The sequence below is a fragment of the Populus alba genome, chromosome 1, assembly GCF_005239225.2.
Source record: "Populus alba chromosome 1, ASM523922v2, whole genome shotgun sequence".
Taxonomy (NCBI): Eukaryota; Viridiplantae; Streptophyta; class Magnoliopsida; order Malpighiales; family Salicaceae; genus Populus; species Populus alba.
The window spans coordinates 15,468,683-15,612,861 of record NC_133284.1 but is presented as its reverse complement, the minus strand read 5'-3'; the positions used below and the strand labels follow the sequence as shown (position 1 = coordinate 15,612,861).

Below are 144,179 nucleotides of genomic sequence, written 5' to 3'. Positions count from 1 at the left end.
TTCTATGGACTTGGTTTACATTTCTCCAATATTTCTCTTTCCTTGTGCATTATGACAGAAATATTCCATCTAACTTGTAGATAGCATGCAAAGTTACCCAGTGCCTAGCTTGTCTAACTGTAAACCTTGAAATGGGAGATTATCAGTTCAAAATTGCATTACAGGTGACGTTCTTCTCTTGTTTGATCAGGCAAGGGCCATCTTTATTTACAACCATAAGTAAAAGAAAGAAAGAAAACTCAAGAAAGGGTTAGGAGAACACAATAAAAAGACAAGACTCAGATGGATAGGAAGGAATACAGATGGTCATTAGAAACTAGAAAGCGGAAGAGATACAGAGCTAGGGAGGAAATGGAGTCGAAGAATGATATGCTGAAGCTTATAATCAATAGCAATTAAAGATCAAACAAGAGAAGAATGCCACATATAATTACCAAAACCAGACATGGGTGTAACTTTGATCTTCGTATTTCGTGTCCTTTTCCAAAGCTTCAAACTCCCGATTCCCTACCGGCGAAGCCATGGTTTAGGCCAATATTCAGCCCCAGCCCCAGCCCCAGCGCATTAAGGCGATGGTATGTATCAGCTTTTTTTTGTTTGTTTGTTTGATTAACCAGGTGGTCGAACTAGTTTGTGTATTTTAATTAATTTTATAAATTTTAAAATTAATAATTATATAAATTTTAATTTTATAAGTTTTAAAATTAACAATTATATAAATTTCTAATAAGTACGAGAGTATTTGAACTCATCATGACCATTAGGAAGCAAATTCAATAATATAATGCCTTTAAGTTATGAACTGTACATTTATTCGTTGTGAAATTTTTTAGCTAATGACTCTCTCACCGTCTAGCTACTTGTAAAGATGCAGTTCAATTGCAATTGAATAAGGACTAGTTTCTTGAAAAAAAGAAGATAATAATATTATTTAATTCATAACAATGCAAATTGTTTCGAGTTTATTTACTTATTAAGCCATAATAAAAATTTTATCTTATCATTTCGTCACTTAACTAATTGTATCATAAATTTGATAATTACGAATAGTTTTGATAAAGAGGTACGCTGTTATCTATAGAAAAAAAAAAACAGCATTTATTTTATAAAACATATTTTTCAATAATTACGAATTAATAATCACTTGTACATAAAGTATAGTAAATCATGTTTTTCTTTCTTTCGTTTTTTTTTTCTTATAGAATACCCTTTTCAATCAAAGACAAAAAAGTTTTCGAGAAAAAAAAAGTTATTATTGCATGTAATTTATAATTAAAGTCTTAAATCCACATAATAGTGCTACAAAGTACGTTGTATTAATGCTATATTACACAATAATCATGCATATTAGATTATATAAATTATATTATAAAAATAAAATATCATAAAAATAATAATTTCAATATACATCAAACACCAAAAATATGTGTGAAAGTGTTGTTTATAAAAAAAGATAATAACCCAAAAATGTTATCTACTATCTTATTTTCTATTATATGACCAAATCCCAAAAGGATATTCAATTTTTTTTTTCATTACACAACCAATTATAATAAAAATAATCCATTTATCTCAAAAATATAAATCTCAATTTGGATGAACAAGCTAGTTCTTAATCATTTATGTTCTTGCATTAACATTAAAATAAAATAAAAAACTAAAAGGTATCGAACATTAACAGCATAGCAAGACAAATTATTTTGGATTGGTATAATAAAATAATTATTTTTTTAAATATAAAACCTTTGCTATTTGAAGCTATACGATCATATCCATTGGTTATTTTTCAAATGTATTTGGACAAATCAATTTTCTCATATTTTTTTAACACAATAGAATGATTTAATTACTTTTCAAAGATAAAATATTAAACTTGTGTAAATGATCCTTTTTATCTTTTAAATTTTTTAAACAGAGTAAAATAACTTAATTATCCTTAAAATAAAAAAAATTTAAGTTATCATCCAAGGGTGTTTTTCATCTTTTTATTATGGTTTTTTTGTTGTTATTATAATCAAGTTCACTTAAGAGTTGTTTGATAATTTAATAAATATAAATATCATTAACAAAAAAGATCAGGCATGTGGGCTCCCCTTGCACCTTTTTGGCGATAAGTGTAGTGTCATCCAGTAACCAAATGTTGTCTTTTGTAGCGGTATTTAAATTTTTTCGACACCCCATCATGATATGACATGTATAGCCAAAAGAGCTTTTAATTTGGTGTTGATAGCCTTCCCCCCCCTCTCATCTCATTGATTTCCACTCATGACACCCTTCAAAATATCAAAATAATCATTCAATTTGTTTTCCTTTCAGATGTGGTCTATTTTCTTTGATTCTTGTTTGTTTTATATGAAATAATTTATAAAATTATATATATATATATTAATTTCATTTTTTTTTTAATTTTTTATAAGTTATATTTGGTTTCAATTTTTTTATTGCTACTAGTTTTATTTTAGATAATTTTTAAAATGTATAATTTCTTTTTGCAATTTCATTCTCTATTTTTTTTCCTATCAAATTTCATCCCCATTCTTCTGATTGTTATTTCTTTTACCTTAGAATTTTTTTAAAAAATTTATATTTTTTTCTAGTTTCATCCTTTGATATTAAATTGGTTGGGAATTGAGTTTTATGATTGAGCCAAGATTTAAGATTTAATGGGTTGGGAATTTGGGAGATTAACCCAGGTTTAAAAGACTCGCCCAAATTTGCTTGTTTTTTTCCTCCTTTTTTAAGCACAAGTTTTTTCAGTTTCATTATTTAATATTTATTTAATTGAAGAGTATGCATTGTTATGTTTTTTTTAGTTGCTTTCTTTTGAATTTCTTACTTATTTTGAAAATGATATAGATTATATTGCTCTTTAATATTGAGTTGTTTAATAATTAAATTTCATAGTTTTATTCAATTTTTTTCGACGAGGTTATCCTAATATCACAACCAAGTCGTAGATTTTGCATGCTAACCTAGGTGGATCCGGGTTGAGTATTTTTGACCTTTTTTAGATTATATATATATTTTAATTTTGTCATTCAATATTTTGTTTGCTAGAAATTGAGATTTAAATTTTTTATTTTACTTTTTATGGGGTTATCACGTTTTTATTTAATTTTTTCTTTTTTGTTAGATAAGATCCTTCAACATTTGATTTCTTTAAAATTAAATTTTTATTTTTATTTTATCCTTCAACATTTGATTGATTGAAAACTGGTCTTTATAAATTCTTCTCGCTTTCTTTTCTATGAGGTTATCTCAATCATATGTCTATGATCGTAGGGTTAGCAGGTTAACTTCGTTTGACTCAGGTTTTTGTTTTCATTGTTTTTTAGAATTTTTTTTTTTGAAGCTTCACCCCTTGATATTGGGTTGTTTACTTATTGAGCTTCATGATTTTACTCAATTTTATTTCGACAAGGTTATCTTGGTATTACGATCAAGTTGCATATTAAGCATGTTAATCTAGATGGGCTCGAGTCTAGTTTTATTAGCCTTTTTTCATTGCAAACTTTTTTCACTTTATTTATTGTCATTATATTTTTTTATTAGTGTTATTAAATTAGCCAAATTTATTAAATTCAATTGATTCAATGGCTCGTCTTAATTTTGTGTTTTGCCTTTTTAGAAATATTTGCATTACCTTAACATTTTGAAAAAAAATTGAGTCGGACAATAGTAAATATCACACCACCTATTCTAGTGAGGAGTGTAGCTCAACTAGTCAGACTTGACTTTATTCCCTATAAATCACTAGTTTAAGTTTCATAAACCTCAAAGTGATTGGAGGCTTAGATGATCGTTAATTTCAGGGCTCGTGGAATTAGTCAAGGTATATGTAAGTTGACTCGGACATCCACATTAATAATAATAATAAAAAAAAGGCTAACATGGAGGGTGGTAAATTTCCTGGAATAAGAAGTTATGAAGTAGCTGGAAGTTCAATAAAACACACATAATTTATAGGAGCCAATAAAATATCCTAAAAAAACAAATTAAATTTAAGGATTAGAATGTAAAGTTAGAAAAAAAATATTAGGCGACCACCAAAGGTGAGGACTGTTGAGGAGTCAAGGGCTGTGCTAGGTGTGTGTCCATCCAACTCGCATAGCCTGTTCGAGCGGGCCACGAAAGTGTTCCTGGTTCCTTTTTTTTTTATTTCTTCTTAGTCCTTTCAAATAGTTTTCAACTAGATTTGCGAGGTGATAATTTTTTTTTATATAAAAAATATATTAAGGAAATTTATTTTTGGTAATTGAGTTACTGGAACAATTGGTAATTCAAATAATATAAATAAAAAAATATAACAAACAATAAAAAATAATAAAAAAATTAACGATAAAAAAGTAAAAAAAATCCAACATGAACAAGTATAAAAACCCTCAATGTTGAAAGGAAAAAAAAAAAATGTAAAAATGCCAAAAAAAAAAAAAACTAAAAAAAAAATCCAAAAAATTCAATTAAACTGAGTTAGTACACAAATTCTGAATTCCAAGATCATAAATATAAAATTAAGATAACCCATAAAAAAAATCATTTAAAAAAAAATAATAAAAAAAAATAATGATCAAATTTGTTAGGAAAAAAACATACAAGGGTTGAATTATATATATATATATATAATGATATAAAATAAAATAAATAGTAATAAAATAATAATAACTAATTTTGAAAGATTAAAAAAATAGAAGGAATTTAAAATTAAAAAATAATTGTAATTTTGTGATGTAAGTATGTTTTAATTTTTTTTTTGTAGAAAATATAATTTGGGGCATAGACTTGACTGAAAAAAGAAGAAGAAAGAAGCTAATATATGGACATAAAAATAATATGGAAACCACCAAAAAAGGATGGTAAAATAAAAATGGTATAAAAGGTAGATAAAAAAAACCCTAATTACTGAAATATAAATATTAAATGAGAAAATTATAAAAATATCAGTTTTTAAAAATAAAAAAACCTGAATAAATTTTTTAAACCTAAATAAATATTTCAAACGCGTAATTTATTAAATATTAGATCTGTGCAGTTGATGTACAGTAATTGATGTCCCACCACGACTCGAATAAATGTATGTCGTTTCATCGAACTTGATAAAATCGTCGATCTATAACAATAACAATAACAATGTGAGGACGAAGCTAACTGGATTGCTGGAACAAAACGCAAGTAATTAATGATTTCCAGTTTCACTCTAAACTTGCAGGGAGAAATTACTGAAACAAACTTCCAAAACAATCACTTGATAATCTAAATCTACTCCAAATTATCTGCAAAAATTAAAAATAAATAGAGAGGGAGTGTCACATATTTAATAAAAATCAATTCATCTTCTTAGCTAGACGAAACATGCCAAAACTTACTAATACATACAATTCACAATCAATTCATTTATTATACCAAAGTTTTAGTTTTTTCAAAGATTCAAAAGATCAAAAACACATTTATAAATCATTCACAAACTTAAATAATTCAAACTAATTATTCTAAATACAAACATTGATTGTATACTCATATTTAAAGTTAAATTTAGAATAAAAAAATTATTGTTACTCTAATAACAATAAAATAAACTAAAATTGTAATAGTTTTTATTTGCAGGATTTTAGAAGATTAATTGAAATGTTCATAAACTAATCGGGCACTCATGATTAACAAAAAGAAAGAAAGAAAGAAAGAATGCTTAGTTGTTAATTAAGTAACAATTCAATTACCGCTTGGCTGAAAAATAAACCAAAAACGGAGACGGCCGAAAAATAATATAGCTGTCTCCAAATGTGCATTTTGCATGAAAACAAGATTTGTACGAAGATAACAAGCAATATCCAATGACAAAAAAAAAAAAAAAAAAAAAGAGAGAGAAGAGAATGTACTGCACAAAATAAAACAAGAAAGAGAAAAAAAAAAAAAAAATGATAAGAAACTAAAAAACTTATCAAAACTCTAATAACAAATATCTTTAAAATCATTTGAAATATATCTTAATAAAACGAATTTATAAACACTATCTTTGAAATTGGTGACGAGTCACGTGCACTTTTTTAAAGGCAATGATATGCTCATATAATATATGTCAATTATATATATATATATATATTTTTTAATAGCTTATTTGACATGGCCTGAACGAGCTGTTTCTAGTTGATTTGCACTAGCCTAAACAAACCCCCTCTTATTCTCTCCTATTTTAACCTGAAAATTAACTTGGTCCTCGACCCAGTAACATTAAAGAATTCCTAGCTAGGGCATGATTCACAATGCAAAGTGACGTGTTAAAAGACAATGTGTTAATGTTCTTTCTTGAATCATTTGTTATAATGTCTATCTTTTTTTATTGATGAATTGCTACGATATCAACCATTTATCAATAACATTAACACCAATAAAAATCACCAATTATTTCATCGATAACAAGCATGCATATATATATATATATATATATATATATATGACTCAACTTTTTATAATTTTTTTTTCTTGGAATAAGTTCAAGTGATTGAGTTTGTAAAATACATGCAGCCACAAGCAAAAAGTAGAAGTGTCCTGAGTTGTTTTGGACTCCATACACATTATAAAAAATGTCTCATGCTAGACACATTCTCTTCTCACACACAGAAACTCTCTTCTCACAATTTCTCTCTTTACATTCACACTCCTTCTACATTTGTTAATTAAGTATTAGAGGTTACATGTTCAAACGAGTAACTTGTTTTATAAAGAAATCATGAAAGCTCAACAACCAACATTAGTAATTTTTATACTTACAAATGTAGAAGACTCTCATACTCTATCAAAAACATTTTAATTTAATAACTTAAGCTTTTAGGCGAGGTCCCAAGATATAATTTATATTATTTTATAACACATCCCTCTCAAGTGAAAGCCATTTGAATTTAAAATTTGCATACACTCACATTACTTTGTATTTAATTTTTATTAAATAAATAGGGATGATAAGATTCGAACTCGTGACCGTTTGGTTATCAAGGCTCTGATACCATATCAAAGAACCATCTCAACCCAATAACTTAAGTTTTTATGTGAGATTCTAAAATATAATTTATATTATTTTTTAACCTGTGATGAAAACGACACCATCAATGTAATAAGATGTGAGACATAACATTTGTTTTTCTATTATTGTACTGGCTTTCAACTATTTACTTTGTGAATACTATTAATTATAATCTTGATTAGAAGTGATCATGGGAGATCTGCTTATAAGTTGTATTTTAGCATTTTTTCACATTTGTCTGTCTTCTACCCTCTCTTGGTGCTGTAGTAATTAAGATATTGTTGGTTAAATCCTTGCTTTGTACAAGTATATTGAGAAAGAAACATAAAAACCTCTGCGATATATACGACCATAATTAATTTCTATGGTCAAAAGATAGCGCACCCTGCTGGAAGCCTAACTCCAATAAGTGAGCAAGAGATTGCACGGCAATAGCCTCCAATTGTGCAGGCCACATTTTGTTCCTTTTAAATTAAATACCACACTCCTCCTTGCCATGTCATGGGTAAATACCCTAAATTTTCATGTTAATTGCTGTACTCGAATTAATCCATAGTTTTAAAAAACCAACAATACTCCCCTCTCGATCGCAAACCATTAATTTATTTTATATAACTCTACAATATATTAATGTACACCATACTGTATCATATTTAATAAAGTATACATTCATAAATAATAATAAAAAAACATATGTAGCATAATACACCTTGGAAGATGGGAAAAAACCATTACTATACTTAGGCAGATCAAATCAGACTGATCAATCCCTATTTAGCAATGAATCAGGACAGACCGTATTCATATATATTAGCACATACAAGATCTCTGACAAAACAAAATATTTGTGTTTTATTTCCTTGAAATAGCCTTAGATGGTAGATATAAGCCCGCAAACAATTTTGGTTCACATTGGTTTTGATTTTTCAAACATCTTTTTTGTATTTTTGTTACCATAAATATATTTTACAAGGTGTCTAAAATAATTATTTTTTAATTAAAATATAGTTAAAAATAAGTTTTTTTTTTTTTTAATCTAAAACTTCACAACATGGTTTTTTTAATAACCGGAGGTCACTGAATCTAGACAAAATAAACAACACACATCATTTGCATTATTTTTTCCCCAAATTTTAACACTCATTAAGAAAATTCAAAATAAATAAAACTTAGATACTTGGATTGCTCTAGACTTAGCGCCCAAGTCATTTTCTCGAGGCCATGTACTCTAGGTCAACCAAATCCAAGTGTCCCAGTCTTTTTCCTTCCTTTTTTTTTTTCTTTAAAATTTAACCCATCATAATTTGACATTTTTTTCTTGCTTATTTTTTTTTTATTTTCACTATTTAATTAAGCAACATAACTTGTTTTGATTTAGTATTTTTATCTAATTGTCTTGATATTTGGTTGATTTTTTTGTTTCATATTTTTTTTTGGGTTGCATTGCTAGTTTTAAATTTATTTAATTAAATGCATATACAAACTTTTTAATTTATAATTAAGATTTTCTTATATTAAAAAGAAATTATGTAACCCACAGTGAAATGAAAAATCAAATAAACAGGAAGCAGTAAGTTATCTATCTTCGTTGGACTTGTAAAGAGCACATTGAATTCATTATTAGTAAAACCAAAAAAGCGTCTTGTCTTTGGTACAACCTTACTAGCTGTTTCATTGTCAAAAGAGCGATGATCTTGAAGGTTGGGAAGATATGAAGAGATTCACGCAAGCCATAAGCCATGGGCAATCATTTTTGTCACACACAACACAGGAATACTTCACCCACGACACTATCTCCCTTTTTTTAGAAGAATCAAATAAAGAAATGCCATTAATGGAACCTTGAGCACCGAGAGAACCGAAAAGTAGGCCTCCCACCATTAGAGAATTCCATGCTCACCAGAGCCTTCTGTGGATCTATTCGCATCCTCGATTTCTGTGATCAATCTCCTTTGATTCTTTAATAATATCGCACCAACTTCCAACCAAATGTTGAATTATGACAAATATCATGCGGGGACCAAATTATTATGTTTCAATTATGGTGTGAAAATGGCTAGACATCAATTCTGAATGGTCATCGAGAGTTTGAAACCATGGAAACAACTAATCTACGACTTGTTCTAATCACACCAAAACATGTCAGAATTACTAAGAAATATACTTTGGTAAAGAGGAAGCAGAGTTTCATAAGAGATGGATTATACACGCAGGTACAACTGAAACAAAAAGTTTCAGGAAAAAGCTTCTGACAAGAAGTTCTGTAACAACTAACAAGTAGCGCTAAATTAGGCACCTATCTTCGATTTTTTTCCCCCTTTGATCTTTCTTGTTTTGCATCATAATGAAATGTAGTTTTTTTTTTTTTTTTCCAATATTTTCACTGTCATTTTATTGATCACCCCATATTCCACAGAACCTCATTAGTATGCATCAACCAGACAAGGTAGTGAAGCAGCTTTCGGACCTTGTAAGCGCAGCAGCACGAATTTCTCCCTTCGTTTTGGTAGGACTACTTGGAGTTGACCTTAAGCCTCTCGGTGAATCCAAGCTTCTTCTAAGAATTTGTCTCATGGCAGCTATCAAATGAATGGTTGGATCAGGAGGTGGCCCTGAGGAAACAAACTTCTTGCAGAAGTTCATGTGCTTTGCCATTGCTTCTTCAGTGCTAATAAGCCTCTCAGTCCTTACGATTTCATCTTTTATAGCCTCTGCACACAACCCACAAATCCATTTACCATGATATCTTTCGCGTACTCTTTCAATGTATCCCGGTGTGCACTCTTCGGTTAGGCCACAACAATCACATTTAGCAGACTCGACCTCAATCTGCGCGATGAGTTTTGTTACTGTCGTTGCTGCTGCTGTTGCTTGTGTTTCTGGTGTCGAGACCACCATAGGATCACTGATAATAGTAGCAGGCATTGCCAATTACCCTAGAAATTCATCAAACAACGTTAACCATTAATAAAGGGCTACACAATATATATATTATGTTTTCATTTCAACTTAGTTGCCAGCTACTTGCAACTTAATTGATGTGATGAAAGATGAGTTGTGAAATGCTCTGTTTTCTAAATTTGATTTCTTTGTTTCTAAAACACGAGGAAAAAAAGGCTTGACTATTACGCGTAGAATGCACTAGGAAACCAGCTGGACATCCAAAAAAAGGGTTTTGAAAACAGCTCAGCGTCTAGAAAAGTTGTGGAAAAAAAAGACAAAAAAGAAAGCCTTTAGGTTTGGTTTTCCTTCGATTCTCTGTTCAAGGAAAACAGAGCAGCAACACCTTCAATCATACAAATACAGCTCTTAAAACATAACAGAGCAGCAACACCTTAAATCATACAAATACAGCTCTTAAAACATAACAGAGCAGCAACACCTTCAATCATACAAATACAGCTCTTAAAACATCCATAGCAAGGAGAAAGAAAAGACACAAACATTTAAAACGATCAGGAAAGATGAATACAAGTAAAGAATATTAAAACAAAAACATTTTTCCTAGAAAAAGAAAAATAAACATACAACAAAAGGGCTAACGAAAACAAGACCATATGCTTGAGTGCTTTGCATGGAAAAGCAATATATACAGGCGACTAAAATGAAAAAAAAATCCTGATGAAGAATAATAATTATTACCAGAAGCAGCAGATCAAACTAAAACTCCTTAATGGTTTTTTCTTTTGTAGGTGTGTTGTTAATAAATGTTATGTATGTCTCTCTGTCTCTTTACTTCTGCTGGCTACCTTGGCTTTGGTAAACACTCTCTCTTTTTCGCACTCTCCTTCAACCTTCTCTTCTCCAGCAAAGAAGATTTCATGAATCCAATTCATTTCAAAGGGAAATCTTCTTCCTTTTTTTTTTTTTTTTCCTTTCTCCAAATCTTAAACTTGTATGAATCAAGATGTAGAACCCCTTTTCTTTTCTTTTCTTCCCTTTCCTTGATGACTAGCAGAGAAAGAGCCCAAGCCAAATCTTCAAAAGAACAAAAACCCAAGAGACAGCTTTTTGTTTCTCTTCCACAGAAACAAAAAGAAGGAAGAAGTCGCACTTATATTATAAGAGAGAGAAGAACAAGAAGGAGAAGTAAGGAAAAGAGAACAATGATTGGAGCCTTAAAAGAGTGACAATCTCACGTCGACAGTAGATGCTGTCATTGAAATCTAACCGTTGATTTGCTGTTTGCCAGCTAAGCATTTATCATGTTTTAGCAGAGACGCCTATTCTTAGACAATTGTGTGCTGTTTTAGAGGATTCTGCCTCTTCATTCTGCCATCCCTCAACCCAATTATTACATGCCACGTGTAGTACACAGACTTGTAAGGTACCGGTTCCCTTCACAGCCAAGTTGCCATTTAAGTAGTTATTTTGTGTGTGTATAATAGGGTTCTTGGAGTTGATGCTGATTCATTCAGATTGCTAATTTTGGGAGTTTGCAACTAATCAATTTGAAGTGCAGGGTTAGTGTTCTCTGTCATTTGTGATTCCCAAGCAATTATTGTGTCATTTGCTGGACTGTTCTGGACGTACCAGCCCTTTTTTTTTTTTTTTTTTTTTTTGTTTCCAAAACCAATTTAATTTCTATTTGAAGATTGGATCATAAAAGGAAACACAATATTATACCATTTTTGTGTCATTTACCAGACGACCCCATGTGTATGGAAACTCTGCTCAGCGTGGACGAATCCAGTGGGTGGGGATCCCTAGTTTTTCAAACTTTCAGGGATCTTGAAGAGCGAATTTAGTGCAATTAATTTGTTGTGTTATTAGGGCATTTATGAGTGATTATAGAGATGTCTGGGAATCTTGGTAAAATTCTCTTATATGGTAATTGATTTCGCCAAAAATTTAGGATTGGATTGGTGAGATGTGTGGTCTTCGGTGTAGATTTTATCTCTAAATTTTTGTACTGAAATCTGTTTCACACTTTATAAACTCAAAACAACAATAATATTACATATTTTTTTTCTTACAATACAAGAACATTACACTAGAGCTTCTTGATGTACTAAAAAAAATGTTAGATATAAGGTCACATAAGACATCAATTTGAAGAGGAAACTAAGTAACATTGGAGTCAATTTTTATAAAGACTTTTTAATTGAGTCATGTGAGTGTGATTTTGATGTATAAATAGATTATTAATTAATTGTGAGTTATGAAATAAAATAAGCGTTGGTATCAATTGTGATAGAGACTTGCACGTCTTGCAAAGAAGAAGATAAACGACACTAACCCACTCCATTAATTTCTTGTCCCCATCTTTCCCATGAAGTTTTCCCATCACAAAAATATGGGTTGTGTGCCATAATTGGAACTGTGGGCCTGTGTGCTTTCCACACTGCAAAAAACCCATTAAATCACGTTCATGCATGTGAAGCATGCATCACCAGGCAATCTATGGTAAAGGTTTGACATACAAGGTGGGAAACGCATCTATATACAGACGATGGGATTTTTTTTTCTTTTTTTCTGGTGGCCAATATTTGATTTAATCAAGTCCTTTCTCAATCGAAGAATAGTTTGCTACTAGTTATGTGGGTATGGATTTCGAGATGTCAACAACAATATATATTAGTTTCTTCATAAAGTATATATAAATGGAAAATAAATGATGAATAAAATGAAGTGAAAAGAAAAGGTGCAGCCATGCACCAATAAAACAATAGATGGTGACTGCAAGGGTCAGCACAGGAAGCAAAAGAGAGGAGATTGTAGCAGATTTCATGGTTCTTTCAATGGAAGAGAAGGAAGGTATAGAGGACATAAAAAGAAACATGCCGAGAAGGAATATTTGAGAGCCAAGTCTAATGGAAGTGATAGAAATTGTGAGGAAATATCCTTAAACTAGAGGAAAAGTGAGGTCTTGTAGGGGTGGAAGAAGCATCTTGTGTTCCATGGAAATAAAAAAAAACAGTGCTTGAAACAGGCGGAGACTATCCACGAGCGGAAGACGTTTAAGGGAAAACGTTAACAAGTCGTAGAAACCATCCAGGTAGCGATACAAGCAGCAATGCATTTAACAAAAAAAAGAAAAGAGAGGGAGAATTCAAGATGAACAAATTAAGAACAACGCAAAGATCCCTTTCAAGAATGAACAATCTGCAGTGAGATAAAACTCAATGCATACAACTTGTTGATGTTGTTTAAGCGTTCAAACAAAACAGTTAAGAGTTGGAATCAAGAGGGTATTGTTTGTTTTTTGAAAAGTAGTTTTTAAGAAATTATTTTTCAAACTTTTCAGTGTTTATTTGCTATTAGAAAAATTAGTCAACGGAAACCATTTTCCAGTCAATCGAAAACACTTTCCAGTCAAAGAAAAATTTGGCTTGGTTTTCAAAAAAATGTTTTTATTTTATTTTGGGTGGAAAACACTTTCCAGAAGTTGTGAAAAATTTAGAAATGTCATAATATTTGCTGATTATATCAAATTTGATCCTCAAATTTTTGATTGCTATATATATATATATATATATATATATATATATATATATATTGAATATTTGTTTTTCAATTTCATCCCTTAGAATTTAACTTTTATATTAATTTTGATCCTCATTTTTATAATTGTTATTTTTTTTCTCTTATCATTTTTTAATTGAATTTTTTTTATCTATCAAATTTGGTCCTCATTCTTTTGATTGTTACTTATTTTATTTGAAATAATTTATGAAATGTTAATTATTATTATTTTAATTTCTTCATCTTTCAATTTTTTTTTATTTTTTTTTGATTTGATCTCTATTATTTTGATTATTATTTATTTTATTTGAGATAATTTATGAAATTATATTTTTTCAATTTCATTCTTATTCAATTTTTTAATTTGTAAAGATTTGTTCCTCATTTTTTTAATAAACTTGAAAAAAAATAAAACATTAATAAATTATTTTCCAGCTCATTTTTATGACATAACAAAACATTAGAAAGTGTTTTTCAATATATTTTTCATTACACTACCAAACATCAAAAAATAATTCATTAACATTTCATTACTTCCATTTAACTATGTCCTTGGTGATGATGGTTGTGTTGTTGCTGATGACTTCTTTCTTCCAAGCCTAACACAATAAACAGCCAAAGAAACTATTGGAAACAATAAACAAATGTCCAACAAAAGCCATCTGATTTGAAATGAAAATCAGGGGTAATATTTTAAATGGTGAGAAAGGAAAAAAAAAAAAAACAAAATCAACAACAAAATAGTAATCATACACGAAAGATAAGAAAAAATTATTTCTTAACGAAAAGGAAAAAGGAAGAATCTTCCATAAAAATGTTCATCTTTTTACGATTAATAAATTGTCAAATGCTAGGCAATAATCAGCTATTGATATGTTGTATGTGCTCTCAAGAAAACAGGTCATGCACCATATATGCTTCTCCTACAAATCCCAACAATAACACTTATTGTCCAGTTTAACCAATCACACATATTTATTTATTTAACAATCAATTTAGCCCATCCCAGCCTATATAATATAAGCACAATTTATTCATTCTTTATCAATAATATAATTAAGTACATTTGGTCATTCATGCATTAACAAACATACAAACCAATCGACTTAAAAAGCCAATAGTGAATCAAATTAATTTGGTAAGATCAGATTAAAAGAAAAAAAAAATCAAAGGCAAAAAAATAAAATAAAATTGGAATTGTGCGAATCCACGTAGCCAGTGAGGATGCAATGGTGATTTAGCCTTTCCAACTAGTTTTCTTAATTATTTTTTATTTTTTTTGTTTTTTGTTTTTAAAAGCAAAGTGGGTGATTCTAAAATGTCCGAGAAAGGAAATGAATGCAATCTTTTTGGCAGTTTTTGGTATGTAATATCTATTAATTAGGCGTAATATTTATTTAAGGTCAAACAAAGCCAACTTGCACCCACATATATATGCAATATGTTAAAAACGATAGAGACATTATTGCATAAATGCAAGTGACCTGCTGATTATTTAAACAAAATGTGACATGGCACTTACGTGTCAAACACTAATCACGTTCATTGTTAATTAATTTAGCCATAAAGTACTTATTCTCTCATCATTTGGCATATGCCTTGATATATCCATCGGTTTATCTAGATTTGTAGGGGAATAGCATTTGTCGATTTTAAAATTCAGAGTAAATTTTCAGGCTAATCCTTAAAAATATAAATTTTTTATATTAATCTCTGAATATATATATAAAAATATTTAAATTTTTTTATCAATCTTGAAAATCTTAATAAAAATCTTAACGTTAATCTTTAAAAATAAAAGATTTTATCAAATTTTTTCTATTTATTACAATTTTTTTTTTATGTTAATCTTTAAAAAGCAACTAAGAATATTGCATAGTAAATACTTTTATTTATTCACTAAAAATTTTAAATAATATGAATAAAAAGAAACAAAAATTAATATATTATATATTATTTTATTGAACATATATCCATATATTTACAATAAATATTTTTTTATTAATAATTTTTAAAATTATTTTTATATTTTAAATGAAATGTACAATTTTATATCTCGAAATACATCGATTTTCATGCTTTTAAAAAATAAAAATTAATATATTTTTAAGTAGAATCACTTTGTACTTCTAAAAATTAAACGATTAATTATATTAAAATTCATATGAAATATTTATTTAATGATTTTAATTACTTTACTTTGAAACAAAACATTAAAATTTTAAAAAAATATGATCTCTCATGCTTCAAAAATTGTAAGAAGCTTTGCTTAAGGCTAATACTATGCAAGGATTGAGAACGATAACCTACAACCTGGTTTCCCCTTCTTTTAATGAAATTGGCGTTTTTTGCTGGACTTCCAGAATGTTTTGAAGATGCTTTGCTACGAAAGAGTTTGTTGTTGTTGTTTTTTTTTTTTTTTTTACATTAGCACAGTTAAAATAGATAAAATATTATATTTTAAAAAATAAACAATTTGATACATTACAAAATAAAATAAAATTAGCAGGTTGCAAGCTTTATTTGTGACTTGGGAGTCACATGGAAGGCTTGTGACTCACCGACAAAACTGGTCAGAACAGTTTTTTTTCTAAATTCTCAACTCCTTACCATAAAAAATCAAACTAACATTTGCATCATAATTCATAAATATAATTAAAAAAAAATCAATACATTCATAATTCATCAAATTTAAGAATTCACAATTCATTAATTAAATACAATGAGAATTAACATATTTTTTGTAAAAAAAATTTTAACTAAATTCATAATTCTTTAAAACATTAAACCATACATTCTAACTATATATATAAAAATCACCACAATTCGTAGATGGGCCTAGAACGCTAGTGGATGAACTCGAGATACTCGTGGATGGGCCTACAACATCCTAACTCATTTAACTTGAGGATGGGTCTCTAGCGCCGGTGTAATGGCCGACACAAAAATCATCTTAGCTTAAAGATAGGGTCTGGAACACTCATGGACAGACCCGCCTCCCAAACTACATATGCATTATGCATGCTAAGCATACATAATCAACTAGTCCTTTCTTGCATCCATTAGGAGGTTTTAAAATTAGTTTCCAACTATGTTAGTTTGATGTTGTCGTCTCTATAAGAACAGACCATAGGCATGCATCCTAATAGATGACTATTTATATTGTCTATGACAACTAACCCTTCAAGTCTTGTCACTAGGGCACTGTCTATTAAGAGGCTAGTTAACATGGCAATGTCCTGTAGTGTGGGTGTTATCTTATCAACACATAGATAAAACATATAGGTATCACACCTCAATCTAAGCTATAATCAATATGTAGTCGAGATGTATGTCAAGCAACTGACTAATCTTATAAAAACTAGATTTAATAACAAACATACAAACATGCTTGTGCAACTCCATAACAATATGATGACGAGGTGTCACATGATCACTGACACGACTAAAAGATTGATGTCTTCTCCCAAGTGCAGGAGTGTCGAAGTAATAATTAACCCGGCAAGACCGGGGTCGAACAACAGAGAGGTTAATTGTATAAATTATAAATAACAAGACAACAACAACAACAACAACAACAACAATCAAATAATAATAATAATAATAATAATAATAATAATAATAATAATAATAATAATACTCAGTACGTGGCATTGTTATACCTGAGAATGATCTAAAAGATCGGGTCACAGGTTTCCAGCTTATATACTGAATTTTATGAAAAGATCAAAGAGATATATTATATAATATAAACACAAAGTAAATAATAATAATAATAATAATAGTAGTAGTAGTAGTAGTAGTAGTAGTAGTAATGATAATAATAATAACAAAAGAAGAAGATGAATAAATTAATAAGAACTTTGATATGGAAGATTAATGTAAGGATTAAACAATGATAAAAACAAATGTCAAGGTTAGAGGATTTACTAATGGTATTTCAAACAAGTATAATATAAACTCTTATTACTCAATTTGGAAACCACACACGAAGGAGGTTCCAATCGGATGATTTGTCATTAATAGCTCATTATAAATTATTAACATGATCATATTAATTATCTTATTTACATAACACCAAACTTTTAAATATTGTCAGGAATTCATGATGTTAACTGATGTTAACAACAAATCAAGTTCCTTTCATAGCCCAGGTGTAGATAATACCATACGGTTGGGCTATGAGAGTGCCAAGCATTTGTTGTATCAAGTATTGTACAACACAAATCTAGATTAACCATTTAACATGCAAGGTATTAAGAATTAGTAAGATAAAAAGATAAGACATGTTAATATTAAACATTAAGGTCCATGTTGAGTTTACACCATACTTGTTCTTACACCATTAGTGTAACCTTTTCACCTTGACATAATAAACTTAGCTAAACATAATGAAGAAGAGATACATAAATAAACAAAACAAGAACATAAATAAGATACAAGTTAACTAAGAAAAGGAAAGGAAATGAAAAGCATAAACAAGAAATTAATGAAAGCAAAACTTAAGAATTACAAAAAAAGAGCATGAACTTGATCTGAACAACCAAGCTTCCAAATACATGGAAAATGCCTCCTTTTATAGGCTAAAATTCGGAATTATTGATTTTATGACTAATTGTTGAGTGGGTGGCCAACTTTTGACTTGGTGAAAATCCTTATCTTATTGTCTGAATAAAAAAAAAATGCTACCATTCGAGCTAGGTCCTTTGGAAAACATGAAAGTTGTATAAAATTGACTTAGCTTTTCAGGAAAAAAAAATGGAGGTCATTTGGACTTCTAGAACTCCAGATATGGGCCAAACACTGAACAGTGTTTGGGCTACAGGACGGATTCGGACTTCTCAGCTTTTCAGCAACACTGAACGTTGTTGCTATAATTTAGACTTGCAAACGGCCTTCTTAGATCTTGATGAAAACATGAAAGTTGTAGGCCTATGTCTTACTGAATCTGTGTAAAAATTTGAGGTCATTTTGACATCTAGAACTCGAGATATGACCTAATTACCGAACAATGTTCTGGTTTGGACTGCACCAACATCTCTTTTCTAAGTTTGGCCCTCTCTTTGTCCTTTCAATTTCCATACTTTAATTCATCAATCAATCCTTTGATTTATGTGATCGGCCTGCATTTAAGATGAACATTTTACCATATATTAAGGCATTTTATAATATTAGACTTGTTATTATAAAACATGCTTTAGTTAAGGAGTTATTGATATTTTAAGTGCAAAATGATGATATAAACCCTTGATAAACATGCACTTTTAAGTACTAATCAATCACTATCATTGAAATTAAGCAATTTATTCACAATTATTTAAGTAATTAAATTAGTTATTTTATTAAACTAACCTTCCTATTTCAATTATTCTCAGAACAATATTGATTCTACATGTATAAAACCAATATGTTATATGGACTTGGCTACAGAACAAAGTGATCATGCCAGTTGGCAATAATATAAGCATATCAAACTCCTCTAGTTCGAACCATCTCTCCCTCAAGATCTTAAGCTTATGTAATCTCAAATAGTTTGTTTTTATGATGTCCTTCTTACCCTGAGTTTATTCTTTTTTCTTTCCTTCATCACGTATGATTTAGCCAAGGAAATAAATGAAGATTTTATCCAATATGGATCTTTGTTGAGTTAACTTGTATACTTTGTTGCGTGTTAGACATTCACGCAAAATGTTTTAACATTGCAAACAATTCAGATAACATCAAGATATGCGAAAAGAATCTTGATTTTCGCATATATATATATATATATATATAATATATATATCATTGATTTTCTGAACCTTAAATTCACCCAAGATAGCTTAGATTCTTATTAGTTTTATTGTTCTTAACTTTAGTTTTCACTACTAAAAAGTGTGGTCTCTTTCAAAGGCTGTACATAGATTCTAATAATTTAAGTGTTGTTACCATAGAGCTTGATAGGATATAAGATATTGACAAATTGTAACAGATTGTATAGCTATAAATTAGGCATCTGAATGTATCCCTTAGCTAACATCTAGGCTATAACTTAGGCAAGTGATATGCTATTATATAACTAATTGTAGATTTCGTGGCTTTGTATAATAACTATAAACACACAGGATCCAACCTTAAAGGGTTGAGCCATTCTTCTGCAAACCTTTTCTTATTCTTTCATGGTATCAAAGCAAGACTGCATATTCTCAAATTAATTCTCTTCTCATACAATGACCACTCCTACATCTCCTTCCTCTGTCTTTGTCATCTCCTCCAGTCTTTCCATCTCTCTTGCTGCCTTAACAAATAACTTTTCTACTCACCTTAATGCTGATAATTATTTGCTTTGGCGTGATCAAATCACTCATCTTCTTATCTGCAATGACCTCTATAGTCATATTGATGGCACTGATCCACCTCCTTTAAAAACCATCTCTATTGATGGCACTGTTTCTCTAAATCCAGAATATGCTTGCTAGTTCAAAATAGATCAACTCGTTGTAGGAGGTATTAAGAATACGCTTTCTTCAACTGCTTGCACAGAGGTCCTAGGTGAAAATGTCGCCAAGGATGTTTGAGACACATTTGAAACACTCTTTCATCAGCAGACTTTATCTCGTGCTGATATCTTGCATGACACTCTTCTTGACACCTACAAAAATGATTTGTCCATTGAAGCCTATCTTGCCAAAATTAAAGGTATAGCAGATCAACTTGTTGCCATTAACTAACCTGTTCCAAACAATGAATTAGTTAAAAGAACCCTGTGTGGTCTTCCTCATACACTAGAATATTAGCCATTTGCTTAAGGCATCATCGATCGACATACTCTAATCTCCTTCATAGAGCTTCGTGCACGATTTCTTGTTCATGAACAAGAACTTGAGCGTATTCGTGGACGAGCATCTCCACCGTTAGCTCCACTCTCACATCATGCTTTGGTTGCCCAACAACATTATCAATCCTTCCGCAATTCTAATCATGGCAATTTTCGTCGCCCAAGTCGACCAAAACACGTACCTGTTTCTTAGAATTTTGGTAGCCCCCGTCTGCAAGAATACTTGGTCCAGTATCTACTCATCCCTCTCCACCTCTTGCTGATTTCTCTAATTAGTCTTTCAGTAAAGATTTGCATCATAGTAAACATCGGTTCACTACTGGCAAATCGTTCTCATTTGGCAGATCATGTTATCGTGGTCGCTGCCAAATATGCAAACAAGAGGGTCATTCTGCGTCTAATTGCACTTATCGTTATATTCATCTTGATTCAAACAACACATATAATATATCTACTCAGTTCGCTGGTATTCATGTCTCTGATTCACCAATACTAATAGAGAATTCTCCTGATTATGTTTCGCCTCTCTGGCTTGGAGATACAGGTGCCATGAATCACATGGCATCTCATACTGATCTAGTGCAACAACCACTTCCTTTTAACGGTACCTCAGGTGTGTATGTTGGTAATGGTGACTCTCTCTGTATTTCACATATTGGTAACTCGTAAATCCATCTGGGCATAAAATCGCTTTCTTTGAATGATATTCTAGTGGTTCCACAATTAAAGGAAAATCTTGTCTTTATTGCTAAACTTACAAAGGATAACAATTGTGTTTTTGCTTTTTTCCATGGGGCTATGTTATAAAGGATTTGGCAACCGGGGTCATACTTTTGAAGGGGCCAGTTAAAGACAATCTCTATCCAATACCAGCTCATGCACTCGCTACTTCTCTTTGTAAATTCTCCTGTAATAACGTAACCTTTGTTGCTCACACTGCTAAGGCTGCTGCGTGTTCAACATGGCATCGTCGGCTTGGACATCCTGGTTAAAAAATCCTACAACAGTTAGTTACTGATAAATTAATTTGTACTTCTGATAAATTTTCCTTTATGATGTTCTGTGATGCTTGTCAAGCTGAGAAAAGCAAACATTTACCCTTTCATTTATCCAATATAATTTCTACTCATGTTTTGGGATTGGTGCATTGTGATATTTAGGGTCCCTCTGCTACGGTTACTACATCTGGCTATCGCTATTATATTATTTTTGTTGATGATTATATCAGATACTGTTAGCTTTATCCTATGAAGCGTCGCTCTGATAGTCTTGCCTGCTTCACTAGTTTTAAAAACATGGATGAAAATCAATTTAATCAATGTTTAAAACTATTTCAGTGTGATGGTGCTAAAGAACTAGTTGAAGTAATTTTTCGTTCATTTCTGGATGCCAATGGCATTTCTCTATAGGTTTCTTGCTCTCATACTTCTCAACAGAATGGTATTGCTGAACGAAAACATCGTCATATTCGTGAAATTGGTTTGTCTCTTTTACATCAGGCGTTACTACCATGACATCTTTGGCTTGAAGCCTTCTCTACTGCTGTGTTCCTAATTAATAGATTGCCAAATCCGGTCCTTTCAAGACAGTCCTCTTATGAGGCTCTATTTGGTACTTGTCCAGACTACACTTTACTCCAGATTTTTTGCTGTTCTTGTTACCCTTTTCTTAGTGATTATGGTCCTGACAAGCTTACTCCTAAAACACGTCATTGTATTTTCATTGGGTATAGCACCATCCATAAAGGTTATCGCTGCTTCTACTCCTCTAGTGGCCGTATCTTCATCTCTCGGCATGTAGTGTTTAATGAAACTGAATTTCCTTATGGCCTGACTTTTGTTACTCCCATTGTTGTTTCCCCTTCTATTACTCCACCACGGTTACCTTTGGCTGTGGCCTTTGAGCCAACCTTGCTCAGTCATTCATCATTAGCAATTAACCATCCTGTTGCATCAAACATTGCCTCATGGGTAGAACTTTCATCTCCTACTACTCAGTCTTCCTTAATTGCTGCTATTTTACCCTCCACCACTTCCAACATTTGTGTTCCGGTCAATTAGTCTATAATTCCACCACCTGCTTCTTCCTTGGCTCTGATAATTTCCAATCATCATCCCATGATTACTCGTGCAAAGGCTGGCATCTATAAACCTCATGCTCTCTGTGCCAGTAATTATCCCTTACTCCAATGATATGTTGCACTACTCATATCCTCCATTCCTCGTGAGCCTTCATCTTTCAAAGCTATCAGTTTTGATTCCCATTGGGTTTCTGCAATGACAAACGACTATCATGCACTCCTTGATAATCCAACGTGGACTTTAGTGCCTCGTACACCATCTATAAACGTTGTTGGCTGTCGTTGGGTTTATAAAATCAAAGAACGTGCTGATGGTTCCATTGAACGTTACAAAGCGCGTCTTGTCGCTAAAGGCTTCAATCAAGAGCAGGGCGTTGATTTCATAAACACTTTTAGTCCAGTTGCTAAAGCCACAGTAGTTCGTATTCTTTTCTCGATTGGTCTCTCTCGCCGATGGAGTATTCGACAACTTGACGTTAAGAACACTTTTCTACATGGTGCTTTAGCTGAAAAGGTTTATATGTCTCAACCTCCTGGTTTTATCCACTCTTCTTTTCCTGACCATGTTTGCAAACTACACCGTTTCATTTATGGTTTGCATCAAGCATCGCGTGCGTGGTTTCAGAGTTTTAGTCAAGCCTTAATTTCTCTTGGCTTTAAATCAAGCAAGGTTGATAACTCTTTTTTTACACATCACTCATCTGCTGGTGCAGTGCTGCTGCTTGTCTACGTTGATGATATTATTATTATGGGGTCTACAGATTCTCTTATTAATAACTTTGTCAATAAGCTATCTCAACGCTTTCACATGAAGGACATTGGTGATTTTCATTACTTCCTTGGTCTTAAGGTTCATCGCACCTCCACTCATCTTTAACTCACGCAAACTAAGTATCTCTTGTCTATACTTAAGTCTGCCAGCATGCTTGACTGTAAACCTCAGCCTACTCCTGTCATTTCTGGTCGCAAACTCTCCATGTCTGATGGCCTTTTGTTACCAGATCCTCATGAATATCGTCGTCTTGTGGGAGCTCTTCAATACCTGACATTTATATGGCTAGATATATATTATTCTGTTCAACAAGTTTGCCAATTCATGCACTCTCCATGTGATACTCATCTCCAAGCTGGTAAACACATTTTGCGGTACCTAAAGGGTACACTTGATTTTGGTATCTGCTTCTATGCTAATTTGTCTCCCACTTTGTCTTGCTTTGTTGATGCCGATTGGGTAGGATGTCCTGATACTCATCGCTCCACCATGGGCCATTGTGTTTTTCTTGGCTCTAATTTAATCTCTTGGAGTGCCAAGAAACAACTAACCGTTGCACTCTCTAGCATAGAGTCAGAATATAAAGCCCTCACTCATGCTTCTGCATATCTCTTATGGATTTCTTATATCCTTCGGGACATTGGTTTTCACACTTCCCTGCCTTGCACACTCTACTCTAACAACATGGGTGCTATTCAATTGGCACACAATCCTATCTTCCATGCTTGAACAAAACACGTTGAATTATCTTATCATTTTATATGTGAACTTGTTTCCATTGGTTTCCTTCAGGTCTCCTTTGTTTGCTCCACAAATCAACTTGCTGATCTGTTTACCAAAGGATTATCTTCATCTACATTTTGCTTCTTTCGTGACAAGTTGATGTGGCATCCTCCCTATCACCTTGTAAGGGCATGATAGGATACAAGATATTGACAGATTGTAACAGATTGCATAGCTATAAATTAGGCATCTGAATGTATCCCTTAGTTAACGTCTAGGCTATAACTTAGCCAAGTGATATGCTATTGTATAACTAATTGCAGATTTCGTGGCTTTGTATAATGATTATAAATACACAGGATCCAACCTTAAAGGGTTGAGCCATTCTTCTATAAACCTTTTCTTATTCTTTCAGAGCTAAATGATATTTCCTGGAGAGGAAGTTATTTTCGAGCTGTGTGCTAAATATGTGGAAGATACTTAAATGAATGCCAAGAAAACAATGAAGAACATAAGTGGATCAAGCCATAACAGTGATCAAAGTAGAGATAGGTTGTAGATAGATTTAGACCATCCCAATTCCTTTTTTTGTTTTGTTTTGTTTTTTTTTAAAGAGAGTTTAATTTAGTTTATACATCTTTGTTAGTAATTTCTTATAGAGAGTTTAAAGCTCTATGAAGCTTTGCTATTTTGTTTTGTTTTCATATATATATATATATATATATATATATCCTTTATTTGTGATGGCACTAACTTCAATCGTGCGGGCTCCCGTGATTTAAGGGTTATATCTCATAATTTTGATTTGTTTAAAAAAATCCACACAAATTTTATTTGTAGTTTGAGTTTTCTCCATTCACTCATATTTCCATCATGATAGTAATAGATTTTTTTTTTGTAAATTTTAATTACATCATGTTATTCATACATTAAAAGTATACAAATGTTTAAATAATTTCGTATTATACATATATAATAGATAATATATGAAAGTTTTGAATAATGTCTAAGCTTATGCAATTAATTTTGACGAAATATCCCTGGTTTTGTTTTAAATCACTTTAAATGTTCCAACTTTGAGGACTTGAAAGCTCTATAACTCCAAAAGACTAACTTTACTCCTCTCATTGCTAACCTCTAAACTAAATTGCATTGCAATTACAAGTTAAAATTATAATTACATATACAAAGAGAAAACTAAAGTAGTTCGTGGTATAACTATTCATGAAGAACAATTTTTCAGCCTTTCAACTTTCACGATAGATTATAATAGCATCTTTATATATATATATATATTCCTCAAACATTTTGTTTCAATTGCATTTTTAGTGAGTTTTTTTTGGGTTTTTTGTCGGTTGATTATCTTTTATGCTCGTGTGCTCTACAAATCTACAGGTTTTTATGATATTTTGTAACTTGATTAGAGTTCAATTTAATGAGATATATTTTGAATTTATATTTGAACGAAACAAACAATAGAAAAGGGATCAAACTGAAACAGAAGAAAATCATGCCCAATCTGGAATACGCGTGGAAAAGGTTTTTTTTTTTTTTTTGCCCACCTATTTTTCATTTTTTTTCTTTCACAATTCCCTTAGTTTTTTTTTTTTTTTTAATCTAAATTTCATTTTGTTCTTTTTTTCCAGTTGTGTGGACACATACCAGCTATCTTCACGTTTTTTTTATGTCACAATTCCTACGCGTGTGTGAGAGATAAAGTAGAGAGAACAGTGAATCTATAATGGTTATTAGACGCCTGTGTTAATTTTTTAAAATGTTTTTTATTTGAAAATATATTAAAGTTATATGAGGATTGCCTTTAGCTGTGTTTTTTTAAAAAAATTAATTTTAAATTATTATTTTATATATTTTTTATATCGTTATGATATGTCAATATTAAAATTAAATTATAAAAAAATAAAAAATAATATTATTTTGATGTATTTTTAAATAAAAAGTACTTTAAAAAAAAATTATATAAATTTTTGTTTATAAGCATTAAACTTTTGTTTGGGATTACATTCCAAATAGGAGAGGCCAAACTTCAATTTTTTTTTTGTTTAAAAATATTTTTTTTTTATGTTTTTGCATCGTTTTAATATGTTAATATAAAAAATAGATTTTAAAAAAATAAAAAAAATAATTTTAATATATTTTAAAATAAAAATTACTTCAAAAAAATAACAGCTATCACATCCATAAACACCATCTCAACTATAAAAATTTAATGTTAGTGCTAGCTAGTGTGAATGGAAATGTCTGAGCGTCTCTCCTGTAATTCGATGCCATTGCTAATGTTTTGGCTTTAGACGCAAAAAAAATAGTGAAAATCTATGTTTACATGTAAAAGTAACGGAAAGCATCTATAAAAGAATTTATTAAATGCAATAAAATCCTTATGTCAACTTTCCAGTGAGCCAAAGTCACCCGCAATCAGTGCAGCATGTCAAGCTTAGCCAGGGCTTCTCATTGCTCAACTGCTTCAATTAAGAACATGTCCACCTTCATCAATCCACATGTTTCCTTCCATGAACACTTGAAAATATAATAAAAATCTTTATATTTTCAAGTGTTCAGATCTCCATGAGCACTTGAAAATATAATAAATGCGTGACTACATGACAAGCTCGGATTAGCCCTATCATCTTTTCTTTTTTTTTTATCTATTTTTTTCCCCGGATAATTAGAATATTATTAAACCATTTTAGGGTTCATCAAAATGTCATTCTTTCCTCTTGGAAAACTTCAGTAGTTGTGAACTTGTGATTTAATCTCATCAATTATATACTTAATACACTACTGTATATTTGTTATAATGCAAAATTTTAATTTTTTCAATTTGGTCCTCAAACTTTATTTTTGAGCTATCAAGTCCTATTTAAAAAAAATTGATTTCAAATTATTATGAAATGATGATATTGGAAGAGGAGATACTGAAAAGAAAAACGCGGCAAGCATAGGTAACATACTATAAGTTTTGAAAACATTTATTTTAGTCCTTTAACTTAAAACAATCACATAAATTATACATTTGTAGGCCCTTAAAATTATTTCAATTCCATTTTAGTACAAATATTTATTTTTTTTATTTTTTGATTCCTGGTTGAGAGAGTATAGAGAGCGGTTGCCAGATTCTGACAGTAGAGAGAAAACCTTGTCGTTGACACTGCTTTAGATTAAAATAAAAAATTTTTGTGTTCACTTGTTCAATTTGATATAGAAAGTTTGTATTAGGTGTTTTTGTACTTTAAAAGTTTGTGAAAAAACATATTTGAACTCAGGTTGATTTTTAATTTTGGGATGGGTTTGGTTTTTAAGACAATGTTTTTAGGTTTTTTGAGGCCATGAATGAGTTTGTCATAGTTTCTAGGGTGTTTTGTAGGTGTTTTGGATCAAAAACGGGTTGCCAAATAGGCTTTTGGGGTTAGAAGAGTATAAACCCTGATTTTTCGGTAACCACATTGACTGAAATCTAGGCAAAACAGGCGATACGTTATGCATTACGCTTGGGTCTCACATGGCTGTCAAACCCAAATGTCTTGGGTCTGACATGTTTACTATGAAAATATAATTTTAAAGAATCTAATTGAAAAGAGATAAAGTGACACTACTAGTTAAAAACAAAAAAAAAAAGGACAATACCTCTTCTTTTTATTTTGTTTAGAGGGCATCTTTTAAATAATATTAATTTTTTTTTTGTTATGTGTTTAATTTTTAGAGAGTTTTTTCTAATTCATCTATGGTTTTGTTTTTATCTTTTATATAGATAAACTATATTTTTGAAAATAAAAAAATATTTATTTTCAGATAATATTTTTTAGTATGTATAGCCTTACATGTTATTCCTTTTTTTTTTTTTTAATTCAATCAATTTAATGTTATATTTTTCAAGATTAAATATCTTGATCTATATCTGTTTCTCGATTTTTTAAATTTTATTTTTAGATGTCATTAATAATTAGCGCATATAACTTTTAGTTTATTTGATTACATGTATGTATAAATTTTTTGATTTATTATATTTTTTAAACTATAAAATACATTAAAAAAACCTATAAATTTAATTTTTTTATAAAAAATAAAAATAATTAACCCGTAACAAAACACGGGTAGTCACCTAGTCGAATATTCTAGACAATGTGCCCCCACTTATAATGCGTATTTTGTCAAAGAGGACGTAGTGAAGACTTGAAGATTGGCTCGAAGAAAGAACAAAGAATAGACCAGCGACTCATGAATTATATTTATAGTCCAAAAAATGTATTGTGGTTTACATCTCCTAGCCACCATTTCCATGAATTCATGGGATAATTATCCAGTGGTGGAAATCATGCAAGCATGCAAGTCCAAGTCTTGATTGGATACTTGCCAGACAGGCCATGGACCACCCTGGAGTACTGGAATCGGCTTTGACTGGAATGGAAACCATTTATGTTTATAAATATTTTGTCATTCTATTTTGATAAAAATTAAATATAATATAATATAAATTTATATAAGTTTTAAGTTTTGAAAAAACTATATTTTGAGACCTCACCTAACAATTTAAAATTTTTAGATTAATATAGTTTTTTTGACGCATAATTATATTTTCTATATTCATTGAAGATACACACCATGCAAAGCGCCAAGCTTTGGGATGAGATTTCTCATTTTTTATGATTGACATTTAAAACGATATAGAATAACATAAATTATATCTTTTATCTAATAATTTTAAATTTTTAGATAGAGATGATTCTTTAAAAGGTGTTTGGGAGTGCTTTTTCAAAAGCGCTTCCGAAAAAATTTGAAAATTTTTTATTTTTTTGTTTGCTTTGAATTTTTTTTTTTTTTTTTATGTTTTCAAATCATTTTGATGTGCTGATCTCAGAAAATAATTTTTAAAAAAATAAAAAAAAATTATTTACATGCTTTTCTGAGTGAAAAACACTTTGAAAAGCAACAACAACTACAGCTTTAATGACCAAACGGTCACGAATTCGGAAATCCCATCATTTTCATTATTTAATAAAAATTAAGTACAAAGTAATGTAGGTTTGTACAAGTTTTAAGTTAAAGAATTTTTATTTAAAAATGTATTTTAGATAATAATACAATTCACCATCCGAAAAACACTATAAAACCTCTAGAATTTAGTATTTTAACCCTCTCATGCTAGTCATTCTGAGTGTTTTGATTTTCCTCGCATCATGATGATATGTGCATAGAGACTAAGTAATGATCATTCTTCATGGTTCGAGTAGTGTAGGTTAGTGTGAGGAAGGGTGCCTTTCTTCTCCATTTCTTCATTTTTTTTCTTCGACAGCTTTATAGTCTGGCACGGAGTGGCAGACAGTTTTTTTTTTTTTTCAATGAGTTAGTGCACTTGCTGATAATGTTAATTTATTATTAGTGCTCCTTTAATTACTTTAATAAGCTAGCAAACGGCCTTTAAGCTAACTGTTAACGCTCTGTTAAGTAATTGATTAACACACCGTTTGTTTTTGTTTTTTTGTTTTTTTTTTTTTGCGTTCAACCACATGCATTTCATGTTCGGTTACAAAAACCAGACTTCATTTTTATCCCACCAATAAATTGAGCCCCACTTTTAGGGCATTTTCGGACTATTCTAGTTTTTTAAAAATTTATTTTTAATATAATACATCAAAACAATTTAAAATCTTTAAAAAATATAATTGGACAGCACTCTACGCATACCTCAAATTACTGTAAAGCATCTTCTACTAGGTTTTTTTTGTTTTTTTTTTTATCAATGTTAAAAAGTTCAGAAATTCTTACGGTAAAAAATGTCCTCTCTCTGAATTTCTCTCATGAGTAACAGACACTTCCATATGGCGAGTTCCTATTAGCTAAGACTAGCATACATATCAGAACACAGGATTCCTCAATAAAAAGGCCTTAAAGACATACCACCGAACTCCATGTGTTCAACAACCACTGGTCTACTAGCACTGTCAAAATATTAATTTCCAAAAGAGCCCATACCACCTCATCGTTTTCTTCTTCAGTTCCTTTTCACCTTCCCTCTCCGATAGTAACTGCATTTCAAAAGGAAAACTCACCTTCACATACATAACATAACTTACAGCCCCGTCGATCTTCTTCGCCGGGAAGATTTTTTCTACATGGCGAGAGAGTTCGCAACATGCGTGGAGTACGGGTTGAGTCTTTCGAAGAGAATTTACTACGGAAAGGAAATGACCCCGGCGGCATCGGCAGCGATGACGCGGTCGATGTCATCGAAGTCATCGGAGTTGGCGGAGAGTTACTTGCCGACTGCGGTGATGGCTTATGCGGTGGTTCCGGAGCCGGAGCTGGTGGACAATCCAGACGTCCCTAGTTACCAGCCGTACGTTCATGGGCGGTGTGAGCCGCCGGCGTTGATACCATTGCAGATGCATGGAGCGGTGGCTATGGAGATTGATTGCTGTTTTGATCATGCAAACGTTTGTTTTAGCGGCGCGTGGCGCGTGCATTGTATTAAAGCGAGTAGGAAATGTGATGTCCGCATTGCCGTTCCCATGGGAGAGCAGGTAATATACTAATATATGCTGGTTTTTTTTGCTTATAATTTATCAATCAGTCCTACTGAATTTTATGTAATTGTCATTGAGAGCGAAATTAGATACTTTTTTCTTCGGGAAGATCAACTTTTTTTTTCATGGATATTAAAATTTGGAAAATTTATAGATTCATCACAAATGAGAAGCTAGAACCCAAGAACGATTGCATTATGGGTTGTCAGTTGAACAATTCACTGGATTTTCTTAAGAATTTGATACTCGGTCTGGGTTCAAATTTTGATCGTATATTCCTTACTGGAATTTACCAAGCAAGGGGTTCGATAAGTTGAAAAGTCAAATAAAAAAATGCTGCTGATGTTTCAAATTCCAAAGGGCTTAGGAATAGCAGATAGATTATGAGTTAATTACATATTCAAGCAAGATAATATACTCTCAATGTTTAATGAAACTTGTAAGCTGTTGTAGAAAACTTAATTATAACCTGCAAAATAATTTTTTTATATGGAATTTGAGGATTTTTAAATGATAAAATCAGTAAATTTTAACAAAAGAGAGAGAGAGAATGCATATTTATTCTTATTCTTTGTTTTTAGTTTTTATATGATAAATATTTTAAAATTCAGAATGTATTTTTTTATTCAATAGAAAAATGAGTGAATGAACATTTATTCTTATTCTTTGTTATTAGTTTTTAAAGAATAGAAATTATGAATTTTTACTTAGGCTATTTAAGAGGTATTTATAGACCTTGAACTTTATTGTTTTGCTGTAATGAAAAAGCTGGAGAGTTATTTTCTCTTAATAGTATTAATGATAAATAAATATCACTTACACAACATTAATGATGAATAAATGTGGTGGGTCATTTGGAGATTTTTATATACTTATAGGTATAGGAAGACAAATACCTAACATTAACATTTTATATTAACAGTTATTAGAATAAGTAAACGGAGTCTTATGGCCCAACATGGAGCTTATAATGATCTTCAGGCGATAGTTCTGGCTGTTTGCTAAATCCATGCTCAATTATGCTCAACAAACAACTAAGCCAAGAGTATTAGGTCTGGCATTTTACTAAAACCATACCCCTTTGGACTAGGCAGGTACCAAGCCCAAGAGTAGTTGGTCTTGCAGCTTTCCAGACCCTTATTTACTTGGACTCGGTACATAGCTGAGCCCATAAGCGTTGGGTCTAACGGCACGCGAGACCTATTACCAATTGGGCTTAGCAAACAACCAAGTTCAAGGTCGGTGGGTTTATAAAGTTGCTAGATTCATTTCCAATTAAATTTGGTGTGCAACCAAGCCTAAAGACGATAAATCTAGTAATTCGTTAGACCTATGCCAAATTAGACTCAACTTATAGCCACACTTAGGGATGCTAGATCTTGAAGCAAGTTTGATCCATGTCATCTAAACATGATATTTTATCAAATCTATAGAGGTTAGATATAGATGTAAGCAATCCCTACCCAATTATCAATTTTAATAGATTATCACCCATCTTTTGAATTTTTTAAACAATTACTTGGACTATTTATTTTTTATAATGACAATATATTTATCCATCAAATGGCATGATGGTGTTTGTGTTTGATTAATTTAGTGGGTTTTATAAATGATTGAGCTTAGAAAGAAGGTGATTTGATGATAAAAAAACAAAAAATAAAAAAGTCTTTATGATGTGATGCGTCATTTATGAATGGTACAGGAGCATATAATTGGAAAAGACACAAGACCTAACATATCTTATGTTTCTATTATTAGTCATTCATAGTATGTCCAAATTAGTAAACAGTGTAAAACTACACGCGCACTTACTTGACATGAATAACACGACTTGTTGCTGGCACCATTGCACAATGAAAAACATGTATGTACATATTGCATTATTATTTCCTTGAATCGTTACTCGTTTTTCTCGAATGTTTAAAATTAACTTCTTTTTAAGTTCTCAAGTAAAACATGATGTGGCTAACAGGGTTCACTTCTAGGTGTCGAGGTTGGTGTTCCCGGAAGATCTTATCATAGTCAGTTGATCCAAGCAGAAGATGCAAATGACAAAGAAAAAAAAGTAAGCAGAGGATGGAATGGGCGTTTAATAAAAGGCAGCATGTATAGTTTCGAAATTCCAGAGGTGATTTACCTAGTGCGTTTGATGCATAATTAATTCTGGTTATGGATTACGAATTGTTTCACATTGTTCTTGCTAAGATATATATCTGAATTCTGATTTTCTGTTTAGGTTGGAGGAGGGTCAACTTTCTCGATCAAGCTCACCTGGTCTCAAAAGTTGCTATATCACGAGGGTCAATTCAGTCTCAATGTACCATTTAGTTTTCCATCATTCGTCAATCCCATCGGCAAGAAGATTTCTAAGAGGGAAAAGATACTTTTGAGTGTGAACTCTGGTGTTGGTAAAGAAATTTTATGCAGGTGTGCTAGCCATGCTCTAAAGGTATGCCTTTCTTGTAGGGTTTAATGTTTCTATCAGCTTCTGGTAACAAGACAAAGGAAGTGAGATGGTGATTATGGTTTGACAGGAGCTAAGGCGTGAAGTTGGTAAAATGGGTTTCTTATATGATGCAGAAGTACTGACTTGGTCAAGTTCTGACTTCAGTTTTTCCTACAACGTAAGACCTTGAACCCCTGGCTGTTTTTTTCCCAGATATATTTGTTTCTAAAGTATTGCCATATGTATTTAATGGTCAGACAATGAATGTACAAAATGTGCAGTGAGCCATACCAACACTTATTGTGGTTGACTGCTGTGTTCACAGGTCCGCTCCAAGGATTTATTTGGTGGTGTGCTTTTGCAATCTCCATTCTTGCGAGATTTTGATGACAGACAAATGTTTTGCTGCTATCTATTTCCTGGAGACAACCAGAGCATGAAAGTTCGTTACCATATATTTTCTGCATGATTATTTGTTTTCTAAAGTATTTCATTCCAATAAAAGACAAGTGGTCTATAAGGATAATTTACTCTCTCTTTTTTTTTAAAAAAAAAAAAAACCCTTCATGCCAGAAGTTTTGCCGCGCAAATTACAGAGGACAGAATTTTTCTTGTCACTGGAACAATGGCGTGCCAAAAAGGAGGAGAATATGGCCACCAAAAGCTAATGAACTGGAAGTAAACTAATGAAGGCACAGAACACTGCTAATAGAAAAGAAAATGTTCTTGTTAGAGGAATACTTGCCTACTTTTGTTGTAGTTTCATTTTGGTGCCATATGAACTGAAAGGACCAAACACTCTTGTCTCTGAAGTCCAAACCAAGGCTTCATTATTAAAGTTTCAAATTTATGTGACTGTTCCTACTTCATGTTTGTGAATCTGTCAGGCTTTCAGGAAGGAAGTGGTATTCTTAATGGATATTAGTGGAAGCATGAAAGGGAATCCTTTCGAGAGTGCAAAGAATGGAATATTGTCATCTCTCCAGAAGCTCAACCCAGAAGATTCTTTCAACATTATAGCTTTCAATGTGGAGACCTACTTATTCTCATCATTAATGGAACAGGCAACTAAAGAAGCAATATTACAAGCTACTCAGTGGCTTAATGATAAATTAACTGCAGATGGTGGCACCGACATTTTAGCCCCCCTCAAACAGGTATTTCCTTTGTGTCACTATACGTCCTTTCAACCATGTTGAAATTGCTTTTGGCTCGGGTTTTTTGTGGCTTTGTAATCTAGTTCTCAACTAGTTTATGGAAACAAAGTAGCCAGCTCTGGCTTATGCACTGTCTGCCTCCCTCTCTATAAGTAACCATACGCCACGTAGAGCATGAAAATCACTACCTAGAGTCCTTCCTGCCCGATCCCATTTGCTCTTTTTTTCCTCCACTGGACATATTTTAGATGCTTCATTTTCCACTTTCACATCTCTAAACAAGATACTCATTTCAAGAATCTTACAGATTTTATTTTGTAACGTGTTATGTTTTAGGCTTTAAAGCTGTTGGCTGAAACTACTGATTCAATTCCTCTCATTTTCCTCATCACTGATGGGGCTGTTGAAGATGAAAGAGATATTTGCAATTTTGTCAAAGGTTCTCTCACAAGCGGGGGATCGATTTCTCTTCGCATAAGTACATTTGGTATAGGTAAGATTTTGTTGCTTCAGTTTTACCTTCAGTTGTTTGACTCCTATTGTCTTGATCTCTTTGATCTGTCATATCTGGAGTTGCCTATTATATACACTTAATGTCTGAATTGATGACTGAACACACATTTGCACGCGAGAACTTAGTGTTTCGATAGTCATATTTCAGCACATCAATTAGGGGAGTGGACGCTAGGCTTGTGTCCCAAGTAACACTTTCTTTGACTTCATTATATATCTTCTCATTCTTCTCAAAAAATGTCAGAATATTAAAATAAATTATATACTGCATCCTTACACCACTTCTTACCTTTTTATACAATTTGTTAAAGAACCTTATAAAATGAAAAAACTTCTCCAGGTACATATTGTAATCACTATTTCTTGCGAATGCTTGCACAAATTGGGAGGGGTCACTTTGATACAGCTTATGATGCAGGTTAGCTATATTTCAGTTGCTTTTTAGAAGGGGATTTATGGTGCAATAGGCCTTGTGTTTCAATACTGTGTAAAGTCAAGCAGGAAAGATTCTTATAAAGTCAATTTCTCTATTGCTCTTTTATTTGGCCAGATTCGGTTGATTTTCGAATGCAGAGATTATTCGCAACTGCTTCATCAATCATTCTAGCCAATATAACCGTTGATGCTTTGGAATCTCTAGACTCGCTTGAGGTGCTCTATTTAAGATAGTGAATATTGTTTTATGCTAATCCTGGCTTGAAAACGTTCATACTCTGTCTTAGCATAACCATGTTTCAACAGTGGAGGTTTTGATTCTCTCATCGCATTCAATTTTTCTGACTGTTTCTGACATAATGTCTTCTCCGAGTTCCTTGCAGTTGCTTCCGTTTTGCATCCCAGACCTCTCATGTGGATGCCCGTTGATTATATCTGGGAGGTATAGTGGAAACTTTCCAGACTCTGTCAAGCTAAGTGGCATCTTGGCAGACATGAGGAAGTTCACAATAGACATAAAAGCGCAAAAGGCAAAGGATCTGCCTGTTGATAGAGTAATATTTCTTCTGGACATAACATTATTTAATAAATATGCACTTAACATCACCTAGTAGTTGTAAGATAGATTATCAAAAAATAGCAATTGTTTAAAAATTGCATGATAAGAAAGTTGTTCCTGGAGCTTTCTTCTCTAACTATTCGTTACTAACTCTGCAGGTAGTTGCAAGGAGACAAATTGATTTACTCACAGCTAATGCATGGTTGTCAGGAAGTAAAGAACTGGAACAGAAGGTTTGCTACTGAATTTGCTAAGATTCTGATCATCAATAACACTATAAAAAAAAAAATTAAAGGGAACTAATGTTGTCAAGGACAGAGTGATTACGTTGGGAGAGGAAGAAACATGTTTGGGGCAAAGTTCTACTGGCTAGGTTGGCATGGATTGCGTGGTTGTGGTCATGTGTGTAACCATTGTTCCTTCTTGCAAACCTAATGCGTTTGATCTTCTTCATTGTAGGTTGCAAAAATGAGCATACAATCTGGGGTTCCATCTGAGTACACCCTCATGGTTTTACATCACACTCTTAGAGAAGAGAAAGCCTCAGAAACAATTCTGATACAGGATGTAAGCACTTGCCTAACTCCTAAAACTTATGCTTAAATTCTCGGAAGAATTTATTTACTTTCTCTCTTCTAAGTATACACAACAAGCAGACAAGTTTCTCAATTCGAATAACAAATGTGACGTCTATTATCCAGCATTTTTATCAAGCAGCGCCTGCACCCTGGCCTTTTTCTTGCATTACTCGATGACTCTTGTCTTAAACGGAAGCGTGCTTATGATTTCTTTATTTTTTTTTAAAATCTCAAATATTACTTAGGAGATTGTTTGCAAATCCTGAAGCTCGTCTGTTTAATTTCCTTTATATCTATGAAAACAGGTGTTCAACAAGATCTACCCCCTTAAGAAAATGGACTTACAGACGAAAATCATGTTGGGGAACCTATGCGTTGGCTTTGGCAACTTGAGTGCAACAGCTGAGAACATTCCTCCAGGAACTGAGGAGACAAAGTCATCTGATGCAACTGAGATGTTGTTCAATGCTGCTTCAAACTGCTGTAGCAGGGTGGTGGATCGCTGCTGTTGCATGTGCTTCATCCAAACTTGTTCATATATGAATAATCAATGCGCTATTGTCCTCTCCCAGATCTGTGCCGCCCTTGCTTGCTTTGAGTGCATGAACTGTTGTTTTGAGCTCTGCGAATGCGGGTAAACAAGTTCTTGTAAATGGTCGCTGAACAGTGCAGAGTGATACAAGAATGCAATGTTGTGTGTTTGTTATACTGCTGCGACTTCCTTTGTATATTATTAACTGCAAACCTTTTATATATATATATATATATTATATATATATATATATATATATTGCATGTAATGACTGAATGCTTTGTGAAATTCCTTATTTCGTTTGTTTCTGTCGTCATTTTTGTTTGATTTTAGATATTTCGTGCTCTTGTCTAAGGACTTTACAGCATCTCTTCGTGTCAGTAAAATCTAATCACATCCAAATGGTGGGTTTAAAGTTTTATTTTTTTCAACTTTTTTATTTAGGGTTTTAAAGCTTTAAAAATACTCCCGCCGTCTTGGTAAACAGAGAGTTTTATTAAATTTCTCTCACAAGTTTCTTGCACTAAATATTATGTCAATTTATATATTTTTTATTATATTTACTACACTATTCCTAATTAAATTTTAATGTATTTTTAAAAAATTTAAATTCGATTTTTAAAGAGTGGTAAAGTAGTAAAATTAGTTTTTTTTTTTTTACTTTATATATATATATATAAAGGGGCTATATTGGACAGAAGGAATAACATTTTATACCAGATTTTGTAATAGAAAAATAAAGTCCGAAAAAAAACTATAACTTTTTATTCAAATACAATATTTTTTCATAATTCAAACTTCTTGTCATTTTCCAGACTCCAGTAATCTAACTCCAAGAATTTGACAGCCCTGCAAACAATCATTTCATTGGTTTGTGGTAAGTAGATGTTATAGGACTTTGAATTTTAGCTATGGCCTACAAAGATTCTAAGTTCTGTTTTTTTATCCAACTTGTAGACCTATAGAATGTAAGAAAAACACAGGCAACCATATGTTTTCAGATTAACTTTGGTTCGCAGTCATACCATGTTTCAAATGGAGTTTTTTTTTTTTTTTTTTTTCTTGTAATGCTTTTGCTGGCAGTTTATTTAATAGAAATATTGCAGTGTTTATTGTCTCAGCCCAAAACTTTTTTGGCAGCCCTTTATCATAAAGAAAACAATTTGTCATCTCCATTATTCTCATGTTTTTCCTCTTCACAACTATATTCTGTTGAGGAGCTGGTGTTCAATGCCTCCAACTTCACAAAATTTGTTAAATTTTCTAGAGGCATATTCAGTTTCATTATTAGATCTTATCGCCGAAATTTTGCATCCACTTTAAGTTTCAACCCAAGCTTTAAACTTCTCAAAGATATCAGCAACCTCATATTAAAGTTTTACAAAATAAATCCAGCATATTCTTGTATAATCATCAAATAAAGGAATATAAAATTTATCATCATTAATATGATCCTAGCTATGTTATCAAATGATCCATTAGGAGTGTTCATGTGGGTCTATTTTAAGACCTAAAATGAAGTGGACCCAAGAAAAGTTCAATAGACTAAATCAAGAGGATTGGGTTAAAAATATTCAAATCTGTTTGTCTGGATCTATGTCTACTTCTTGAGTTATTAATAGAGCTACATAAAGAGTTTGGATACAATTCTAGTTGGGTTGGAAACTGGATAGTCATACCTTTCCATCAATATATAGTAGGTCTATTAGTTCATCCAGACAGGAAAAACTGAAGTGTTTGAAGTTGGATCTACAATCTGCCAGCAAAGTACAAAAACAAAAAAAACATTGTTTTCTTAAAAATTATGGATTTCGTTCACTATGAGAGTTCTTAATGCTATTGAAAACTTATGTGGAAGCCTTTAATTTATTTATTTTACAAGGATTTCATATCAAACGAGAAGAATTAATTGATTTGGAATTAATTCTTATTTTACAAGGCATCACACTTTTGTTTAACAAGGATTCTTCAACATTTTTTTTTTCTTAGGTATTTTTCACTATCATATGTGGCAAAGGGTGAAAAATAATCTTAGACTATTGTTTTATTTATTTTTTATTATTTTAAACCTAATTTTAATTAGTTTGGGCTTTATTTTAATTAGTGCATGTCTAACATATTATTTTTAAGGTTTCTATATAAATACTCTTATATAAGGATTTTTATTAGCTTATAAATTTTATTTACAAGTTAACGCATATTGTGATATCTTTTTTATTGAACTTGCAAACTCTTTGAATGATCAATCAATGTCTTACTATAGGCATAGAAAAGGGTGATCAATTGCATATAACTTTAGTTATTTAAAGTAAGGTTTTTATTAGGTCAAGTTGCAAACTTCTTCAAAACCTTAAATTATCAATCTAAGAGACAATTTTGCATCAGTCATTCAGTAATGATGTGTTTACAGGTCCCACAACATCTTTATGTAACAGTTGTATTTCTGTGTGGCTTTTCAGGCTTTTCTTTGTTGAAAATGAAACCTTGACAGTTTTTCATATTGACATAAAACACATATAGGAAGCTCTTCCTCTAATTCAAGCAAGATTTTAACTAGTTTGTTCTTTTTCATGAAGAGTGGAGCATAATGATGGAAATGCCCCAAACATTTATGCTAAAGCGCTGAATTGTTTTCTTTTTTGTGGATTGTAACTTGCTTTTCTTTATTCAAATCCAAGGCAAAGCTTTTGCCATTCATAAGGACTATAATCATTTATCTACCTCTCACATCTTTAATCACACAATTTTTTCCTTCGAATAACACTTTATAGCTTTTTTTTAAGCAATTGAGTGACACTTAACAAGTGTTGATTAATTTCAAGAGCATATAAAATATCAAAAATCAATTTCAAACTCATATGGCCTTCAGTTGCCATAGTTTCTTTGTCTTTTACTGCAATTCATTCTCCATTTCTAGTCCTCACTTTAGAAACAATAATTTTATCAAGTTCTTTAAAAAGCTTTTGATCAAAGGTCATATGGTTTGAATAACAAGCTTGCTTTTAATTACCTTTGATTTTCTTTGCTTCCTCTCCTTCTAATTTTTTATTTGTACAGGTGTTGGATTGTTTGGTAGAGGTGAAACTTCTTGCTCTTGTTCAACAGCTTCCAACATATCATTAGCATTAACATAGGGTATTTTTTTCGCTCTTTTAATCACACAGGTCCTCAAGAATATCACTTTGATACCAATCTGTTGGTATTTTTTAAAAATATTAAAGACAACTAGAGATTGATAATTGAATCGATCGAGAAGGCTTAATTTTATCGATCATTGTCTTGCAATTTATACATTACATCATAATAGAATCAAATTTACACACAAAATTTGCTAGTAAATCAGTTTGTTAAGCAAAGAAATAGCGATAAACATAACAATGCTATTAACTTACACTACTAAAAAAAAGGGTTAATAGCATCAGAAATTAGCAACAGATTAGTAACGGATTATATATATACTAATTTTTGAATATTAGCAACAGAAAATTGATTGCTAAAAAATAAATTAATATATTAAAAATCAGCAATATATTATCTGTTGCTAATATGGTGGTACACGGTTTACAGTCACTGTGTTGATAAAAAGTCATTGTGCTAATAAAATAATAATGAGAATAATTAATTGGTACATGTATATCTTGTAAAAAAACAAAAGAAAACCTCACACGGGAGGTGACAATTACTCCAACTCATAATCAGACAACTTTCATTTTCCAAATAAAGAACCTTAACCCCATCGATCTGTCCCTTTCTTTCTTTACCAAAAACCCACCCCATCTTCTATCACTTTCTCTTAAATTATTCTCCATGAATATGTAATTCCAAAACATCCTTTCCCAATAACCCCACTTTTGCTTCTTCTTTTTTTACTTCTTCTGTGCTAAGCTCTCAAGGAATCCATTTGCAAAGAACAATTTCATCTTGCAAGGAATACAATACAACAAATTAAGACATTTATAATTAGAAACCCACATTTGAGAGATTTTATTTGTAATTTAGAGATAATATATTTTATTTTATTAACTAATTTTATTGATGAGAATAATAATTTTGTTCGATTTTTTGCAAATTATTTGTTAAATATGGCTCTCATCACATGCTAATATTTTTAATTATTAATGTAATGTATTTCATTTTAAATTTATTAACTGGGTGAGGTATGAAAAACAAATATATAGAGAGAGGGGGGTTGAGCTTTGTGTTGAATAAAGCATGGAGAATGTTTCAATTGTACAGTTACATGCAATAATGATAAATGCAGGCTTAGAAACATTGTTTGCATATAGAGAATAATAGTGGTATAGCGGGCTTTATTATAATAGTTTAGGGTTTTGATTTGAAATCATTGCCAACCCATTATGTTAAAAGTAGGGATTGATGATAAATATTTGTATTTCTTCGAACACAAAAGGGTTCAAATAATCAAGAAATTCAAAGAAACTTCTACATTTATGATTGCTTTATTTTGGTAGCCTTTTGAGCGATTTTCATCCTTTATAGTGTTAAATTTCTAGATCTATGTTTGGTACTTCCAATAGAGTTAACATATTTTTAACTGGTTTTTGATGAAATTTTCAGTTTGTTTTTCAGTATATAGAATAACCCATTATATGACACCTAAAATGGCGAGATGTTTATTTATTTGCTTATATGTAGGATTAAAAACTTCATTTCAAGGAAAGAAGGATTATATAACATATTTCTTAACACTATTATTCTTACTCTTTTTTTTTTTTAATTTCATATTATTGAACCCATCATCACATCACATTACTTATTTGTATTTGGAGTTGTCAAGTTTATGGGTTATGCTTATGACTCCTCTAGATTTGTCAATGCAACTTAAAACTTTTTATTAATTTTGAAATTACAAAAGATCTAGATACATTTAATGATAATAATAATAATCCTTTTCTATTTTTACTTTTGCTTAAAGTCAATTACATTCTCTCATTGATTTTTATTATCTTTTGTTTTCAATTACATTCGCTTATGTTATATTTTATATGTAACAACATTATTATTAAATTTAGTCATTTCACTTACAAAATATTTAGATGTATTATTGTTAGTGACATGATATTTTATTGTAGTAGAGAATGCATTTTTGAGTGAGCTTTATCAATTTATGGATATTTCAATTCATTTTTTCATTTCATTGGTGTTCATCCAATTAGGTTTGCATCAAGTTTTTTTTTTTTTTTGTTTAATTAGATTACTAAAAACTTAGTTGGGCAAACACTTTCAAAATTATAATTAAAATAAAATGCAAATCAACTACACCTCACCGGATTAGTTGTAAAACACTAAGCTAAATCAAATCGTTGTTGATTACACTTGAGTATAATATATTTGTTCTCTGTAGTTCATGAGGTGGCAGGATTAATGTGTATTGTGTAGGAATAATTTGGATAGCATTGAAAGATTCATTACATCAATTTGGCATGCTTTATTATTTTATTATACAGTAATGTTGGTCAATAAAATCTAGTATATTTCACTACCAGTATATAGTCACGGTATATTGCTAATAACTCTCAATATTTTACACCGTAAATGGAACCTTATTTTCTAGAAGCAAGAAATCACATACACAACTTCTTGGATAGGCCTCTTATATAAAATCTATATGGGAGCAATGCATGAGATGAGAAGTTAACAACTAGGTATATAAGAAACTTCAAAATCATACGCACACATAAATTAATAGTTTAAAGTAAAAATTTATATATATTTTCAATAATTTAAAATTTTAATACAAACATTCATAATATCCATAGATCTTCATCAACCAACAATTAAAAAATTTAAAATAAATAATATATCGGTGTTTCATCTCAAACAAAAATATATCTCAATTGATAATTTTATTAACAATGCTTACACTGGATTTTTCTCAAATTCAGTAATATTTTAGTTAATGTTAAATTAAATCACATCTTATGATCTCTCAATTAGAGAACGTAAAAACAATTAGCGATAAAAGATGTATTGCAAGAGTTTTTCATTTATAACTTATAAGCTAGTTATTAATGAAGTTATTTTGATAATTTGTTATATAAAGTTTTAAATATAGATTAAGAAATATATTAAATAATATTCTAATTTTTTTTTTTTTCAATTATGTTAATTAGATTAATATGGACAATCGATCGTGGATGTATCATCGTCGTAAGGATTGTCATATTTGTCCGGAATTTATTATGGGTGTACGAAGATTTACCAATTTTGCATTTTCAATTGATGAAAATGTATTTGGAGGTAAAATTAGATGTCCTTGTGTTAGGTGCAAAAATCAAAAGTTTTTTATGGAAGGAGATATTTATAAGCACATGTTTTTAAGAGGATTTTTACCTGATTATGAAAATTAGACTATACATGGAGAGCCTTATGTTTCAGAACCAATAATTGCTAGACCTTCATCAATTGGGTGCAGTCATGTTGTGAATGATGTTTTTAAAGAAAATTCATATAGGAATATGGTTCTGCATGCAATGGGGGTTGGTGATGCATACTCTAATGATATGGGTTTTAGTCCTATGGTAGCAGAGGAACTTTCGAATTCAAAGGCAAATAAATTTTATAAATTACTTAAAGTTGTAAAGGAGTCTTTATGGGATGGGTGTACCAAGCAATCTAAATTATCTGCTTGTGTACACTTGCTTAATATGAAGTCAATTCTAAATTTGACTTAGATTGCCTTGAATAAATTTACTGAATTTACAAAAAGTTGCATGCCTAATAATGGAAATTTAGTTTTAAATTTCTATGATGCCAAGAAATTTATGAGGCCACTTGGACTTGGTTATGATAAATATGATGTGTGTCATAATTATTGTATGTTGTACTATAGGGTAGATGTAATGAAAAAAAATTATGACTTTTGTGGAAGTTTACGATACAAACCTAGAAATCCCACTAGTAAAGGTTCTAATAAGTCAGAGAAACAACTTCGATACTTTCCCTTGACACCAAGACTTTAAAGGCTATTCATGTCTCCATATCATGCCAAAAATATGACATGGCATCATTTTCATAGGTCAGATGATGGAGTTATGGTGCATCCATCTAACAGGGAGGCATGGAAGAAGTTTAATCAAGACCATTAAGACTTTGCATCAAATCTATGAAATATTCGGTTAGGATTATGCACTGATGGTTTTAGTCCATTTAACATGTCTTCAAATGTTTACTCTTGTTGGCCAATAATTGTGAGTGTTTATAATTTGCCTATTTGAAATTGTATGACCTGACCATTCATGTTTTTATCAATGATTATTCTTGGGCCGAAGATTATGGGCAAAAAGCTTGATGTTTTCCTACGACCATTAATTGATGAGTTGAAAAAGTTATGGCTTGATGGTGTTAATACCTATGATATATATAGGACGGAAATTTTTCAATTAAGGGCAGCTTTGATGTGGACCATTAGGGATTTTCCAACTGATGGTATGTTATCGGGTTGGAGTACTCGTGGCAAGTTGTCTTGTCCTTGTTGTATGGAGTATAGCAAAGCCTTTAGAAATATGTGGGGAAAATAACTTTTTTTTACTGTCATTGACGATTCCTACCTATAGATCACCCATATAAATATCAATTAGAAAAGTTTTTGAAAGGAGTAACATAATGACTCCCTCATTTACCTCGTTGATCTGGTTCAGAAATGTTATTTGAAGTGTCTAATTTTATAAAGGGGCATATTAGAAGTTCATCTCATAATGATAAAATTCTAGGCTTTGGTGTTAAACACAATTGGGTGAAGAAAAACATTTTCTGAGAGCTTCCATATTGGCATACAAATTTGATTCGTCATAATCTTGATGTCATGCACATTGAAAAAAATTTCTTTGACAATATTTTTTATACAGTAATGGATTGTCCTGATAGAAGCAAGGATAATGTAAAGGCTAGGTTGGATATTTAGTTGTATTGTAAGAAGCCTAACTTATATTTGTAACAAGATGCAAGTGGTCGGGTTTACAAACCTAAAGGCACTTATTATCTCTTCAAGAAACAACAACAACAACAACAACAACAACAACAACAAGTGTTGTTATGGATGAAAGAATTGTTCTTTCTTTATGGTTATGCTTCAAACATCTTACTGTGTGTAAAAGAGACACAATGTAAGGTTTCAGACATGAAAAGTCATGATTGCCATGTTTTTATGCAAAGACTTCTTCCAATTGCTTTTCAACCTTACTTGCCTATACCACTGTAGGAGTCCTTAACTGAATTGTCAGTATTTTTTCGATACATTAGTGCTATAAGTTTAAATATCCAACACATGGAGTTGTTGTAGATGAATATCATTGAAATTATTTGCAAACTTACAAGGATTTTTCCTCCATCCTTCTTTGACTCTATGGAACACTTGACAATACATTTACCTTATGAGGCAAAAGTCAGAGGACCCGTTCAATATCGATAAATGTATCCATTTGAACGGTATGTTTTCATGTCATATTATTTTTTATTCTTTTCCATTTTTTTTCTCAAACTAATTGATATCAATGATATAGGTATATGTTTTATTTGAAGAAAAAAGTGACCAATAAAGCTAAAGTTGAGGGTTCCATATGTGAAGCATATTTGATTGATGAAATTACCAAGTTTGCATCTTATTATTTTGGTGATGACGTACAAACAATACGGAATCGAGTTCCAAGGAATGATGACGATGGCCTTAAAAGTCTTGATTGGCAACTTTCAATTTTTGCTTACCCGGGGAAAAAATTATCTAGAAGATCATATAGAAGACAATTGTCACATGCTGAAATGAAAATTACACATAACTATATTTGTTTCAACTGTGAAGAATTGAAGCCCTATTTATAATAAGTATGAAATATTTTTTTATACTTTATTCTTAAAAAATTAATTTTAAAAATAAACTATTTATAATTTAGACAATGTCATTAAGAGTTAAAGTCACAACAACCACATGCGAGTGATGCTGAAATAGAAAAATTATGTAAGAATATCTTTCCAATTTGGTTAAAAAATAATGTAAGTAGTTTTATATAATGATTTTTTTAATGCAATTTTATTCTTTTAAGAAATTATTTTATTTTTGAAAAAAAATACTTATTATGGTGTTAAATGTTATGGTAGGTTGAATATCAATCAAATAGAATTGGGAATCAAATCTTTGCACTTGCTATAGGCCTTTCAAATTTAGTTAACTGTTATAATGGGTGTTATGTAAATAGTTTTAAATTTCACACTCAAAGTTATGGTTGATTTAAAAAGACAATGAATAGCGGGGTTTGTGTGAAAGGAAGTTGTTATGATGACAATGAATGTGATTATTATGGAATGCTTGGAGAAGTTGTTTGGCTAAAATATTTGGGGAGTAAGTGCAAAGAATTCATGTTTAAATGCTATTAGTATGATACAAGAAGAGGAATTAGAATGCATCGTTCAAATAGTTTGGTTGACATCAAGCATACTTCTCGACTTTATGAAAATGAAGATTTTGTGCTAGCACAACAAGTCTACTATACATGTCCAACTGATAATAAATCTTCTGAATGATGGACGGTAATTAAGACAACTGTTAGAAGTTGTTATAACGTTAACATGGGTGAATTTATTGAAGATAATAACAATATGAGATCATTTGATGTCGCTCAGTCAGATGAGATTTCTCAACCATGTCGTGTCCTTCTTACTTAAACACTTGATGATCCAAATATGGTTGTTGAAGCATCATATTATACAAAAATCAACCATTATAATTGCTTTAGTTATAGGCAAATTCGGTAGAAGTTGAAAGGGCTTCAGATGAAGAATTTGATGATGATGTTAATGGTGATTACGATGATGATGATGTGGTTATGAGTGATGATAATGATGAGAAACATAATTATGATATATTATAAAATTTATTTTTTTATTTATTGTATTTGGACTTATTTTTAAGTAATGTAAGTTATGTTTGTATTAATGGTATTAATTAAAAATAATTATTTTGTTCATTTTTATTTTTTTATTGTATTAATTAGTTCATATTCAATAATTAAAAATAATTCAGTTATATTTATTCTATAATGTTGTTTATTGATGTTAATTTTTTATTCTATTTCAGGTATCTAGCATGCCTCGACGTGGTTCTATATTAGCTTCCAGAAGTAATAAGACCACTTCATCTAGATCAAATGGCACTTCATCTGGGCTGAATAGCCAAGCATCCATTTCTCATCAACCTTTTCATCATAAGTTGCATGATTTCTATAATCATACTTGGAATGCACATCATACTCGGCAAGATTATGAGCGAAAGGATGATTATCAATCGTACAAAGGTTTTCTTTTTCAAGATTTACTTCAAACTCAAGAAGGTTTCCCTCAAGATCACTCATATACTTTTGGAGGATATAATGTTGATAGGTTATTATGATTGGAGGGGCAAGGATGTTAGGAGAGATGAGAGAGTTGAGGAAGATAAAGGAGAACAATATGAGAGAGTAGATAGTGATAATGATGAAGATGAAGGAGATGATATTAATACAAGAGGATTAGGTGATGAGGGAGATGATTGTAATGTTAAAGATTTAGAAGATCGAGATGACATCTCATCAATCCATGGTTCCACATCTTCTCCAATGCATCATGAGCAACGAGTTCTAAAGAAGGGTTTTGACACACATATCGATCCAATTACAAAAAAAATAGAGAACTTCATTTATATGGAACAACAGAGTAAGTTGAAATTTATAAGGTTATTATGTTTTATATTTATTTTTTAAGCTTTATTAATTTTATGAATCTTTGTTATTTTTTAAGCTTTAACATCGTGTGAGTGTGAGATTGGACTTATTTTAAGGTCAAATTTTAAAGGACCATGGCATAATTAGAAAAAAGTTATAGGGATGAACTCTTTAAAGAGTTTAAGGAATGAGATTATACATTTTTATTTTAGAAATAATTATGTTGACTTATTAATTAATGTTATGAGACTTGAATATATTAATAAATATACATACTGAGAGATTGTTTGATGGATGAGAGGTGATCCAAGATAATTGGATCAAGATGGGAGTTGTAATGACATATAATAGAAGTGTTGTCAATAACTTGGTACCAATAAAAATAGAGGAGACTCAGCTAAAATTTTTTATAAAAAACTTCTATAATCTTAGAAATATCATTCAATACTTGACATTAGTTAAGAAATGTTTGAAATTTCATTATATTATATTTGAGGATGTTACATTCTTTTTTTTTCTATACACACCATATCTTAGATACAAATATTATTACTATTGTAAAAAATAGTTTTTTTTATGGAAGTGAAGACCAAAATAAAATACAAATCTCTTAGATACAATTAATGTAAAGAATAGTTTTTTATTGATTGAAACCACAAATTAATACATAATTGTTTTTGCATCTCTAACGACTTCAATTAGGTTAGAACATGTCATGTTACTAAGATATAAGACAAATTAATTCTATTTTAGGAATATATTAAGAAATGGTAAGGTATATACCAAAAAAATATTATAATAATTAGAATACAAGACATTAAATTCCATTTTATTATGTAGTTAAGAAGTTTTGATTTTATTAATATTTTTTGTTCATCTTTTTTACTACTGATTGTGTGATTGTAATTATATAGGCTAGTTAACAACTATGTTGATCTTTGTTTTTTTTTTTTTCATAGAAAAAAATATATATATTCTAAGATGATGAACCAATTGTTCGTAAAATTTGGAAAGATAAGACTAGAATTGCTTTGAACCAACAGTTGACATGAGTTCGTAAAAGAGCTATGTCTGACAGAAATACCACAAATATTATGAATTGCATTAATAGAGCTCTAATTTGGATACACAATGACAATTGGAATCAAATGATTAAAGAAATTTGGTCCACCCTAGAATTTCAAAGGAGATCAAAATCTGCAAGAAATAATCGGCTAACTAAAATAGATGGTAAATTAAGCACTTATTTTGGAGGTACATTGTCATTTGTATCATATCGAACTAGCATGGTGAGAATTGTTTATATTTGTTATAATGGACTTCAAATTTTTATATTTATATGTTCTAATATTTTTTGTTTGTTGATAGCAAGAAAAAGCACTTGGAAAAGAACCTTTATGAGATGATGTGTTTTTGGTGTTGCATCAGAGTGCCAAGCAGCCTGAAACATTCATAGATAACAAGTCTAAAAAAGTTTTTATAAGTATATTTTTTAATGTAATTTAATATTATTTAAAATTTAAATGAATTTATTAGTATATTAAATTTTATTGTAGAAGAATTACAAAAAAGAGATGATTTCAAGATATGGAGTTGATCGGGAAATCGTACTTCATTTGATGGAGTAGCTTGGTGTGTGGCTATAGAAAAAGTTACAAATGGTAGAATATATGGTGCACCTGGTATGCCAAAATTCATTGTTAGTATGAGTGCTTCACCACAATCCTATACGATGAAGTCAACACCTCCTAACTCATCAATTCAGGCATTGAAAGAGAAAATAAAGGAAAGAGATGGTCATATTTTATCATTACAACAGGAGATGACCTCAATCAAAAAATTTCTTAGTTATATGGGATACCAAGCTTGGGCATCAAATATGGACCAAGGTATTTCAACACCTATGGCTCATCTATGCCGTCACATGTGGCTCCACAAATGACGACACCTATGTATCCCCTATTTAATCTAATATATTAACCTAGGGCTCGACCACCATATATCAATCCCATCTTATGATGGTCAGCATTGTTTTGGTTTGTTTCCACCACCACCTTTATGATAGAACATATTTATTAAATTGTGAGTTATCTATTTTGATGTAAGTTTAACGAGATTTAGAAATTTATTATGAAATTTATTTTTATTTGAGTTATTATTTTTTATAAAATAATTTCTAGTATTAATTTATGTTATTTATATATTTATCTATAATTTTTGAAATATCCACAAATAATTAAAAAAAAATCAATAGATGGGAAAAATAATTTAAAAAATTTGGACAAATCAACAACGGATCAGCAACAAAGTTTCCATTGCTGATCAGCAATGATGATTAGAAATGGAATATTCGTTGTTGATTTATACAATCAACAATCGAATTTCAACAACGGATCAGCAACACAATATTCGTTGCTGATCAGTAATGATGATTAGCAATGGAATATCTATTGTTGATTTATACAATCAGCAACTGAATTTCAGTAACGGATAATTTATTACTAAACAATCAGCAATGGATAATCCGTTGCTAAAAAATTAGCATCTATTATTTGCATCTGAAATTATCTATTGCTAATTCCGTTGCTAAGATTTATCAGCAATAGATTTTAATATTATCCGCAACGGACTAGTTAATTTTTAATAGACTTTTTTTTTTAGTAGTATTATTTATTTTCAAAAGACTACCAACAAACAACGGTTAAAAGTAAAAAGTTGTTAGCAATTGCATGAGTCTGCTAGTCATCATTGACATTGGTTATTGCCATTTCCATCCAATAAAATGAAGTCATATAGACATAAACATATACAATTTGCTGAGGCCATGGTGACAACAAATTATGATGATACATTTGCTTTTCCTTCTTTTCCGTTCGGTGCTATAAGATATATTTTATAAATGAGAAAAAAAACTGCCCTTTGAGTTTATCGCCGGTTTTCACAAAGATTGACATTAGCTCCACCAAATACATCTAGATATAACCTTATTTTATGTTGGTGAATAACTATTTTCTAGCTACACGTTAACATTAATAGGGTTGATTTAAGCTTTTCATGCCACTGCTTTTAGGCTAATAGTTTCTAAGTATTGGCTCTGCAGAAATCAACAGAAATGGATGAAATGGGTCGTCTGTAACTTCATGTTCATTTAAAAATCTAGAGGACAAAAAGTATTGGCTCTGCAGAAATCAACAGAAATGGATGAAATGGTTGTGATCAAAAGCATGGTGCAAGGAGCGTTTTTGAAGAGTCGATTTAAAAGCAAGGGAATAATATTTGAGCTCAATGGATGATGGGTAGTAACATAAATAATTTAAATTTATTATCGGGATCATGTTTATATAGAAACATAATTTGAATAGTCAGTGGATAAAGAAGCAATTTTGCCAATCACAGGGATTGCATGTGAGCGACTAGATTTTGTTTTTGGCAACAGCATAGAGAGCTGCATGCAAGTGGAAAAAACCATCAGTACGCACTTGCTGTGGGCGCTAATTGAAAGCTGAGATGCAATAACAAATGCATGCACCAATGGAGATACAAAAACATGACGATGAACTTGGATTTCTTAACTAGCCAAATCCTTAGCAACTATTTGTCACGTCCATGACCAAGCCAATTGGTCACGTTAATCTTGTAGGAACAAATTGATCAGCTGTTGAGCTTTTCCATACCTTGATCTAGCTTACGTACATTCAAAATCAATACTTGGCAGCTTGCAAAGAGTGTTTGTTTTATTAAATTGAAATTGGAGGCTATACAAGAAAGATGGATGGTAATTGTGGGATGGTGTTTAATCTTGAATAAAATACCCCCTGTTTATCTGAAATTCTTTATTCGTTCTCTTTGTTTACTAGCTTTATAGCTATGATAGCTAGAGCATCGCATGCATCATGCTACAGCACAAGTGTCAACTTCACCTCTTTTTTTTTTATTATTAAAGTGGATATTCAGGTTGATTTATGCATAACTTGAATAATTTCACGAGCTCTGAAATTAACAACCATGTAAATCTTCAATGATTATCAATTATCATATTAATAATTATAAAACTTAAATCTAAAATTACAAAAAAAACAAATCTTTTAGTCCAAGGCTAGACCACCATGGTTAAGTGTCAACTTCACCTTTTAACTATACCAAAGATGTGTTAATTACTGATCATATTCTTTGGATGGCACGTGAATTATTTCTACGAAGCAGTTTGGTTTACCTGGTCTCCCCATCCCCCATCTCACGGGCTCACACCCTTTGTTTCTGTGACGATGCGAAGCCTTTTTGTGGAGAGAGATACACCGAGTCGCCAACTCAACTAACTACTAGGCTGATTAACATAACTATGACCATAAAATTTAATCAAGTTCAATTGTTTGATTGCTAGGTTAGGCATAACCTTGAATCGGAAGACAGCCGATATCTGCAGAAACTCATGTGCTCAATGCGAGGTTAGGCATAACATGGTTCCTTGTTTAGTTTGTCACTTGTATGAAGAAGTTGAGAAAACTTGAATGTCCATAGCTATCTTGTGCTTGAATGTTTCCTTTCTATTTCTTTGCGTTGTCAAATACTTCACGGTCCAAGATTCAAACTAGCATATACCCAATGCCACTGCTTTGCCATCTTAGCAGATTGTGCAAATCTCATCGTTTCTTGCTATTGCATTACAGCAGTGCTAGGTTATCAGTACTACGTGAAAGATTATATGTGTTTGTTGTGTAATTCAGTGCCACCAACAAGGTCCTATTTAGCGGCCAGGAATGAAGGGTGCACTCATTGTCTTTGAGAGACAGAGGCTGCGAAGTTTTATTTCCATGGTTATAGGATAATATATTTTGATTCATGAGGTTTCAGTGACCTTCGAGCAAGACGAAACACTTGCTTAGTCTTAATGCAAGACACTTTTGTTTATTAATTAGCAGGAGATCCAATGAAATCCGAGCTAGTCAAACTCTATGATGGCCACCATGCACCTTAATTCCTGGGTGATTGAGGTTCCACATCATACAAGTTCTTAGTTTATGTTAGCCGAAGTGTGTAAACCTTCCAGAATTAGTAAGCCCAGCAGGGTCTAGTTTGGTTACTATACCCTAGACATCTAGCGTAGATGCGATAACCCACATGGCTTTCATTTCTTTAAGCTATCTCGGTTGGTGTGATCCTTAACTCACCTTTTCATTCTTCTTCCATTGTTGCTCGCATCTCGAGGGGTTAATAATTAATAAACTTAAATAGTAAATCAAAACTTTTGGGTTTAAAGCAAAGCGTTGCAGTGACGAGCTAGATGACGATTAATTGCCGGGGGTAAATGTAACTTGCATTAGCAGGATATCTTGATCTTAATCTTGTATTTCAAACCTTAATTTTGTACTATATAAAGCCAAACAACATCCTTCACGTAGCTCATCGTGTTCTTAAGATTTTCTTAATCCTAGCATAATTGACGTAAAATCACACGAACCACATACTTAAGAATGATATTAACCACACACAGGATACTAGGACGCAACTTCCCCAGCTATCTGGGCTGCACAGACTCAAATGCAGGTGGTAAATGGTCAAAAATAATTCATGTCAACCAATCACATGGTTCAGATGGAGTAAGACCTACTTTCAGCTTGTGATAAATATTTATTTTGAAAGTTATTTTTAATTTATAGCTATATATATATTAAAATAATAATTTTTTTATTTTTAATATTATTACATCAAATTTTTTTAAAAATATTAAAAAAATTCATGGTTTTTAAAAGAAGACAGCAAAAATAAACAATTACTTTAAACTGTACTTTTAGAATGCAATAGAAAATTAATACCTTTTGTTTTTTTTTTTATTTATGCTTTTTGCTTGTAAATATCTCACTACTTTACTCATTAAATAATTAAATGGTTCAGATAAATATCATAATAGTTTACGGTATAATAAGATTCAAAAAAATGTGCTATGAAAAAAGGAAAAAGAATTAAAAAAAAAAAAAATGCCACTTAGAAATCATGAATGCAAGAGATTGATGGGTTCTTCGTAGATTTCCTATATATTTTCATGGGTTTCTTTTCCTTCTTTCTCTAATCTTATTCTTAACCATGGATTAATGGGGAGTTTTTTCTGAAATTGGAAATGGATTCTTGCAGAGAGAAAAGTCAACCCGACCCCTTTGGGACACGTGTTGGTCCGACAAGAGATCATGGAGTGTGCTTTGTCGTGACACGTAGCCAACTGTCACAACGTAACACAATTGTAATAATAATGTAATCTGAAGTGGGAAAGACCCACTTCATTGGACCAATCACGTGAGAGGTTGGTGTCCTATACAAGGATCTGTTAGGAGACAAATCATAGGCAGTTCAACTAATTCATGTATTCCTCGAAATGGGGGAAGGAGTTAAAATAAAATGTTTGCAAGTAAGTCCTCGTGATTGAAATTGGAAATTAGAGATGGTAATTGGATTCCATAATTAAGTTGCAAAATGACACTAGGTTTCTTAGGATAGCCAAAGTATACGTGTAGAATTTCACAAGCTTTGAAATGATTTAGTTTAAGTATAATACATAGTTAGAATCTATTTATTTTTGCGGCAGAAACATTGTTTTTAAATTGTTTTGATGTTCTGATGTTAAAAATAAAATTTAAAAAATATAAAATTATTTTTAAATAAAAAATATTTTAAAATACAATTACCATCGTGATGCCAAAGAAACTCTTATTCAAAGCATGTATGATCTAAATGGGATTTTTGGTGCTTTACAAATGGGGGTTGGTAAGATTCAAGGTGTCGATCTGGTTATATAGGGAGAGGAGACATTACCACGAGGCTGACGGTGTTTTCTCTCCCAAATTGTTTCCCTTGCTAGTTTTCATCACCTTCTTATTATACTGATCTTGCCTCCACGACGCCAATGCTTTCGGTTCTTGATAGCTTACTTCATTTGTCTCTTACAAATCTTGCCATATTTGTTCAAGAAGGTGTTCCCTTGAAAATAAACGAGAATATCTATGTACGCTAGCTAGCAAAATGTTTGTGCTTGCTTTCGTCTCTTTGGATGTTTGCTAATTATTTTATTATTTTATAAAATACTATCATTGGACTAATAAATGCCTAATAGTGCCGATTAATTTCACAAATTCTTGGAGCAAATACTAATATGGAACGTCCAATCCTGCTAAACAAATGGTGACTTATAATCCGTACAAGTTGAAGGAATAAAAAGAAAGAGAAAGCACATCTACCTAGCTATATGTATACCTTATGTTATTGCATGCAAATATCAAGTAATTAACTCGGGGAAATGAATTGTAAGTTGGGGTGCTTATAAATATCGTTGGATTGGATTTGGTTTTATAATTATATTTAATTTAATTTAATTTTTAATATTTTATAAAATATAAACATGATCCATTTTAAAAAAAAATTGGATTCAATCGGGTTTGATATATTATATTGTGCTAATTTTTATATGGATATTACAAGTGTTGGACTTATATTGCTAATTTTTTTGGGATGAACTTTATTAGAAATAAAAATTAGGCTCAATAAATCAGCTTAAACCTATTATAAATTGTAACAAATAATTTAGGCTTAATACACCAACTGAATCAATTAACTAAAATGAAACAATCAATTGTAAAAAAATTATCACAACAAATTAATTTTGTAGTTACGAGGTATTTAGGTTAATTAGATTTCGACCCACCATTTGACCTGTCATATTCATTTTTTAGTTTTATTGACCAGTTATCATATGTAATAACCATATTATAACTTTAACTAGTGGTATCATGTTAAATAATACAAATAAGTAGGGTTTTTAATTAACACTCCTACTTTTAAATGTGCTTTTCACCACAATTATTAAATCATATCGAGTCAGTTAGATTTTCACCACAATTATTAAACTCAACCGGCCTAATAAATATAGAACTCAACTAACTTAACTCCTTACCAGATCAAGTTTAAAGAAATCATCTAGAACTAACTTGACTAAATTAATTATAAGGTAAATCAGTACCTTAGTTGACTTACTTAAAACTTGATGTGATATAAAAAAAAATTAAAATAATTTAATTATGTTTAAAAAGAAATCTTGAAACGTGAATTGATACAGATTAAAATTACTCAACTCGTGAACCAATTCTTGAAGCGGCTCATGGGATATAATAACATTGTTTTTCACTGCAACATCTCCGTTAACTAATAATCCCATGACAGAACTCATGCCACGATGCAAATTTCAAAGGTTCTTTCAAGAAGAACGTCCTCTCACATGCGCTACAGGAAATAAAATAAAATAAAGGACAAAGCGTCATGCTAGACTACTAAAGAGATAAAAAAGAGAATGTCTTCGTATGACTTGTAGGGTGTGGGTATATTAGTTGTATTATAAGAGAGAAAGGTGATGAACTGATTGCTACTGGGAGAGAAAACGACGACTGGATATAGCTACAGTGGCAAAAAGGCTGGTTTTGGGAACTTGAACCGAGAAAAATCTGCTCAAGGTTCGGCAATGAAATTCATCAAAAATCCCATCTTTGCTTAATTTGATCCTTTTAAAGCTGAATTCTCATTGAGTTTAAGGCTTCAGTTTCTTACAGACATCACTCTCCAGGTCCCAACTCCGACCACACCACCTTTGCACTCATATTTGCCGATCAAAAAGATCCCGATTCACGAGCAGAAAGCAAACTTAGAAGGTGCCATTTCTAGCTAGCTCAAAATGAAGGTGAGTCATTCGTTACTGAAGAGATCATAGAGAGAGGCCTTCTCGGTTCCAAATCCATGATTTGAATTCGTCAAGTTTAGATTTCTCGGGCTATATATATTAATATATATTTATAAATCTCCACACGTTTTGATGAGTGTTTTGAAAAGAGATTTTATTTGGTTGCTGGCAGCTATTCAGTTGGATGCAAAATAAGCTTAATGGAAAACAAGGGAACAACACCAAACCAAATGCAGTGATTTCAGCTACTCGTAAGCCTCCTCCTCCTCCCCCTCCTCCTCCTCTTCCTCCTCCTCCTCCTTCTTCGAACTCTTATTTTTTTCTATGTTTGTTTATTTCGGTATTTTGAGTGAGTTTGAGAAAAAGAGATCACAGGTCAAATTAAGAGTAAAAACAACTTTAAAAATGTGTATATAAAAGAGATCACCTTTTTTGTTTTATTACAAAGAAAAGGGTCGGACCTCTTGAAGGAATGAAGACTTTGCCAATTTTATCATTTCATTAATATGCAAGCTAGCAACACAGTCAATTTAGTCACATGCCGAAGAAGAAATGTGATTTATTTAGTCAATTAATATATGTTTTACAATGCGATAAAAATCAAAACAAACATAAGTCAATAAATCATATCAAAATGCAAAACATAAGTCAATAACTTTTTTATTTGTTTTACAATGTAACCCAGCAAATATTTTATTTGCGGTCAATTAATTTTGTTTTGTCTATCGGACAGGCCATGTGAAACAAGAGTCTCGGGAGGAATTTAGCGATTGGCCTCATGGGCTGCTAGCAATTGGAACATTCGGCAACAGAGAGCTCGGAGAAAGTAATGAAATCCAAGATGCCGAAGAGGACCAGCTTGTTGAAGAGGACCCGTCTTCATCCCATGATTTACAAGATTTCACTCCCGAGGAAATTGGGAAATTGCAGAAAGAGTTGACGAAGCTCTTAACAAGAAAGCCAACCTCTCAAGATAAAGAAAAGGAAACTGCAAATCTTCCATTGGATAGATTTCTTAATTGCCCATCGAGCTTGGAGGTAGATAGAAGGGTCAGCAATACAGCAATCGGCGATGTGGATGACAAAGAAGATGACATCGAGAGGACGATCAGTGTTATACTTGGTAGATGCAAAGACATTTGTGAAAATAATAAGAAGAAAGCTATTGGGAAGAAATCAATCTCTTTCCTCCTCAAGAAGATTTTTGTTTGCAGGAGTGGGTTTGCTCCACAGCCAAGCTTGAGAGATACACTTCAAGAATCAAGAATGGAGAAGGTATGCCTAATACTTTGTTCATTTGCTTGCCTTGTCCAGCGAACATTTTGCTTTTTGTCGTGATCATAAACATTTCTCCAAGCCAAAACCATCATTTTAATTCACCATAAAGTTGAGACAAGGCCCGCTAAAATCAAAGCCTGGAAGAGTGCAATTCATATCCTTGTTGCCATAAATTAATGTATACGATTCATTAATGTTATACTTGCGAACAGCTTTTGAGAACATTGCTTCACAAGAAGATTAACCCACAAAGCACTTCCCGGGCATCATCAGTGAAGAAATACATCGAGGACAAAAGGATTTCAAAGAAGGAAAAGGAAGATGATGAAAAGCGATACAAGACAAGTGATGGATCTAAATGGGTGAAGACAGATTCAGAATGTAAGTTCATCATTTCGTTGCTTGGGTGTCCATACATATATATATATATATATATATATATATATATATATATATATATATATATATAAATCAAGATCCAATTGACATATTAACGCGGTCTTGTTCGTTTATTGCAGATATTGTTTTAGAGATTTAATTAAATCTTCATCCCTTTCAAGCATTAATATCACAAGGTATGTAGAAGACGACCCTTTTCTCTGTTCATTTTTCCAGCTTTGTTGAAGCATTTAGTACTGATAATGGAGAGCTTGCATCAAATCAAAACTGGCCAAATATATTATACTCTAAAAGTACATATAGAGATGTGTGATTTAATCTTTAAGCATACATATTCACTTATCAAGGCAAATTTGATTTCTGTCGTGGATGCTAAAAAGCTTTAATTCCAGATTCAAACGTGGATTGAAGCAAGTGAGATGCTGAAATTATGCAGTAAAGAGCTCAAGGAATTCATCAAGACCATAAAGGGCCATCAATAAACATATATCAAAGCTATATCGAGGGTGGATTCATGAGGACAAGAAAAACATTTTTTGATCAAGAATGTCTCTCGCTATATATTTTGTCGACGGTGCCTCCCCGGAAGTTTGTTTTTTTCATGTTTGCATCTGTTGATTCAGGTCAGGGCAACACATGTTAACAGTCCAAGGATTTCATTAGTAGCCTATATGCACCCGAAAAACAAGATAGAGCTAGACATTCTCTCCCCTTTTTTCAGTCCTCTTTTACCACACCCTTTTTTCTTAGCTATGTTTGCTCCTGTAGTATATATAACTTTGACGTAAATAATATAAAAACTGACAGGATATTATTATTATTATTATTATTATTTGTCTTGTTTCAAATAATAATTGACATGATTTATGTCCTCCTAATGTCTCTGCCGAGGCACATAGTTTCAAGGATCTTTTTTCTTTGAAAAGAGTTTCAGACGATCGGGATCAATTACTCTGCGTTTCAATTTGCCTCTGCCAGTGAAAGACAACATAAAGTCTTATGTAGGCAGAAAACACATTGAGAGGCTTAGCACCTAGTGATAAATTCAAATCTATTGAAAAACAAAAACAAAACCTAAAAGGCCCAAAACAACATCTTCATGGTATGTTGTCAACCATGCCACAGGCCAATTATTACTAAGGTCATGGCTAAGGTATAATAGCTCGAGGCCGTGTTTAACGTGCACCACATCCACATGGTCTTATGTTCAAGCCTAACGTGTCGGGCATGCATCTTAGCATCCACACAGGCTTAGACTACTATGTTTGAGTTCAATGTGTTTAGATCCATATGTTAGCATATCTGGATTTATTTTTCACTTTTAATGGAGGTATTTTATCCGAGCTCAATACTTTCTCAAAAAAAATTTCAGTATCCACGTGGGTATTTCAGTATTTTATATTAATTTAATATGTATTATTTTGAATAAAATATAACTTAAAATATCACAATAAAATTATATTTTAGCTCCTCTTCATAAAAAGATAAGACTCATGGGTTATAAATATATTATAAAACCTTCAAACTAACGATTCACAATCTCTTCATTCTTAACATCTTTAGTATATATATTTTCAAAGTTTATCTCTCTAAATTATTATTATACTTTCTCTTTCTTGAAAGATATTTTCTTAAACATTTAAGACTCCCTAAATTTACAAAGAAAGATCTTTTAGATCTTTTACATGTACTAGGTACCAATCATTTTGACTTATTAAGCACCACTAACTACTAACTACTTAAACTTTTTATATTAAATAACCAGCTATAAAAAAAAAATAGATTAGATTACTTGAAATAAAAACTAAAACTATTATTCCATATATAATTCTTATTTCTAAATTGCTTGGAAATTCTGTTACCTCATGAGTTAGCAAATTTTGAGATGCTTTGTTTCAATGTCATTTAAAACATATTGTCATTGAAAGATCTAACGGCACCAGAAAAAATGTATACACCCCATAGTCATCAAAATCATCGTTGAAGGAAATTATATATGATCGTATGCGAGCATTTTCTAAAATCTATTTTTATTTAAATTTATGATAATGAATATTTTAAAAAATTTAAACCATTTAAATTTTGATGATATTTTATATATATATATATAAGAAAATAAAAAATATATAATTCATGATAATTTTGATGCAACAATATAAGAAAATGAAAGAATAACATAAAAATGTAAAAAAAAAAAAATAGTAAATATTCATGATCAATTTTAAAAAATAAATAAATTATATTTATACAAAACATTTCATAAATTAATTGATAATATTACCATTAAAAGCTAAAATCTTATTTAGTTTTTAATCATAAAGAAAGTTATTAATGCTAATTAAAAATCAAAGTAAAAAAGTTAATCTATCTTATAAGAAACAAAAGATAAATACATATATAAATATTTTATCTTAGTTATTCTTCTCATTGTTTCTGCTTTCTCTTATTCATCATGGAGGTTAATTATAATTACTAAGCACATATAATTTTTGTTTTTAAAAATATATTATGCAAATATAAGTCTTCTATTTAAAATTTAAAAAGTAAATATATTTTAAAAAAATTATGATAATTAAAATAAAATTTTATAAAAATTATAATGATTTAAATTTTGAGAAAAAAATGTTTCTCTTGTCAAAACTCTTTTTTGTTATTGAATACCCCAATGAAACTCTTGTGATACTAAGATTAAGTTTTTTTATTATTAGAATCGGTATCAATCTCTTTTTTATTAGAATTCGACAAATCTCTCTCCCCTCTTTAACACAAAGATTGAAAAATAAAAATAAAAAAGTTTTGAACAAAATTTGAATTTAAAAATTAAAGGGAATGAAAATATATCTATTGAAAAGTGAAAGGATCAAAGTTAATTTTTCTCACTAACTTTGAAGTTGTTACCTTGTATTTGAATCTTGTCCTTAGTAAATTAGGAGTAATTGGACTAATAATTTAGCTATAAAAGAATTAAATTAAAGGAAAAGAAAGTTTGATAACTAAAATGAAAGGAAAAAAAACAAAAAATTAAAAATGACACTGCTACAATCAACACTGCTAAAATATGAAAATATACAAAATAAGATGCATGTGAAATGGCCACACATTTTATTTTATTTTTTGTTATTAATGCTCAACCTAACGAGCTTAATAGTATACAAATGACTTATGATTGTGATGGAGTTAAGTGAAGCTCACAACAATTAGTATTGTATATTAATGTAAAATGATGGTAAACATTAGGAAAAAAGAATGGTTTTTTTTTTTTAAATAAACATAGAATTATGGATTTGAGATTATTAATAAGTGTGTGTTTAACAATGTAATAATTTTCATATTTGATTTTAAAAAAATTATTTTTGTAGTTTTTTTTAATAAATTTATAAAAATATATGTTTAATTAAAATTGTTGCAAGATAAATTTTTACATGTAAAATAAAAAACAAGTCAGGTTTTTGTTAATAAAAAATAAATTATTCTAACTTCTACAAAACAAAAGTTTGAAATACAATTATATATGGGGTTTGGTGTAAAAAGCAGAAGTTATATGACTAAATGTGTATTTAGTATTGTGATAAATAATCATTTTTAAAAGTGTTTTTTTTAAATATATATGAAAATAATTTTTTATATATTTTTAATTTGATATTAGTATATTAAAATTATATTAAAAAAAACACGTTAAAAAAAATGTAATTTAATTTTTTTAAGGCAAATGTATTTTTTGAAAATATTAAAAATAAAAGTTATCACACTTACTTGCAGCATATCAAAATTATTAAAACATACTTAAAAAAATATCAACTTGATTTTTTTTAAAACAAATATATATTTTTAAAATATTAAAAAATAAAACCTAAGACAAATTCAATCGTTTACCTGAATAAATAATCTTTTCTTTATGATATATAAAATACATAAACAGTTGCTAAGTCTGACGTTAAGATTATAATTTAACGATGCTATAACTCTTTTTAATTTTCTTAATATTTAATATTACTAGTCAAAATATATTTTGCGCTTCTTAATTTACTAGTAAAATATGGGAGAGGAAGAGCCTTTGTCAAAATATATTTTTCTCAGTAATAATAGTGTAAAAAAAGAAAAACCTTTGTTAATCAATCAAAACAGAGAGAGCCAAAGGAAACCATATGGGAGAGGAAGAACCTAACACACAAAACAAGAACATCTCCTCTGTCCTCGCATGGATCTTCAACTCCCACTCCTCTCACCATGCCTGCCTAACTAAAATAAAAACATAAGCATCCCCTTTAATGAGCAATTTCCCACATTTATTTTTCTCTTACCTTCTCTTAAAAATTCCCCCTGTCTCTTGTTGATCTGTTTTGGTGGCTGTACGATTGGATCTGAGTGCCTTTCTTTTTACAAGCCCACCACTTTGCTCTTTCAACCCGGGGACAGAATTAATTCTCTGAAACTTCCCCTTCTCTTTGGTTTTTTCTTTTCTTGGATCCGGACAACAATATTCTATTGAAGGGTTTTCTTTCTTTTTTTCTCAAATAGTACAGTTAGAATTTGGAATCTGAATTCCTGGGAAATTAAAGGGGTTCTTGTTCGTTAAATCAGTTAGGGTTTTTCTTTTTGTTGGTGGGTTGATTGTAATTCATTTTGTTTCGGAGAGAGAGAATTGTTGTTGCGTCTGTGTGCGTGGTTAAAGGTAAGAAAGAGGAATTTGGGGGCAGCCAATGCCATATTTTGTTGCTTGGTATTTGAAGAATTTTTCGGTTTTTTTGGAGTACCGAAAAGTTTACAACTTAAGAGTAAATATCTTGAAAGTATTATCAATCAATGTCTTGGGCAGGCCCAGAAGATATCTACCTCTCTACTTCTCTTGCCAACTATCTTGATAGTAAGTTCTTTCTCTTTCCCTCTCTCCCGCTTGCAATTTTCTTTGGATTGTTACTGTGCTTAAAGTTGGAACTTTGCAATAATTGCCTAAGAAATAAGACTTTTTTTTAGTGTGTAGGCATGCCAAAAGATTGGGAAAGGAGTGGGTTCTTGCAGTTTTGGTATTTTGTTCTTGGAATTGTCTGGTTTTCGTCTAAGTATGTTGTTTATCTAGCAATATTATGCTACTTTGGTTTTTTTTTTTAATTCCATATTGAAATTTATAGCTGACTGCGTTTAATACTTTAATTGGCTTGTGGTCTTGGTTCGGTTGAGCAGAGTTGTGAAAATGTATTTTCAGTAGTCTTGATTATTGCTTATATTGTGATTCTGTTTCTTTAGTGCATTTTTTTGGGAGCATGCTTTCGGTATCTTGAGAGCTATTTTAGTACATGGATTTGTACTCTTTAACATGCAGTTAGGGAAAATGATTGGGGCCATCCTTTTCCCAATTGGAATTTCATGGGCATATCCCAGCATGGCCTTATTGTGTCAGCCAGTGGCACTGTTTAGCTATTTCCTAAATTTTGGGTTCTATTTTCCCTTGTGCTTCTGTTCTCCTTGCTCGAGATTTTGGAAATTAACTGTTAATGAATGGGATAAAATTCTTTTGTTCTGAATAAAAGTAGGAGCTTTGTTTATTTGCTTTGGTGATTGTTGAGCTTTCCTGCTATGCATTGCCAAACCCACATACATCCTTTCTTGTTTTAGGTTTTGCAATACAAAAGGTTGTTTATGAAACCCGACTTTGGAATATAATAATTTTTTTTCATTCAATTGATATTGATTTAAAAGAAAGTGTTAAGATAATGGGTTATGGCTTATTTTAAAACAAAAAACAATGGGTTATGTGCAGATGCCAATGAACTAAAATGGCTTCATGGTCTTATATTACCCAATTTTCTTTTGTAGAGTTGTCTTGATGATTTCCTATTCTCTAAAATATTTCTTTCTGGTAGTCATGTTAGATATATGAATGAAATCAAGACATATAACTCTAAATATTCAGTGCTGAAAGTCTGCATGGAATTCAGATACAAATGGATTAATTGATGTGTTTTGGACTGTGGATTACTTTTCCTTTGTTCTTATTTGATTGGTGTCCCATGCTCTTGTTCATGCTATAGAGAAGCTTCTTGTGCTTCTTCGAGATGGCCGAAAGCTCATGGGATTACTTCGTTCTTTTGATCAATTTGGTAAATTTTCTTCCTTCTCATTGTTCGTAGTTCTACTTGCTACTGTATGATTTGTGATATCTGAAAACAAAATTTTTGGTCATATGCAGCCAATGCTGTCCTTGAAGGTGCATGTGAAAGAGTTATTGTTGGTGACCTTTATTGCGACATCCACTTGGGTCTATATGTGATTCGTGGGGAGAATGTTGTCTTAATTGGAGAGCTGGTATGATGTGATTGATTTCTTTGATTGCTGACAGCATATTGTTTGGTGCATACTTTGTTGTATTCTTCTAACATTTTCCTTTTGCTTTGCTAGGATTTGGAGAGGGAGGAGCTTCCACCACATATGACTCGTGTTTCAGAAGCAGAGATTAGAAGGGTAAGTTTTCCTCAATAATGTGTTTTTGTTAAGAAGTTAATTCCAAAGACTGAAAGATCACGCTAGGTCCAAATAACTCCCACCTTTCCATTGTTTCCTAGTATAAAGTCTACAAAAAACTGTTCATCATATAATTGGTAAATTTGGATGCCAGTTTTGTGGTTAGTTTTGACATTTTAGGCAAGGTTTTTTGACACGGCATTTTGCTGAAGGTGGACATAAGAAGGTGGCTTTGTATGTGCACGAATGTGTTCATGCATGTTTTTGACCTTGATTAAGCTAATGATAAGCATTTTGTCATTTTAAAATTACCATGTAAGCACATAAGCAGTTACGTGGGAAGGTAGCCACTATTTTTGTGTCAAGAACCTGCTGCTGTTGCTAAACTAACAAAGAGATGTCAGAATTTCCTTCCGTTGTTCTCACGAAATTTTTTTTAGGAGTCTCTCATTCTGCACGGGAAAGATGCGTATATATCAGCTGCCTTTCATCTTTACTGTAATAATTTTGAACTTTTAATTCTGGCAGGCGCAGAAAGCAGAAAGGGAGGCAACAGATCTAAAAGGTACAATGCGGAAAAGAATGGAGTTCCTTGATTTGGACTAGTGCATCTCTTACATCCAGGCTGTGATCTGCGCATATTTTAGCGGGCAGAGGTTTAGGAGATATGATTAGGTTGGATGTTATTTTCTCGTAGTTTCTGTAACATTTTGCAAAGAATGTGTGAGAAATTTATTCAGTGCTTGTTATCAAGGTCATTTTATGCTCAAGTTAAGGTTAGCAGTTCACTGATACCATTGGCTACCAAATTGTAACTGGATTTTTCAGTTATAACCAGAAAAATTACAAGAGCACCTCAAAAATAGATCCTTGAAGTCATATCTCTCACCTTCGTTGTGTCCTTTCTTGTTTGGATGGACTGTGTGGACCTATGCAGGAGATCTTGTATACAATTCGCTTGTTAGTGATCACAGTTATTTGCAGGATTACATCAAGAAACTTCTTGTTTCAAGACTACTTTCTTCTTCTTTCTTTTTATATTTGGAGAAAGATTGAGGTGCTAATAAGTTTATCTACCAAAAGTACAAGTTGGAATTATGGCCCAAAATCGTACCTAAGGTAATGGAATTCCTATTAGCACTGTGAATTACACATTGTTGTTTTTTATTATTATTATTATTATTATTATTATTATTATTATTATCATTACATTGTGATCCTTTTTTATTGATTTTTTTTAATTTAATCTTTATATGATGTGTTCATTGTGATTTAGAGGCATCGAGTTGATAACAGAAAAATATTATAGTATCATAGTATAGTTTAATTTTTTTTAAAATAGTTAAATAAAAAATAATTTAAAAAAATGCTAGGTTATTAAATTTTTTGGAGTTAATGACCCAGTTTGCGAACTTGACAAGGTATCCCTGGTTCATAGGTTTACTGAAGGTTTTTTTTTTTTCTTTTCTAATTGAACTTAATTATGTGGTTGTTTGTATTTTTTTTATTATATAGTTAAAAAAAAGGTTTTAGAAAACAAACATGTTATTAAATTTTAAAAAGTTCATAAGCTTGTTAACGGGTTTGACGAGTTTAACTTTTCTTTTTATTTTTAAAATTTATTTTTTCTAATTTTATCAACTAATTAAGAATTAGGTTACATAATTTATCTCTGTATTGGTTGGACACTTGACTTTGCAATTGTTTGTTTTTGTTATGATGTAGTTAAATAAATAATATTTTAGAAAAAAAAACAAGTTATTAATCTCAATGGAATCTATTACCCGTTCATTGTGATTTAGTCTTTATATGATGTGTTCATTGTGATTTAGAGGCATCGAGTTGATATCAGAAAAATATTATAGTATCATAGTATAGTTTAATTTTTTTTTTTAATAGTTAAATAAAAAATGATTTAAAAAAATGCTAGGTTATTAAATTTTTTGGAGTTAATGACCCGGTTTGCGAGCTTGACAAGGTATCCCTGATTCACAGGTTTACTGAAGGTTTTTTTTTTTTTTTTTTCTAATTGAACTTAATTATGTGATTGTTTGTATTTTTTTTTATTATATAGTTAAAAAAAAGGTTTTAGAAAACAAACATGTTATTAAATTTTTAAAAAGTTCATAAGCTTGTTGACGGGTTTGACGAGTTCAACTTTTTTTTTTATTTTTAAAATTTATTTTTTCTAATTTTATCAACTAATTAAGAATTAGGTTACATAATTTATCTCAGTATTGGTTTGACACTTGACTTTGCAATTGTTTGTTTTTGTTATGATGTAGTTAAATAAATAATATTTTAGAAAAAAAAAAAAACAAGTTATTAATCTCAATGGAATCTATTACCTGTTTTGTGAGTTTGATATGTTGACCTGAATTATCCTAATCATAGGTTTAACATTTTTACCCATCAAATCTCGTATGTTTTTTCTATATATATAGTTTTTGTTCCTTTATTTTTTCTAATTGTTATTTTTCTTTATTTCACTTTTCTTTAATATTGGATTGGCTGGGAAATGGAATTCATGATTTATTTTTTTCTACTATATATAAGGTTATAACGATCTTAAATAAACACATTATTTATGTTTAGTGTTTGATTTTGCAAGTATTTAATTTTATCATAAAATTAAATAAAAATAATTTACAAGAGCAAAATAGTTATTAAACTTATTAAAATTCATAACTCAGGTCATAGGGTGACCGAGGTTGATTCAATATGGTATTATCTCATATTAAAAAAAAAATGTCATTTTAAGGTTTTTTAAAAGTTATATCATATTTTTATTGGTCATTCAAGTTGTCTTTATGCCTATTAAATTGAATGATTCACTTTGGATTAACTCCCATGTGGTTTAATTTAAGACTCGAGCTAGGCAAGGAATCGGATTAACAGGTTTCAAGATCATTCAATTAAATGATACTACCAAAAAATTCTCCACTCTTAATATTTATTTTTAAGTTTTAAAAAAGAATAGTTCAACTCATAGTGGAGCATGAGCAATATATCAGTACAAAGCTAAAAGAGTTCAGTGTTTCATTGTGTGTTTTTCACAATGAAATTACTCTTAACATTTATTTTTAAATTTTAAAAAAGAATCGTTCAACTCATAGTGGAGCATGAGCAAATATACTAGTATAAAACTAAAAGAGCTCAGTACTTCATTGTGTGTTTTTCAAAGTGAAATTATTATTTTACCCCTAGACAACATAGCTACTACGAGGATAGTTTGGTAATTTCATAAGGGTTCAAATGTTATTGTCAAATTCTTGATGATCATTATAGTAATATCATATTTTAATGGTACAATTAAATTACTTAATTTTCCTTGAAAGTTATTTCCATTTTTTTATTTTAAGGGGTTTCTCATTTCTTTACATTTTTTAAATTCTGGAATTACTAAATTAACCCTAAAATAAAATTTTCTAAGCTTTGCATTAAGGGGTGTTTTTGTCATTTTCTATATGTTTTTTTTCTTTTATTTATTGAGTTGGGTTAGGGGTGATTCTATCTTTTTTTTATTTTTTAAAAATATTTTAAGAAAGTATTGATGTCACATGCTAGCGTGTGACATGGCTCCAAGCTTTATGAGCGGCACATGAGTCGCCATCAAGTGGAAGAACACTAGCTTTTGCCATAACGTTTGAAGTAACATGACTCCTCCTTCGATGAGGGGCGCATGCACTTGGTGTTTTGAAGGACAGTTTGGCTATGATCGCCCCTTCCTTTTCTTTTCCTCTTCTCTCTCTCCTCCACATTGAACTTTATGCTGGCCATTAAAAAAAATAACTTGTACTGTTATTGTATGACATTTTATATTTGGCTCTTAATGTTTTAATTTTTAATTTTAATTCTTAGCTCTTTTATTAAATTTTAATTTGTTTTCAATTTTATCATTAGGCTTATAATCTTGATTTTTTTTAATTTTGTCAAGTTTTATTCTCATTCTCATTGTCTTGATTTTTATTTTTAATTTGATTTCTCTTTTTGATCTTTCTATTTAACTCAAATTTTTAGGTTGTCATCTTATTTTCTGGGAGTCGATCTGGGGTTAGTACCAGTCATGTATCAGGAGAGTTAACTTAAGTTAACTCAAATCAAATGAAAAAAATAAAATAAATAAAGGATGACATCATGTTGAAAAAATATAAAGTAAAGTAGTCAATGATTTCTTACCCGATCTTAACTAGGTTTGTCATAGGTTAACTAGGTCACGAGTCAACTCGTATTTTTTATCATTTCACAATGGATCAATTCTCCCCAAATTTCTTTTGAAACCCGACTTGTCCTAAAGCTTGGGTTACTTGAGTCATAGGTCAACCCACTATTTTGCCTTCTATTGTGTTTTTCACAGTGAAATTATTATTTTACCCCTAAACAACATGGCTACTACGAGGATAGTTTAGTAATTTCATAAGGGTTCAAATGTTATTGTCAAATTCTTGATGGTCATTATAGTAATATCATATTTTAATGGTACAATTAAATTACTTAATTTTCCTTGAAAGTTATTTCCATTTAATTATTTTAAGGGGTTTCTCATTTCTTTACATTTTTTAAATTCTGGAATTACTAAATTAACCCTAAAATAAAATTTTCTAAGCTTTGCATTAAGGGATGTTTTTGTCATTTTCTATAGGTTTTTTATTTATTTATTAAGTTGGGTTAAGGGCGATTCAATCTTTCTTTATTTTTTAAAAATATTTTAAGAAAATATTGATGTCATGAGCTAGCGTGTGAGATGGCTCCAAGCTTTCTGAGCGGAACATTGGTCACCATCAAGTGGATGAACACCAGCTTCCGCCATAACGTTTGAAGTAACATGACTCCTCCTTCCATGAGGGGTGCACGCGCTTGGTGTTTTGAAGGACGGTTTGGCTCTAATCGCCCCTTCTTTTTCTTTTCCTCTTCTCTCTCTCCTCCACATTGAATTTTGTGTTGGCCATTAAAAAAATAACTTGTACTGTTATTGTATGACATTTTATATTTGACTCTTAATGTTTTGATTTTTAAGTTTGATTCTCAACTCTTTTATCAAGTTTTAATTTGTTTTCAATTTTATCATTGGGCTCATAATCTTGATTTTTTTAAATTCCGTCAAGTTTTATTCTTATTCTCATTCTCTTGATTTTTTATTTTTAATTTGATTTCTCTTTTCGATCTTTCTATTTAACTCAAATTTTTAGGTTGTCATCTTATTTTCTGGGAGTCAATCCGGGGTAAGTACTAGTCATATATCAGGAGAGTTAACTTAAGTTAACTCAAATCAAATGAAAAAAAAAAAGAAGGAAGGATGACATCATGTTGAAAAAAAATAAAGTAAAGTAGTTAATGATTTCTTACCCGATCTTAACTAGGTTTGTCATAGGTTAACTAGGTCATGAGTCAACTCGTATTTTTTATCATTTCACAATGGATCAATTCTCCTCAAATTTCTTTTGAAACCCAACTTGTCCTAAGCCTTGGGTTACTTGGGTTATGGGTCAACCCACTATTTTGCCTTCTATTATGTTATTTTGCTCACATGATCTCTCTTACGAGTTTTGACTACCTCACCTGGATGTGTTGGTGTTTTGTTTTTTTTTTTAAAAAAAAAAATTCATTGATTTTTTTATTTCATCATTATATTTATAGATTTTAGAAGATCTAACATTGTAATTTTTTTAAAAAAAATATTATAGTGTCAAATCACTATGAAAAAAATATGAAAAATATGTTGTCATCCTAGGTACTCCATTGTAGTGAAAATTACAACAACCACCTACAAGATCAAAAACTGAAAAAAAAAAAAAAAAAAACTTTGAGGGCTACTGAAAACAACCCTGAGAGGTATAATTTAACTTATCAAACCATGGATTTGCTTTCTAAATGTTCCCAGTTTGAGTTCCACAAACCTTATGGTCATTGAAGGTTTACATAATCATTAATTTTATGACTTGTAATATTAGTAAATGTACACTTAAACTGACTTAAGCACCCAAATTAATTAAAAAAAAACCGAAAAAAACAAGGAAGTAACTTAAGCATTAAAAAATAATCACACCGAGACAAAAGATATTCAAAAGTAAATGATGGAAAGCCTTTTTGGCTGATCCAAAAGAAGGGTAGTAGTGGTAACAACTACTTTACATGAAAGATCTATTGGCAAAGGAAAACTCACTCAACTTACGACGACTTGGTTGGTGCCCAGTTTCCTTCACATTGCATGGACTGAAAGATCTCTTGACATTAATCAATGGCGTCTGACAGCGTACCAATATATATACATAATCTAATGTCAGGAAACATATGTTGCCTCAAACCATTTGTCCGAAAAAGATTACTATCACTTCTATTCATTTTTCTCAAGGAAAAGACGGTAACATAAAGCCAGAAACCGACACCTTGTCTCTTTCCCATACAACAATATATACAGAACGAATGGTGCCAAACAGGATCACAACCATACACATAATCTCAACCACCAGGAGCCTAAACATCCGATGGCTCCAAGACTCTCATTATTTATTAGTAATAATCAAAGAAACTGGTGCATGTGTAATATAAATAGAGTATCATTTCTCCAATCTCACTGTTAAAGTCTACACTTCATAGACACCTTGACATTTTTAGCAACTAAACAGCAAGATCTTAACTTGCAGATCCAGAAACACCAAGACACACTCGCAAACCCATTTTCTGTCTTTCTCTGGAAGAATGTTTAGGGTTCTTAGATCAATATTGTTGTGTGTTTGGTTGTTTATGAGCTTGATTGTTGAAGGTTCAGTTCATGAGTATAAAGGAGAGAGATTTGTGGGCAAAGGTAATGCCTTTGTTGTTCATGGTGGCAGTGAAGGGATTTACTCTGGAAATCACAATGAGAATAGTGTCCTTCCTGCTAATGGGGACTCTTATATACGGTAATTCTTATTCATTTCTCCACAATCTGCATGCTTACCTTGTATATCTAAGTGTGTGTTAAGTGTAATTATGATTAGGTCTCTTGCTTCTTGGAGTTATAAATAGTTATGCTTACACATGTGATGTAGAAATGAGAACAAAGATAGTTTTTTGCTGAGAAGATGCCAAAGTTTATTTTTGTCATGAATAATCTACTAAATGTACGCCATTGTGGGTCAAGTTTTAGAATTGGAGTAGATAATGCACTCCACAAGAACTAATTGGTTTTCAAGATGAATTAGGGTTCAATGTGGTCTTAAATCATGTAAGCATATAGTGAGAACAGATTGTAAACTTTATCAATTCTAACATAGAATAGAGAATTATCCTCCGAAGCTAAATATTGAGATTCTATTACTCACGGTGTCGCAAAGGGTTAAAATGGGTTTGCTACTTTTGAGCTTAGTAGTTTAAATTCCTAACCTGGGCATCTGGTACCTGGTTCAATTTGGGCTTGTTCAGGACCTTGTATTTCTATGTTATTTTTGGAATTCATCATCAAAATTCGTCTCATTATCATACAACTTTCAATGCATAGCCTGGGTTGTTATATTGTATCAAATACAGCATCGTGCTTTATATTCTCAGTATCATTTATTCCCAATGACTAATTTTATGTGGTCATTTGTCAACAGTTTTGAAAAGATTACATTCCGGAGAACTCAGGAATTTTCTAACTTTAGTTCGGGGTTGGTACAAGCTATTGTTTTTGAGGTAGAGGATCGAGAGTTAGTTGGTGGTTCAGCCTATGGTGGTCAAAGAGCTGTCTGCTGCACAGCTGATCTTGCAAAGTTGGGTGTGTGTTCAGAAGGAGAAATCATTCATCGTCCTTCAACAAAAGATCCCAGCTGGCCTCAAGTCTTTGGTGTCTCATTCAACATAGACGAGCTTGTCGCAACATTCCCATCAAAATCAATACAGATATCCAGTACTGGGATGTATAATTTGTATTTCATGCATTGTGATCCTAATCTTAAAGAGGTAGTTGTTGAGGGGAAAACTATATGGAAAAATCCCAGTGGCTATTTACCTGGTAGAATGGCACCTTTAATGAGATTTTATGGGTTCATGTCCCTTGCTTTTGTTATACTTGGATTATTCTGGTTCTCTCAGTATGCAAGATTCTGGCGAGAAGTTTTTCCATTGCAAAATTGCATAACATTGGTGATAACACTGGGCATGTTTGAGATGGCTTTCTGGTATTTTGACTATGCTGAATTCAACGAGACTGGCATTAGGCCAACTGGTATCACTATATGGGCAGTTACTTTTGGTACTATTAAACTTACAGTAGCACGCCTTGTCCTTCTGATGGTTTCAATGGGCTATGGTGTTGTGAGACCTACCTTAGGTGGTCTTACATCAAAGGTGATACTGGTTGGAGTGACCTTTTTTGTGGCATCTGAAGTGCTTGAATTGGTAGAAAATGTTGGCACTGTCAGTGACCTTTCTGGGAGGGCCAGACTTTTTTTGGTGCTTCCTGTGTCAATGTTGGATGCTTTCATTATTATTTGGATATTTAAGTCTCTTTCTGCAACTTTAAATAAGCTTCAGGTACTTGGTTTGACATTCTGAATAATGTTTATTCACAGCAATGCCTTTTTTTCTTCTTAGCTTGTAATGGATACTGGATAGGATAGATTACTATTTTACACATGACTATTAAAGCTACTATTTGATGCAGAAAACATAGAATTCCATTGTTTTAACTTATGGACTTCATATGGTTTTAGTTAATTGCTTTACATGTTGATTTGAACTATTCTTGATACCCTTTGTATCAGACGATTTGGTAATCTATAAATTCAATCAGAAGCAGAGTATCTGGATTATCAATCATGTAACATGCATTTAAACATCAGAGTTTCTGATACTACATGTGTGCGTGTTCAAATGCAATGAAAGTGAACTTGAATAATAACATTTCCTTCCTCATTTGATGTCACAGGCTAAAAGGATGATGGTCAAGCTGGATATATACCGGAAATTCACTAATGCTCTTGCTGTAGCAGTTATTGTGTCAGTGGGTTGGATATGCTATGAGGTAATATACAATAATTTCTTATTAAATATAAAACTATGTTTCTTGCATTCTGACTGCAATGATTTTGTAAGCTATTTGAGTTTTACAAAGCTCTGGGACAGGTTATAACAGATAAAATCTAGGATGGGATGGCTTAAATTGTGAATAAGACACGACATTTTCAAATTAACTGTATTGTATTTGGTACTTTTATCAAAACTGAGGAAAAAAAGAGAACTGTTTGTGCAATGTTTTACTGATCCAACTTCATTCATGGAATTCCATTGTCATTAAATTCTGTAGTTTTCTACTTGCAGTTGTATTTCAAAGCAAATGATGTTTATAATGAGCGCTGGCAGAATGCGTGGGTCATCCCTGCTTTCTGGCGAGTCCTTTCCTTCTCTCTCCTATGTGTCATCTGTGCTCTTTGGGCTCCCTCTCAGAACTCAATGCGGTAAGGCATAGTTTTTATGCTAGACCTTCCCCTTTTTATACCATAATGTCATTGTTAAATCTCTTTCAACCTCCAAGAAATGTCAATGTTTAATAGCCCCAACAATGGTCTACAAGAGGTTGGTGCTTCACTTATGTATTAACCTGGTGTGTTAACTTGTTTGAGATTGTGGTAGCGGTGGTGATTTAAAGTGCTTTTCGCTTATAAATACATCAAAATGAAGTTTTTTTATTTTTTTAAAAATAATTTTTAACATTAGCATATCAAAACAAGCTAAAAAAAAAATCATTTTAAGCAAAAAAAAAAAAATTTTAATTTTTTTTGGAAACACACCTTAAGTAAGATGAGGTTCAGCAACAACAGGGTATGAAAAGTGTTTTCAATCAACTTCATGAACTGTCACCATTTTTGGGACAACAGGAACTTAATGATGAATTTACAGTTTGCTTGGATTGGCACTAAAGATATTTACTTTATAAATACATAGCTTAATACTGTCGTACCATTATTTTCACCTAAAGATGAAAACAGAATACCCATCCAACATGCTTGTGCACTTTTTTTCTTCTTGTTCTGTCTTTCAGTTATTAAGCACTCCTGTCTTACTGAAATATATGGATATGGTCATTTCCATATGAACGTAAATGCTTTTTCTGTTATATGGAATGAATTAGAATCATGTCTTTTCCAAGTAAACTTGTGCTCTTATCATGGAACACTGCCACAGCATGAAAGATCTTCTTCTTAGGTTGGGCATCGTCCTTACCTTAATTTTGTTACTGTCTTCTTGATTGTTTCTTGATTTCTTGACAGAAAGATCATCTTGGGGCATCAACTTTACCTTAATTTTGTTACTGTCTTCTCCTTGATCATTTCTTGATTTCTTGACAGATACGCTTACTCAGATGATGCAAGTGATGAGTTCGATAGGGATGATGGTACTTTAACACTCATTAAACCATCCACCATACCTTCTAAAGATGTTCGAAGTTCACTGGAACCTAGACCAGTGCAAGCCAGCAATGGAGCATCAAATAGTGATTCGGAAGAAGATAAGACACAGTAATGCAAATCTCAATTACGAAGCTCTAAAGCAGGTGTGCCATCATCGCTCTAAAGCAGGTGCAATCATCTGTTATTGTTGTATCTATCACTCCCTAAATATGCATCGAGAATTACTGCAGGAGCAAAATTATACAAGGCAAAAGTCTACTTTGGGATTGCAATAGGATGGCTTTTCTTCAGTTCTTGTTTATCATTTTTGCTCGTGGTATTTCTATGTACGTTTTTTTAGATAAGATTTCTATGTACTTGTTACAGTAATCCTTGAATGTGCATTATTGGTTATAGAGGAAACGATGGAGCATATTTTTGTTAAGTTTTGATACCTTATTGGATTGTAGTTCTCTAGCCATGTTTACGCATACGGGGAATGCTAACTATATGAAAAAAAGTGCTATGAGGACTTCTGTATTTTTACTTAAAGGACCATGTCGGAGTTGTCACTTGTTAATAAGAATGCCAAGGGAAAATTTCTGCTTAATTTGTTTTGGGTCCCCTACAAATGCTTGAAGAAGTGGGTTTGACCGACAGATTTCTTAGCTAGTAAGCATCCAAAGGATGTTGCTAGAGTGGGGGATTTGGCTGATGCAAATTTAGACCAGAAAGAAAATGACTGTTGACTTGCTTGCATGTTGCTTTATAATCTCTAATATTTTAGCAGTTGATTGATTCTCCCCTTCTACTTGCCTTAATTTTCCAACTTTTAGCTATTCGGTTGTCGCAAATATCCTCTTGTGATTAGTTTCATTTGACTATTTTCGGAAATGTCTCATGTTTTTCCTGTCTCTTTCTTAGATGTAAGTAAATCTATTAGCATTAAGAGAGGACGTGAACAAGAAGAAGAATTCAGCATTCTTAGAAGAGAGATAATGACAAACTTCTCTACCAGAACTTTCCGATCTCTTGCTTATCAGCTAATGGAACAACAAGAAATGCTCCCAGAACAGCATTTACAGGCAAAAACTATTCCATCTTTGCATAAAATGGAAAACTATTTCTTTTAATAATTGTAACAAGACAATTTCAGTTCCAAAATAGTTTCATTAACTACATATGTCGCCTCTTCGTTCAATTCTATTTGAGGAAAAAACATAAAACTAAAAAAATCTGTTGTGATACAACCGGGTCTTTGTCGCTTCAATTCAAGACTGTTCTGGTCTAAATCACTGATTGTTAATTCATCCATGCCTCAAATTTACAGCACAAAATCATACGGACACCCCAGATGGTTCGACTATTCTGCCTGCTTGAAGAAAGAGTTGGCCTGGAGTCCACTACCCTAGAGGACACGGGTACTGATTACTGAACAAAGGCAATAATAGCCCTGCTAGTTTAGTTTGGGTCTAGATTCATACAAATAACGGTACCAGATAAGACCTGTTCCCTATCTTGTTTTTTCTGTTTGTCTCTAATCCGTACACTTTTGGTGATCTAGTGAAGGGAGGCAAGGAGTAGAGACAACTAGGAGAATTCAGTTTCTCAGTTCCTTTCATTATCAAACAAGAAGCCATCAATCTGCGTTGATGATGGATTTGTCCCAGATTGAAGGGTGATGAGTTTCTTTGCAAACATGATAAAACTAATGGAAACCATTCAAAAATCGGGTAGCCAAACCTCTTTTCAGAAGGAGATAGTCTAGCCTTGGTGGTAAACCTCATATGCAAGCTGCTATGAGCTTCAATTTGAAATCAGTCACCATGAAACATCCAGCAATCTAAAAGTGTAAAAAACACACTGTATATCTGATGTACTTGGTCACTAAATTCAAGCAAAACAAGCAGAGACAAAACTACTAGCCGAGTTCAAATGAATTAGAAAAACGTATCTAGTAGGAATTGTTTATGTATCCAAACCAAATCGAAAGTTGAATCCACAAATTGTCAAAGTTACCCTAATGCCAGCTGGAGATTACGTTGTTAAAGAAAAAAGGTGACATGAAAAGCTTCCAAATTTATTCAAGCACAAGAAGGTCCCAGTTTTTGTCATATCTTGCAGGACTTTCTGTCTGACAGATCTCGACCTTGAAATGTATCTGGCATCAACCTTCATGAAATAAATGGTAAACAGAAATTAAACAAAGGGACAATCATCAAGTGACAAAATTGGTTTCAGTGGACAAGAATTAGCTGCGTTATCTAATCGTAAAAGTTCTAATGCAACAGCTTAGTTGAGTGATGCTCACAAGCACCATAGCCATGCGTCATTTCTGTAGATTCTCAATAGGAATTAGAAAAGAAACCTTATGCAGATTCATCATCAGTAAATGCAGGTTTAGTGACTTCAGTTGTCATTTCCAGTAACTAGCATTCATATTTCCTTTGATCAATGGAAAAAACACGAACTACCTACATATATTTAAACCAACCTTTACTACCTTCCCGTATCATCAAAGCTTGTCCAGTTCCATTTCCAAATGCATTAACTCGGACCACAAATAGATTGGTCCGAGAGAATTTTGATACTAGGAAAAGAAAACTGATTCTTCATATAATATATAGTAAGAAAATCACACATACAACAATTCCCATATGAACAAGTGGAACAAAAATCTAGAATGTGGTGCCCAAACAAACAACATGCTTACAGTGTGGAAGCATTCAGGTTGAGAGACCTGGCTATTCAAGAGAGAGCTACACCAAATCTTCCCAAAGAACTCTACTTGTTCTGATCCACGGAAAATTAACTGATGATACATAAAAGAACTAGAGTGCACAGGGCAGCCCCCTATTAACCAGCACCACATCACCCAAACACTTCACAAAAAATTCAAAGAATGTGTCCTAGTTTCTAAATCGGCAAAACTTATCCATTCCTTCACTGAGATCTCCTCCTCAGATGCTGAGATACAGGATAACCCTCGAAGAAATCCAAGACAGCACTCTCTAAATCCTCCACTGAATACTTGATATAATTTTCCGGATGCTTTCCACTCTCTATGTGACTCCTGAACCGTCCAAGAAATGACCTATAAGCTGGGATCAACTTCTCAGATATAGAAATTCGAAGCTCCTCCCGAAGCTGAGAATCCGGAATCAACCATGTTGCTTGAGTCCTGTGAACCTCCTCAAACATAGCATTGAAGGTCTTAAACCTCTCTCTCAAAGCACTCTTTGAGACACCAGAAGAGAAACTCCCACTTACATGTAACCCCTCATCCCTCAAGCAATACAAGACACTCACCCAGGTTGCTCTCTGGTAACTAGTTGCCGCCTGCCTGAATTTTCCTGTTAGCTTTCTCAAATAATCATCTCCAATCATTTCTCTCAATTCTGGTGACCCTTTAATCTTCTGAACAATATAGTGAACATTGTTCATTATAAACAGATGGGCCAACGATAAATCCTTGTAGTGCTTGGACTTGCCCTCCAAATTGAATTGCAAAATCACAATAATCCAAATCAAATGAAGGGCTAAAGGGGTTTTCCCCTCTAGTTCAGCAAATTCCATATCAGGTGTAGTTGGATCACCCGAATATCTTGACCCAGTTGATGGTTTTGACATAATAAGCTCAATCAAGGTCTGCTTATAATCCGAAATCAAACTGATGTAATTCATCACATACCTTGTCAATGGATGAATTGTCCCTCCAGGCACCGGAACCCTCGAAGGCTCACGCAAAACAGCACTCTCAAACTCAGATAAAATCCCCCTTGCTGCCTCAGCCAATCTTGACAAAATCTCAGCAGCCTGGACTCGAATGGAATCAGCAGATTTTGATTCAAAAACAACCTCAATATCAGGCAACAAGTCCATCAAAGCATCGTGTAAGTCCAAAATCTTGAACATTTTCTCAGGAGATCTCCTGCTAATACTAATTGCCTCAGCAAAATTAAACAATTGAACAACTGGACCCTTGACAGTCTCCATAAAACAAGCATCGTCGATAGCAGTACCAATCCCATAAAAAATCTCCTCACAAAGCTTCTTCTCACTAGCAAACAATATCCTAACACAAACCTTGGCCGCCCTAATCCACCTCCTGATCTTGGTCTCCAAAGCCTCCCATTCTAGTCTCTGAATATCCCCAATGCTCAACTTCTCAATCCCAAGTCTCCTAAAACTCGCATCCACAGCTGATTTCCTCACGCTCCCATAAACCTGAATACACTCCCTCAAGTACCCTGCAGAGATCATCCGTTTAGCAATGGACTGAAGGTCTGCTACAGCTTCTTGAGGAATCAGATCGATCTCACGAATACTACTCGTAGATCGATAACTAGCACTACTATTACTCGAATCTGCACGCTGTATAGGATCTAAAGCATCAACATGATCGCCACCACCAACTTCCTCCTGATCAAATTCATTGCTGCTTCCTACCGAACTAGTATTGTGGTTCAAAGAAGAAGCCGGAGCAGGAGCATGATCAGGAATGAAAAGAGAGTCTACTTCAACCGGGCTTGTATGGTTAATAAGGATATTGCGGAACTCATCTTCAAGTCTAGCCATGGCGATCTGTATAGCAGAGTTGACTTTGTTACTATTACTATCTTGATCATGATGATGGGATGAAGGAGGCGATATTGAAGTCGATGACATAGACTTTTGGATTTCATCAACAGCTTGTAAGTATAGATCCACTTCTTGACGATCTCCACCAAAGATCATTCTTTCTCTTGCTTCTTCTGATGCTGTTGAGTCCCACCTCAGAATTATCTTCTGGGCATCTTCAAAAGGCACTGCAAAAGAGGTACTTGTGCTGTAATTTTCTGGTGGTTCCATGATTGACTAGCTACAAGAAACCAAGAACCAAAATTTTAATCTTGAAAAAGCAAAAGGTATTATATTTATCTCAATAAATATACGAAGTTGAAAGAAATGTGTTCTCTTTTTTTTCTCTGGGTTTTCGCTTTTGTATATAGCAGAAAAATGCTTCCTTTTTAACCTAAAATCTTGAAAGGAGGAGGAATTGGCTTTGGAATCTTGAAAGAGAGATGGTGGTGGTTTTTAGTGGAGGAGATGGTGGTGGGGGTATATTTGCAGGAGGAACTGTAGATTATAGATGGATTGCTATTGGTGCTAAGTGTTAGCGTGTATGTGGATGTGTGGACTTTGGAGTAGAGTATAGTTTTGGCCTTTGGGAGTGGTGAGGACTGGTTTAAGTAAGGGCAACTGTGGGGATTTTTGTCTGAAACTGAAACGTTTGATTGGGTGTTGAATTCAAAGAAAAGAAAATCCAACTACGTGTAGTATTCTTTCTTTAAAAAACCTTCTCTATTCATCCTGGCCTGCCGGAATCTCTTTTAGAATATACCGGCGATCTCGCCCAGCCCGGCTACTCTCTCTCTGTCTCTCTTTAAATTACAAGATCTCAACCAGAATATCAATTTCAGTCATTTCTATTTTGTATTGCGATACAATTATATTTTATTTTTTAAAATTTTAAATTAATTTTTATTTTATTTTTTGAGGTAGTTTTGATATACTAATTTCTAAACTAGATAAAAATATTTAAATATATTTTTAAAATAAAAAAAATATTTTAAAAAATAATCTTTACTGCCCACTACTTATAAAAATATAATACATTATAATGATGAATGATGATTTGATTTTTTTTTTCAATAAAATCATTTTAACTGCACTATTGCTAGTGCTGTTTTACATAATTTCTAGTTTTTGTTCCGGGTGAGTAATTTTTCTCTTTAACAATTTTATATAATGGCGATTTTAGAAAAATAAAATAAAATAAGCTACTATGTAATTATTAATAGAAATTGAGTTTTCTTCCTCGAGAATTTTAATAACTCATTCCTATATCAATCAATCTAGCATTTTCAAGAGAATAAATTTCCTTGACTATTAATTCAAAGGAGTTCGAAAGATTTCCTCCATCTGAGTAGAAAAAACCATCCAATATTAAAAAGTAATAGTTTTAATTTTTTTTTTTCAAGACATTTATATGTAATGTGGTATTTAGCATTCGACTGTACTTTTTTTAAAAATCAATTATACTTTTAAACTTTTTTTATTCCTTTTACCTGTAAATTATATATTTTTTATATTTTAAAATTATTTTGATATGTTAATAGTAAAAATAATATTTTTTAAAAATATATTATTTTAATATATTTTTAATTAAAATAATTTTATCGTATTTCTGAAATGACACGAAATGATTCTAAAGTTTATTATCATAAAAATGATTTACATGGTTTTATTTTAGTTAGGGGTTTTTAAAACGGTGATATAAATTGTTTTTTTAATTTTTTTTATTTATAAATATATTAAAATAATATATTTTTTATTTTTTAATTTATTTCTATACTAACATGTAAAAGTAGTTTTAAAATATAAAAATAAATTAATTTTAAAATTAAAATTTTAAAACCTCTTTAATGTATTTATCTGTGAGACTAGACATGTCTAGAAAGTTAAAGGGGAAGTCGAAGCCCCATGCCTACACGAAATGATTTGAGTGGGCTCCTTGGACATCATCAGTTTTGGGTGAGAATTCCATGATCTCAATCTCATAATAACCTAGATGGGCCCTCATTTATTTCTCCTCTGCAACACATTGATTGGGAATTGTACTCTGCAATGCCGGCGCGCTCATGATGTAGTCTATAAGATTTATTTAAGTATTTTAATTAATTAATAAATTTAAGTATATGAGATTAAAATCAATCCATATTAATTGTGAACGTTTTTCAATTTATTATGTTTCAACATCATGTATTTATTTTGCATTCGAGTTTAAATATATCATATGATTCATATGAATATGTTTGATTTTCATGTAATTAATGAATTCATTAAAAAAAACTCACGAAATAATCATTAATTATGAGAGGAAACTATTTCAATGGAAAAATAAACACATAAAAAAATTATATATAAAAAGAAATTGATCAGGTACTGCCTGGAGGCAACAAGCTCAAGTGCTTGGGCTACAGCCTACACGCATCGAATCTAAATATTCTTTAAAAAAATAAATAAATGACATGTTATTTACAATTTTAAAAAATATATTGTTGTGTGCAACTTTTGATAAATAAAAGGGTGATTTTGAATCCTAATTTGCATATTATTTTTACCTTTAATATTTTAAAATCAGATAACATTAAAAAAAATATTTTTAAACCTCAAAACATGTTTTAATCAATTCTAAAAACTAAAAGAAAATTGGATTATCTCTCCTCTTTCTAACCACATTTTAATACAAATGAACATATTATACACATTTAACAACACATTTAAAACTAGTGTTATTAAATTTTGCTCAGCCCGAGTCAATTCAAAACTCAATTAACCTGTATTGGGTTTAAAAAAATTATATGAAAATTGATTTGATCAAACTAGAATTACTTAGTTGAAACTCGAATTGATTTTAAAAAAGAATTACAATGTCTTGAATTGAGTTATGAGCTTATTTGGATTTAATAATTTGGTATGAAACACTGATTACCAAATCAAATTCAAATTTTCAAAAACATCACTTTTAAAAAAAAACTACAGCATTTTAGCCAAAAGACTTTGTTTTGAGCACTGTTCATAACTGCAATGCAACCGTCCATTATCTTATAGTTTTTCTTAATATATGATATTATTGTGATTAATTGGCTAATCAATAATCATATCATAAAAGACAAAAACCAAATCAACATGAATGAGAAATTGTGAGCACAGCTGTTTTGCAGAGAAACAAGAGCTTACTGTGCTGGCTCTGGCTTCCTCTCTCAAGTACTATGAAAGGCAAATAATTAGCATATGCTTTCAGCCACAGAACAGACTTAGAGTAATTAATTTATGAAACTAAATGATAAATAATTAATTAAGTCAATTAATCTACTGCCAAAATAGGCCGACATTCACGTGCATTCATGCTCGCACTTACGTTTATGATTTAAATAAAACAAATTAAATCAAAACAATTGAAGATGTATAGAACCAAGTGCAGATGACAGGCAGCAATAGCAGTACATTCTCTCTCTCTCTCTCTCTCTCTCTCTTAATGAATTTTCTGATTCTGCAAATATGGTTTCAAGTGCTTGCTAATAAATTATTATTAATTAACGACGTTAGTAAATGATTATTAATTATTACTAAATAATTTGGTGCACGAGTGGCACTGCTGCAGGGTCACATATAAAAAAGGTCTTGGTTTCGCTAATTATATCTGAATCATTTTTTAATGTTCATGGTGCTGATTTCTCCAGCTGTGGTGAGCTATCTGTGAGGTACAGAAGGGTTGACTAACATGTGTTTTTAATCTGTATATGAGTTGTAACTCGGGAGTCTCAATGGGATTCTCGAGGTGCATCTCAAAATGCATGATTAATTCGGCCTTAATCAATGATTTAACAAAAAAATATTTCTGGTTGGGGAGTCCCGATGGGGTCTTTATTGCTTAATTCCCTCAGAAATTAACAATGTTTTGGCTTTTATATGACTTCACCTTGATCTGAGGAGCCAGCTGATTTGGTTAATCATTTCAGCAACATCGAGGCGAAGACACTTGCTTCAGCTCCATCTACCAAGGAACAAGAAGAGAAGGGGAGAGTATAAGCTTCGAGAAATGTTTTGTCGAAGCTGAAATGAACACTCAGATTTACAAAGGAAACTAAGATCGGTCAATATTCTGGAGCAGTAGTCATGGAAGCTTTTTGTTAGTGTTTGTGAATGCAGAAGTCTGGAAGCATTTACTTAATGGAAGCTCCACCTCATTGTGTACATAGAAGTTGAACAAATTGTTAAGCTATTTTAGGTGGTGAAAGCTTCCCCTTTCCGCTTCTGTGATGTTTCTGGTGCAAAATTAATCCTGATGCACAGGTTGCACAGAGTTGGGGCTTGTAATTGAAACTTGTATGTTGCAGAATTTTTAGAAACTGAAATGATCATGCTTGGTCTACAAGCTATTAAAATTAGTTTCTTGAAGTGAAGCATTACAAGAAAAATGTAGAGCATGATCACAAAAATCTAGGAGCAAGTTTGAAAGTTCAGAGAAAAACTCTCTGTCCAGAAAAATAAAGTAAGGAAAAGGGAAAAGGTTCTAACACTATGTGATTAAGTTACAGGTCTAGTGCATGTGCATTGTAACTCCACTTTCACATTTTCTTGTTGTGCCGGAACCTCGAAAATGTTGCTCAGTCATCATTGCAGATGCTACTGAAACTCACTGTTCTAAGTTGGATTGGACCTAATTTCCCTTCTTTTGAAGAGTTCCTTTAAGCAGAATTTGATGTGTCATTGCTGAAGAGTATCTAAATAGGAGCCGGAAAAGAAAAATGATCCATAAAGCTACCTGATCCATGTCTCCTCCAAGGGCTCTCCCCATCAACTTCTTGAATATCAGACACACTGGTCTGTGGTGCATCTGCATAACCATCTCGAAGTGATGGTAAGACTTGCATTGTCCTGCCCTCATGGTTACTGTCTTCCAATTTTATGCCCTGTATCATTTGAATAGCATCTGTGATGTCTAACCGTTGCTGAGGATTTCTTTTGACACAAGCAGCCCCAATACCCAAGAGCTGCCTCATCTGACCAAGTGAATTTGTTGAGCTTGCAATTTCAGGATCAAGCAAATCAGTTTCTCTGCCATCGGAAACTGCTGATTCCATCCATTGGACTACATCAGTCCCTCCCTTGGCCTTGTTGAGGTACTGAGAAGGAAATTTTCCTGTAAGGATTTCAAGTACGATGATCCCTAGACAGTACACGTCGCACATAGGTGATACACCATATTGCGCTGCTTCTGGGGCTTTATACCCAAACAATGCTTGAGCCAACATTGGAGGGCTGACCAGGGGACCATGTCCAAATTCTGAAAGCAATGGCTCGTTATCATTGCTAAGAAAGACATTGCTTGATTTGAGATTGCCATGAGGCAAGGGAGAGGAAGCAAGTTTTGTATGAAGATAGCCCAATCCCCTGGCGATTCCTTGAACAATCTTGAGACGGACAAACCAATTGAGTTCAGCATGCGATGTTCCTCGATCACCTGAAGAAATATGATGTTAAGCAAGATACAAGATTGCTGAGAAAAACCAAACATGAGACGAACCTTTGTAAGAGAAAACGTTGGAAAATGACATCATACCATGCAACAAATAAAGCAGACTGCCTTTAGGCATGTATTCATATACCAACAGCTTCTCATCCGGCCGATAAAGAAAAGCCAGTGGTGTCAGAATATTGGTATGATTCAGTCTTCCTAGCTTTCTGATTTCTGCATCAAATTGATCTTTGGACAATGTATTCATCTCTCTCGTTCTCTTGACCACCACCATGACACCGTTAGCCATCTGCGCCTTGTACAGAGACCCCATTCCTCCATTTCCAAGCACTTCTGCAGAAGCTTTCATCAAATCTGGCAACCCAAATACACCTTTTTCATTGTTCACAATAACTAATTCTCCTACACCACCCCTTCCGTTAATAGACCCTTTACGGTTTGATCCCATCTTTTTGATAGCATCCACTCCCTTTGGTCGATTCGACAACGAAACTTGCACCTCAGGTGCTGCTGCTGCTGCTGCATTACCATTACTTCTATTTTCAATTACATCAAAATCCTTGTCCCTTCGCCTCATTCTAAAGATTATCATTGCTGTTATGGAAAGAAGCAACACAGCCAGAGTTACGGCCCCCGCGACTGTCTTTGTAACATTATTGTTGTTATGACCTCTGTCTTTGCTAACCATCATATCAGCATCCAAACCAACACCGGCTGGTGATTCTGATGATGTCTGCATTGTGTTTTCACACCCTCTGCCAACTCTGTCTCCACAGAGATGATCATTTCCATCGAAGGAACTATAATTGAATATTGCTAAATTCGGTGGGATTTCCCCTTCCAGCATATTGTTTGACACATTAAATGACATCAATGTTGGTTGATCAATAGATGGAATAGTCCCACTAAACTGATTGTTCTCGAGATGTAATTCGCTAAGCCGAGGCAACTCAGCCAGTGATGGTGGAATTCCTCCAGTAAACTTGTTATCGGAGAGCCAAACTTTCTTCAGAGACTTCATCTTCGAGAAGAAATCCGAGGGAATCTCGCCAGAAAACTGGTTCCCTCTCAAGTATATAGCCTTTAAATTGCCTAAACGATTGAGTTCAGGAATGGCACCTGTAAAAGAATTACGAGCAAAGCTTAGGCTCCTGATTCCCTGTATAGTAGCCAATGCATCAACGTCAATGGTTCCTGATAAGCCCATGTTTTCGAGCTGAAGACCCGTGACAATGCCATTGAAACAAAGAAGTCCGTTCCAGTGAGTTTGTCTATTGCAAGGGACAGAGCCTGAGATCCAAGAGCTAAGAGCACTGGCGTTAGTAAATGATTTTTTAAGCCTGAGCAAAGCTTCAGAATCAGAAACAGAACATGTTAACGAAGAATGGAGGGTGAAAATGATGAAGAGAAAAAGAAATGGATGGAAATGCCAATCTAATTCCATTACTTTGGCAAAAGAGCTTGACAAGTTTTTGCACTGCAATTTCCCGTGTGATTTTTTGTGGGGATTTGTTGAATTTCCATGTTTTTCGGTTATTTGCCTTCTTTTCTTGTGGTCTCTTCATTTTTACCCCCCATTTTTTTTTTCTTTTTTTTCTCTTTTTGTGAGGCTTAGAATTGGGAGAGAGGCATGGAATTATTGAAGACTAGAATCTCATATACTAATTATATAGAAAAAATAAATCTTAATTAAAAAAAAACAAATAAATTCTTATATTTAATCAAAAAAATGAAATATAAGTTTTAATTATTAAGAACTATATTAAATTGAAAATAAAGAAAAAATATCTTAAAATCGTTATTTTTTATATCAAATTTGTCCACAAGATTTAAGAAATTCTTAATTAAATCTTTCCATTCTATCCAAATTGTACTATTATGTTGTAATAAATGAAATGTTTTATATGAAACTTAACATTTGTATATAGCAATTGTAATAGAATATCCCAATTGATAAATAAAAGTTGTTTGGTATAAAATCGATACAAAAACATATTTGAGGGAACCAATTCAATAATTAGGAGCATTTTTTAGGTTTTCTCATATATTTATAAGTATGATTAGAGAATTGAAATAATTTTTTTGTCGTTGCTGTAAGAAATCTCATCTCCATCTTACAAAAATAAGAGAACATTAAAAGAGAAAGAAGTCTTTATTCTTATCATAGAAATTTTAATTTTGCAATTTAATTTTGAAATTTAAGTTTGTTCAATTATATGATGAATATGCTACATATGTTAACTACATCATTAGATGCCAATTCAAATAATCTAGACTTTAATATTATGAAATTATAATGCGCTTTTTTCTACCACAATCATTACCATTGTTATAACAATTCAAATATATTTTCTAAAATTAGTTGTTAATTTAGATAAAATTTATTTATATTACATAGGTGGTGCCCGTGAAGAGAGAGAGAGAGAGAGAGAGAGAGAAATGAGAAGAAATTAGATATGGGGTTATAATTCGTTTGAAATCAGATGGCTCATATGCGATATGTGAGTCGGAGATAAGGCTTACAACTCATTCAACTGTATTATTTTTCTAATTATTTTATGAATTATGTTATTTTATCTTTTTTTACTGCGCTAAAAAAATTCAAGGCTAGACTACTTTTTTTTTTTTATTTGGCAAGACTAATTAAAAAGAAAATGAAACTTTGTAGCAGTCAAAAGAAGTGCTTTTATGGCTTTTAAAAGTCATGAAAATGAATATGATGTTTAAAAGCGTGGTAAAGATTACTTTTCAAAATAATTTTTTTCTCAGAAATGCATTAAAATAATTTTTTTTTTTTTACATCAGCATATCAAAATAATCTATATATATAATAAAAAAACACGGTTTCAAACATATTCCCAAACACTACCAAAATGTATTCAAACATAGCCTTTTAGAGGGGATGATTATATTTGTAAAGTCTATGACAAATCCAGCCATCTATATAATTATAAAATCACTAATTATAGTTGGATTGTTGTACCAAACCATCTATTTTTATGGGTCAATAAGAAAAACATACGGGCAAGCGATATAGAATTCTATTCTTGCAATTAAAGTTTTTTTATTCTAATTTTCAATCAATATGGATATCTTTTAATCGAAATATGATATGTTTGTACATGTGTGTATAATCTCAAGTTTTTTTTTATAAGCTTTAGATATTTTTCCTTTTTCTTAGAGTTTTTAAGCATTTTTCTTGATTATGGTAATGTTATATAGGATATTTGATTTTTTAATTTTTTTTTGGATTGAGAATATCAAAATTAAACAAATTAATAGTACAATTTGACTAAAATTGATATTAGTTGCACAGGTATTATTGTTAGATAAAGCTTTTAATATCAAAATAATCCTTGTATAATATAAATTGTTTATTACAAAATATATCTAATTATAAAAATCAGGTATTCATCTTTTCTAATATATTAGCACTTCACCATATACAGTTCGAAAAATTGAGTATTCAATTTTTTTTAATATGTTAATATCTTAGAATTCTTTGCATAACTCAGGTATCTTTAAATAATATTTTTAAATTAAAATCTTAAAATAATTATTAACACTTTTTCCTCTTTAATATGTCCTAAACAATATTAGCAAAAATATATAACAACAAAAAATAAAAGGAAAAAGGATAACACAAGAACAGTAATTTGTCTATCAAATGACATTTTTTCCCCATATCTTTAAATAATAGGAATTTTTTTAATTTAATTTTTTATAAAAATTTGTTTTTAATCTCAAGAAATATAAAGGTTTCGTATTTCACTTGTAGAAAATTAAGGCTTAATTTATCATTTTACTTTTGTCTCAATTATTCAAAATTAGTATTTAAAATGATATTCAAAGCTTGTAAAATAGGTTAAATCAGTACTAATAGTTAACTATCATCCAATTATGACATTAATTGGATACCATATAGATAAATAATTAGTATATCTGCTCGTGATTTTCTGAGGTACTGAAATATTGAAAAAAAAAAGTTTAGTATTAAAAATGGGTAAAAAAAATATAAAAAACTATTTATGATTGATATATAAAAATATTAATTAAGGCTAAGACAACATGGAACATTCTACCAAACTTGCTATTCAAATTATGTGACTGGAATAACCCAATTAAAAATAAAAAGAATTATAATTTATAAATTCTTTTTAAAAAGTTGTGTTAACTTTTCAAACTTGTAATCCGAGTCATTAAACTTCAAGTACCCAATCTAGAAAAATTATAAAGTTCAATTCTCAAAAAATTAAATATTAAAGGATGAAATTGAAAAAAAAAATAATTATACAAAATGATTTAAAAATATAGCAATTCAGAAAATGAGGATCAAAATCACTATCACTACTATTAAATAACTCTAAAACATGTGGAGAATTCACTGTAACAGCTTTGGTTTTTTTTTTTTACCCAAAATTGACTTCTTTCTTTGTTTTTTTCACTTTTTTTTAATTTTTTTTTCAAAATTATCTTTACTAATTTTTTTTAAATATTAAGCTGGTTAAAAATTTAACTATGTAGTTTTTTTCTTTAAAACATTGTGGATTGCTATAATATTCTCATACATTGTTTTTTTTTTTCTTTTTATGATTTATTTATTCTTTTTTTCCAAAATGATCATTTTAGATTTTATTTTTTTATATTAAGTTGGTTGAGAATTTAGCTTTGTAGTTTTTTTTTTAAAATAATATGGATTGCTACAGTGTTTCCCCTACATAGTTTTTGTTTTGCTACAGTGTTTCCCCATATATATTTTTTTAAAATTATATTTATCGAATTTATTTTTTCAATATTGAGTTGAATGATAATCTAGCTTTAGCTTTCCCCACATGTCTTTTTTTTTTTCTTTTTTTTCAAAATTGTCAATTTTTACATTTTTTTTTCAGAATTATTTTATTTTATTTTATTTTTTTATTATTGAGCTGGTTGAAAATTTAGTTTTTTTGTTTATTTCTTTAAAACACTGTAACTTTCCTCACGTGTTTTTTTTTTTTCGCTTTCGTTTCCTTTTTTTTACATGTTTTTTTTTCATTTATTTTACCCAAAATTGACTTTTTTTAAAAAAAAAATAGTGTTTGTCATTTTTTTTTATATTGATCTGGTTGAAAACTTAGCTTTGTAGCTTTTTTCAAAAAAAAAAAAAAACACTATGGATTACTACAATATTAGCTTTTTTTTTTCTTTTTAATTTTTTTTAATGAATTTTTTTTTCTTTGATTTAGTTTGTTAATGTTAATTTTTTTTTTATTTAGTTATCAGATTTTCATGATACGGATCTCGAGTTTGATGAGTTGACCTGATTTGAGGAGTTATTTTCTTCATTTAGTTTAGTTTGTTAAAGTTAATTTTCTTTTTATTTAATTATCAGACTTTCATACTTTCATTATACGTATTCTGGGCTTCACAGACTAACTTGGTTTGATGGGTTAACCCAGTTAATTCTGGGTAAACCCGTCATTTTTTTTCTATTTAGTTATCAAACTTTCATTACGCGAATCACAGGTTTTACGGGATAACCTGATTTAAAGGGTTAACCCAGTTAATTTATTTTTTTTTCTTTTTCTTCGTTAGTTTTTTTCCTTCCTGTTGATTTTTTTTCTTTGTTTTTTTTTTAATTAATCTATTTAATTATCACACTTTTATGACACGACCTTATAGCCAGACCCACATCCAATATTCTTGAGTCCGGTGTTGCAATCAGGCTCACTTAAACTTGGATCATGCAAGTTTAATTTTATTATTAATATTATAAATATTACTTTTAGGTCAGGCGTTGCAGCCAAACCCAAGATTCTTGGGTATGGCCTTGCAAAAAAAACCCAAGATTTTTAAATTTTTTGTTTTTTTTAATATTTTTATACAAAAAAAAAAAATGACCCGCTACATCGCGCGGGTACCAAGACTAGTTATTAATAAGTAATATCATCACTATTATCATTATCACCACCACCACCACAACTATTCATATTAATAATAATATTATTATTTTAACAACCATTACCTCAATCATCATCACTATTATTGTTGTTGTTGATATTACTATTATGATTATTATTATCATCACAACAATTATTATTAATATTTTTATCATCATTAGTACTCTCTTCCTCCTTCTTTCTCTTCTCCTTCTTCTTCTTCTTTCTCATATTATTATTATTATTATTATTATTATTATTATTATTATTATTTGATTAACATGGGTGTTTGGGCTAGCATGCGTACACCTTAACTAATTTCATGGGCCTTAAAGTTAACGACCGTGTAAGCTTCCAATGACTCTGAGATTTGTGGGACTCAAACTAATGACATATAGGGAGCAAACTCAAGACCTGATCAATTGAGTTATACCTCTCATGATTTTATTATTATTATTATTATTATTATTATTATTATTTATAATAGTGGTACCAGCAACAATATTATTATAACCACAATAACTACTATTATTATTATTATCACCACTATTTTTTTATTATAACTAACATTAAAATTATTATTATTATTATTATTAGCATCATAATTATTATTAATAGTATCATGACTATTATTACAATTATTATTATTGTAAAACTTAAAACTATAAACTTAATTTGATAATTGAGTGTCACATTCCTGCACAATAGTTAGTAATAATAAATTATGAATTTTAATTATTAAAAAAAATTATAATTTATAATTTTTTAAAAACCTATATTTTCGAACTTTAGAAATTGACAGTTGCCACGTGAAAAAGGGCGGAACGTGAACTGTATTCACCAGCGCACGTTTGCATCTTCCACCATCGAAGTACGTTAAACAGCTAAAGAGCCCTTATAAGATGTTGACACATGCCATGTACAAGTGGATCGTACATTGAGAAAATGACCAAATTGCCCCGGAAACTGGAATGACTTGGCTTCAATGTTTACCAAGTCCTCATGATTATGAAACCAGACAAATAATAAACGAGGTCAACCGATTATTATTATTATATAAAAAACAAAAAAAAAGAAACGTGAATAAATAAGCAGCGGTTTCGCTTTTAATTAATTTTTAAGGCAACATGGGTCCTACACGCGTGTCGGTAGTCGGTACAGAAGAAAATACTGTCCCTACCCAACCTAACATTGAAGACAGTACCTCCGTCTGTGATGAAGTTACTCAAAAGGACAACCGAGTTTCCGAAATTACATAAATTGGTTAGAATTTAGAGTACGTTTTGATATGATTTTTAAATTATTATTTTTTTATTTTGAGTTAAAATCCAAAATTTACATCTTATAAATAACTCATGACTAAAATTATTATAAAATAAATTAAAATTAAAATTAATGGAAGCAGTTATTTATTTAAAAAATATAGCATAAATTATAATTATAATTCATAAGTTAAAAGTTAAGAGTTCAAATTTCTAGCTTTGATTGAATCGAAATTTTTACTCAATTTCATAACAAATGTTTTATTCAAGTTAAAAGTTATTTCTAATCAAACATATATATTTTTTTAATAAAAAATAACTTAAATCATTTTATAAAAGTTATACCAACTTTAATTTTAATATCATTTCATATTCATTATAGATAAAAAAAAAAAATCCTCTTAGCTCAATATTTTAAATTTAAAAAATAACTTAATCAATTTATAAAAATTATACAAAAGCGCATTTTAATGTATGTAAATAATGGGAATAATTTCTTGTGTGGGAATAGCACTCTCATCACTTGGGGTAACATAATAGAATTTCACATAAAAAAAATGATATATCTCATAAATCATTAAACAAAGATATAAATTAAGTTTAAAGATTGTTTTCATGAAGTTAAATTTAAATTTACATAGATGATTCACATTTGGTAATTAATAGAAATGTACTTGCATTGCTCAATTATAAAAACAATTAAATATTTTTTTTATTATCTAACTCAATCCAATAAAGAAAGACGATCACTATTAGGGAGATATAAATAAATAGATAAAATCAAGACAATAATAAGATAAATTTTTTTTTTCAGTAATCAACAGTATTTTTACTCAGCTTGCAAGCGAATTAACAATAAATCTCCTCAATAAATGATTTTGAGAATGCATCTTCTATATTAACACAATGCACTCAAATTATATATTTATTTTATTGAATATTAATCTTAATATTAATACCCAAAAAATTAAGGGTTTATTTGGTTTAGAGATCGAGCTATAATCATAGCTAATACTAGATTATTTCTCACATTGTTGTTGTGATTTAGTGACACGACCAAAAAATTGATGTCTTCTCCCAAGTGCAGGAGTGTCAAAGTAATAAATAACCCGACAAGACCGGGATTGAACCACAAAGAGGTTAATTGTATAAATTATAAATAACAAGACAACAACAACAACAACAACAATAGTAGTAGTAGTAGTAGTAGTAGTAGTAGTAGTAGTAGTAGTAGTAGTAGTATACTCAGTACGTGGCGTTGTTATACCTGAGAATGATCTAAAAGATCGGGTCACAAGTTTCCAGCCTATATACTGAGTTTATGAAAAGATCAAAGAGATATATTATATAATATAAACACAAAGTAAATAATAATAATAATAATAATAATAATAATAATAAAAGAAGATGAAGAAATTAATAAGAACTTTGAGATGGAAGATTAATGTAAGGATTAAACAATGATAAAAATAAATGTCAAGGTTAGAGGATCCACTAATGATATTTCAAACAAGTATAGTATAAACTCTTATTATTCAACTGGAAACCACACACAAAGAAGGTTCCAATCGGATGATTTCTCATTAATAGCTCATTATAAATTATTAACATGATCATATTAATTATCTTATTTACATAATACCAAACTTTTAAATATTATCAGGAATTCATGATGTTAACTGATATTACCAACAAATCAAGTTCTTTTCATAACCCAGGTGTAGGTAATACAATACGGTTGGATTATGAGAGTGCCAAGCATTTGTTGTACCAAGTGTTCTACAACACAAATCTAGATTAACCATTTAACAAGCAAGGTATTAAGAATTAGTAAGATAAAAAGATAAGACATGTTAATATTAAACATTAAGGTCCATGTTGAGTTTACACTATACTTATTCTTACATCATTAGTGTAACCTTTTCACCTTGACATAATAAACTTAGCTAAACATAATAATAAAAAAAAGAAACATAAATAAATAAAACAAGAATATAAAGAAAATACAAGTTAACTAGGTAAAGGAAAGGAAAGGAAAAGCATAAACAAGATATTAATGAAAGCAAAACTTAAAAATTACAAAAAAAATATAAAGAGAGAAATAAAGAGCATGAACTTGATCTGAATAACTAAACCCCTAAATACATAGCAAATGCCTCCTTTTATAGGCCAAAATTCGAAATTATTGATTTGATGACTAATTGTTGAGTGGGTGGCAACTTTTGACTTTGTGAAAATCCTTATCTTCTTGTCTGAATAAAACGAAAATGCTAGCATCAGAATTGGGTCCACTTGAAAACATGAAAGTTGTAGGAAATTGACTCAGCTTTCCAAGAAAAAAAAATGGAGGTCATTTGGACTTCTAGAACTCTAAATATGGGCCAAACACTGAACAATATTCGGGCTGCAGGACAGATTCGGACTTCTCCGTTGTTGCTATACTTTGGACTTGAAGATAGCCTTCTTAGATCTTGATGAAAACATGAAAGTTGTAGGCTTATGTCTTACTGAATCTGTGTAAAAATTTGAGGTCATTTGGATATCTAGAACTCGAGATATGACCCAAACACCGAATAGTATTCTAGTTTGGATTGCACCAACATCTTTTTTCTAAGTTTCACCCTCTCTTTATCTTCACAAATTTCAGTAGTTGAATTCACCAATCAATCCTTTGATTTATGTGATAGGCCTGCATTTAAGATGAATATTTACCATATATTAGGGCATTTTATAGTATTAGACTTGTTATTATAAAACATGCTTTAGTTAAGGAGTTATTGATACTTTAAGTGTAAAATGATAATATAAAACCTTAATAAATATGCACTTTTAAATACTAATCACTTAGACCATGCAACATTTCAATTAATTTTTTTAATAAAATAATTGAGCTCATAAACATTTGTAGCTTATTGTGCTTTGATTGCGTCATAATTTCTTCAATTAGCTTGATATGAGGTTTTAACGATGTTAATAAAATGATTTGACATTAATTTGATACTTAATTTGAAAAAATAAAATTCAATTTTGTTAATTAAAAATATTAAAATTATAAGGATTAAATTTGATACTAAAACAAAAAACGTAGCCTTTTTTTATTGTCTATGAGTCAAAAAATTAAAATTTTAATCCTTAATTTTTTTTTTATCTGTATTTGTTGAGGTTTTGAGTTTTATATCCTACATTTCATTTGTTTTGTGTTTAGTTCTTCTATGCTGTTAGGAGAGAGAAACAATTGATAAAAAATAATGAATGGTTGAGAAAAATATTATTTAGTCAAATTTTAGGAGTTAAAAAGCTAATTTTAGTGTCAATGTGTTTTTCTTTATAAGGGTATTGTTATTGAGATATTTTTGAACTTTATATCACTAAAAAAAAAATTTAAGTTAAAAAAATACATTTTTGTTATAATTTTATGGTTTTTTTTTAAAACTAATTCAGGGATGTTTTGAGATCAGAAATTAGTATATTGAGATTTCTAGAGTGTTTATTAAGTGTTCTCAAGTAAAAATATATTAAAAATTAGATTTTAGATCCTAAAAACATGGGATGTTGGGCAAAATCTATATTAATAGATGACTCGATCTGTCAATGCAAATAATATGTCACTACTTTTTTTTTTATTTAAAAAATAGATGATATATCATTCGTCTATTTAAAAAAAAAAATTCAACGCATAAGGTCTAGCTTTGCATGGTCATATGTGTCTATCTTCTTTTGTTATGGGCTATGCGCACTAGGCCACCCAACTAAACACTTGTTCTTTTGTGTTTAGTATATGTGGTTTAATTTCTCTCATTTTAATAGAATTTATTAAAAAATTTAATTAATTTTTATTAAATATCCTTCTATTTTTACTTAGTTTCCGAATTAAATTATAGCTGTTTGTTTTCATGAATATTAGCTAATGTTGTTTTTGTACATTCCTTTAAGATTTGTTTTTTTTTTTTCTTTTAATTCTTTTTTGTTGGCTTTCCACTAGATGTCTTTTTCTTATCACGTATTTAGATAATAATAATAAAAAAAAGTAGACTAAAATGTTCTTCATGACATCAGGCAAGCAATTTCTAACTCTTATATTTTTAAATATATTTATGTTAAAATTATCAAAAATTTATTTCATTAAAACTTGATTTTATAATTATGATAAGCTTTGTTTATAAAAATATATAATCTACTGACAAATATTCCAAAAAATTAATAGAAACAAAGGGTGACGCTCTCTGCTCTATTTGCTTGCAATGCTATACCTATCAAAGTTGGCGAACGCTTCTTGTTCTCGCCCAGCCATTTCTTTTGATTATTATTTAATAATAACCTTAGACTATAAGAAGAAGCTCCAGAATCAGCGCAGGGCCAAATAAGCAGCAGGAGAACTTGACTAACCTGCCGCCAAACAGAAAACTCAAGCACGGAGCGGGAGGTCCCAGCCCAGCGGCTGGGGAGACAGAGTCTCCTCAGTTGCGTTCGACTCCCAAGCTCACCCATGTACTTGGGGGTTCTGCTAGTGGGGAAGGTGTTTGTTTTCTCTCTATACCGCACGGGTTGGAACCCCTTTGTATACCTTCCTGCCATCCCTGCGATGACTTACCTTTCTGTTTTTTTTTTTTCTTAATTCAAAGCGTCCAATTTTTTTTTATATTTATGTTATTTGCCTTTTGTTTTTATCAAATAAAACACCTAGCACAAAAGTACGATATATATATATTTTTTAAAAATAGATTAATAAAAAAATATAATTACACCAGAAAATTACTTTGTTTGAAATAAAATGATATATATTGAAATTTTTTTAATAAACTAATTAAAATTATACTCAAGACAATATTTAATTAAATATCGCTTAGCATAGCATTTATTTTCAAATATTATTGTTGCATTATAAAGCAATCATTTCATTATTATTATATGTGAAACTATTATGCCGACTTTTTTTAAGTTTGTGGTCATGAATTTTCTTAAAAAATAAAGTTTAAATCATTATAATTTTCATAAATAATTCCTTTTAGATTTTTTTACATTTTATTCAATGAACCATGTAGCTTATAGAAAAAATATTTACAAAAAAAAAATTACATGAACCGACAAAATATAGTTTTTGCAAAAAAAAATATATTTTCCTCATAATTTTATTTGCTATTTTTTTTTTGTGAGTTTGTTTTATTATCGCATAATCAGTTAAAAAAATATCCCAAAAACTTTTCTATAGCAATGGAGAGTATATTATTCTTGTTTTTAAATATATTTGTATCAAAAATATCAAAACATAATTGTATTAAATTATGGATTTAATGAGATACTATTTAAAAATCAATTATCCGAGTAAAAAAATATATATAAAAGGTTGTAATAATATGATAAATGAGTTTTAATTAACTAGATACCTTTTAATCCTTATTTAAAATCATTTATTTTATTATATATTATATATATATTTATTGTAACTGCTTTTATTTTTTTGAATAAACAACAAAGCTCAAAAAACTTCATTTTTTGTTAAGAAAATATATTAATAAGAAAATAAATTATTTTTGTGAATGGAATCTGAATTATTATTTTCCTTACCAAACAATATTTTATTATATGATCAAATAATTAAAAAAAAATTAGAGATTAGATATTTTAATATGTGTTTGTCTTTTAGTTTCATGACTCACTCTTTAGTTCTTTTTAAAATTTATTGATACATATGATTCATTATTTATTTGATTAAATATACATTTAACTTTTTAATTTACAATTAAAAATTCTATATATATATATATATATATATATAACATCTTCTATTTTTGAGTTAAAAAACTTTTGATGCAGCACGGGGTAGCTTGACACGTACATCTAAAAGCATGGGAGGCCATTATGGTAAATTCGGTAAAATCACGAGTAACTCGGGCAAGTATTCCTGGCGTCTACTTTCGTTTTCTTGACTCGTTCTTATCCTCAACCTTTTTTTTCTCGTGCTGAAAAACGTGCTTGAAAAACGAAAGAACAATGGATCAGTTTAAAATTCAAAGATAGTAGAACAATGACAACTCATGGCTAATCAGGTTCAAAGAACATGCTTATGAACCTAACGCCCTCCTTATATTCCTCCTGCCCGACCCCCTCCACCAGATACAGGAATTGTTTCCCTTAAACAGCATCCCATCTGTTCGATATTCTCATCATCCATGGCGAATTTGGCACAGAATTCCTGCAAGTCACCTGACCAGATATCGAGCTTTGCTAAAAAATGCAATCTTTTGAGCCAGTACTTGAAGGAGAAAGGGAGCTTTGGAGACATCAGCCTTGGAATAAATGGAAAGGCTCCTGAAGTTAAAGGTACCCTTAAAATTCTGTCGTTTTTTTCTTTTCTTTTCTTCAAACGCAGATTTATACAGAGACGTGTGTGTGTGTTTGTGTGTTTCTTATCTTTTTTCTGTTTGATGTTGTTTTTAGGTCCTGAGACGTCTGGTTCGCCAGCAACAACATTGAATCTACTCACCAACATGGAAAATTCATCTGAGCATATCACCTTCAGACAAAAGCCTGTGGCATCTTCAAACATGATGAAATCCATGGATTTCTTTCCTCAGTTTGTGGGTTTCAGTCCTTCAAATTACACGGAAGACGCCATCAACAAGGCTGGTAATCACTTGAGGTATCGACATGCATACATTCATATGTATATAGGCAGAAAACTCTGGTTCCCGATTTTATTATTCAACTTTACTTTTCATGTGCTAGATTCTTATGTTGTTTTTATGACATTAGGAAATCATCTACAATGGATCCCGGAACTGCCCAAATGACTATATTTTATGCTGGAAAACTGACCGTGTTTAATGACATTCCGGCTGATAAGGCGAAGGAGATCATGGCTTTGGCCACCAAGGGAAGCTCTATCAGCCCTAATGGGTTTCCCTCTGATCCTTCAATAATAAAAGTTAACTCCGCCAATTCTGTTGCTGCTCTTGATTCCAATAATGCCCAACAAAGACTGCATTTACAATCTGAAGCGCCCTACGGTTCAGGTAAACAATTGTTTTCTAATGTAAATATCGTTCTAATAGATTAAGTTGTTAATAGTGTTTAATTAGTGAATTTATATCCTTGCAATAACCCTTTCTTTTTTCTTACAGATGTACCACATGCTACAAGAGCATCCCTTCATCGGTTCTTTTCCAAGAGGAAAGAAAGGTACTAAAATGTTAAAATTAAAAATATATATTTTAATGTATTTAAAGTAAAACACTTTCAAAAACAATCAGTCACTTTATAAATAATTAACGAATCTAAATCTTCTTATCACTTTATAAATGATTAAATGCTAGTTATCGAATATAAATCTTCTTGGATTATTTTTCAGGGTTTCGGCAAGAGCACCGTATCAAATACACAACCCAACTCATGATCTTCCCAGTTCTTCAAGACCCGAAGAAGGCAGTAACCCGTTGCTTGCCCTAAACGAAGGCCAATCATCAAAGCAGCTAGAGCTTAAGTTGTAGCTTCTAGCTAGCTGGTGATAAATTAGCTCGCCATTCGGTGTAGCTTGGCATGATTAGTTCAGTTTAATTAAGATCGTTATATTATATTTTCTTACATATTGTTGTAGCTAGGTCAGTTTAATTTGTGCCTTGTGCCCGTTCACGCACAAAATTTTGCAATTAATCTCTTGTATATATTCATCATTTATAATCATATATATTCATCATGTGAATAATGCTGAAGGCTTTCAAGCTAATTGGAACGTTTCTGTTCTTTCTTTCTTTCTTTTTAACGTACTCTATTGATTTTTGCTTGGGATCCAGTGCATCCTCTTAGGTTTGGAGGGAAATATTGTCCAAGATTCACAAATAAAATTGTACAAGTGAGGAAAATGTATTTAGTTTATAAAAATATAATATAATTAGAATATAGCAATTTGGAATCATAACAAAAAAAAAAAATTATATATAGAGATTCTAACAATGTACACTAAGCATATATCAAACTTCCAATTGATATCAAAACAAGGTCATGACATACATGCTAATCATATAATATATCTTTATATAAATTAAAGCAAAATCAAATAAATTAATTTACTTGTTGGAGCACTTTAAAATTAGTTAAGTTATGTTTGTTGATAATGACCAATTTTTTACTCTTAAAGTTTTATTGCTTCTCACTTAGTAAAACATGACTTCAATAAATTTCATAGGATTCCAACAAAACCATCTTGTTTTAGGACACTTCTAAACAAGGTCCAACGAATCAAGGAAATTGTACTCAATTATTCTTCTACAAGGAATGAACCTAAGTTCTAAATTATAAGGAAATTTAAAGAGTACACAAAGATTTAAAACCAAAAGAGCAATGTTGAAAAACAGGTGAAGAACAAAATTTATCAAAACAATGCATAATTAACCAACATTAAACACTCTTCTTCAGCCAATTTTTATAGAGAATTTAAAAAACCAAAAGTTGACGGACTTCCCCCACTAACAACTTTGATTACCCAAAATAAATAAGAATAAAACCTTAATGTTTTTTTTTTTTTAAATCAGGTGACTTTTGAGATGAAAAGAATTCAGGCATTATTGAAAAAGTTATAGAAAAACTTATGAGATTCTTCCTTCCATGAACAGATCAAACTATTGGTCTAGAAGAAATAATTTTTCATTCTTTGAATAATATTTATCTCTCTATCTATTTCTCTTACATAATAGCGACTTAAAAAACCTTAAACTAACTTAAACATCAAAGGGTTATTTCGCAGATAACACCCACCATCCATCCTATTATTGTCCACGATGAAAGCCCAGATCCAGTGAAGTTTTTTTAGCTTCATTAGTGGCATTGTTTGTGAAAAACTAAACAAAAACCTTGTTTATTTCCTGTTAATCACTCGTTTATAACTTGATCATAAAGTTTTCATGGCATATAACATTAAAATACTAGGAGAAAGAGTTACCGACTTGACACCATCCTTAGTAACTTCAATAGACCTACAACAAGTAGCTTAACAAGCACTCATAGAGGTTGTGCTAGCTAGCCACCAATAGCTCAGGTCTCTCTATGCCTATCTATAAAATATGTAGGTTGCTATACAACTACATGCTCCTCCACTTGCTATATTAGTTGCACCTCTTGTACAATAACAGTTCTAATTCCTAGAAGAGATTGCCTAGAAAAAAGTAAAAAATAGTAAATAACATATCATAATCCTTGTAAGGAGTAGATAATGTTATCACAAAGATCCTTCTTATGTAAGACCCTTGAGATATGATATATGTATATCAAAATGCAAGGTCTAGGGCTATAGCCTTCGCCATCGACCTTGTTCTTCCATTGAGTCTCATTCTAACACTCCATACCTAAATGGTTATACACATAAAAAAGGCAAAAGGACTCAATTCAAATAAGAGATTTAATACCATGTGAAAACATTTTGAATACTCATCTTCTTAAAATCTTTATAGTAGCCAAGATGAACTTGGACCACTATAATGGTTTGTCTAACCCTAAAAGACATGCTTAGAATATTAGAAGTAGTTTGAAATTGGTGATTCAAGATACCAACACCATGTGTAAAATATTTTCTATCACTTTTTAAAAATCTACATGAGCTTGATATCATAGCTTAAAGCCCAGTTCAATATCTATTTTTTCAAACTTGTATAGTAAATTGATCGTTAATTTTAGTATGAGCATTTTTGCTAAAAAAACTTTTAATCGAACTCTTCACCATTATGAAACTTGAGGGAGAAAGCCTAAAAGCTTGCTTGAAAAGATTTAATAAAGAGATGTTAAATGTGAAAACCCTATTAGAACTAGTGGCTACATATGCCTTATTAGTGGCGTACACAATTACTCCATGTAAGAATGTCTTTATGCACCACTTGATAAAAGTCTTCTCAATATAAAACAAGTCATGAAAAGTCATATCTGAATATAAAAAAAGTAAGCTTATCACAACAAAAGCATCTTTGTTTTCACATATAAAAGGAAATATCTCCAAAACACGATAATAAATGTCTCCCTTAAAATACCCTATCATTTAAAGGTAATCTCAGAGTACCCACACGAAACAAGCTGGTATACCCAAAATTGATGATGACTCTATTGAATAAAACTAGAGCTAAGGTGATGATTATAATTAAAGGAAAAAGGTTATGTCTAATATCCATTATCAATAAATGGAGATGTAGGAAAGCATAACCAATAAAAATATTGCTTATTCCATAAGGATAAGGGTCATGACACATGATAATGATTTGCTCTAGAAAAATATAAAGACTTATAGCTAAAAAATATATTTAATAATTTGTAAAAAGACAACCAGATAAGTAAGAATGAGAATATGAGGCTCTTATAAGACTCTACTAGAAATCAACATGATTTTAAAAGGAAATTCAATTGTAAAAGATTTTAGTGGAATATAAAGGATTAATGAAGTAAATGTTATTGTAAAGAGTTTAGAACCTTTGGCATAATCTTATTGTATTCACTCATAATAATAGAGAAGGTGAAGCTTTTCCTCATAAAGATGCCTGGTAATCTTCATAATCTTGTCCAATTACAACGTGTATAAGGTACTAGTTGATGATAAAAGTGTTGTGAACATCCTCTTAAAAGATATAATGACATAGATAAGTATAAACATAGTTATAATTAACTTTTATAAAGATCTCTATTATAAGAATTGAAGAAAAATGAGTGCTAGTAAATGATGTTTTAAACCTTTTAGTGACCATTGAAACATGCCTAATATGTCACATGATTTAACTTTCATTAATGGTGATTAAGATGAATCTCTCTTATAATGTTATCCTTGCTAGGTCTTTTATTCACAAGATCAATACAGTGATCCATAATAGGTATGTGGCCATAAACTTCCCTCAAAATAAAGGAATGGATATCATTAGGGGAAGCCAATTGATCTCTAAAATGTGCACTTTAACATGTATAAAGAGGAAGAATACTTTGTTTGTGGACCATATAATACCCGTTAAAGAAAAGCTTGAGATAAGAATAAAAACTATAGAAGAATTGAAGGAGGATAATTGACACGACCAAAAGATTGATGTCTCTCCCAAGTGCATGAGTGTCGAAGTAATAAATAACCCGGCAAGACCGGGGTCGAACCACAGAGAGATTAATTGTATAAATTATAAATAACAATACAACAACAATAATAGTAATAGTAATAATAATATTAATAGTAGTAGTAGTAGTAGTAGTAGTAGTAGTAGTAGTAGTATACTCAATACATGACGTTGTTATACCTGAGAATGATCTAAAAGATCGGGTCACAGGTTTTCAGCCTATATACTGATTTTATGAAAAGATCAAAGAGATATATTATATAATATAAATAGATTTCCGATGCAAATTAACAAGGCAAGACCAACAATGTCAGGATCCTTGATCAAACACAGAGCATACTTAACTTACATAAAATATAACAAGAATGTAAATAATAATAATAATAATAATAAAGAGGAAGAAGTTGATGAGAATTTTAAGATGAAAGATCAATGTGAGAATTAAACAATGATAAAAACAAGTGTCAAGGTTAGAAGATTCATTAATGGTATTTCAAACAAGTATAGTATAAACTCTTATTACTCAATTGGAAACCACAGATAAATGAGGTTCCAATCGGATGATTTGTCATTAATAGCTCATTATAAATTATTAACATGATCATATTAATTATCTTATTTATGTAACACTAAACTTTTAAATATTGTTAGAAATTCATGATGCTAACTTATGTTAACAACAAATCAAGTTCCTTTTATAGCACAGGTGTAGATAATACCATACGGTTAGGCTATGAGAGTGCCAAACATTTGTTGTACCAAGTGTTATACAACACAAATCTAGATTAATCATTTAACAAGCAAGGTATTAAGAATTAGTAAAGATAAAAAGATAAGACATGTTAATATTAAACATTAAGGTCCATATTGAGTTTACACTATACTTATTTTTACACCATTAGTGTAACATTTTCACCTTGACATAATAAACTTAGCTAAACATAATGAAGAAGAGAAACATAAACAAACAAAACAAGAACATAAATAAGATACAAGTTAACTAAGGAAAGGAAAGGAAATGAAAAGCATAAACAAGATATTAATGAAATCAAAACTTAAGAATTACAAAAAATATAAAGAGAGAGAGGAAGAACAAGTTTTTGATCTGAACAACCAAGCCCCTAAATGTATAGCAAATGCCTTTTTTTATAGGCCAAAATTCAGAATTATTGATTTGATGACTAATTGTTGAGTGGGTGACCAACTTGACTTGATGAAAATCCTTATCTTCTTGTCTGAATAAAACAAAAATGCTAGCATCAGAACTGGGTCCATTTGAAAACATAAAAGTTCTAGGAAATTGGCTTAGCTTTCCAGAAAAAAAAAAAATGAAGGTCATTTGGACTTCTAGAACTCGAGATATAGGCTGAACACTGAACAATGTCTGGGCTGCAGGATAGATTCGGACTTCTCCGTTGTTGCTATAATTTAGACTTGATAACGGCCTTCTTAGATCTTGTCCTCCATATGAATGTTGTAGGCCTATGTCTTACGGAATCTGTGTAAACATTTAAGATCATTTGGATATCTAGAACTTGAGATATAACCCAATTACAGAACAGTGTTCCAGTTTGGACTGCACCAACATCTCTTTTCTAAGTTTGGCCCTCTCTTTGTCCTTTCAATTTCAATACTTGAACTCATCAATCAATCCTTTCATTTATGTGATAGGCCTGCATTTAAGATGAATATTTACCATATATTAAGGCATTTTATAGTATCAGACTTGTTATTATTCCAAGTTATTGTTTTATTATTTTCTCCATGTTAATATTCATATCTCCATGTCATTTTCTCCAAGGTTTATCTCTTCTAGTTATTATTCCGCAAGATTAATTTTTCTATAAGTTAAAAATTTCTCTAAGTAGCTTAGGTCAGACCAAGACAAATAGTAGCTTAATCTGATCAAGCTACACTTGTTGTTCGGTTCGGTCAGACCGAGCTACATTTGTAGTTTGGTACAAATCAAGTTATACCCAATCATATCCATTTCTACCCCAACTTTAAATTTTCTCCAAGTTAGACCTTTTTTTCACCAATTTGGACCCTATAGTTAATTTCTTTTGAAATTACTAGTCTTCAATTTACATTTAGTTTATACTGTAAAAAATAGACGACCAAATAATAAATTCCACTTTTTTTTATTGATCACTGGAACAATCACCTCACAATACTACACAGTAAATACAACAACATTACATAATAGAAATACAAATCTAAATACATCAAATAAAATACAAATACTACTTGTAGTCTTGTATTTTTAGTCTAGCTCATTGATTAATACTTAAAAGTGCATTTTTATCAAGGTTTCATATCATCATTTTGCATTTAAAGTATCAATAACTCTTTAACAAAAGCATGTTTTTTTAATAACAAGTCTGATACTATAAGATACCTTTAATTTATGGTAAATATTCATGTTAAATACAGACCTATCATATAAATCAAATGATTGATTGATGAGTTTAACTACTGACATTTAAAAGACAAAATGAGGGCTAAACTTAGAAAAGAGATGCCGATTCAGTCCAAACTGGAACACTGTTTAGTCAATGGGTCATATCTAGAGCTTTAGATCTTGGATTTAGAACTGCTCTATATGGATGAAAAGCTAAGACATAGGTCTAAGACTTTCATGGGAGTCTAAGGTTTAAAAATGTCGTTTTCAAGTATAAATTGTAGCAACAACGAAGAAGTCCAAATATGTCTTGTAGCCCATACACTGCTCAATGTTCAGCCCATATCTCGAGTTCTAGAAATCCAAATGACCTTAATTTTTTTTCCTGGAAATCTGAGACAATTTTCTAGAACTTTCATGAGTTAAGTCTGTTCAAATTCTGACGTTATCAATAACATTTTGTTCAAACAAGAAATAAGGATTGTCACCAAGTCAAAATGTGGCCACCCACTCAATAATTAGTCATCAAATCAATAGTTCCAAATTTTGGCTTATAAAAAGAGGCATTTGCCATACATTTAGGCATCTTGGTTGTTCAAATCAAGATCTTGCTCTTGCTTTTTTTATTTGTATTTTGTAATGCTCAAGTTTTATTCCATGTTATATTTTCATTAATCTCTTGTTTATGTCTTTCATTTCCTTTACTATACTTATATAATCATGTTTTCCTCTTGTTTATTTATGTTTTTCTTCTTCATAATATTTAGCTAAGTTTATTATGTCAATGTGAAAAGGTTTCACTAATGGTGTTAGAATATGTATAATATAAACTCAACATGGGCTTCAATGTTTATTTTCATGAAAGTTTGTTAGTAACATGTCTTATCTTTTTATCTTACTAATTCTTAATATCTTGCTTGTTAAATGGTTAATCTAGATTTGTGTTGTATAACACTTGGTACAACAAATACTTGGCACTTTCATAGCCAATTGTATGGTATAACCTACACTTATGCTGTTAAAGAAACTTGATTTGTTATTAACATAAGTTAGCATCATAAATTCCTAATAATATTTAAAAATTTGGTGTTACTTAAATAAGATAATTAATATGATTATGTTAAAAATTTATAATGAACTATTAAGGATAAATCATCTTATTAGAACCTCCTTTGTTTATGATTTTCTGTTGATTAATAAAAAGAGTTTATACTATACTTATTTCTAATACTATTAGTGGATCCTTTAACATTGACATTTGTTTTTATCATTGTTGAATCCTCACATTAATCTTATATCTCAAAGTTCTCTTTAACTGATTATTATTATTATTATTATTATATTATTTATTGTTAACCTCTATGTGATTCGACCGCGGTCTTGCCGAGTTATTTATTACTTCAACACCCCTGCACTTGGAAGAAAATATCAATCTTTTAATTGTATCACTCATCAGACAAATATTGACCTTTAGAGGTCACGCTAGCTCTCCCAAGTTGAATCTCATTAAAACAAGGCATATTTCCATGAAATAAATAGAAAAAGTCTTCATTAATATTTTTGAGAGCTATTGTAGAAATGACTCTCCCATTACATCAACCAATTTCTACTCCACTATTATTTTTAGTGCAAAACTGTTGCTATAAGAAGTATTAAAGCCAGAAGGATTCTTTATCAAGCCCTGTAAACATGAACATTTTACCTATAACTGAGCTAGCTCACCCTATTCCGTGGTTGGTTCATATTGCACACTATTTGTGCATTCTAAACATAAAAAAGAATTTTTTTTCAAGCTCTCCATTTTTTTTCCTTATAACTAGCAACTTCTCGTTTGGACTTTACAATGGCAACATGAAGAGATGTGAGCTTTGTCTGGAAAGTATGTCTTTCTGTATGTAAGTAGTGATAGGTAGACTACAATTCACAAAGACTCTTCTCTGTATGAGCTTGTTTCTTCATGCAGGTTACGATTTCTTGATGAGTTAGCATTAATGATTTGTTATGTGCTCCTATTCTCCTTCCTATCTTCTAAAAGTTAATACATGTATTTGAAAATTCTAAAAAAACCTTATATTAGTAATGGAAAATAATAATAATAATAATAATAATAATATAATAATAATAATAATAATAATAATAATTAAGAGATCAAGAGCTTCATACTTACATAAAAAAGTTATTAATATATTTGTCAACTAATGAGACATACTACCTCCTTTTTATTATTGTATATCCTATGAAAATTAAGACATTATGGCAAAAATGTCTATATTTTAGCCATGGTTATCTACAAATGAAGGATTATATCTAAATATGAAAGTCATAAATTCTCTCTCTATTAGTATAAATGACCTTTATAAGAGGCCGAATCATACCAAAGAAGGTTTCTCGGGTTGGGCACCATAATCACTAAAAGTTTTTGGCTTACAAGTTAAGGTTGATGGAAAGTGAAACCAAAGAGAATGAGAAGAAGAAATATTAAAAACAACGCTACCATTCAAATTTACATCATCAAGAATGTTAATAGGACTTATTGTAGAATGCATAGGACTTGGTGCAATAAGACTTAGGGTAACAACATGTTCAAGGCTTGGTATAAGACTTAGAATGAGTGTCATCTTCAAGGGATAACTAGGAATGACAAGCTATATACTATATCTCTTCTTACTCCTCTAGCTCATAGAATATCTACTCCTAATGTTTTTCATGTCAATATTGGCCTCCATCTCACCACTCTTTTGCGTAGATTCTTTTATTACATTTACTTTAGGTTTATTTGCTTAAGTCTCTTTCTCCTTTTGAACTTTTTTTTCTCCTTTTATGTATTTTTTTTTATTATGATGATAAGAACAAGGAAGAATTTTGTTTTCTTTTTTAATAGTCTCAGAGCGAGAGTCACATGTAAACAATATAGATAAATATTAGTATAACAACTATAATGCTAAAAAGCAAAGAAAATAGCAAATATATCTCGTACCATAAGCATTGTCATATAAAGAATACCTTTCGGCCAACCAAAAAAGATAACATTGACAGTTATCAGCAAGTTGTTTTTTAATACACTCTCTTCATTTAGGCTTGAAAAAGGAGTAGCATTATCTATGATGGACAACCTCCAAACTAAAAAAAAAAAAATCCTCATATCTTTTTAGTAAAGGTTATGGAACCAGTTTAACTTATTATTAACCAGTCATTTTTCTAATTTTTTACTAACAATGATTTACCTTAAAAAATACCATTCAAGAGATTTCATATCCTTCTCTTAGAAAAAGTATAAAACCATGTCACCATTTTTTTACTCTCATGAAAACTACACAAACTATAACAATACTTAAACAAATGAACAGTTGGGACTTGAGCTTTAAGACTCAAGTACTTATCAAAAGTCGTTTGAGTCATCCACCTATTTGGGTGCAACTACCTCACACGCGAGTTTTAGTTATACATCTCCAACAAAATTAGACAATGGTAGGAAATATCCAAACTTAAACATATATATAGAGGTTATGATCTCAAAATCTTTAGTTGTTGCCTCGAGTGTCCTGTTTATTCTTTCATGGTAAATTAGAATCCTAGGCTTACACCCACTTTAATGATTATGGTTAGTTGAGTAATAACACCAATGGTTATAGTACTTCTATATGGGTTTTGGGGTTAAGGTTGGCTACTTTGGTGTCTATATGACATATGCCCTCTATTACCTCGATGAGAAGATCCAGCTCCTCTGCTCCCACCAGCGAGATGAAAAGGTTTAGCTCTACCATTTTCACTAGCAGAAGTATTAGCTCTAAAGTCTCTTCTACATAAAGTTTTTATTTAATCTAGCCAAACATATTTAAAACCAGGCAGAAAAGAAGAGTAAAGTTCCTCACTTTTCTTTGCATACTAAAGGTTCACCCATAGATAATTTAAAAAGAGAAAAATGTGATATTGAAAAAGAAGAGAATCACTACTATTTATAGTAGTGACCTGCCGACAACCATTATCATAGTGGAATGATTATATCACAACTATAGGACCAAGATTCCTAACACAATTGTTATTATCATAGTGGACCAAGATTCTTTAGCACAACCATGTGAAAAGGTGTGCTAAGATTCTTGATATAGCCATAGGCTTTTACTCTCATAATTTTTAGGTCTTAAATCTATGATATCAATCGTACCTGGTGCTCTATATGTCACCAACATCAACATTCACATGCTAAAAGTAAGTTCATAATTCTCAAACTAAATTGCTTGGATATATATAAATATGTCATGCATTGTTTACTGTCATTTCTCTCCGCATTTGGATTTTTGATAAAGTAATTTATTAATAATGGTGTTGTTAAAAAAATTTTTTGGGGCAAATGATAGTATATTAAAAAAAAATTGGCTTAAATGGGCAGAAGCTTAACCGAGCCTCGACAAGTTTGGTTGGGCCCAACCAAACCATTCAAGACTACCTCACAAGGCTCGGTCCACGAGCAAGTTTTCCTAGCCCGTACCAATGAGCTCACCATTTTTTCTCTCTCCTTTATTTTTTTTAGTTTTTTTATCACCCTTGTCAACTCTTCTATTTAATCTAAGCTATCATGTCGAGTTGTACAAGTCATAACTTCAACTATAAACTTCAGCTGTAATTGTCACCTAAATTATGCAATAGAACTACCACCTTTCATAGCATGTAGCTTCGGATTTTTTCCAATATAAGCTATATATTCATAGCTTGAAAGGAGAGAAAGGGGAATTTTTCCATCTAAAAAAAAAAAAGAATACACACACACACAGGTAACCTGACTTATACATCATAGAGTTATTTTGTAGGTTACACCTACCGTTCAACTCATTAATGTTCGCAAAAAAAAAAAAAGCAGAAGATCAAGTGAAGTTTTCCTAGCTTTATCAAAAACAAATTGAGTTTGTTGTAGTGTGTAATAGTAAGTGAAATTACTAAACTAAATAAGCTAAGAAAATATAACTTTCTTGAATTTTTTAATTTTCATGAAAGTTAACTCAATATTACCATCTAATATTGAAGACAAATAGAAGGAGAAACAAAAGAATTCAAGATATTTGTATAGATAAAAAGGTAACTAATGAAAAAATATCTCTTAAGATTTATGTTCAACTTTTTTTATGTAAAGAAAATTTATCACAATTTGTTACCAGTGAAAAATCAAAATTTCTTTTTTATCTTGATAAAATATGTGTAAGCATAAAAATACCTAAGCATGAAAAACTCAATACCATAGACTCATGATTTGTAACTTTATAAAAATATATAAAAAATTTCAAAGAGTTAGTTTAATAGTTAAAAAGGTTTACTTACTTTTTTAATTTTCAAGTTTGAATTATAAGGTTAATACGGGGAAGAAGTTAATTAAAATTTTAATATATCAAAGTGATATAAGGGGTGTATCCTTTAAACTAATTAATGGAAGATTTATTCTTAATTAACTTGTAAACTAATTAAAAAAACATCTATATCATGGAATAAAAAATACAAGAATAAAGTAATGTTTATAAAGTTAAGAACAAGAAAATATAGAAAATAAAACTTCATATAAATGGATCACGTCATTATTTGAGAATAAGGCCATTGGGCTTTTTCAAGCCCGTGCTCAATTTTTAACAACAAAAGCATGAAGCTTTTTTTTTTTCATTAATTTTTTTAAAATTAATGTAATCAATATTCAAAAGTAGAGAAAGCCCATTATGACTCTCATGCAAAGGAAAATGAATGAACGTTATATCTAATACAACATTATTTTTTTTTTAATCATTAGTATAACAATAAATAATAGTTTCCATTCCAAATAGCATATATATATATATATATATATATATATATATATAATAATCTCTAGAATAATCGGTCATCACAAATGAAAGATATGGCAGCAAGTCTTTAATGATATAAAAAAAATATTATCAAGTATCAAAAGAATTTTTCAATATCAATATCTAAGGACCTTAAAAAAAAGAATAAAACACAAAGGACCACTTATTCTTGTAGATCATAAAAACTAAGATGTCTGATATTTTAGATGAATTTGAGATATTAGATTTAAAACAAATATGTTTTGGTCAATTTTTCTTCTTCTTAGGAATGGATCAAATCAAAATTATTAGATTTAAAGAAAATATTGCATGAACTTTTGTGTAGTGATTTTTCAAGGTAAAATATTTGAGAAACCGAGAAATTCATTTTAAGAGGTTATTTAGAAACAAAATAATACTCTAATAATTTTCTTGAAAAAATAAAAATTGTAAATATTTCTCCAACTAAAAAACTAGTTTTTATTTTAATTTATATTGACTTTGAAAAACATCCTCATAGTTTTTCAATATAATTTCTTCATTGTTTTTCAAATTTAAAAAAACATGAATATAAATTTAATATAAATCTTTTTTAGTTATCCTCAGTTTGTGTTTTTAGATTTTTTAATAATGACATAGTTTTATTTATTTAATCATATATATTATACATTTAATTATCTGTTTATTCTTCAATAAATTCTTTTATTACAATGTGACATATAACTTAACAAAATTAACGGAAGTAAATGATTTATAATTTTAATCTCCTATATCATATGTGATATTTTTAGAACATACTCTAAGAACATGTGATGAACACGGGTTGTTGGAAATAATTATAGTGTTTGATATCCATCTTGCTCAAAGGCAACACATTTTTTTTATTATTATTAACGTGATTGTTTGGGTTAACTTGAATGTATCTTAATTAATCTCACAAATCTTGAAATTAGCGATCATATAAGCCTCCAGTGGCCCTGATATTTGTAAGATTCAAACTAATGATCTTTATAAAGTAAATTTAAAATTTAATTAGTTGAGTTACATTACTGGAAATTGAAGACAACATATTCTTAAAATGCAGAAGTAGGATATTGTTTATGCATATTTGTTCAAAATGTTTTTAATTTTTTAAAAAAATATATTTTTACTATTTTTGGATCTATTTAACTTGTTAATATTAAAAATAATTTTTTTAAAAAATATATATTTTAATATATTTATATACAGGAAAAAATTTAAAAAATAAAAAACAACTTCCATGATATCAATATAATACCAACTATTATATCAAACACAGATAGATTAACAGGAATGTTAGAGGCAAGTTATTTTATACACAAATGTTTTCAATAATTGTTTTGAATAAAATGTTTTACATGAAAATTAATTAATTTAAAATATTTGGTAATCAGTCTAATTTACATAAAATTTGGTGCATAAAAAATGAAATATAGAACAAAACACACTCCCAAACTCCAAACAAACATGTAAGAATAGAGCGACAGACCGTGTGCTGGATGGATATCCCATCACACTCCTGAAAGAAAAATCCCACAAACTTAGCTCTCAACCACCCCTATCACAACCCAATCATCCATCGCCATCATAGCACCTGTCATTTCTCTACTGCCAGTCCTAACATCTTAAATCACAAGCGTCGTAACTTTACCAATCACCTCTAAGTCCCCACCAAAAAAATTAAAATAAAAATTCAAGTATAAATACTCTCTCTCTCTTGAGCCATTTTTTGTTATCCCTCCCTCTCTTTCACAGTTTCATTTTCTCTTTCTTTCTTTCTTTTTCTTTTTCTTTTTTTTGTTCCTCTTTTCTCCGACTGATTGATTGATCGATCGATCGATCGAGACCTCCCCTTTCCTTTCTTCTCTTCGAACCCTAAACCACTCCAAAATCTGAGAGAAAATACTTTTGAAAGAAGCAAGCAAGACCGTATTTTTATTTCTCGACAAACAAACAATAAGGCCTGATTTTTTCTCTTTCTTAAAGGAAAACGAAAGAAAAAATGCAACAACAGAGGCTTAAACAGCAACAACAAGCACTGATGCAACTTCAACAACAGGCTCTTTACCCTCCTGGCCTCCTCGCTCCTCCTCAGGTACTCCCAATTTTTGGAAGCATTTCCTTTTTTTATTATTATTATTATTGGTTCTTATTCTGCCGATTGCAATTTTCGTTATTGGATTTCTAGAGCTATCTAGGGTTAGGTTCTAGGAGCTCGGGAGGAGGATTTTATGTTTTCTTTTCCTTTTCTGACAAAAAATTATGGTTTAGTGTTGGTGTGTTGGCCTTGTTATTGAAATTTTAGGGTTTTCTATTTCCTATTATTGTTACGAGCTTTGCCTCTTTTTTTTTTTTTTGGAGTTTTGTTAGAAATGAATGAAAAAATAATTAATTTTTTGAAATGTTTTGTTTTCTAGATTATTTGAGGTCATTTAATGAATTTGATAAATTTCTTTTTTGTTTTGGTTTCTTTTATGCTGCTACAGTTTGTAATGTTAAAGTTAGAAATCCGAGGAAAAATTTGGGCAGTTGTTTTCTGTGTTAGGAAGCTTAAGTTAGTCGTGCCTTATCTATCTTATCAAAAGAACATCACCTTGATTATGGGTATTCTTCACACGGTTTTAGTTGATGCGTCTTCGCCAACTTGACAACTTATTTTTGTGTGTCTGGTCATTTCTAAATCACGGTCTTCCTCTCTGTGTTTATCCGTGTTTATGCATATGTGTTCAACTCGTGCGGGAGTGAATTATCAAATGTCCATGTTAGGTTTCTGTTTTATGCCTTGTTTATTTGTTAGCCTGGGAATGCTCCAAACTTTTGTAAAATGCAATTTCAGTGTTCTTGAATAGCACAGGGTTTCATGTCGTTTTCAGTGAAATGCAGCAGAGTTTGGGTCCATTTTCTTTACCACGTTATAATCTAGATAGCAGTTGTTTCACTTGGTGTGATTATTTCCTTACCATTGTCATCACAAAACCCCCTCTACTGATGGTTCTTGCTTTAATTAAAGGAAAAATAGGACAAAATTTCCATTTTTATACTCTGTTATAGGAAGCTAGAAAAGATTGGCACGGTAATGAGTGATGGGTTTTGAACCGAAGCTTCCATCTGGGAATTAACTTTGTACTGAGGATTCATCAAATATTGAGATTAAGAATCAAGACATGGGCAATATCTTTATATAGTTTTGTTCTCTTAACATGAGAAGTACATTTAAGAAGATAAAAAGAAATAATAATAATTAGAATGTGAAAGCGGTAACTATAGTATATTTTTGTTTTTTGGTGTCTTGTTTGTATCTGCATTAGTCATCCAGCCAATCCTTTAGGTCTACTTTAAGAACTATATTATCTTCCCGTTTTATAGGCTTGTTCTGTCCAGACCTTTTGCAAGCTGTGCTGTTCTGGATTGAAATATTTTAGATTCGGGTAGATTGAGAAGAGGCCTTTTTTTATATTAAATTTTGTTTTCTTCCCTTTTCTTTTTGTTTTCACTTTTTTTTTTTTTTTTTGCAGATTGAGCTATTTCCAAGTGGAAATCTGCCTCCTGGTTTTGATCCAAGTACTTGCCGCAGTGTGTGAGTGTTTGTCTAGACATTTTGCCTTTTTATTTCTATTTCTTTTGTTCTAGACATTTTTCCTTTTTATTTCTATTTCTTTTTTTTTTCTTACTTGTTTTCTGTTTCACATGCATGCTCATGCACTGCCCACCGCTTCTATTTTCTTGACTGAATTTCTTCTTAATTGATAATAGAACTACTTATTCATGCTTTCCTTCAATTTTCACTTAAAATGCACCAATAATTTGATGACCAATTGTCTGCTATATTTTATTTTTGCTAATTAAGGTTACTTATAGGTTTATTTATTTCCCTCTATTTTCTTCTTTTTAAAAAACTTCAAGTTTCTTTATTTTTTGTGAAAAATGCAGGTATGTGGGAAACATCCACACTCAGGTAACTGAACCCCTTCTCCAAGAGGTTTTTGCGAGTACTGGTCCTGTTGAAGGATGCAAGCTTATCAGAAAAGAAAAGGTAAATCTGAGAGATCGTATGCTATATGGAAAGGATCTAATTGTTGTATGTTGCTACTTTTTACCAGTTCACTTAGTCAGTTTGTTAGCTTGTATGCTATTTTTGATATCTCTGTTGTCTCCACTTCTGCAGTCGTCCTATGGATTTATTCACTACTTTGATCGTCGAGCCGCTGCTCTTGCAATATTATCTCTTAATGGAAGGCATCTGTGAGTAGCTTGCTTTTGATTGTGAATTGTTTTACTCTTGTACTGATCCTCCCAGCTCTACCTTAAATTTGTGTCAGCACCTTATTACTGCACTCTTGGCAGATTTGGGCAGCCTATTAAAGTTAACTGGGCATATGCTAGTGGTCAGAGAGAAGATACATCAGGTTGGTTCTCTCTCTCTCTCTCTCACTCTCTCTCTGTTTTTTTTTTTTTTTTTTTAATGTTTTAAATTTTATCCCTAACTCAGATGTACTGGCATGTATAAGCATGGACACCATTTTAATGCGCAGGTCACTTCAACATTTTTGTTGGAGATCTTAGTCCTGAGGTTACTGATGCAACATTGTATGCCTGCTTTTCTGTGTATCCCAGTTGTTCGTAAGTTTCTCCTCCCTCACCCTCTCTCTCTCTGCATGTGTCCACCTTGGTTGAATTCAGTGTGTTTTCAATGTCTGAAGTTGTGGAAAACATAGAGTTAAAAAGTTGGAAATGCTATCTTGGTGGTTTATTATCTTATTAGGTTGGTGTTATTAAGCTGAGCACTGTATCTAAGCCTGTTCTGGTTTCAGAGATGCAAGGGTTATGTGGGATCAGAAGACTGGGCGCTCAAGAGGGTTTGGATTTGTTTCCTTTCGAAATCAACAGGTATTGAATTCATTTAGTGCCTTTCTTTTCTGTAATCTTTTTATTCATCATGATTCTGACATTGTTTTCCTCTCAGGATGCCCAGAGTGCAATAAATGACCTAACAGGTATGGATGATGGGATTCACAAGGATTGTTTAATGGTTTTGGGGTGATTGTTTCTTAATTAAGGTTCATTGGAAAAAGCAATGCGTTATTTACACTCCCTCTGCTCTTAACGTGCATTTATACTTAATCAAATAGCGAATGACTGACAAATGGAAAGAAGCTGTTATATACACCTTTTTTTTTATTTTCACGTCTGTGAATACTTACGAGTTTGGAGGCTGCTGGGAAAGTTTAGCATTTTGAGATTACAATGCTGGTTTTTGCACTAGTTGCCATCCCTTCTTAGAAATGTCCTTTACTAATATTGTCCCACTAAATTTGAGGTCCTAGGATTAGGAAGGAGAATTTGGTAATAGTCCTGTGGCATTTGCATGAGATTGTGCGCTTAAGACATGGATTGATACACTTGTGATTCTTGGGCTTTTTAGCATAGCAATAAGCATAAGCAAAAGTTGATTAGTATTCATCATTAGGGTGTACAATCTAGTGATACAAGATTGATTTTGTATAGTGGTGGAGCTCGTCAACCTGGATCATTACAATTTTGTTAGATATGCTTGCTCACGTCTTATTCATGTGACAATAATATAAATTCACATGCCTTTCAGGAAAGTGGCTTGGTAGTAGACAGATTCGGTGCAACTGGGCAGCTAAAGGTGCCAGTTCCAATGACGACAAGCAAAGCTCTGACTCAAAAAGTGTGGTGGAACTAACAAATGGCACATCAGGTCAGTTGTATTTTGAAATGATGAGAATCAGGATTAGATGTGAATAATGCAATTGCTTTATTTTCAAAGATGGGTTTGGATTACCATTATTTTCTAATAGAATGTGGTGAATTGGCAATTAGCCTGTGGGTCGTCACAACATCTCATGCTCTTGTAACAAAAATAACCCATTTTGATTTGTTATCTCGTTTTCATGTTTGTCCACGGGTTGCATTGTGTTTTGTTATTCTTCTGTGTCTGTGGGAAACAACTAAGATGGAAAACTTATATTTATAATTATCTTGTGCAGAGGATTGCAAGGAGGCAACAAATAACGAGGCTCCTGAAAACAATCCTCAATATACTACTGTTTATGTTGGCAATCTTGCTCCAGAGGCAATAAATTTTTCTTCCCATCTGCCTGTTCTTGCTATTTGTACATTATTTGTGCATACATCTCGATATTTGATTCTTTTCCAAAATGTTTGTTGTATCTAATGTCTAGAAGAATGGTAGAATTTGGAATATCTTAGAAATATCTGATTTGTCTTATTTACAAGAACTACTTATCTTCAATCAATCTCCAGGTAGCACCGCCTGATCTCCATCGCCACTTCCATGCTCTTGGTGCTGGAGTTATTGAGGAGGTTCGCGTCCAGAGAGACAAAGGTTTTGGTTTTGTGAGGTTCAGTACTCATGCTGAGGCAGCTTTAGCTATACAGATGGGAAACACCCAATCACTTTTTGGAAAACAGATGAAGGTATGTTGGATTATGTCAGCCTCATTTACTATCTACGTAAAACCTTTGTGTTAGAGGTCATGTTATAAGGATGGAACATTAACAACATTTTTTTTCAATTGGAAATTGACTTCTAAATTTTTTCTCCATTCTTGTAGTGCTCATGGGGTAGCAAGCCTACTCTGCCGCGGACAAGCTCAAACCCACTCCCCCTACCTGCTGCTGCCCCTTTGCCTGGGCTCACAGCTACTGATATCTTGGCATATGATAGGCAGCTAGCGATAAGCAAGATGGGTGGTGTCCATGCCTTGATGCATCCTCAGGGGCAGCTTCCTCTAAAACAAGCAGCAATGGGAATGGGTGCTGCCGGAGCAAGCCAGGCAATATATGATGGTGGTTTCCAGAATGTTGCTGCTGCCCAGCAACTGATGTACTATCAGTAACAATAAGAGTTGACGCCACACCTTTATTTCCTGCCTTTGTGGGTGTTATTTAAGTTCCAAGCAATTAGGAAGCCATCTGTTTTCTCTTTATCCAGCCGTGAGGTGGTTACCTAACCGCATATTTATATCATATGCTTGCCATTTGTGCTGATGTATTATACATGTATGTTTTTCTGTTTTCGACCATGTAGGGATGAGCTATCTATCTATATCATGTAGGGATGAGCGAATTGGTTGACAGAGGGATTGGGCAATTTAATATGACAGCAGTATGCCTTAAACCTTTTGAGCATCCTGACCATTGTCTGTTGTATGAGAATTTAAATTATTTTCGAGGCATGTGGATTTTAGGCCAGGAATTTATTTTTAATTTTAATTTTAATTTTTTAAGGTCTTTGTTGAACTTTCGCCACAAATGCTTTGCCTTTGTGAGGATATATAGTGTTTTCGCAAGAAGCTGTTTGCGAGACGATATACATTTTAACAATTTAGCAATGAAGGGTTTCGGATTTTGAATGATTTTGGTTTCACTCCTTTTATCTAGAAATCTCCTGCGAATCCATGATGCTCTGAGACGTTTTAAAGATAGCCTTACAACACCTGCTTATTAAAGAGAAACTTCAAAAATGTAATTTGGTGTTTTTTTAGTGTGTTTTGTGATTGTTTTTTCAGAAAATTTTTTATATTAAAATACATGTGAATGATATATTTTTATTTTTTAAAAAATTATTTATGATAATAGCATATAAAATGATTTAAAAATATTAAAAAAATTAATTTAAAATTAATAAAAAAATAAAAAAAAAATTTTTTTCAAAAATATTTTTAAAATAAAATAACTAACATTCTATTCTATTAAGTAGGAGTTGTAATGTGATGAGAAAAAAAATTCAACAATCACAAATCATAGCTAGCTGAAAGACAGCAGAACGTTACAAAGCAAAAGATACGGAGACTAAGCCAGTAGCAAAAATTAATGAACTAATCCACAACCTACTTTGATGTCTAATGTTATTAAGATGAAACTGGTCAGTCTGTTTCCAACCTTGCGATATATTTGTCATAAAATTTGGCAGCTTGCTCGAGATCACCAAGTTCAGTGTAGCAATCCGCTATGGCTCCATAAGCCTCCGTGTTTCCGGATTCCTCTCCTTCTCTCTTGGAGATTGCAAGAACCGTAGAGTGATATTTAATAGCTTCTTGAAGTTTACCCTGCCTTTGCAGTGAGGCTCCTGAATCAAGCAGGTTTGTTTCAAACGAACTTCAATCAAACATGCATTTGTGAAGAAAAGCGGGACAAGCAATGTCAAGTTCATATATCTTTATAAATGGAGAAAAGAACTAAAATAATGGATAATGATAACACCATAGCTAATAAAAGCGGATTTGATTTCTAAAGCTTAGAGAAACAAAGATGAGAACTCATTAGCAGTTGAATATAGTCATCATTAAGAGCATTCATCGATTGAACACATGAATTGAAGTCTATTTATTGTATAAAAGGACAGGAACTTGTATCCATCCTGACATGAGGCCATCGAAATAAGTGCAATAGCGAGGGAGACAAGGATTCAATAGATCCAGTCATTAGGGCAAGACATGCACGGCCTAGCGAAACAACCACCCTTTTGCTTTATTGCTTGGTTTTAAATCATTGATCATGTAGGTATAGGAGAAGAATTGCAGGTAAAATGTACATTTATTGAAAAGAGAAATGGGCAAAGGAATGAAAGTGAAACAAACCTAAACCTCTTGCAGCCTTCTTCTCCTCTGTTGGATCCTTCAGGTTCTGAGCAAGCTCAAGAGCTGACTTAAACTCCACAAATGCCTTCTCTGGATCTTGATTCCGCAAAAAATTCTTTCCAACTTTCAATCGAGAAATCAACTCCTCCTTCCTTGGATCAACAATCACTTCACTCTCTAGTATTCTACTACCAACAGGAGCATAGCTCAAGGTGGGGGCATAGGACTCGATCTTGGCTTGCCTTCTTAGAGCTGCATTGATCTGGCGTAATTGCTCATTCAGCCGCTGCAATTCCCCTTTCCTCTGCCGTGCAAGCAACCCTGTCATGTAAGCACTGAATTACTAGAGGAAGAATGGAATGCATCATATTGATTTAAGTGAACACTTCAAGAATGCAGTGGAATTTTTTCTAGAGCAAGGAAAAGCTATCAAACATGCGTGGAAGAACATAAGAGGATTCCTGCACCAATCTTCTACTTGGTGGTCCTGGTCCAAATTCCAAGATCCTTGAGCCTTGAATTTCAAGCATTTACTTTACTTGCTCTCGCTTTAAAGGAACTTAAAACATTATCTAATATATTTATATGCAAAGCTTTCACTATTGAGCATAAAACCGGGGAACAAAGAAATTTGAGAAGTGAAGTAGAATCGTACCTCCAACAGTGGCCCCTACAAGGGCCACAAATAACAGCAAAGGCATGTTGAAGATAGAGCTATCTGCCTCACATGTTTCAGCTAAAGCTTCAAAAGGGGTAGTCCACATCAAGGCATTAGTAACAAGAAAAGCCATTGCTGAGGATCTCAATTGCATGTTTCCCTGCAAAGACAAAGAGTATTACCAATCAGATGGAAATTGAGTAGCCTGAAAAGGAAACCAAACTAATCCTTGCTGCAGAGAAACCAAAACATAAAAAGAGCACATCAATCTGTCTTGAATTTCAAATGTTAAACAAATCAATGGATGTGATTTTTATCATGTTCCATTATGACATCATCGACCAAATGATGACTGTGGTAACCTACATCTCCTAATTATAAATTGCTTTTCAAGTCCACACAGAGAATTGACACAAAACATAACCAAACCAGCTCATTATCAAATCCATGACTTTTTGCTGAACATAGAAAGCAGCATGGCAGGTTCATTTGTCTTAGCAATAAAGATTACGCAGTAATGTTTTGATGGATGCACAAAACCACAAAGGGGTGTCCCCTGTGGCAACCCCCCATATTCATGCATCAGAAAAGCTGTGACTCTCAACAATACATGGTGGGTAGTTTTACATTCTTTTAAATCAAGTAAAGCCAAAAAAGAAAACAATATTTATTGGGGGGAAATAACAGGACAAACTCACCATCATACCTGATGAGCAGACAATAGTTCAAGAAATTGGTCACAAACAGGCGGTACTTGAACAGTGTTCAGATGCCCTTCTGATGCAGGCCTTATGTGCACACTTTCGCTGCCTGGCAACTTACGGCGAGAAGCAGATAGTATACTTGAAGCATCTCCGGATGATGATGTAAACTTCCGTGCTCTAAACAGAAGAGATGCCAATTTTCCTGGTTCAAAGGATCAAGAAATTACTTCAGATTTATACGTAAATACATAAGATTTCCACTATTCTTCGAGAAACGAAATAAAAATCTATCCACCATAATTCTGTATTTCTGATAAGTCAAAAATCTGCAAAGCTTTATGAACACAGACATAGAATAAATGCAAAACATTGAAGCTATATTTGTTTGCTTGATAGTTAGGCATCAAAATTTTGAAAGCCCTTAACTAGATATAACATAAAAATCACATCCCCGGAAAAATAAGTTAAAATAAATCCAACCCATCAACAATGACATAATAATATCTGAAATCCATTTCCATAAAAGGCGCGCAACTAGTGCATTACTCACATAATTCAAGCTCAAGCATAACAAAAAACTCAAGAGAGAGAGAGAGCACTGACCAGCTGGAAGATGGGCTTTGGGGGAGATGATGTGATCGGAGGAGGGTGGAGAAGAGAAGCAAGAGCTGCATCGGATTATCACTGCCATTTTTTTTTTTATTATCGCTTTGGTGGTTTCAAAGAGGATAAAACGTTGGCTTCTGATGTTTCTGTTGGCTTTTTATGTCTCACTCAATCCCTTGGGAGTTGGCAGCATGAGACAAAACGTTGTGGGTGCTGCTGCTAAATCGCCATTGTTTTCTTTTCTCTTCTTTTTTTCTTCTTTTTTTAAACCAACAATAAATGCTGCCACAGTAGAGACTCCGTTGATTTTTCAAGGAGAGGAAAATAATAATCTTATTTTCAAATTCAATCTCATTATAATTTTTTTTTTATTAAATAAATATTCGGACCAATTTACATGTATCTTAATTAATTTTATAAGTTCTGAAATTAATGATTATATAAGTTTTTAGTGATTAATTGAATTATACCCTTTAAAATTATATTTTTTCTTCTTTGCAATAACAAGAGATGGTATGACATCTATAATGTATTATAGTTATTTTAATGGGATTTGCAGTGATAACTTGATGGTTGATTATTTTTTAACCAACCAATGAAATATTTCTATGGATTTTTTTAGATTTTATCTTATAAATATAAAAATAAATACTAAAATTTTTTCAGTAAATAAAAATAATTGTGTATATTTTTCTCTCTTTTTGAAAATTCTTAATATTGTTATTAACCAAGTTGTATTTTTTTTTTAATTAAATTAAAAAAAACACCAATCACATAATCTTATTTTATTGATATATTGAAAGATTTCATTTTTATATTGCATTGTTGTGCATAATTTCTCATTTTATTATAGACAAAATTGTTCAATAAACAATACTATTTTTTATTTTTTATTTTGATCACTAAATTTTTTTTAACTTTATTTTTTTTAATGTGATATTTGTTATATTTTATGTGTTGATGTTTTTAGTAAGTTTCATAATTGAATCAGGGGACAATTTCATAAAATAAAATTTCAAATTTATAGTGTTAAAAAAACCTCAAAGAAAAAGGGACAAAAAAAAATATATTAATGAAGCTTTTTTAATTTGCACAAATAAGTTCGCTTTGCTCCCAATACTTTTCATTTACTCTTTATAGCTTTAGTAATTTTAAGTTTAAGCTTTAAACTTTATTTGTTTCATATTTTAATATTGTGTTTTAAGATATGGAAGAAAAGTCACTAGAAAAATAAAGAATAGAGTTTTATAGCCTATTTAAATGTCTTGTAAACCTCTTGAGGTGAGAGCCACCATACATTCATTTTTTTAGTGAATAAAATCATGAATTAAAAGTTTACATTTGCAGCTATCTTTGTTCATCAAATCTTTATATGTTTCATGTGTTATTGTTGTCCTATTACCTTCAGCAACATCAATTTTTTATTGATTTAAGAGTGGTTAGATATCAAAATGGGATTATGTATGTGTTTAAGATGTTTTTTGGATGTTTTTAGATAAAATGATTGTAAATTGATTTTTAAAATCCAAAAACTTGGACCTTGACTTTTCAGCCATCTTCGGTGACAATAATTTTTACCAATAGATGACATTGTGTGTGTTTATTTTTTTTATAAATAGGGTGGGCAATACATTATCCACCATATAAACAAAATTAAAAGCTAGAAAACTAGGCTCGCATGCACTTAGGATTCTTTGTATTGGGCTTGGAAATTTGACCCAACCTTCCAGACCTCACCTCTTAGTTTTTTTTTACACAAACCCTTAATGAATATACAAAAAAATAAATATTATATTGTGTTAACAAAAAAAATTACATTATGTTTTTTTTTTATCTTCAATTCAATATAAAATATCAAGACATTTAGAACATAACAAGTTTTTTTTAATTAAAAAAAAAACTTATGATAAAAAAAATAAAGAAAGAAAAAAGAAAAAGAAAGGCATTACTAAGGAAATGTAGTTTAAATCAAAGATATATATATATTTGCTTATTTTAAATTATTCAATTTTTATAAAATATTTTTTAATTGCCTTTAATTCTAATTAAAAACCATCCTACTAATAAATAAAGTATTTTGATTAAAAAAAATGCATAAATAAGAAAAGAATAATCTATGGGTAAATAAGTAGTATTATATACTACAATTTCAAAAAACAAACAAATAATACAATGAATACAAACAAGAAAAAATTAAATAAATTCATAAACTCAACACATCTTTAACATTACCACTAATAATTTGACTCACCATAGCAACAAAGTTTCAAGAAACCGACAACAAAATTAACAATATAATTGCAACATTCAAACAAAATAATTAAGAAAAAATCTTGATACCCTTACTATAAATTCACATAGTAACATTTTTATTCACTCCTTGAAAAAAAAGATTAAATTCATTTATAAATTAAATAGAACAAGATATTTATAAATATATTTGTTATATTTTTTTATAAAATTTCATTTAAGTTTTACTTGATTTTCAAATATCATTATAACAATTTTTTCTACTATTAGCAGATTTTTTTGTGCAATCCTACATAATATTTGCTTTTTTGAGTTTTATTCAATCACATCCCTATATTTTTTTATGTTTATTATTGTTTAATCAAATAAAGAATTTGTTTTTTAAAAAAAAACACAATCACTAAACTTAACCAAGGCATGGGCTATTATGTGAAATTAGATGTCTTGATTTGCATTTATCTCTCAACCTTTTGGTTTAGCCTTAGGTTGGCGTCAATAACCCTATCTTTCATTTATTCACACATTTGATTCTTGATTTATTTAATTAAATATATGCATTAGCATTTCAATTCACAAGTACTATTTTTTTATGTAAGAATAGGGGTTTAAAATGTATGCACATTCATTTTGTATTAAATAACTTTTGATCCAACTTATGGAGAAGCACAAGTAAACTAACTAAATATTATTTTATTTAATATTGTTCAATTTTTGTTGTGTTTTCAAATGTGATTATGGAGGTTATTTTAAAATATTATCAAGTTTTTTTTTTTGTGCAACCCATTGTAGTCATTCTTTATATATTTCATTTGGTTGCTTTACTATGATCTTTTATTTTTGTTATCGTATAATTAAATAAAAAATAAATTTATTTATTAAACCTAGTTGGATTTGTGACTCGTGTCACACTTATATCAACACAAGATGTTGTCACCTCAAAAAAATATATATATATAATAGTCTTCAGATTTTGTTTTAAGTCAATCCGAGTTTTGATCGATCGTATAGCCTGTTTTCAAATCTATGTCTATCTCTTAATTTTACAGCTCAATCTTTGAAAAACACACATGTTGGCAATGCCATTATTTTTTCTTGTGTGTTTTATTTTGTTTTATTTAATTTTTAGTATATCGCTAGCCAATAATCCAGTGATTTACTTTATCTAAACAACATAGTAATTTAAAGATTGTGAAGTGAGAAAGCAAAAAAAGAGAAAAACAAAATATTTTAAAAGGAGAGTAAAAAGGATGAGAAAGTTGCAATAAAAAAAAATGTAAATAGAGGGTGGTGATTTTAACTGAGAGATCGGAGAATATAGAAATAAGAGGGGAAAGAAAATAGAGAGAGAATAAACGAGAGGATGTGAGAGGGAATAAAAGAGAGGATGCGTGACTCTATTCATTCGACTTAAAAGAGAATAAACTGTGTTTTCTTATTTCATCTTCTTTTAGTAATTCTATTGGAAATATATAAAAATAATTGAGTTTTAGTTTTTCTCTTTCTTAAAAATTCCTTAAAATAATTTAAATAAATTCAACAAATGACCACTTTAGTTTTCATCCGGAACCGTTAAAAAATTTAGAAACAAATAATGTTTTTGTTAGTGTTTTTTATCAATAAAAAAATAGTTTCTGAAATTAAATTCAATTTAAAATGTGATTTGAATTGTAATGATAACTTATTATGATTTTTATTTTTATAATAAAATATTAAATATATATTTAAATTCAATTATATTGTTCAAAATACATGTGAAAATAAATTGAACTAGCAATCTTGACTATTTTTCTCTTAAGTCATTTTTTTGTTACAACAAAATATTTTTTTCTTGCTATAAGGATCCTTATATTTACCACTTTTTAACTACTATCTTTGTGATATTTTTACCACCTTAATGTTAATTAATTTTTGAATTGAAAGGTCGTTGTTGTATTAATGATCCTAAAATAAAAGAATTCAATAATATTAGTAGATTAAGTGTATGAGCATACAAACTCCAAACTTAGAATCATCCATTAATAGCAAAGAAAATGAAACTTAAGTCATATGTGTTTTATTATAAATGTCAATTAAGGTTTTATATTATTATATTGCATTTAATATATCATTAAGTTTTTTAATTTAATCATGTTTTATAATAACAAGTTTAATAATTTAAGATATTTTTAATTTATTGTAAATGCTTGTTTTAAATACAGGTTTATAAAACAAACATATCTTTTAAAATTCTGAGAATTAATTGATATATTTAATTATTGAATTTAAGTTTTATGTGAAGAGACAGAAAATGATAGGCTTAGAGAATAAATCCAGCAACATGTGCGTATAACTCGTTTAGAACCACATTATATCCTTTTTTCAGTAAATTAACAATCAGTTATGCCAACAACTTTATCGAGTCTGGTAGTACCTAAAACCGGGAAAATGATAACTTTTGGTGGGGGTTAGAAAAAGGAAAGGAAAGAGATAGTGGAGGGTTTTGTAAAAAATAAATTTTTTTTTTTTTAAGGATATTTTTGGAGTGTTATTTTAAATGTTAATTCCAAGAGGAATTACTGAAGCAAAAGAGAAGGTCTCCTTTTTTATTTGTTTTTGGTCATTTTTAGCAATTAAATTTCATTTGGAATTTAATTCCATAACTTTAAAAGTTTATAAATTAATGAAGTATTGGTTTAACAATTAAAATATTATTATATTCTGTAAGGGTGAAAATAGTTCGATTTATGAACTCTGAATAGAACTAGTCTCATCTTTTTAAAGGGTGTGAAGATATCAGGGTTAAAAAAAAAAAAAAAAAAAAAGTTTCCAAAACTAAGGTATTGACTTAACACTTGGAATTGAATTTTTCAATGGTGACAACCAACTTGTTTAGTGCATGGACCATCCAATCATATTAAATTACCTATATATATACAATTGATTTTTTTAAAATTAATACACGAATTAAATAGGCTTAATGATTTCGGCTATTAATTTCTCAATTTTCAAAAATAATCTCTAAACAACATTAAAAAAAAAACCATTATAAACTTCATGACTACTCTGATTCTCTTTATTTCATAGGAAAAAAGGCTACCGATATTCTTGCCCAGCTTTCCTTAACCTAAAAAATAAAAACAAAATCTTTTTTACTCGTATGCCTTATAAACAAAAAAAAAAAAAAAGCTTTAAACGACTAGTCTTTTACATGGCTTAAAAAAAGATTTGTCTTAAAGATTGATGCTTCCATGCATTCTCTTACAAGCTAAAACTTCAATCATTCTTTCTTTATTATTCTCTTGTTATCATTTTCATCGCATCATCCTTATACCATTCAAAGAACAAGGCTAATGGCTCTAGGAGCTTTATCGTTTTTTTTTTTTTTAAATTAATAAAATGACTCATTTGACCTTTAAGGAAAAGATTTTATAACTTAAATCAATGGGCCTTTACGTCTTTTTTTTAAGTCTTTTTGTAGTAATTAGATTTGTTGAGGGCCTTTTCGGTAATTTATTTAATATAGATATTATTTTAAAAAAACTTGGTTGACACATGCAATACATGTGCTAATACAAGATTTTTTTTGCATCTTTTGGATGGCGTAAGAAATGCTGTGAGATAAGTTTCTAATATAAATGAATTATTGCTAGTAGTAAAAATAACTTAAATTATAGATTTTATGTATAATTTTATAAATTAAATAGATTACGATGTAAGTTGAATATATTTTATGAGTAACATGTTTGATATTGTTATGTTAAGATCTGATATTAGTTCATGTTTAAACATTATGAAAAACAATAAAAGTAAGGATTAAGATTATATATTCCTTATTTTCTTTCAACCATTTGTATAAGATTAGAATTTTATATTTACTTGAAATTCTATATTTATAATAGTATAAGAGAGTGTTTGGCATTGCGTTTTGTAACTGCGTTTCGTCAAATTTTGAATTTTTTTTTTTTTGCTAAAATTGAGTTCGGTTTGTACTTTTCAGATCGTTTTTGATGTGCTGATCTTAAAAATGATTTTTAAAAAATAAAAAAACATCATTGGCATGCTTTTCGGCCACGAAAAGCTATTTGAAAAGCAACCGCTACCACAGGTAACTTAAAACAATGACGAGCCCTGTACACATAATTTATTCACATCTTTTAACTACTTATTGTTTTCTTTTGCTTATAATAATTTATTTTTTTATTTACAACTTTTGTTTATAGCTTTCTTTTCTTTGATGTTCTTTTCTAGCTTGTTATTTTTGGTATTTACCTTACTTTCCTTGTTAACCTGTAAAATTCAAGTTAAGAACCTCATAATTTTGTTTGATTAATAAGACTTTTATTTATCCTCGCTCAGGATGAAGTTTCTAATTATAGTTTTTTTTTTTATTGAAAAAAAAATGAAGAATAGATAATATATTGATTAAGGAATCAATAATCGATCATAACTTGATGAAAATCATCGATAAAATCAACAATATGAATATTAGACAAGAAAAGCAATCACATCAATACAATATATTAAAATAATTAAGGAAACAAGTTTAGTTGAAAACTAGCTGTATCTATTTAAAATGCAGAAAAAGAATGTGAGGACATGATTTTTATTACCACGAAAAGTTTCAACTATTAATTGAAAATATGATATGTGCTTTTAATATATATATAAAAAATAGAATTATATTAGTTAATAAAAATTAAGTCAGGAAGTTGAGAGATAAATGTTAATTACGATATTTGATCTATGTCGTAGGAGTTCTTTAATTTTTTTTATTTAATCAAATAGAAATAATGTTTTTACAAAAATAGTAATAAGTTAAATTTCATTGAAACAAAATAATTTACTAATATAATTTTTTAATAATAATAGCTGATTCGATATGACTCAATTGACTTTACTGGTTAAAATACTACTTGTTAAAACCCAATTTTAACTTTAAAAAAAAAGAAGAAGAACAATTAAGATGAAGTCATTCTAACATTTTTTTACTCACACTTACACACATATATTAAGACAATAATGTCTTTGATTGACTCGGGTCAACCCAAGTTCACGCTCTAAACCCGTGACTCGGGTCATAAACTTAATTAAATTTAATAACTTTATTTTTTGAAGTCTTATTTTATTTAATCATGCAATAATAAAAATTAACATGTTAAAGGAAACAACCAATTAAAAGTTTTAAAAATAAAAAAACAAAAGCATTATAAAGAGCTATATAAAAAGATTGATTGTTAATGTTGTAAAAAGAATATTATAATCTTATTTAAAAAAGTAAAATTTAATAAGTATTTAATAAAATTAAATTATTAAATGAATTATTGGTCTACTTTTTTTTCTTTTTCATAAAATATGCGGGTGACTTTATTTTTTATAAGATAGAACAAAAGAAACATCATTTGTTTGCCTATATCTTAACCATTAAAGTGGTGTTTGGAAAATCATGTTATAGTTTGTTGGATCTACAAAACTATTTTTAACTAAAAATATCTTTAAGACCTTGACAAATTATTTTCTCAACTTAAAATACCAATAAATCAATCAAACAACACAAAAATAAACAAAAATTTTTTTTTTCCCTCTCAACTCCAATCTATTATTTTTGGTAAAATAAAAGCTAAAAATCACTTAAATAACACGTATCTCTTAAAGAAAAAATCACTACCACTAAAATTAGGTTTTTTTTTTGTTAATAAAATCTCACAACTTGATCAATTTCTCCAATATTTATTATTTTTTGATGAGTCTCTAAAAGGTAAAAATTTAAACTTAAAAAAACAAAAGAAAAAATGAAAATAAATCTAGTGGCTAAAATCCTTAGAAAGGCACCCAATGGATATATTTTTTAAAAAGCATGTATATTTTTCTTGTTGTCAACTTTAGCCCGTTCAATTTTTAATTTTTTACAAGCAATAAAAACATTTTTTTTAATTGATTTTTGTAAAATTAAGTATCGACCTAACCTAATATTTGACTTTTTTGTGATGACATGATAATCAAATACAAAGTAAAATAAAATAAAATATCAAATATAATTCTTAATAAAGACAAAATTAAACAAAAGTTTGAAGAGTTAAATTTTTTTTAAAGAACTTAGAAAAAAACACTATTACAAAGAAAATGAATGGAAAGTGAAATTTTTTTTAGCTTGGCAGGCGTTGTTTCTAATATTTGATCTGGAGGCCCATTGTAATCTTCAAAGTGCAAAGGGTTTTTGGTCTCTCGGCTTGAAAGTTGAAGTGGAAAAACCTCCCTCTCAACCTCCCTCGTAGAGCTTCTTCTCTCCTCTGACTGAGAGTACAGAATCCTCCTGAGAGGTGCACTTGCCACTTTAAAAGGAAAGGAAAGGAAAGGAAATGGAGGATGTCGAAATGGATGTGTCCAACAGCTACTCCGACCCCGAAGATCTTACCATAAGAGAACAGTTTCGCCGTTACGGGTGACTGCCTTCCTTCTTCCTTTTTTTTTTTATTTAACTTAAAATTGTTTAGCTAGGGTTCTTTCTTTTGTATTCTTTTCTTTGCGCTTCTCCAATTTTCGATATTTTGGCTAGTTTCAACTGTAATGACGGAATATATTGTGGTTGTTTGCTTGGTGGGTTCGCTTTGAAACGTGAAATATCAAAAGGAGTATATATTACCAAACCAATGTTGATGGATTTTTCGGTGCAATTTTTTGTTTTTATTTTTTTATGCGTACCTCTGTAAGAACTTCAAGAATCATGAATTATGTGCAGGAAAAGGCACTCGATATCAAGCGTTTCACCCCATCAAGATGGTCCCGTTTCCAAGTTCAGTGAGTCCAGGCTGTTGTATGATGGGAATAATATTCACAGCCCCACCAATGCTGCACTTATTCTAGAAAACATCAAGCAAGAGGTTGACAGCATTGAGACCTATCATTTTGAAGGTGCTACTACGCCTGCGAGGAATCAATCTGCAATCAAAAGGAGATCGTCTGTTGATAGCCGTGGTGGATTTTCAGAGGCTGATCTTGGTATTGATTCAGTTGCTCGATTTGGAAGCCAATCACTTAAAGCTTGCAAGATTGAGGATGATACATTGACGGATAGTGGAGAGACTACTTTTGGTTTGTTTGCGTCTCTTTTTGATTCTGCTATTCAAGGTACATTGAAGTGATTTTGTTATTTCTTTGCTTTAGGTTTGAAACTTAGAAAATATGAGATTGGTAAAAGGAAATATTTTGATTTTGGCATTTCATATCTGTGACCCTAGGCAATACATTGAGATATTCTGGTGACTAAGTTTAGAAAAAATAAGAGCAATTAATGAAAGATTAGAACTGGTTGATGCAGCTAGAAAAAAAAAGAAGAGGAACTAGGTGATGTTTGTTTAGTTACTGATGGAATTCTTTAGTTGGAAGAAGGAAGCACCCTGGACTGATGAGGACCATTTATATCAGAATAGAATTTTGACAAGTTTGGTCTTCAGCACTTTCTGTCTTCTATACACCATGCATGAGCTTACCTGCCATGTTTTAGAGAGGATGCTGAAGGGTGGGAGATGCTGTTATATGAGGCCTTATAGGATGTTGGTTCTGAGGCTTGGGGACTGGAGTTTTGGCTTGGGTGGGGGAGAAGGTGGAGGGGGAGCAAACAGTTGTCAAAACCTGGATATCCTTTCTGTTTGCTATCATTTCTTTTTCATACATTACAAGTATAAACAAATGAATAGAATTTTTTTGGAAATAAATGCACACCACAACCTGGGCTCTCTTAATTGGCTATTATTAATCATGCAACATGTATATAGCTGTTTAACTGGTTAGCCATGCACAGTACATTAGTTATAATGTCTTAGTCTGATTCTGCAGGGTTGATGCCAATTCGTGATCTCATTTTAAGATTTGAAAAATCATGCCGGGATGTTTCAGAGTCCATTAGGTGAGTTTGATGCTGGGGTAGAATATTGAGTTTCTATTATGTAATCCGTTGCTCTATATTGTCATGAGTAGGATAGATGGATGTAATTTAACAACTTTTAATTCATTCACTTGCAATAGAATTCCTTCTGTAATGATGAGCTTTACAGTTAAAAGAGAAGTTTTAAGTGCTATTATTTCAACAGGTATGGGCCCAATATATGGCATCGGGTTGTAGAGGACAAATTGATGAGACAGAAGGCTCAGTTATTGCTTGACGAGGCTGCTACCTGGTCTCTCCTTTGGTACCTCTATGGGAAAGGCAATCAACCCTTATCCTCTAATACTTCCCTGCTTGAAATTGATGCTTGTGATGATCAAGTGTTCCATAATTTTTATGGTTTATCAAGTCTCTTAAAGTTCTTTGGCTTGAATCTTGAGGTTGCATATTGCTCTTCCATGTTACAGTGTGTGTTGGTGGGGGGGGGTGGGTGGTGTTGGGTGGGTGCTTGTGACTTGGTTGGGGGGGGGGGGAGTTCTTGTGCATGTTTGCTTAGGTGCATTTATGATTTGGGTTATGGCCTTTATTTTTCTGTTGTGCACTTGTCATTAATCTTCATGTGTGAATTTACTCTTATCAAAAATTTGCAGTGTCTTTTAAGTGGTGGTGACATTATATCATCCTTGATGCTTGTCTGATGATGCAAAAGGGATAGATAAATGTTACTTTCTGATAATTCATATTATAATATTGCAATAAGTTCATCCGCTTATGTGGGAGTAACAAGATATGTACTCTTGATGTTAGTCAACTAGCAATTTTGAGGTTTTCAATAAGGCATTGGTGGTGATGCCAATTCGGTATTAGGTGGTTTATTTTCTCCAACTTTCTTGGTTCTGTGTTTCTGTCAAATCCCATCCCATTGAGCATTGAAGTTTATGAACAACATTTTTCATTTTTCTTGCAGTTACAGAGGAGCCCCCTGAAGAGCTGATTGTGGTATCTTCATTTCCATTAACAGGACAAATTATCTCTATGTTTCCAAAACTGCCATTATTTTTAACTCTTTTAAAAGGTTTAAACTGTGTATTCTCATTTCAACATGTTGGCTTATAACAGTCACCATCAACATCACATTTGGAGGCTTGCCAGTTTGTTGTGAATGACCATACAGCACAGTTGTGCCTTCGAATCCTTCAATGGCTGGAAGGGTTAGCCTCTAAAGCCCTTGATTTGGAAAGCAAGGTGATCAGTTTCCTCAAATTTCATTAAATAGAACATTTCATCCCTAGAAATGCATTGGAGTTCTGCAGAACACTTGTTGAGATAGTCATTCTTGTCCGTTTCTCTTTTAATTGATGAGAGTAGGTGGGTGGTTTTGTTAGGTTTTCTCTACCCTGCATATGTAGTATGTTTTTTTTCTTCCTGTTTCTTATCCTGGTATGTGATATTGAATCAGAAGGTGGTTTTAGATGTAATGGGTATGGCATTTAAGCTAAATTATAAATTGGGGATCATTCATGGATTGAGATTGTGAAATAATTAGTGACAGGCTAGCACCATCTCTTATTTAACTACAGCCATTTTATTATTATTTGCTGAAAGTCATGACTTTAAGTAAATTAGAGTAAACAGTTGAGTTTGAGTCCTATGCACTAATAGCCCCCCTGGGAACTGGATCAAGTCTTGTTGAATTTGTAGTCTGATGTGTTATGAGCAAGTATTTATCAAATTAGTAGTGGAGGTATCCCAGTGTTTGTAAAATATAGAAAAAGAAATATTGGAGTCAGTCTTCACTTTGTGGATCGGATATGGTATTGTAGGATATGACTTTTAAGTCAAGGATTGGATAGTAATAGATGTAATGCAACTGGAAGGAAAAATTTATTTGTGCTCATGGTGTTTCCTGATTTTGGTGGGAAGAATCTAATAGCTAGTCATTTTCATCAATGAAAAACCTCTGCTATTTTCACTCCCTTGGATTCTTTCAACCAAGTATTTCATCCATAATCTGCTTTTTGTTTAACTATGCTGAAATACAATGTCCCAAAAACTCTCTAACTTGTTATAGGATAGATATATTCATGATGTCTTTCACCTCTTATGTGTGCTTTATTGGATGAAATTCATTATCTTCCAAAAAAAGAGAGATTCTCTTGCATGCCTGACTTTTCTTATTGAACGTGCTTTGCTGTCCTATAGTCTGGTTTTGGAACATAATAGGAGCTTTGGGTTTGATTTCTGAACTTATGGACATATGCATTCAACAAACGCGACTGATAACTCTTCTGGAGGAGATTTACATATTGAAAGTGGCAAACTTTACCCTTTTCTCAACGACTGATCATGCATGTGTTTTGTTGGAATTTGGTCTTAATTTGACCGTGTTGGGAAAACCAGGTTCAGCATTCAAGCATCATGATGTCTGAGTTGCTGCTGAAAGTTTTGATAGTTCACTGGCTTTGTTTGACAGGGTATTTATTAATGATTGCAGGTGCAAGGATCTCATGTTGGTACCTATCTTCCAAAGTCAGGAATTTGGCACCAGACACAACGGTTTCTACAGAAAGGTGCCTCCAATACAAATACTGTTCAACACTTGGATTTTGATGCTCCAACCCGAGAACATGCGCATCAGTTACTGGATGACAAAGTAATATTGTACTTTTAACTTAATAATTATATGAATCTTATTTTAACTAGTGTTGGTATCTCCTAATATGGTACCTGTGGTGTTTCCATAAGTTAAGTTTGCTCATATTATTGTGCATTTAATGAAAATAATTTTGAAATAGAATATGAAAGAGAGGAAATTGGAGTGGAAATTAATTTAGATTTTGACAGGATTGTGGTGAGAGTGCTCTAAGTACTAAGTTGTAGCATTCTAATAACTTTTAAATCTGTAATAATATGCCTACGTGGCTACGCAGAAACAAGATGAATCTCTTCTGGAGGATATCTGGACCCTATTGAGGGCTGGAAGACTGGAAAAGGCACTAGACCTTTGCCGCTCAGCTGGACAGGTAATCAAAGTCTTAGAGGTTTGAGTTAACATAAATTTCAAATTGTGGTTTCCCTCACCTGTTCTTGATACATGCTTCAATTTTGGGCAGCCATGGAGAGCTGCAACTTTATGTCCATTTGGAGGATTGGACCTTGTTCCTTCTGTTGAAGCCCTGGTGAAAAATGGGAAGAACAGAAGGCTGCAAGCCATTGAATTAGAAAGTGGCATTGGTCACCAATGGCATTTATGGAAATGGGCTTCCTATTGTGCGTCAGAGGTAAGGTTGACCAAAGTAGATCAACTAGCCTTTTGCCCTTGCATTCAGTTTCTCGTGTGTAACCTTTATTTCAACTGCCCTTTCTTCTGTTCATATTATAGCAGTCTTCTTTTGTCACCATTTCAGGTAATTTTTCCAAGTTTCTTTGTTAAAGATTTTTCATATGAACCTTTTGCACTTTGTTTTCAAAAGAGATGTTGCTATTGTGTTAATCCAGTGATTTATGCCCATGTAGAGATGTACTGGCATGTTGATCAGGTGTCTAATGTTTTCGTTATGGATGCACTATATCAATTGTGTTCATCTGATTTGACTTATTTTTTCTTGTCATCTTTATCCTGAAGAAAATTGCTGAGCAAAATGGTGGGAAATATGAAGTAGCTGTATATGCAGCACAATGCAGCAACTTGAAGCGGATACTTCCAATCTGTACAAACTGGGAGGTATATTTCTCTGATATGCAAATTTGAAAGGAATTTCTTTCTTCTCACGAAACTTTTTAACTATTTATTATATTACTTCAAAATCATACTTGCTCATCAAGTGTTGACATTATTATCGTGGGAAAAAATGAAAGAATTTTTGTTAACTTTGCACAAAAAGGTGGCGCGCACATTGACAGGAAGAAAATTATTTTATTTCTTTTGACTACTTCCTACTGCAATGGCATGAAATCTGATGCTCAATATGTCTGCAGTCAGCATGCTGGGCAATGTCAAAGTCTTGGCTTGATGCTCGGGTGGACTTAGAACTAGCTCACTCACAACCAGGAAGAACGGTGCAGCTTAAAAGCTATGGAGATGTTGGCGATGGAAGTCCTGGACAAATTGATGGTGCTGCTCATGCAGCTGGACCAGAAAATTGGCCACAACAAGTTCTGAACCAGCAACCACGGAACCTTTCAGCACTTCTTCAGAAACTCCACTCAGGGTAATTTTAATCTGCTAATTCAATTTGTTAATGTATTATTGCATAATATGCATTGGTATTTGATTTAGCTATTTTCTGCATGATTTAGTGAACTGGTTAATGAAGCGGTTAGTCGGGGATGCAAGGAGCAGCACCGGCAAATTGAGGTTTTTGAAGACAATTAGTTACTTGCATATGGATTTTCATTTGATATCTCAATTTTTTTTCTACTTTTGAATAGATTGAGCAGTGATCACTTTGACTTCCTTTTTCCTTATCTCGAGGACGATGTCTTGTACTCCATTTTGCAATCCATATCTTCATTCCTGTTAAAAATCTTCTCAAGTCTAAAAAAAAAAAAAAAAAAAAAAACAATTTCCTAATCCTTGAATGCAACCTTGACAATTTTTGCTTTGTGTTTTGTGCTAGAACAAAGATATTCTTTTGTAAATAGAATTAATTTTTGTTTGTCATATCAATTGAAACTTTTTGGCTGCTCCTCCCTGACCATACATTGCTTGACAGATGGATTTAATGTTAGGGAATATACCACATCTTCTAGACATGATCTGGTCATGGATAGCACCTTCAGAGGATGATCAAAATATCTTCAGGTGATGTCTTTTGAGTTCTTTTTGTTTAAATTAAAACCCTTAAAGGAGTTTCAAGTTGAGTTTTTGATTACTTTTTCATTACACTTCTCTTTTGGTCAGTTCAGGGAAAAAGACAAGTGTTTCCTGGACATCTTCTTTTTTTCTTTTGTATCATACAAGTTTACAATTTTGTTTATTTCTTATTTGTTATTGTAACTTATTAGCTTGTTAACAACCGTGCATTGTGGTTGCTATCAGGCCACATGGCGATTCTCAGATGATTCGTTTTGGTGCTCACCTAGTGCTTGTGCTGAGGTACTTACATGCTGAGGAAATGCAGGATTCTTTTAGAGAGAAGCTCATGACTGTTGGTGATCTCATTCTTCATATGTAAGTATTCTGGTTAAGTCACGTCAAGTAGTTTTTAGATTGCATTCAGAGCATCGTTTTGGTTTTCAAAATAGTCCCAAAACTCATTCACAGTATCAGGACATGTACATTTCCTACATGTGTTTGACATGGCATGGATCATTCCAAGAGTGCAGCGGCTCCTGGACAAGTTCCTTCATATCTGTGTTATATCATGGAGAGTGTGGCTTCTCGTTTTGTGAAGCCCAAGTTGCTCTGGTAATTTCTCATAGTTGGAAATTCCAAATTTCAGGTATGTGATGTTTCTGTTCACAAAGCAACATGAGGAGTTGGTTGGGATATACGCTTCTCAGCTTGCACGTCACCGTTGCATTGACCTCTTTGTGCATATGATGGAGCTGAGGCTAAATAGCAGGTAACAATGAATGGTTATTAATGTTGTCTTTACAAGCTTCCTTCTCCTTTGGTGTCTATTAGTGGGTCCTAATGCTAGGTACAATTGTAGAAGTATCAGGCTTGCAACCATAAGATGCAAGTTCAAGTCTTAATAACATCCATTTTGATGAAAAAGAGTTCAAGGGTGTCTAAAATTTCATTCCGATGTCCCTCCTTGTGTGGACCCAACAACAGGAAAATGGCCTTCTAATATTATTACTCAAAAGAACTCAGTTATATTTGATCAGAGCTGTTAAAAGCAATTAGCAGACATTTGGGATGCATAATGAGATGGTTAACTATTCAGGAAGAAATCCTTTGCCAATGGACTTTTGTTTAATTATAACCTTGTACAAAAAAAATTCAATGCCAACCCTTAACTGTTCTAAGGGTTTTAAAATGAACAGGAAGCACTAAGCTGTCGTTATGGTTAGGACCTGCATTTATTTGCACAATGACATGCTAATTATTTTTCTTTTTTCTTGACAAGTAGTGTGCATGTCAAATATAAAATTTTCCTTTCTGCTATGGAATATTTGCCATTTTCTTCTGAGGATGATTCAAAAGGAAGTTTTGAAGAAATTATTGAGAGGTATGAGTTAGTTAAGCAAAATGTTTTCAATTGTGAGGAAGATAAACAAAAAGTTCTAAAGTGTAAGTGGGGTCTCTATTTACAACAGGATTCTGTTAAGATCTCGGGAAGTTAAAGGTGGAAAATATGACAAGTCATCAGATGTTGCAGAGCAGCACCGGTTGCAGAGTCTTGAAAAAGCTACATCAATCCAATGGCTCTGCTTTACACCACCCTCCACAATTACCAACGTGAAAGAAGTCAGCGTGAAACTTCTTCTGCGGGCATTGACACACAGGTTTTTAAACTACATTTGGCAATTCTACATCTTTAATGTTTTTAAATGGATAAACAATTGATTCTCAGTATTGCAATGGAAATCTTCCAAACATTCCAACGCATATGAACAAACCCAGTTGTTGTTGACTCAAAAGATTTAAGACATTGAGATTGTTGAAATCATAATTTGCAATGTGATTTGAATGATATAACTGCATGTGTCATGGATTTATGCTTCAGCAAATCAAGAGGAGCTCTAAGCTCAATCATTGTGGTAGACTAAAAAAGAATAAAATAGAAGATAAAAACCCTTTCTCAACCTCGTATATAGTTGCAATGACAGAAAAAAACTAACTGTTTGAGATAGAAGAACCAGGCTCTGGTTTCTTTTTTCATGTTCTATTTACTAAACTAATCAAGTTTTTCATTTCCAGTATTCTCTACTCATAGATGTCCTATATCACCCAAATTTAGATTTGACTATGAAAGTGATATTTGGAATGGGAAGGTACACACAAAACAGTGATTAGATGCAAAGATGTAAGAAGAAGATAATAGAGCTATATATTTCCTTGTGACTTCTTCTGTACTTGCTGCTAGGTATGGGAACATGAAGCATATAGTGGGCCTTGTGCCCATCTTTTTGACTTTCTCGTACATTTACTTTAGGTCTTTTGTTTTTCTTATGTCGTAGGAAATAAAAAGCAATCGACAAGCCTTCCCATTTATATCTTTTTTGAACAAGAATTGGTGAAATGTCCACCCCTCCCCCCAATCAATTGTTGCTTTGGATATTTTTCAAAATACAAAATAGTTTTAAATTCTTTACATATGTTATGTTTGAATGGAACTTACAATCGTTACAAATAATGAAACACAGTATTTTAAAAGGTTTCTTAGGCATGCGTCCTTTAGAATTCTATTCATAATAATTTTGCATAGAACATCTATATGCCTTTTTAACAAATATAGCTGTACATTTTCAAAATTATTTCAGGTAGTATGCTAGATCTTACAGTTTCACTATCCATTTTTACTATTTGATTTTGCAGACGCTTCAGTGATTTTAGGCCAGCAAGCTATTTTAACAACCTTGACTGAATTGATTGCTATTTCATCACCTAATTGTTGCTTGCTAATGGAAAAACATTGTTAAAAACAAAAAATTATCCCTTTTCTCCTTTGTTATGTAGCTCCTCTCGTGGGTTGAGTTTTTTAGCTATTGTTCCTTTTTGTAGCAATATATTGTTCAGGGAATTTGCTCTGATTTCTATGTGGAGAGTGCCAGCAATGCCAATAGGTGCACATGCATTGCTAAGTTTACTTGCTGAGCCTTTGAAGCAGCTTTCAGAACTACCAAATACTCTTGAGGATTATGTTTCTGAGAATCTGAAAGAGTTTCAAGATTGGGTATGTGTCATGTATATCTCTTTATCATTCATATTCTTTGTAGATTCTGATATTTAGTTGGTTTTGTAACCAATTATCATTAATTGTTAGAGTGAGTACTACTCCTCTGATGCAACTTATCGCAACTGGCTCAAAATTGAGCTTGAGAATGGTGAGGTTCCTCCCCTTGAACTCTCAATGGAGGATAAACAAAGAGCCACAGCAGCAGCCAAAGAGACATTGAATTCTTCTATGTCATTGTTATTAAGTAAGTGAATTCAACCAGCCTTTTCGTTTATGCACCACAAACACACACTTGACAGAAGACTGGTAAGCATGTATTCTAACAAAATAGTTTCCATTGAAGACTGGATTTCTGCCTGTCTCATTCTGATATTCAATGCTGCAGGAAAAGGAAATCCTTGGTTGGCTTCTCCTGATGATGAGAAATTTGAATCAACAATGCTTGTATTCCTTGAATTGCATGCCACTGCTATGCTTTGTCTGCCATCTGGTGAATGTATGCATCCAGACGCCACCATTTGCACTGCATTAATGAGTGCCCTTTACAGTTCAGTGTGTGAGGAAGTTGTATTACGCCGCCAATTAATGGTATGTTGTTTTTTCTGTTGAAAAAGAAAGTGACCTCTGATATTCATATAGACAATTTTGAAGTTTAAGTCTTCTGTTAAGGTTTTTGAATGAGCTGGTCCATAAAATGAATGGCATGCATCATATGATGATTAATTTCTGAGTACCTACTGTATTTTCTTAGAGGCTACCTTTACAGATTGTGGGGATATTATGGCATGCGTTGTGTAATTTCTGAATACCTATTGGTTATTCTTAGAGGCTACCTTTTACAGATTGTGGGGGAAATAATGTACTCCACACTTTTTTGTGTCATCCTTTTTTCAGTTAATTTTCTGTCCTTTGCTCATGACCTGAGTTGTTATTGCAGGTGAATGTTACCATTTCACCTAGGGACAATTATTGCATTGAGATTGTTCTTCGCTGTTTGGCAGTAGAGGGTGATGGACTTGGATCACACCAAGTTAATGATGGTGGTGTTCTGGGTACTGTCATGGCAGCTGGCTTCAAAGGTTAGAAATTATCAATTGATTAAATGATGCTTGGACTTTTGAATTTTCCACTGAATATACAGTGGTGTCCATGCAGTTCTTCCTTGTTTAGCTGAGGTATGATGTGAATGCGCACCAAAGCATGTGTTCATGGTGTTCATGTGTGCACTCATGCACAAATGTATCCATAACTATATATAAATGCTCAAATTTTGTTGAAACAATTGATTTGCCAAGATTACCCTTGATTCTGACTTTATCAAAATGTTCTCTCTGTTAATTTTTGAAGAATAAAATACTTGCCTTTATTTTAATATGAATGCATATTTAAATCTTTTTGTTTACAATACTCCTGGTTCTCCTTCTCTCCTATCCCTATTTTCCATTGTTAATAACTTAGCCATATCATAGGTTTGTTGGTTTTTTTATGGATCATACTTCTGCTTTTTTAAAGGATTTTTAAGGAGCAAGCACAAATTACTATGGCTCTTGTATGGGTGTGCTGTTTAACTTTTAAACCATAAATAACACTATTTTTTAATTGTTGTTAAATTTTTAGAACCTAATGTATATCTCTAGCTATGAATTAAAGGGTTTTACAAGTTAAAGATTTTTGAATATGCTTAATCTTAGAGTTGGAACTAAAACCCAAAGTCCTAAACAGGCATAAAGTATAAGGTTTCCTTTAATTGAAACTGTATTGCTGCTTCTATTCTCTAAAGGCATGGTTAAGTATAGTATATATGAACAGAGTCTCTGTTTTGTCATATTTAATGCATGATTGATGATTGAGATTGCAACTGGTAAGTAATATAAAATTGTCAATCTTCAATGGTTTCAGGAAAGATTTTTTTATTCAAATAAATAGTTGTAAAATCTGAGATATTGCAATTAGTGAAAAATTGACCTTGGATTAGTATAATTTATTGTAGAAATAGAATGAATCAAGTTTGATTCTTTATTTGAAAAGATTCTTAGCCTCGCATGGTGATTTGATGGCATTTGGGTCCTTTTGCATGCACAATCGAGATTTATGGTTTGATATCTATTGTTTTGAAAAATCTTAAACCATGTCATTAACCTTTTGGTTCTCTATTCTTTGCTTGTTACTACCTAATTCGTTTTTGCTACAATTTCTTTCAGAACTATTACTTCTACGGTAGTCTTCTCAAGAAATCCTAGACTCTGCTATATATGAAAGTGAAATACTTTCCTGTGTTATGTTAGCAATCAATTGTTAAATTTAAGTTCCTAAAAAAATAGTGTATATTATTTAAGTTAGATTCATAAAATTGATTTGTTATATTATTTTTTTGATAACTTGAATAATACATGTGCAAATGTTCATACCAAAATGACTGGTCAAAGAAAAAGTATAAATAATTTGTGAAAGAGTAGTTGTTAATGGAAATTTTTATTTGTTGTGCTAATTGGTATGACAAAAGTAAATGAAATGGTATTACAGAAGGGAACTATTATGGCATAACATATGTTTTTATGTATGAGCTATGGTTTCATTTATGTACTGCTAATTGGATTTAAACTTATCTAATGTAGGTGAGCTTGCTCGGTTCCAAGCTGGGGTCACAATGGAGATATCCAGATTAGATGCTTGGTATACAAGTGCAGATGGTACTTTGGAAGGCCCAGCAACATATATTGTGCGGGGCCTTTGTCGTAGGTGCTGTCTTCCAGAAATCATTCTTCGATGTATGCAGGTAATCTCTACTTTGGAACAGAGAAGCTGTTGTATCCATTTATGATTAAGTTTGTGTCTTGTTTACCCTTTAGTAGGATAGCTCTCAATTTCATTTTATCAAAACTCACAGTATTGCCATTTCTCATTTTTCTGTGTTGCCACTAATGATATCCGCTCCTCAGGTTTCTGTTTCACTAATGGAGTCGGGTAATCCGCCGGAATGCCACGATGAGTTGATGGAACTCGTTGCTTGCCCAGATACTGGGTTTCTTCAATTGTTTAGTCAGCAACAATTGCAGGTGAGTAAATTATTAGGTCTGCTTGTTAGTGGATGAGAAAATAAACTCGAGCTTGAGGCTCATAAATGCAGCAATATTTCCCATTTGGGTTTCTCTCTATGCATACTGGTGTCAATTGCAATATTTGTGCACGCACTTTGATCATCAAGTAATATGAACAGACATCTGTGAAGATTTATGACGTAACTGCTTTTATTGGCTACAACGTTTGCATTTTTAGTACATGCTGTGTTGCACAGCACTAAAGTTTTGACAAATCATGTCACTTTTGCGATAAACTTTCTTCAAATTGAATTGCCTTTTCTTTTCCAAACTTCTTGATTTTTCATTCAGATTTTCCTTTTCCTTTTCCCTCCTTTTGTTATTAGTTTGAAAAATGGGGTAGGAGGGTGGGGTGTCTGTGTCACATTAGCTTCAGCTAACATTGTTCAATCGCTGGACTTTCAGGAGTTTCTATTATTTGAGAGGGAATATGAAATATGCAATATGGAGCTTCAGGAGGAACTTACATCTTGACGTTTTGCACTTTTGAAATCAGGTCGTGGTGCTTATTTATAAACTTACCTCAACCTGATGTAGTTGGGTAACCAATAGCATTATATAGGAGAGAACTTGAACTTTTTATCTACTTTGTAGAGTTTTTTGCTGTTCTTTTTTCTTCTTCTGGCACAGCTGTAATTTCGATAATGTGAAATGCATTTTTTCCTCCTTGTTTTTCCTGTTATTAAAGCCCTGCCCCTGCACCTCTGTGAGCATGAATGAATGTGAAAAACATTCGTCGCTTGTGATCCCGTACCGATATAGGGTATTTACCAGTAGTTTGGTATTTGTTCCGCCCCATTAATGCATGAATCCTACTATAGTGATTACCATGCAATATCATCCAGGATGCTTGTTGGGTTTCCTTGGAGGTATTCCTTAACGAGAGCTTCCAATGCTGTACAAAGTATGCTAGTATATGGTCATACCTGTAGCAATGTATCGATACTTTTAGCTTTAATTATATTTTTCTGAAGCAAATCATGGGGAGCTTTTGGATTCCTGTGATTTATCTGTGGATTAGCTCCTGATGATGCGCCAGGTTGTCTTTTGGGGCTCATGGGCATGGTGTTCATCAGCCTTTGATCAGCTTGTGTTCGTCTAGAGGTCCCCTATCCTTCAGCCCGCACCTGCCTTGCATTAGGCCTGTGGATGCGCAGTTTGTGCGCTGGCTTGTCGCCTGTCTCGACAATGTGTTCAAAAATGAGAGGAGCCGGAGGAAGTGAAAATTGTTAGGTTACAAAAGTGATGTAAAATTTAGTTTTAAAATAATGTCAGGAAGCAAGGAAGAATTCATAGTGAAGGTAGATGGGAGAATATTTAAGGTTGAGGAAGGAGCCAAAACTATTCAGGATCAACAAGACAATCATCTACTTTTTCTTTTTTAAAATATTTTTACTTAAATTCGTATGCTCCTAA

The 144,179-nt window shown here is 31.3% G+C and overlaps 12 protein-coding genes across 16 annotated transcripts in view; 8 read left to right on the top strand and 4 right to left on the bottom strand.

Annotated features, from left to right (window-relative positions):
• Window positions 1-29, top strand: part of LOC118034844 (aldehyde dehydrogenase family 7 member B4) — an 11,273-nt gene extending 11,244 nt beyond the window's left edge. For all 3 annotated transcript variants that reach the window (XM_035040267.2, XM_035040268.2, XM_073407139.1), the window contains one exon: window positions 1-29. This exon is cut by the window's left edge and continues 385 nt beyond it. The gene's annotated coding sequence lies outside the window, so the exon portion shown is untranslated.
• A 9,126-nt stretch (window positions 30-9,155) lies between these two features.
• Window positions 9,156-11,089, bottom strand: LOC118034846 (uncharacterized). The gene is made up of 2 exons (XM_035040270.2): window positions 10,658-11,089; window positions 9,156-9,951 (listed from the first exon to the last, which is right to left on the bottom strand). The coding sequence occupies exon 2, from the start codon at window positions 9,938-9,940 to the stop codon at window positions 9,449-9,451; it is 492 nt and encodes a 163-aa protein (XP_034896161.1). The 5' UTR covers window positions 9,941-9,951; window positions 10,658-11,089; the 3' UTR covers window positions 9,156-9,448.
• An 18,713-nt stretch (window positions 11,090-29,802) lies between these two features.
• On the top strand, window positions 29,803-36,875 carry LOC118034847 (uncharacterized). 2 transcript variants are annotated; one of them, XR_004685095.2, is made up of 14 exons: window positions 29,803-30,408; window positions 32,384-32,539; window positions 32,648-32,860; window positions 32,946-33,035; window positions 33,183-33,299; window positions 33,745-34,014; window positions 34,351-34,507; window positions 34,868-34,945; window positions 35,078-35,178; window positions 35,346-35,516; window positions 35,680-35,754; window positions 35,840-35,894; window positions 35,981-36,088; window positions 36,405-36,547. XR_004685095.2 is itself a non-coding variant. In XM_035040271.2 (13 exons), the coding sequence occupies exons 1-13, from the start codon at window positions 30,001-30,003 to the stop codon at window positions 36,735-36,737; spliced, it is 2,277 nt and encodes a 758-aa protein (XP_034896162.1). In that variant the 5' UTR covers window positions 29,808-30,000; the 3' UTR covers window positions 36,738-36,875. The 2 variants fall into 2 exon arrangements, 1 of the variants encoding a protein (XP_034896162.1); XM_035040271.2 differs by lacking the exon at window positions 35,840-35,894 and having other exon boundaries at window positions 29,808-30,408; window positions 36,405-36,875.
• A 9,338-nt stretch (window positions 36,876-46,213) lies between these two features.
• On the top strand, window positions 46,214-58,492 carry LOC118034867 (protein LAZY 2). The gene is made up of 8 exons (XM_073403523.1): window positions 46,214-46,294; window positions 46,387-46,467; window positions 46,722-46,938; window positions 47,024-47,335; window positions 56,781-57,334; window positions 57,550-57,718; window positions 57,856-57,912; window positions 58,129-58,492. The coding sequence occupies exons 1-7, from the start codon at window positions 46,214-46,216 to the stop codon at window positions 57,873-57,875; spliced, it is 1,434 nt and encodes a 477-aa protein (XP_073259624.1). The 3' UTR covers window positions 57,876-57,912; window positions 58,129-58,492.
• Window positions 58,493-61,810: 3,318 nt separating this feature from the next.
• LOC118034848 (sm-like protein LSM1B) lies at window positions 61,811-65,212 on the top strand. Its single transcript, XM_035040272.2, has 5 exons — window positions 61,811-62,600; window positions 63,766-63,834; window positions 63,924-64,039; window positions 64,133-64,195; window positions 64,724-65,212. Exons 1-5 carry the CDS (start codon window positions 62,540-62,542, stop codon window positions 64,799-64,801), a joined length of 387 nt encoding a protein of 128 aa, XP_034896163.1. The 5' UTR covers window positions 61,811-62,539; the 3' UTR covers window positions 64,802-65,212.
• Window positions 65,213-70,576: 5,364 nt separating this feature from the next.
• Window positions 70,577-75,099, top strand: LOC118034849 (uncharacterized). Its single transcript, XM_035040274.2, has 5 exons — window positions 70,577-71,097; window positions 71,773-72,691; window positions 73,086-73,181; window positions 73,478-73,614; window positions 74,506-75,099. Exons 1-5 carry the CDS (start codon window positions 70,895-70,897, stop codon window positions 74,678-74,680), a joined length of 1,530 nt encoding a protein of 509 aa, XP_034896165.1. The 5' UTR covers window positions 70,577-70,894; the 3' UTR covers window positions 74,681-75,099.
• A 1,290-nt stretch (window positions 75,100-76,389) lies between these two features.
• Window positions 76,390-79,952, bottom strand: LOC118034850 (exocyst complex component EXO70A1). Its single transcript, XM_073411760.1, has 2 exons — window positions 77,261-79,952; window positions 76,390-76,719 (listed from the first exon to the last, which is right to left on the bottom strand). The coding sequence occupies exon 1, from the start codon at window positions 79,396-79,398 to the stop codon at window positions 77,491-77,493; it is 1,908 nt and encodes a 635-aa protein (XP_073267861.1). The 5' UTR covers window positions 79,399-79,952; the 3' UTR covers window positions 76,390-76,719; window positions 77,261-77,490.
• Window positions 79,953-83,879: 3,927 nt separating this feature from the next.
• Window positions 83,880-86,078, bottom strand: LOC118034868 (pollen receptor-like kinase 3). Its single transcript, XM_035040301.1, has 2 exons — window positions 84,719-86,078; window positions 83,880-84,619 (listed from the first exon to the last, which is right to left on the bottom strand). The coding sequence occupies exons 1-2, from the start codon at window positions 86,076-86,078 to the stop codon at window positions 83,880-83,882; spliced, it is 2,100 nt and encodes a 699-aa protein (XP_034896192.1).
• Window positions 86,079-97,841: 11,763 nt separating this feature from the next.
• LOC118034912 (protein TIFY 10b) lies at window positions 97,842-99,558 on the top strand. Its single transcript, XM_035040354.2, has 5 exons — window positions 97,842-98,135; window positions 98,253-98,454; window positions 98,568-98,827; window positions 98,936-98,993; window positions 99,163-99,558. Exons 1-5 carry the CDS (start codon window positions 97,985-97,987, stop codon window positions 99,299-99,301), a joined length of 810 nt encoding a protein of 269 aa, XP_034896245.1. The 5' UTR covers window positions 97,842-97,984; the 3' UTR covers window positions 99,302-99,558.
• A 13,276-nt stretch (window positions 99,559-112,834) lies between these two features.
• LOC118034822 (oligouridylate-binding protein 1B) lies at window positions 112,835-118,387 on the top strand. Its single transcript, XM_035040244.2, has 12 exons — window positions 112,835-113,204; window positions 114,625-114,686; window positions 115,040-115,142; window positions 115,275-115,351; window positions 115,454-115,515; window positions 115,642-115,729; window positions 115,921-115,996; window positions 116,073-116,103; window positions 116,712-116,831; window positions 117,121-117,206; window positions 117,398-117,571; window positions 117,709-118,387. Exons 1-12 carry the CDS (start codon window positions 113,112-113,114, stop codon window positions 117,991-117,993), a joined length of 1,257 nt encoding a protein of 418 aa, XP_034896135.1. The 5' UTR covers window positions 112,835-113,111; the 3' UTR covers window positions 117,994-118,387.
• Window positions 118,388-118,870: 483 nt separating this feature from the next.
• LOC118034886 (protein FLUORESCENT IN BLUE LIGHT, chloroplastic) lies at window positions 118,871-121,916 on the bottom strand. 2 transcript variants are annotated; one of them, XM_035040319.2, is made up of 5 exons: window positions 121,702-121,916; window positions 121,101-121,300; window positions 120,392-120,554; window positions 119,737-120,057; window positions 118,871-119,225 (listed from the first exon to the last, which is right to left on the bottom strand). In XM_035040319.2, the coding sequence occupies exons 1-5, from the start codon at window positions 121,787-121,789 to the stop codon at window positions 119,023-119,025; spliced, it is 975 nt and encodes a 324-aa protein (XP_034896210.1). In that variant the 5' UTR covers window positions 121,790-121,916; the 3' UTR covers window positions 118,871-119,022. The 2 variants fall into 2 exon arrangements, with proteins under 2 accessions (XP_034896210.1, XP_034896211.1); XM_035040320.2 differs by lacking the exon at window positions 121,702-121,916 and having other exon boundaries at window positions 121,093-121,233.
• Window positions 121,917-130,115: 8,199 nt separating this feature from the next.
• LOC118034804 (nuclear pore complex protein NUP107) lies at window positions 130,116-143,437 on the top strand. Its single transcript, XM_035040217.2, has 24 exons — window positions 130,116-130,372; window positions 130,670-131,058; window positions 131,767-131,836; window positions 132,021-132,136; window positions 132,783-132,814; window positions 132,935-133,060; window positions 134,310-134,468; window positions 134,746-134,838; window positions 134,929-135,096; window positions 135,441-135,539; window positions 135,794-136,026; window positions 136,115-136,172; window positions 136,531-136,619; window positions 136,857-136,988; window positions 137,260-137,382; window positions 137,896-137,994; window positions 138,083-138,271; window positions 139,491-139,662; window positions 139,753-139,909; window positions 140,051-140,253; window positions 140,603-140,744; window positions 142,281-142,441; window positions 142,605-142,721; window positions 143,169-143,437. The coding sequence occupies exons 1-24, from the start codon at window positions 130,290-130,292 to the stop codon at window positions 143,235-143,237; spliced, it is 3,279 nt and encodes a 1,092-aa protein (XP_034896108.1). The 5' UTR covers window positions 130,116-130,289; the 3' UTR covers window positions 143,238-143,437.
• The last annotated feature ends 742 nt before the right edge of the window (window positions 143,438-144,179 follow it).

What these genes read in the sequence shown, in the direction of transcription:
- LOC118034850 (XM_073411760.1), bottom strand. Translation starts at nt 79,398, where the DNA reads ATGGAACCACCAGAAAATTACAGCACAAGTACCTCTTTTGCAGTGCCT.
- LOC118034848 (XM_035040272.2), top strand. Translation starts at nt 62,540, where the DNA reads ATGTCTTGGGCAGGCCCAGAAGATATCTACCTCTCTACTTCTCTTGCC. An exon ending in TCTTGCCAACTATCTTGATA is followed by an intron (nt 62,601 to 63,765) that starts GTAAGTTCTTTC and finishes TTCATGCTATAG; the next exon opens with AGAAGCTTCTTGTGCTTCTT. An exon ending in TTGTCTTAATTGGAGAGCTG is followed by an intron (nt 64,040 to 64,132) that starts GTATGATGTGAT and finishes TTGCTTTGCTAG; the next exon opens with GATTTGGAGAGGGAGGAGCT.
- LOC118034846 (XM_035040270.2), bottom strand. Translation starts at nt 9,940, where the DNA reads ATGCCTGCTACTATTATCAGTGATCCTATGGTGGTCTCGACACCAGAA.
- LOC118034849 (XM_035040274.2), top strand. Translation starts at nt 70,895, where the DNA reads ATGTTTAGGGTTCTTAGATCAATATTGTTGTGTGTTTGGTTGTTTATG. An exon ending in AATGGGGACTCTTATATACG is followed by an intron (nt 71,098 to 71,772) that starts GTAATTCTTATT and finishes ATTTGTCAACAG; the next exon opens with TTTTGAAAAGATTACATTCC. An exon ending in CAACTTTAAATAAGCTTCAG is followed by an intron (nt 72,692 to 73,085) that starts GTACTTGGTTTG and finishes TTGATGTCACAG; the next exon opens with GCTAAAAGGATGATGGTCAA.
- LOC118034912 (XM_035040354.2), top strand. Translation starts at nt 97,985, where the DNA reads ATGGCGAATTTGGCACAGAATTCCTGCAAGTCACCTGACCAGATATCG. An exon ending in AAAGGCTCCTGAAGTTAAAG is followed by an intron (nt 98,136 to 98,252) that starts GTACCCTTAAAA and finishes TGTTGTTTTTAG; the next exon opens with GTCCTGAGACGTCTGGTTCG. An exon ending in TTTTCCAAGAGGAAAGAAAG is followed by an intron (nt 98,994 to 99,162) that starts GTACTAAAATGT and finishes ATTATTTTTCAG; the next exon opens with GGTTTCGGCAAGAGCACCGT.
- LOC118034886 (XM_035040319.2), bottom strand. Translation starts at nt 121,789, where the DNA reads ATGGCAGTGATAATCCGATGCAGCTCTTGCTTCTCTTCTCCACCCTCC. An exon ending in CAAAGCCCATCTTCCAGCTG is followed by an intron (nt 121,301 to 121,701) that starts GTCAGTGCTCTC and finishes CCTTTGAACCAG; the next exon opens with GAAAATTGGCATCTCTTCTG. An exon ending in TGTAGGGGCCACTGTTGGAG is followed by an intron (nt 120,058 to 120,391) that starts GTACGATTCTAC and finishes CTTACATGACAG; the next exon opens with GGTTGCTTGCACGGCAGAGG.
- LOC118034847 (XM_035040271.2), top strand. Translation starts at nt 30,001, where the DNA reads ATGGCGAGAGAGTTCGCAACATGCGTGGAGTACGGGTTGAGTCTTTCG. An exon ending in ATAGTTTCGAAATTCCAGAG is followed by an intron (nt 32,540 to 32,647) that starts GTGATTTACCTA and finishes TTTTCTGTTTAG; the next exon opens with GTTGGAGGAGGGTCAACTTT. An exon ending in GTGCTAGCCATGCTCTAAAG is followed by an intron (nt 32,861 to 32,945) that starts GTATGCCTTTCT and finishes ATGGTTTGACAG; the next exon opens with GAGCTAAGGCGTGAAGTTGG.
- LOC118034822 (XM_035040244.2), top strand. Translation starts at nt 113,112, where the DNA reads ATGCAACAACAGAGGCTTAAACAGCAACAACAAGCACTGATGCAACTT. An exon ending in TCAGAGAGAAGATACATCAG is followed by an intron (nt 115,516 to 115,641) that starts GTTGGTTCTCTC and finishes TTTAATGCGCAG; the next exon opens with GTCACTTCAACATTTTTGTT. An exon ending in TCTGTGTATCCCAGTTGTTC is followed by an intron (nt 115,730 to 115,920) that starts GTAAGTTTCTCC and finishes TTCTGGTTTCAG; the next exon opens with AGATGCAAGGGTTATGTGGG.
- LOC118034868 (XM_035040301.1), bottom strand. Translation starts at nt 86,078, where the DNA reads ATGGAATTAGATTGGCATTTCCATCCATTTCTTTTTCTCTTCATCATT. An exon ending in TCTGCTTTATTTGTTGCATG is followed by an intron (nt 84,620 to 84,718) that starts GTATGATGTCAT and finishes ATATTTCTTCAG; the next exon opens with GTGATCGAGGAACATCGCAT.
- LOC118034804 (XM_035040217.2), top strand. Translation starts at nt 130,290, where the DNA reads ATGGAGGATGTCGAAATGGATGTGTCCAACAGCTACTCCGACCCCGAA. An exon ending in TTTGCCGCTCAGCTGGACAG is followed by an intron (nt 134,839 to 134,928) that starts GTAATCAAAGTC and finishes AATTTTGGGCAG; the next exon opens with CCATGGAGAGCTGCAACTTT. An exon ending in TTCTATGTCATTGTTATTAA is followed by an intron (nt 139,910 to 140,050) that starts GTAAGTGAATTC and finishes TCAATGCTGCAG; the next exon opens with GAAAAGGAAATCCTTGGTTG.
- LOC118034867 (XM_073403523.1), top strand. Translation starts at nt 46,214, where the DNA reads ATGGGTGAATTTATTGAAGATAATAACAATATGAGATCATTTGATGTC. An exon ending in AGATTTCTCAACCATGTCGT is followed by an intron (nt 46,295 to 46,386) that starts GTCCTTCTTACT and finishes CTTTAGTTATAG; the next exon opens with GCAAATTCGGTAGAAGTTGA. An exon ending in TGATTATCAATCGTACAAAG is followed by an intron (nt 46,939 to 47,023) that starts GTTTTCTTTTTC and finishes TAATGTTGATAG; the next exon opens with GTTATTATGATTGGAGGGGC.